General features: G+C 44.3%; 5 protein-coding genes and 1 long non-coding RNA gene across 17 annotated transcripts in view; 3 read left to right on the forward strand and 3 right to left on the reverse strand.

Annotated features, from left to right (window-relative positions):
- Positions 1-12,960, reverse strand: part of LOC139531543 (ankyrin repeat domain-containing protein 33B-like) — a 35,952-nt gene extending 22,992 nt beyond the window's left edge. Inside the window, exon 1 of the mRNA XM_071328062.1 lies at positions 11,953-12,960. Coding sequence (XP_071184163.1) covers positions 11,953-12,384 — 432 coding nt within the window. The 5' untranslated portion in view covers positions 12,385-12,960. The remainder of the gene's footprint in view (positions 1-11,952) is intronic.
- A 14,640-nt stretch (positions 12,961-27,600) lies between these two features.
- ropn1l (rhophilin associated tail protein 1-like) lies at positions 27,601-40,713 on the reverse strand. 3 transcript variants are annotated; one of them, XM_071328065.1, is made up of 7 exons: positions 40,480-40,713; positions 39,653-39,671; positions 39,302-39,434; positions 39,014-39,137; positions 37,719-37,880; positions 37,301-37,476; positions 27,601-28,006 (listed from the first exon to the last, which is right to left on the reverse strand). In XM_071328065.1, the coding sequence occupies exons 3-7, from the start codon at positions 39,430-39,432 to the stop codon at positions 27,943-27,945; spliced, it is 657 nt and encodes a 218-aa protein (XP_071184166.1). In that variant the 5' UTR covers positions 39,433-39,434; positions 39,653-39,671; positions 40,480-40,713; the 3' UTR covers positions 27,601-27,942. The 3 variants fall into 3 exon arrangements, with proteins under 3 accessions (XP_071184166.1, XP_071184164.1, XP_071184165.1); XM_071328063.1 differs by lacking the exons at positions 39,653-39,671; positions 40,480-40,713 and adding an exon at positions 40,293-40,451; XM_071328064.1 differs by lacking the exon at positions 40,480-40,713 and having other exon boundaries at positions 39,653-40,274.
- Positions 40,714-43,561: 2,848 nt separating this feature from the next.
- Positions 43,562-62,254, reverse strand: LOC139531545 (nucleoporin p58/p45-like). Of its 10 annotated transcripts, none has more exons than XM_071328067.1 (13): positions 61,817-62,254; positions 60,582-60,721; positions 59,955-60,194; positions 58,542-58,695; positions 58,361-58,426; positions 58,082-58,256; positions 57,885-57,964; positions 57,563-57,732; positions 56,615-56,697; positions 56,315-56,513; positions 46,319-46,402; positions 45,326-45,421; positions 43,562-44,054 (listed from the first exon to the last, which is right to left on the reverse strand). In XM_071328067.1, the coding sequence occupies exons 1-13, from the start codon at positions 61,885-61,887 to the stop codon at positions 43,885-43,887; spliced, it is 1,728 nt and encodes a 575-aa protein (XP_071184168.1). In that variant the 5' UTR covers positions 61,888-62,254; the 3' UTR covers positions 43,562-43,884. The 10 variants fall into 10 exon arrangements, with proteins under 10 accessions (XP_071184168.1, XP_071184167.1, XP_071184172.1 ...); XM_071328066.1 differs by having other exon boundaries at positions 59,928-60,194; positions 61,817-62,253; XM_071328071.1 differs by lacking the exon at positions 61,817-62,254 and adding an exon at positions 60,963-61,132 and having other exon boundaries at positions 59,928-60,194.
- Positions 62,255-64,040: 1,786 nt separating this feature from the next.
- On the forward strand, positions 64,041-84,277 carry LOC139531546 (phosphatidylinositol-3,5-bisphosphate 3-phosphatase MTMR6-like). Its single transcript, XM_071328077.1, has 14 exons — positions 64,041-64,329; positions 72,699-72,818; positions 76,322-76,484; positions 76,750-76,907; positions 77,045-77,173; positions 79,571-79,705; positions 79,794-79,926; positions 80,024-80,133; positions 82,251-82,376; positions 82,619-82,762; positions 82,840-82,946; positions 83,053-83,187; positions 83,472-83,598; positions 83,691-84,277. The coding sequence occupies exons 1-14, from the start codon at positions 64,306-64,308 to the stop codon at positions 84,003-84,005; spliced, it is 1,926 nt and encodes a 641-aa protein (XP_071184178.1). The 5' UTR covers positions 64,041-64,305; the 3' UTR covers positions 84,006-84,277.
- Positions 84,278-95,962: 11,685 nt separating this feature from the next.
- On the forward strand, positions 95,963-103,121 carry LOC139531547 (APC membrane recruitment protein 2-like). Its single transcript, XM_071328078.1, has 2 exons — positions 95,963-98,954; positions 99,020-103,121. The coding sequence occupies exon 1, from the start codon at positions 96,205-96,207 to the stop codon at positions 98,146-98,148; it is 1,944 nt and encodes a 647-aa protein (XP_071184179.1). The 5' UTR covers positions 95,963-96,204; the 3' UTR covers positions 98,149-98,954; positions 99,020-103,121.
- Positions 103,122-109,668: 6,547 nt separating this feature from the next.
- LOC139531334 (uncharacterized) lies at positions 109,669-116,675 on the forward strand. The gene is made up of 2 exons (XR_011666334.1): positions 109,669-110,092; positions 116,111-116,675. It is a non-coding gene; the product is annotated as an uncharacterized lncRNA (long non-coding RNA).
- The last annotated feature ends 25,825 nt before the right edge of the window (positions 116,676-142,500 follow it).

Here is a 142,500-nt window from a genome sequence, read left to right on the forward strand (position 1 = left end):
TTGATTTGATTTGACCTAAGACAGGGAATTTTTACTAGGATTAAATGTCAGGAATTGTGAAAAACTGAGTTTAAATGTATTTGGCTAAGGTGTATGTAAACTTCTGACTTCACTGTATGTATTCACCCCCTTTGCGATGAAGCCCCAAAATAAGATCTGGTTTAACCAATTACCTTCAGAAGTTACATAATTAGTTAACCTCTCTAGGGTACATGGGACGGTAGCGTCCCACCTCGTCAACAGCCAGTGAAACTGCAGGGCGCCAAATTCAAAACAATAGAAATCCCATAATTAAAATTCCTGAAACATACATGTATTTTACACCATTTTAAAGATACACTTGTTGTAAATCCAGCCACAGTGTCCGATTTCAAAAAGGCTTTACAACAAAAGCAAACCAAACGATTATGTTAGGTCAGAGCCAAGTCACAGAAAAACACAGCCATTTTTCCAGTCAAAGAGAGGAGTCACAAAAAGCAGAAATAGAGATAAAATTAATCCCGAACCTTTGATGATCTCCATCAGATGAAACTCAGAGGACTTCATGTTACCCAATACATGTATGTTTTGTTCGGTAAAGTTCATATTTATATCAAAAAATCTGACTTTACATTGGCGCGTTATGTTCAGTAGTTCCAAAACATCCGGTGATTTTGCAGAGAGCCACATCAATTTACAGAAATACTCATAATAAACATTGATAAAAGATGCAACTGTTATGCATGCAATTTTAGATCCACTTCTCCTTAATTCAACCGCTGTGTCAGATTTCAAAAAAACTTTACGGAAAAAGCAAACCATGCAATAATCTGAGTACGGCGCTCAGACGACAAGTCAAGCCAAACAGATATCTGCCATGTTGAAGTCAACAGAAGTCAGAAATACCATTATAAATATTCACTTACCTTTGATGATCTTCATCAGAATGCACTCCTTTAAGTTAGCGTGTTTACCCCAGTATTCCAAATTCATGAGGCGCGAACACTAGGAGCAGACGAAAAGTCAAAAAGTTCCGTTACAGTCCGTAGAAATGTGTCAAACGAAGTATAGAATCAATCTTTAGGATGTTTTTAACATAAATCTTCAATAATGTTTCAAACTGAGAATTCCTTTGTCTTCAGAAATGCAATGGAACTCAAGCTAACTCTCTCACGTGAACACGCATGGTCAGCTCGTGGCACTCTGGGAGAGACCTTACTCAATTTCCTCTCATTCACCCCCACTTCACAGTAGAAGCATCAAACAAGGTTCTATAGACTGTTGACATCTAGTGGAAGCTTTAGGAAGTGCAATATGACCCCATTTCCACTGTATCTTGGACAAGCAAAGAGTTGAAAAACTACAAACCTCAGATTTCCCACTTCCTGGTTGGATTTTTTTCTCAGGATTTTGCCTGCCATATGAGTTGTTATACTCACAGACATCATTCAAACAGTTTTAGAAACTTCAGAGTGTTTTCTATCAAAATCCACTAATAATATGCATATCCTAGCATCTGGGCCTGAGTAGCAGGCAGTTTACTCTGGGCAACCTTTTCATCCGGACGTGAAAATACTGCCCCTACCCCAAAGAAGTTAAATAAAGTCTACCTGTGTGCAATCTAAGTGTCACATGATCTCAGTATATATACACCTTTTCCGAAAGGCCCCAGTCTGCAACACCACTAAGCAAGGGGCACCACCAAGCAAGCGGCACCATGAAGACCAAGGAGCTCGCCAAACAGGTCAGGGACAAAGTTATAGAGAAGTACAGATCAGGGTTGGGTTCTAAAGAAATATCAGAAACTTTGAACATCTCACGGAGCACCATTTAATCCATTATTAAAAAATGGAAACAATATGCCACCACAACAAACCTGCCAAGAGAGGCCCACCAAAACTCATGGACCAGACAAGGAGGGCATTAATAAGAGAGGCAACAAAGAGACCAAAGATAACCTAGAAGGAGCTGCAAAGCTCCACAGCAGAGATTGGAGTACTTTAAGCCTCTGGCCCTTCTTTGGACACTGTTTTAACAAACCTCCAGATGAGCTTCAATGCCATACAATTCTCCTTCCGTGGCCTCCAACTGCTCTTAAATGCAAGTAAAACTAAATGCATGCTCTTCAACCGATCGCTGCCCGCACCTGCCCGCCCATCCAGCATCACTACTCTGGACGGTTCTGACAACTACAAATACCTAGGTGTCTGGTTAGACTGTAAACTCTCCTTCCAGACTGACATTAAACATGTCCAATCCAAAATTAAATCTAGAATCGGCTTCCTATTTTGCAACAAAGCATCCTTCACTCATGCTGCCAAACATACCCTCGTAAACCTGACCATCCTCCAATCCTCGACTTCGGCGATGTCATTTACAAAATAGCCTCCAACACTCTACTCAGCAAATTGGATGCAGTCTATCACAGTGCCATCTGTTTTGTCACCAAAGCCCCATATACTACCCACCACTGCGACCTGTACGCTCTCGTTGGCTGGCCCTCACTTCATACTCGTCGCCAAACCCACTGGCTCCAGGTCATCTACAAGTCTCTGCTAGGTAAAGCCCCGCCTTATCTCAGCTCACTGGTCACCATAGCAGCACCCACCCGTAGCACGCGCTCCAGCAGGTATATCTCACTGGTCACCCCCAAAGCCAATTCTTCCTTTGGCCGCCTCTCCTTACAGTTCTCTGCTGCCAATGACTGGAATGAACTGCAAAAATCTCTGAAGCTGGAGACTCTTACCTCCCTCACTAGCTTTAAGCACCAGCTGTCAGAGCAGCTCACAGATCACTGCACCTGTACATAGCTCATCTGTAAATAGCCCATACAATCTACCTCATCCCCATACTGTATTTATTTATTTATCTTGCTCTTTTGCACCCCAGTATCTCTACTTGCACATTCATCTTCGGCACATCCTACCATTCCAGTGTTTAATTACTATGTTGTAATTCCTTCGCCACCATGGCCTATTTATTGCCTTACCTCTCTTATCCTACCTGAATTTCACCTCATTTGCACATGCTATATATAGATGTATATAGATTTTTCTACTGTATTATTGATTGTATGTTTGTTTATTCCATGTGCAACTCTGTGTTGTTGTGTGTGTCGAACTGCTTTGCTTTATCTTAGCCAGGTCGCAGTTGCAAATGATAACTTGATCTCAACTGGCCTACCTGGTTAAATAAAAGTGAAATAAAAAAATAAAAGCTGCACACTCCACAGAGCTGGGCTTTACGAAAGAGTGACCAGAAAAAAGCCATTGCTTAAAGAAAAATAAGAAAACACATTTGGTGCTCAACAAAATATGGGAGACACCCCAAACATATGGAAGAAGGTACAGTCAGATTAGTCAGATTAGACTCAAATGTAGCTTTTTGGCCATCAAGGAAAACGCTATGTCTGGCGCAAACCCAACACCTCTCATCACCCCGAGAACCACATCCCCACAGTGAAGCATGGTGGTGGCAGCATCTTGCTGTGGGGATGTTTTTCATCGGCAGGGACTGGGAAACTGGTCAGAATTGAAGGAATGATGGATGGTGCTAAATACAGGGAAATTCTTGAGGGAAACCTGTTTCTTTCTTCCAGACATTTGAGACTGGGACGGAGATTCACCTTCCAGCAGGGCAATGACCGTAATTATACTGCTAAAGAAACACTTGAGTGGTTTAAGGTGAAACATTTAAATGTCTTGGAATAGCCTAGTCAGAGCCCAGACCTCAATCCAATTGAGAATCTGTGGTATGACTTAAATATTGCTGTACACCAGCGGAACCCATCCAACTTGAAGGAGCTGGAGCAGTTTTGTCTTGAAGAATGAGCAAAAATCCCAGTGGCTAGATGTGCCAAGCTTATAGAGACATACCCCAAGAGACGTACTTGCAGCTCTACAAGGTATTGACTTTGGGGGGGGGGTGAATAGTTATGCACGCTAAAGTTTTCTGTTTTTTGTGTTATTTATTGTTTGCTTCACAATAAAAAATATTTTGCATCTTCAAAGTGGTAGGCATGTTGTGTAAATCAAATGATACAAATTAAAATCTATTTTAATTCCAGGTTGTAAGGCAACAAAATAGGAAAAATGCCAAGGGGGTGAATACTTTCGCAAGCCACTGTATGTGCTGAGAGAAGGACAGTGTAGTCTAGCCACACTCCTAAGTACTTATATGAGGTGATTTCATAAAGCTCTATACCAGGGATCATTAACTAAATTCATCCACGGGCAATTTTTTTCTTGAGTGGATTGGGGCCAGAACATAATTACAAATAATTTGTAGACGTCAAATTGATCGCAAAAAGCCCAAACAGATAGAATGTTTTACTAATACATAATCATTTCAAAACTGTTTTTAAAATCTTTTATGTCCAACAATGAAAATTACCCAAAATAAATTTTAAAAATGCTCAGAAACATTATCACTGCATACACTTTATTTGCCCCTCCAATGTTGTTCTTCTCATACCATTTTCAAAATATAGGTTTATGATCACACTGGTAATAGATAATTTGCTGTATTACTTGTGAGGCACAGCTGAGTGAGCGTAATAGTTTGCTTTTTAAAATTTGAGTAGACTATTGGCCTGCATCTGATGGTCAGTCTGAGGGGAGGGAGGGAGCAGCTGAGGCTGCCTCTCACGCGACTCACTGTCCCTTCTCTCTCGCTCACTCCGCTGAGAAAAGGGGACAGACACAGTCTTCCAGCTGATGGCGAAACTCAAGTCGCACTGCATTATTTCTGCCTCATGCACTAATTCATGTTGTTACTCATATGACCAGAGAAAGTAAAATATTCCTCGATATTAAAAAAGACACAACTCCCAAATAATAACAACGCAAGCTTACCGAAACGCGCATTTTATGTCTTATAAAACTGTTGAACAATGTGCTGAATAACACCTTAAAGAGGAACTTAATCATAAAAACAGCAGCTCTTTGCTATATTCATTGAGTCTCTCTCTAGTCAGAGTTTCAAAAATGTTGTGTGTTCAAGGTTTCTTTTTACAGGAAACTAGACACTGTGATCTCAGCTATCTGATTGGACAGCGGTAGACCTATAGGTGCACTTGATTTGTTTCTCTGGGCCTGCGGGTAGGCGGAGTTCTACCTTCAGACACATGACATGGTTCAACATGGGAACACTTTGCCTTCCAAGGCGCTAGAGCTGCTGAATCAAGTGCAGCTCCCTGCAAACACATAAAGAATAGGGCTTATTGTTGGGTTTTTTACAGAAATGTTTGGTGATCAACTTGGAATGGCTACCTATCAAAAGCTTTGGCCAAGTCAATAAAATAGCAGCACATCATTGCTTAGAGTCAAGAGTAGTGGTGACATAATTTAAGACATTGGAGGTTGCAGTGACACATCCATAAATTAGACTGCGTACCAGAGAGAATATTATAGACATCAAGAAAACCAGTCAGTTGATTATTGACAAGTTTGTCCAACACTTTTGATAAACAGTGCAAGATAGAAATTGAACTATAACAGTTAGGATCAGCTTGATCTCCTCCTTTAAATAAAGGATGAAGCGTGGCTGCCTTCCAAGCACTGGGAACTTCCCCAGAGAGAAGACACAGGTTAAAAAGGTCAGAGATAGGCTTGGCGATGATAGTGGCAGAAACCTTAAAGAAGAAAGGATCTACACCATCTGACCCAGATGTTTTTCGGGGGTTCAGTTTAAGGAGCTCTTAACTGCAGGGAGAAACTGTGTAGCGGGGTAGGGGGAAAGAGGAGGAGCATCAGGGATAGTCCCATTAGATATATACTGTAGGTGGAGGTCCTTAAGGTCAATAGGGTCACTGAGTGAAACTATTCCGCTCTCAGCAGAGAGAGAGAGAGAGAGACACCCAGTGCCAGGGAGTAATCTGGGAATATAGAGAGACAGAAATAGAAAAGCTTAGCCCTATCAGCTTCACACTGAGAGAGAGAGAGTGAGAGAGAGAGAGAGAGAGAGAGAGAGAGAGAGAGAGAGAGAGAGAGAGAGAGAGAGAGAGAGAGGGAGAGAGAGAGAACAGTGAGGTAACATGGGGAAGGGACAGAGAAAGGGATGGCCTCATTCTAGTGATCTGCTGTGTGTCCATCCATCTGTGTGTGACAGAGAGAGTGAGAGAGAGAGTGAGAGAGAGAGAGAGAGAGAGAGAGAGAGAGAGAGAGAGAGAGAGAGAGAGAGAGAGAGAGAGAGAGAGAGAGAGAGAGAGAGAGAGAGAGAGTGGGAGAGACTAAACCGAGACAGAAGGAGAGAGGGACTGCCACTGCTGACACACACATACAAATACACACGCACACACACTACTCTGTCAAGAAACAGCCCGGTGCTGAAACATCCACAGGTCACTGAGAGAGTGGTGTCTTTGTGTTGAAGACATACAGTATGTTCAACTTTGAAGCATTTCCTCAATGAAAGAAAGATCAACCGCAAGAAAGAAGAAATGTAATATGTTGAATAAAACATCCCGTTGTCCCTCCAGTGTCTTCATCTCTAGGGGTTTAGAGCAGTGGCGGTCATGAGATCATTTCTTTATGAACATGGCCTCACTTCTATTACAGCATGTTGGATGCCTGTCATTCATATTCCATTCACCCAGTTCAATGTAACATCTATAGGTTTAGGCTGCTAGATGATACTTAAATTGTCCCTGTTCCCATTATGAGGTTGCTACAACCTAGCCTATGAATGAAAGTTTACAACGTAGATGCACACAGGTCAAGGGAATTGTGAGTAATCAAGGTGACAAACAGTGACACATTCAATACCACCTTGTACACTCTTGCCTGCATCTAGCTGATCTAGGTTGTAATCATTAGTCCAACAGTTGCAAACAAGTCTTTCGGACAAATTCAGGTATGTTTATCCCCGTGTCACTCTGTTTGCTTCCGTTTAAGAAACGTTTTTCAACGGAATCGGTGGAATGAATACACCACCTGATCACACGAAAACAGTTCACTTTCATAGCAGCCATATAAAAACTGCATGGTCACGTTGCTCGTTGTATATATAATTAAACTATCTGCGCTCTCTACTCCTCTCACCTTTTCCCTTCGCTTGTGGATTTCAGTACACAACACATCAGCTGTCTGTGACCAGGTGAAAAAACCATTCCAAGCCAAACGATCATATCATAACCGCTAACTGCTACACACAGCCTACATCATTGTCAAGTCATAGTCTACTAGAACTACTAGAACTAACGCGTTAGTAAAACCGCTACAATCGTGCAGTACGGCGTACAGTCAGAAAGCCATTTGGCAGTGACACTGGCGAGCCCCGGTGGCAATAAATTCATAAAACCAAACGCTTACCTTGACTTGGAAGAGTTCCAGTGTTGGATATATAGCCAGAAAGCTAACATAGCATCCCTCTCTGTTTGAGCCGGTATTTGAGTAGGCTAAACTAGCTATATGCATTTGCTAGCTAAGTGAAAGTTAAAGTTAAGTTCTCTCTCTCTATTTCTCTCTCGCTTCTCCTTAATTTTGGGAAATAAATTAATTTGTTAAAAACTGTTCAACTACTGTCTTTCTCTCTCTTTGACACAACTACTCACCACATTGTATACACTACAGTGGTAGCTAGCTGTAGCTTATGCTTTCAGTACTACATTAATTCTCTGATCCTTTGATTGGATGTACAACATGTCAGTTCATGCTGCAAGAGCTCTGATAGGTTGGAGGACGTCCTCCGGAAGTTGTTTTACTGTGTAAGTCTATGGAAGGGGGTGAGAACCATGAGCCTCCTAGGTTTTGTATTGAAGTCAATGTGCCCAGTGGAGGACGGAAGCTAGCTGTCGTACAGCTACACCATGGTGCTACTCTACAGAGTGCTGTTGAGGCTACCATAGACCTTCATTGCAAAACAGTTTGTTTTAATCAATTATTTGGTGACGTGAATATATTTTGTCCAGTTTTATCTAAAAAGGATAACTTTTTTATTGTTATTTTTATGAAATTCACTGAGGACGATAGTCCTCCCTTTCCTCATCTGAAGAGCCTCCACTGGTTTAGAGGTTCTCTCTATCATCAGGGTTGTGTCCAGTCCAGAGGATGACCTTTAACCCCCTAGACAGGTTGTTGACTGTGTACTGTTGCTGTATGCTACCATATTACTCTACCATGTAGCCTGTTCATCGTCCTTGTCTTCAACTGACCAGGTTTCATTGTTACATTTTACAACTTCTAAACTACAGCAATAGAATTCTATATGTGTTACTCCTTTCTTTAATAAAATATTTAACAGATTTTGTTTCTGTCTGTGTATCAGATATAGATGTTGCCTCGGTAACACCAGAGGACATGAGATGGGACGTACGTCACACAGAGCGACTCAAACCTAAAACAGAGCTTTGTTGACAGTGTGACAGATAGCTAAGGTCATCATTCCTGATCCAAGAGATAATTTCACAGATGAAAACATTGTCCCTTGTTTCTATGACTAAGCAAACTGAAAACACATCTCAAGCCCTAACCACTAATCCCTTTGTTGGTCCCATACACACTCAAATAGTACAACTGATGTACAACAAATTTGGCACATCCATTGTGAGAAAACAGTTTTTCTGTACAAAAATAATAACACAGGCTATACGGTGTAAACATATTTGTGCAGACATTCTCTCCATTGGATCACAACCATTATGTGCAAATGCGTTGTACATCAGGTTTACAACCTGAGTGTCTACGGGGCCTCTGTGTGACAGGACCATTAAGAATAGTAGGTGTGTCTTACAGAACAGCAGACAGGAGACAGGAGTGTCTCTCAGTGTAATGAACAGCAGACAGGAGACAGGAGTGTCTCTCAGTGTAATGAACAGCAGGCAGGAGACAGGAGTGTCTCTCAGTGTAATGAACAGCAGACAGGAGACAGGAGTGTCTCTCAGTGTAATGAACAGCAGACAGGAGACAGGAGTGTCTCTCAGTGTAATGAACAGCAGACAGGAGTGTCTCCCAGTGTAATGAACAGCAGACAGGAGTGTCTCTCTGTGTAATGAACAGCAGACAGGAGACAGGAGTGTCTCTCAGTGTAATGAACAGCAGACAGGAGACAGGAGTGTCTCTCAGTGTAATGAACAGCAGACAGGAGACAGGAGTGTCTCTCAGTGTAATGAACAGCAGACAGGAGACAGGAGTGTCTCTCAGTGTAATGAACAGCAGACAGCAGACAGGAGTGTCTCTCAGTGTAATGAACAGCAGACAGGAGACAGGAGTGTCTCTCAGTGTAATGAACAGCAGACAGGAGACAGGAGTGTCTCTCAGTGTAATGAACAGCAGACAGGAGTGTCTCTCAGTGTAATGAACAGCAGACAGGAGTGTCTCTCAGTGTAATGAACAGCAGACAAGAGACAGGAGTGTCTCTCAGTGTAATGAACAGCAGACAGGAGTGTCTCTCAGTGTAATGAACAGCAGGCAGGAGACAGGAGTGTAATGAGTTCATCATACACTCCAATGTTTCAAGTAATTATCTTTTTGTTTTCTCATGATTTGGTCTCTCTCTCCCCCCCCCCCCCCCCCCCCTCTCTCTCTCTCTTTGTCTTCCGACTGAAGATATCCACACACACACACTCCTCTCCTCACATACAGTCCTGAGTGCTGTAATTCCCATGATAATTATTTTGACATGCAGCGTTGATCAGGAATGCAGGCACAAAGCCACCAACAAACAAACAAACAAACACACACACACACACACAAACACACACACACACACACACACACACACACACACACACACACACACACACACACACACACACACACACACACACACACACACACACACACACACACACACACACACACACACACACACACACACACACACACACACACACACACACACACACACACACACACACACACACACTAGGAGCATTGATGGGGAATGCTATACAGCATGGGGTGAGATGGGTAGCAGGCACAGGGCCAGGCAGAGAGACACATCCAGTCGGCATCATGGCATTCCGATTCCGATGATGTAGTTCCCGCTCGTCCTCCCTCAGGCACTCTGACCTCATCATTGATTACACACAGAGAGGACTGCATGACCACTTCACTGTACAATCTGAGAAAGGCCCCTAATACAGCGCACTGATAGAACAAGTGAGTGTGTGTGTGTGTCTGTGTATGTTTATGCAACTGTCTTTTGCATGAAAAAAAGCAAAACAACATACAGAGGTGAAGACTTAAAGGGAAGTTTGTCTTCAGTGGCTTTGAGTGTCTGTGTGTCAAAGGAGGAGAGCCCCACTGGTGGTTTCCAGCCAGTTCCTCGTAGGCCAAAACATCTGGTGAGTCATAATGACAGTTAAAACACCAGGTGGATCGGAACGTTGATAAACAGATGGGAAGCTAGCTGTCTCTTTGATTTACATTGTTTAATAAAATCTACAGTATTACTATGTTTTATATAAAGCAGATATTGAGTTGTAATGTGTCGCTGGACAGTCTGTAGACCTAAATTAGAAAACTATTCTCATAAGTCTCTGTAAAATACTGTCTTAACAGGCCCTTCATTTGACGGTAGATTCATATTAGAAAGTCAGAAAGCAAACCTATATTACACTGACTCTCCCACAATTACCCTAAATCCACACACACACACATACACACATATATACATACAAGACTGGCTGTTCTGCTGACTGTGAGAAGCTCAGTGTTTTCCTGTTGCTGTAATTATGACTAGCAGAGGTCCAGGCTCCTCCTCTCTCTAAACCCATGTGGGTACACACACACACACACACACACACACACACACACACACACACACACACACACACACACACACACACACACACACACACACACACACACACACACACACACACACACACACACACACACACAGAGTCTTGTACAGCTAACCTTGTGGGGACATACAATTCAGTCCCATTCAAAATCCTATTTTCCCTAACCCCTAACCCTAAACCTAACCCTAATCCTAACCCGTACTCTTGCCCTAACCCTAACCTTAACCCTAACCCCAAAAAACTCAACTTTATCCTAACCCTAAACCTAACCCTAGCTCCTAACCCTAACCCTACAACTAACCCTAGCTCCTAACCTTAATATTTAACTTAATTCTAACCCTAACACTAATTCTAACCTTAACCCTAAACCCCCTAGAAATAGCATTTGACCTTGTGGGGACTAACAAAATGTCCCCAGCTGGTCAACTTTTTGTTCGTTTACTATTCTTGTAGGGACTTCTGGTCCCCACAAGAATAGTTAAACACGTTCACACACACACACACACACACACACACACACACACACACACACACACACACACACACACACACACACACACACACACACACACACACACACACACACACACACACACACACACACACACACACACACACACACGGACGTGAGAGGAAATTAAATGAATATGGCCGTTATATCAAATAACTTGAATAAAACATGGAACTGGGGCAAATACAGTATATCCATGTAATGTTTCAACCATTAACAGGAACCAGTTTAATAACAAAACCAGCCCGTGCCACTGGCACCAAGGGAAACACAGTACTTCCTCCATGATGTACATTAGCAACTCAGTTCAGCAGGGATGGAAGGACAGGTTTAACTTTGGGATACAAAGGTCCTCATGAATCTGAAAGTTTGAATATCTGCTACAGTGGTCGAAGATATATGGATAATCTGAATACTGTTGTAGTGGCTGACATGTTCTTGTTTAACCCCTGTGACATAAATGTGTGAAATGCCCAAGTCTTCATCCAACAGACATGCAACAGTTGATCACTTTGGATACGCATTTTGACCATGCGTAATTACGCACAGATGAGTTCGCACCTCACGCGCCATTGTGTCCAAACGACCTAATTATATTTTCCTAATCTCCAAACACACAAGAGGAATAGCCACTGGATATACATGCATTAGAACAGAACACTTTCCGAGGAAACTATTTGACACTGAACATATGGGCACATTGAACTCGACTTACCCTGTTGTTTTTATCCGTCTCCCTCACCTCCGCCTCCTTCACACCTTGTCGGATCATGATCCGGACTATCGTGGCATTGTTGGTGCAGCACGCCTGGAAGAACGACAACGGCTCGGGACTCTGCGGAGAGGGGGTCCGCTCGTTGTCCGCGAACGCATCGTCCGGTGGGTAGAATGAGTCGTCCGAGGCGATACTCTTGGTGTCCGGTAATAACGATAAATCGTCGTATTCCTCGTAGTCATCGTCCTCGTCTCCCTCAGACTCACAGGACCCGAGGTATGAGTCGTCGTTTGATAAGGACGGCGGTTCGGCGGTTATGGTCGGGTGGACCTGGACGAAAGCGCTGGCGCCTTTGGTGCTCTGCTGCTGCTGGTTGACACGGGTCGTAGTAGAGGAGCCACCTCCGTCTCTCTCGTCCGTGATCAGAACCATCTAACCCCCTAGGTGGCTGTCCTCCTTGGGGGGAAGATTGGTGGATGTGGGCTGGCGCACTTGGATGTTTTTGCCAACATCAACGCGGATTATGAGTTTAACTTTGTAAAGAGCCTGGACATTGAATGACAGTGAAGGTTTGGCAAATAGTTTTGACGTAATCCAACAGGCCAACTGCCGCTCCGACTCCTTTGGGGAATATTTCCCGGTTAATATTTAATATTTCAACTCCATCCTCCCGCATTCCGTGAGAAATAAACATCAAACCATTTTCTGCTCTCTCTCTGGAATACCAACCTAGGCAACACGGGTTTGTAGTCCGCATTCGAAATTAGAAGATTATTGTTGTTTTATTTTAATTTTAATTCAACAGTTAAAAGTCCTTCTTGCCTAAGCAAATCAAACCGAGAGAGTTCCGCCGATTTGTAATGTCATCATCGAGATGAGAAAAAATTCCGGTCCTCATTTCGGGCAGAAAACAGACAGGCAGTACAGGAATTAAAAGTACCACACACACCAAACCAATGTAGAATAGAGAAACAGGCACACGCTAAACTTTCCCATAATCCGATTAGTTTCGTAGTGTACTATCCCCCCCCCCCCCCTCCGCTCTCTCTCTCTCTCTCTTTTCCTTCCTTCGCTCTCCCCATCCCTCCCTCCCTCTCATTTCGTTTGAGCAGATTAAAATCGGGCAAACCCATCGGGAGCATCAGAGCCAGGGGCGTTTCTAAAATATGAAGACATTCGGGGTTTAGCCCAATGCCAGTAGGAGGGTCCTGGGGCATCCCCCTAAAAAAATGTACAAATCATTTCAACAGCTAAATGCATGAATTTGGTGCATTTTGTGATTAACATTGAGAGATTAGAACATTGAGAGATTATATATTTTTCTAGTGATTTGCACCTTCCCACCTGCCACAGCAGACACCGTCAATAGTCAATTACAGTTGCTACTGTGGGTCTCTCTACTCTGAAACACTCGCTACTCTCTACTCTGGAACACATACATCTACAGAGTATTGCCAAAAACCACTCAACAACTTCAAACATAAACTCTGACCTGTCCGATGAGCCAAACTGATTAAAGAATCACACAGTAACCAAACACTCTCTCTCACGCACACACGCACACACACACACACACACACACACACACACACACACACACACACACACACACACACACACACACACACACACACACACACACACACACACACACACACACACACACACACACACACACACACACACACACACACACACACACACACACACACACACACACACACACACAGAGCTGTAATTAGAATCCATAGAGCAGCTTTAAGTGATACCGTCTACTGTGTGCTTACCAGGGACATCAGCAGGACCCTGGCTTTCGGGGTCAGCCCTGAATCTGTTGTGATGGTGTAAGAATTTTTGGGGCCAAATGAACTCACCGCTTAGTTCATAGAGCTGTGGTGACACTCCCGAAGTCATCCACCTGTTACAACCAGGGGTGTAGAGCTGCCACTTCTCAGAATGGTGTTGTCTCACAAAATCCCTTCATGATTCATTAGTATTCTACATAATAAATACAATATAATAGCATACATAATGTTAAGCTACTGTTAGAGCAAAAACACCACATAATTTCTTATGACAATTTAGGATGTTTGCTGAAATGTCACATGTTTTACTCATATGTACTCAACAGCGTAGCTTTGATTGAAACAGAATCCAGGTGGCTGTGTTTAGTTCCATCTGCTCTAACATTAGATTAAATAGTCATTAGGCTACTTAGCCTATATCATTCAATAAGATCAAAATGCATATTCCCGTGAAAATGATTGGGATCAAAGGGTTGGCATGCATGCAGCATGGCCATTTCACCTGTAAAACCTGAGGAATTATCGGTCACGATTGACAGTGATGATTGCCTAATTTAAAATAAGGTAGATTTAATTTGGTATTTTAGGAAGAAAAATTGTTTTGTTAATTAATTGTACCACATGTGTAGGCATAGGCAATTCTGCAATTTGGAGGATGCATTGTAATTATATATAAAAATATATTATATAAATATATATTATACAGTGAGGGAAAAAAGTATTTGATCCCCTGCTGATTTTGTACGTTTGCCCACTGACAAAGAAATGATCAGTCTATAATTTTAATGGTAGGTTTATTTGAACAGTGAGAGACAGAATATCAACAAAAAAATCCAGAAAAACGCATGTCAAAAATGTTATGAATTGATTTGCATTTTAATGAGGGAAATAAGTATTTGACCCCTCTGCAAAACATGACTTAGTACTTGGTGGAAAAACCCTTGTTGGCAATCACAGAGGTCAGACGTTTCTTGTAGTTGGCCACCAGGTTTGCACACATCTCAGGAGGGATTTTGTCCCACTCCTCTTTGCAGATCTTCTTCAAGTCATTAATGTTTCGAGGCTGACGTTTGGCAACTCGAACCTTCAGCTCCCTCCACAGATTTTCTATGGGATTAAGGTCTGGAGACTGGCTAGGCCACTCCGGGACCTTAATGTGCTTCTTCTTGAGCCACTCCTTTGTTGCCTTGGCCGTGTGTTTTGGGTCATTGTCATGCTGGAGTAACCATCCACGACCCATTTTCAATACCCTGGCTGAGGGAAGGAGGTTTTCACCCAAGATTTGACGGTACATGGCCCCGTCCATCGTCCCTTTGATGCGGTGAAGTTGTCCTGTCCCCTAAGCAGAAAAACACCCCCAAAGCATAATGTTTCCACCTCCATGTTTGACGGTGGGGATGGTGTTCTTGGGGTCATAGGCAGCATTCCTCCTCCTCCAAACACGGCAAGTTGAGTTGATGCCAAAGAACTCCATTTTGGTCTCATCTGACCACAACACGTTCACCCAGTTGTCCTCTGAATCATTCAGATGTTCATTGGCAAACTTCAGACGGGCATGTATATGTGCTTTCTTGAGCAGGGGGACCTTGCGGACGCTGCAGGATTTCAGTCCTTCACGGCGTAGTGTGTTACCAATTGTTTTCTTGATGACTATGGTCCCAGCTGCCTTGAGATCATTGACAAGATCCTCCTGTGTAGTTCTGGGCTGATTCCTCACCGTTCTCATGATCATTGCAACTCCACGAGGTGAGATCTTGCATCGAGCCCCAGGCTGAGGGAGATTGACAGTTCTTTTGTGTTTCTTCCATTTGCGAATAATCGCAGAAACTGTTGTCACCTTCTCACCAAGCTGCTTGGCGATGGTCTTGTAGCCCATTCCAGCCTTGTGTAGGTCTACAATCTTGTCCCTGACATCCTTGGAGAGCTCTTTGGTCTTGGCCATGGTGGAGAGTTTGGAATCTGATTGATTGATTGCTTCTGTGGACAGGTATCTTTTATACAGGTAAGAAACTGAGATTAGGAGCACTCCCTTTAAGAGTGTGCTCCTAATCTCAGCTCGTTACCTGTATGAAAGACACCTGGGAGCCAGAAATCTTTCTGATTGAGAGGGGGTCAAATACTTATTTCCCTCATTAAAATGCAAATCAATTTATAACATTTTTGATATGCGTTTTTCTGGATATTTTTGTTGTTATTCTGTCTCTCACTGTTCAAATAAACCTACCATTAAAATTATAGACTGATCATTTCTTTGTCAGTGGGCAAACGTACAAAATCAGCAGGGGATCAAATACTTTTTTCCCTCACTGTATAATAGGCTACATGTTGGTACCAACTTTCATTCAGAAGTTAAGACAAAATAATAGCAAAAAACTGTGCTTCAGTAGGCTACCTAAACAAACACAGCAGTACACCACTTCTTGAAACAAATGGAAAGCGATTGCCATGTGTCGTCAACTGATCATTTCAGCGCCGTTTTGACAGCGTCAAGCATGGGGGACTCGTCTTGATAAATCAATCAATGTACGATTTTCGTTTTTTCACTGAATCTCCATTTGGATATTTGGTTACAATTAGGCTGGGAAATGTTAGCTAAATTGAGATCAGTGCTCATGATCATTAGTCTAGCAACTGAAAGCCATGCAGATGTTCTCTACACACACATTAGCCCTATAGCCTACCTGATAAGCTTCCCTGATGTTCTCTACATACACATTAGCCCTATAGTCTACCTGATAAGCTTCCCTGATGTTTCATACACACACATTAGGCCTATAGCCTACCTGATAAGCTTCCATGATGTTTTCTACACACACATTAGGCCTATAGCCTACCTGATAAGCTTCCCTGATGTTCTCTACACACACATTAGGCCTATAGCCTACCTGATAAGCTTCCCTGATGTTTTCTACATACACATTAGGCCTATTACCTGATAAGCTTCCCTGATGTTTTCCTGAACTCTCCAATACTTTTCTAATGCATTTCAGTCACTTAGCCTACTGATGCGAATACTAATTTTGACACTTTTCCCATTGGCTATTCAAGTCATTTGACATGTTTTCTTATTAGCCTTATGGATATTGAAACTGTGCCACGCTGGTTCAAAAGGTCATGAGGCCTACGTAGGTTCTATAACAATATAGCTGAAAACACTATTGGCTTCATTGACTTAGCCTACTGAATGTATTCTCTTTTAACTGTAGGCTACTCACTGATAGATTATTTTAAATGTTATTGTAACAGTAGACCTAGCTACGCAATAACCTCATATGGGGTTACTGTACACAATCCATGGAAGAAAGCATTGCTGCCGGAAGGGGTGCTGGAAGTGCTGCAGATGAATATAAATAAATGAGCAAAATGACAGTATATAATTACTCCTGTCTGTACTGAAATAAATGAAATCATTAAAAACACTACACCAGAGAGAATAATTGTGCCACAGAGGCTCAATGGCTTCTTTGAACAAAATTGCTGTGGATTGTGTTTAGTCATATCAAAAAGGCATAGACCTACAGTTGGGAATCCCGCAGTTGAGCCGCCCGCGCGGCAAATATCTAACAGCTGATTTTTGAGTTGTGGGCGGCTGTCAATAAACAGCAGGCAGCAGCTAAAACGTCTTTCGTAATATTTCAAAATACAATTACGGGAAAAAGCTATTTGGATAAATAAGTGCCACTGTACAGTTGGTGGATTATAATTTATTCATCATATTGTAGGCCTACAATCGGTCTATCTATTTTTTTCATTGGCCTATGCTATTGGTTTTGCATTTTAGACATGGGCCGTTTTATTGATCTCATTATGCCAATGTCCGAGTATCTTGTCATTTTGGTCATTTGTGTGGTATGAACAAATATTATTGTCATGTCTCCAGTCATGTCCCTACCTTCAGGCTCCCACCTCTATGAGAGGGCAGCTCCCGCTCAGCCAAGTACAAGCTCTTCTCTGTCCTGGCACCCCAATGGTGGAACCAGCTTCATCCTGAAGTTAGGAAAACATCTGTAACCCTACATCATATCCTATTCTTCTGTTGCTGTCTCTTTGTCTTGCCTGGTGTCTCTCTCCATCATATCCTATTCTTCTGTTGCTGTCTCTGTGCCTTGTCTGGTGTCTCTCTCCATCATATCCTATTCTTCTGTTGCTGTCTCTGTGCCTTGTCTGGTGTCTCTCTCCATCATATCCTATTCTTCTGTTGCTGTCTCTGTGCCTTGTCTGGTGTCTTTCTCCATCATATCCTATTCTTCTGTTGCTGTCTCTGTGCCTTGTCTGGTGTCTCTCTCCATCATATCCTATTCTTCTGTTGCTGTCTCTGTGCCTTGTCTGGTGTCTCTCTCCATCATATCCTATTCTTCTGTTGCTGTCTCTGTGCCTTATCTGGTGTCTCTCTCCATCATATCCTATTCTTCTGTTGCTGTCTCTTTGTCTTGTCTGGTGTCTCTCTCCATCATATCCTATTCTTCTGTTGCTGTCTCTTTGTCTTGCCTGGTGTCTCTCTCCATCATATCCTATTCTTCTGTTGCTGTCTCTTTGTCTTGTCTGGTGTCTCTCTCCATCATATCCTATTCTTCTGTTGCTGTCTCTGTGCCTTGTCTGGTGTCTCTCTCCATCATATCATATTCTTCTGTTGCTGTCTCTTTGTCTTGCCTGGTGTCTCTCTCCATCATATCCTATTCTTCTGTTGCTGTCTCTGTGCCTTGTCTGGTGTCTCTCTCCATCATATCCTATTCTTCTGTTGCTGTCTCTGTGCCTTGTCTGGTGTCTCTCTCCATCATATCCTCTTCTTCTGTTGCTGTCTCTGTGCCTTGTCTGGTGTCTCTCTCCATCATATCCTATTCTTCTGTTGCTGTCTCTTTGTCTTGCCTGGTGTCTCTCTCCATCATATCCTATTCTTCTGTTGCTGTCTCTTTGTCTTGTCTGGTGTCCATCTCCATCATATCCTATTCTTCTGTCGCTGTCTCTGTGCCTTGTCTGGTGTCTTTCTCCATCATATCCTATTCTTCTGTTGCTGTCGCTGTGCCTTATCTGGTGTCTTTCTCCATCATATACTATTCTTCTGTTGCTGTCTCTGTGCCTTGTCTGCTGTCTCATTCCATCATATCCTATTCTTCTGTTGCTGTCTCTGTGCCTTGTCTGGTGTCTCTCTCCATCATATCCTATTCTTCTGTTGCTGTCTCTTTGTCTTGTCTGGTGTCTCTCTCCATCATATCCTATTCTTCTGTTGCTTTCTGGTGTGTTTGATGTGTCTCTTTAGTTTTGCAATCCAAAACAGTCAAGGGGATACTGGGGAACTTAACTTGTTTTGGGCCTGTGTCTGAGTCACCTAACTCATCCTCTTCCCTACCATTTGCCCCTGACTACTGCTGTTCTGAGTGCTCCACTGGCCTGCTGTTCTCATCTGTCCTCTTCCTTGGCTCATCTGAAAGCTCGGAAGGTAGAGGTGCAACATGTAATTTAGTTACTTTTAAAGGGCAACTGTACTTAAGAAATTCTAGTGGCCATCACTGAATTGAAATGTGAGTTGGTTTCAGGGTGTGGTTTGATGTGGGTGTCTGCAGGTGGAACGAGTTAAATGGTTTAGCCAATTAGTTTTATCCAGCTGGTGTGTAACCGGACCTGGACATTGGATAGCCTATCTCAGGGGCTAGTTAGGGACACAATGTAAACGTAACAATATTTTCATGTTGCACACATTTTCATTTTCTCAAATGCTTTTCATATTTGTATATGAATTTCTATAATTTATAGTTAGGTTTTTAAATCATTGACATTTGGAGCTATTGGAATTTTAACATATTGTCCTATGTTCATTGTGTAATTTACCGATGGTCCCTAACTAGCCCCATAGGGATATCCAAAGTCAACCTGAATTTACCACAGGCATTACGATTGGGTCGCGTGCAGCTGCAATCCGAATTGCTGTGGGCAGGATTGAAACAAACCCAGCCTTAATTTATGTTGTGATGTAGTCACGACCACAAGTCTCACAAAACTCAGTTTAAGACCAAAATGATACTATTTAAACTTTTTATTCAATTTATAGTAGAATACATGTTTCTGACTCATATCGATGCCACGTAGGCTGTTTTCTAAATGAGAAGTAGTTTTTTTGGGGCAGTTGCTCTTTAAAGTTACTGTATACTGACACGACCAGGGCAACTCAACTGGAAAGACACATGTAAGTATCCACATAACAGTGCAACACAACTCCAAACATGACAGATAAGAAGCTACATAGCTCCTATGCCAGGGATGGGCAACTGGCAGCCCGTGTCACCCACTCAAATAGCCTATGTCAGCTAACAGCTGTTTAACAGCTAATTTCCTGCAATTACCTCGACTAACCTGTACCCCCGCACATTGACTCGGTACCATTACCCCCTGTATATAGCCTCGTTATTGTTATTTTATTGTGTTACTTTTTTATTATTTTTTACTTTCGTTTATTTGGTAAATATTTTCTTAACTCTTTCTTGAACGGCAGTTGGTTAAGGGCTTGTATTCAGCATTTCACTGTAAGGTCTACACATGTTGTATTCAGCATTTCACTGTAAGGTCTACACCTGTTGTATTCAGCATTTCACTGTAAGGTCTACACATGTTGTATTCAGCATTTCACTGTAAGGTCTACACATGTTGTATTCAGCATTTCACTGTAAGGTCTACACCTGTTGTATTCAGCATTTCACTGTGAGGTCTACACATGTTGTATTCAGCATTTCACTGTGAGGTCTACACATGTTGTATTCAGCATTTCACTGTAAGGTCTACACCTGTTGTATTCAGCATTTCACTGTGAGGTCTACACATGTTGTATTCAGCGTTTCACTGTAAGGTCTACACATGTTGTATTCAGCGTTTCACTGTAAGGTCTACACCTGTTGTATTCAGCATTTCACTGTAAGGTCTACACATGTTGTATTCAGCGTTTCACTGTAAGGTCTACACATGTTGTATTCAGCATTTCACTGTAAGGTCTACACATGTTGTATTCAGCATTTCACTGTAAGGTCTACACATGTTGTATTCAGCATTTCACTGTAAGGTCTACACATGTTGTATTCGGCGCATGTGACAAATCATTAAAGTTTGATTTGATTTGGCCATAGGGTGGAGAGAAATGTTATCAGTTTCTAATATGATATCTGAGTGAGACTGACTAACAAAATCAATGGAGGGCCACCCGGCCGGTAATTCAGCCATGATTACTACATTTAGGTAGCTGGCCACTAGACTAAATTACCAATCTAAACTTCATAATCATGGTTGAAACAGCTATTTTTCCTCTCCGCCCAATGGCAAAATGAGTACAATTGCAGCAAACTAGCTTAAAAACTGTAACATTTTCTCTACACTACATGGCAAAATTTGTAGAATTGCACGAAATGAACATTTTCTCGCCACTGTTCAAAGGAAGTTCGTAAAAATGTTTTGCTCGCAATGTGTGTGTGTATGTGAGGGGCCCTCATGATGAGTTCAGATTGTTTTGGGGCCCCCACCTCCATCAAAGTTGCCCAACCCTGCCCTAGGCTATATGAATATAAAGAGATGTACCTGTAGAATGGAATAAGTTATGACCTCGTCAGTTCTAGCAGCTAATGTGATATTTTTAGATTACATAACATTTGAGGACTCATAACTTAAGAGCCTATGTATTTTCAATGTTTTGTTCACCTACAAACTATCCACAAAGCTGACAATATTTTCCCCTCTCTTTCTGGCTGCCCTCCCCCTTCTAAGTTCAAAGTTGTGAAATTGTTAGTTGTTAGATATTACTGCATGGTCGGAACTAGAAGCACAAGCATTTCGCTACACTCGCATTAACATCTGCTAACCATGTGTATGTGACAAATAACATTTTATTTGAAGTTGCCGTAGAAATATTGGTCCAATAATATTTCTCAGATACGGGAACTTGTGAATTCAAAGTAGACTTTATTACAAAGTAACAAGCCGATCTGGTCCCTGGATCAACTGTTTTTCCCAGCCTCAGCACACTCCTTTTATACAGTTTCATCCTTACATCACATACATAGTCACTCTTGTCTATGTAAATGATCAACTCTTTTTGGCTTTGCACCACTATTGTTTCCCACCCTAAGTTCTTTCTTTGAGGCAGGCTTTTTCCCGCCTCTACAAATCATTTAACACTCTACAAATCACTGAACCGATTATATTGGTGGCGCAACTGTGACAGTTTGGTTAAAAAATAATAGGGGCCCCTACCAGGCTGCATTCACAAGTACATTCATTATATATATTATATCAGCACCTACCAGGCTATAGTCATAAGTACATTCATTTTATTGATTCTGACACTTCTTATCCGGGTATGCATCTGGATTAAAATGTGTGTCTATTTCTTTTGTATATTGGCTTTTCTTATGCTGTACAGGTGTGGTTACAGGTTCCTTTAAAGCTTTTAATGATTCTGTTACATTACATTATTATTTCACAATATGCTACTGAAAAATCACCATAAAGTTAGTTTTTTTTGTCATATAGACATGATTTACACAGAGTACACAGTGCAACGAAATGCTTCCTTGCAGGTTAACCTCTCAACAATGTAAAAACAAGTAGCTAAATAAGTGAATAAAAAGAGTAATACAACAAAAAAAGGTTAAATATAATGTAGTAAAGTTCAGCTTCAGTCCACAGGGGGGCACGGTGTCAATGCCAGAAGATAATGTTTTTCTGACTGAAGCACATTATCTCATCTCTTCGGTCTCAGCTAGCTAGCCAACCAGTAGCTACCAAAGTGGCTATTCAGCCAAGCTAGCTACAGAAACGAAACCCATCACATACACTCGCGGAAAATAAAGACTTTTCCTAATATCATGACTTATTTCAACATCCTTAGCTTGCCCATTCACTAAATATACTGTTAAATAACTCTGACTTACACCCAATAGTTTAAGGATGCTGAGAGCTAATGTTATCTTATTAACATTAGCTAGGTTAACCCTTATGCTGAGGGAGACTAGCTAGTTAGCTACCACCAACCCTTATGGTGAGTGTGACTAGCTAGTTAGCTACTACCAACCCTTATGCTGAGGGAGACTAGCTAGTTAGCTACCACCAACCCTTATGCTGAGGGAGACTAGCTAGTTAGCTACCACCAACCCTTATGCTGAGGGAGACTACCTCGTTAGCTACCACCAACCCTTATGCTGAGGGAGACTAGCTAGTTAGCTACCACCAACCCTTATGCTGAGGGAGACTAGCTAGTTAGCTACCACCAACCCTTATGCTGAGGGAGACTACCTAGTTAGCTACCACCAACCCTGCACAAACATGTGGCTATCTCTGCTGCACTTTGACTTTCTGGCTTTTCTGCCCTCTCCACCTCATTCACTGTTGCCTCAACCTGCTAAAAAATTTTGTGTCTCTTTCGGGAAGAAATTCGGAATATCCATATTTGCTCATGCTATGCTGCAGCCTCTGAGTGTCAGGCGTCTTGCTGAGTGGTGACATTGACATCTAACAGGTGCTGTAGGGGTGGAGGAAGGGTCAAGGGACGTGAGCAGTCCACTGCGTTGTTAAATCTTGACCAATCACAGCAGGCACCGCATCACTCCAGGGGCTTTTTGCAGTGCCTGCTACGGCCTAGTGCAGTATGTTGGATAGTTTATTTTTGTCAGTAAAATGTGTCAGTAAAAATACAAATGTTAAACTGCATAGCGCAAGTGATGTGTGGTTGTAGAAACTCATATCAGACTGAAATGTAAAATAATGTTATTTTTGGGACTGGACCAAAACCACCCGGGGCTGAATCCCTGGAAGCCCAGGCCTAAGGACACTGATCAGAGCTAAACGAGGTAAACCCAGTGCAACCCTTTCCTAATGTTAAACCCCCTTTTCAAACTATATTGTTTGGCACAAGTGAGAAAGAATGTGCCATGTACTGTCATTGTTAGGATGACTCATACTGCAAAATAACAACTTCTGAGCAGTCATTCTGAAATAAAACATTTTTTTTTACAGAAAAAACACCCCCTTTTCTGTTTCTTGGAAACGCAAATGAGATAACGTGTGAGGTTTTGGCAGTGTAATCAAAACCATAGAAGTCAGTTCCTCTATCATGGAATCCCCTACACTACCTCAGTGCTGACTGACTCAGCCATTCAATCAAAACAGTTACAACAATTCATACAATATCCTTCCTTGATTCAACCAAACAGTTTTCAAATGTCCACACTTGCAGAACAAGCCAAGTTAAAGTAGGCATACTGTGAGCAGCCCATTAGCCTAGATACTCCACCAAACTACCTATTGATTCACAGACCTATCCAGGGCAGGCTACCATACACTAATGTGTTTAATATGGTCCCATCCCACTGAGCACAGACTGGTTGAATCAACGTTGTTGCTACGTAATTTCAACGAATTTGAACGTGAAATAGACATCTGTGCCCAGTGGGATCCTCGTGACTAGATTCAACCAGGCCTGGCCTCGTGACTAGATTCAACCAGTCACAGGTCTGTTTTCTCCTGATCTAGTCACAGGTCTGTTTTCACCTGATCTAGTCACAGGTCTGTTTTCTCCTGATCTAGTCACAGGCCTGACACAAGGGAAACGGGGATACCTAGTCACAGGTCTGTTGTCTCCCATGGCCAGCCAGTGGTGCTGTGATTTTAAATGTCCTCTGGATCTGTGCATCTGCTAGAGGGAGTCTCTCCTCTCTCTGTGTGTCTGACCCTAATCCGCCCCTGGCCCGGCCCCAGCAGCCTCTCAGTCGGTCTGCAATGTATCAGTACATAGCTAATCAGATCCAATAGGAGTGGATGGCAAGGCTGTTTAGCGTTCAGTTCAGCAGGCCTGTTTTCTCCTGATCTAGTCACAGGCCTGTTTTCTCCTGATCTAGTCACAGGTCTGTTTTCTCCTGATCTAGTCACAGGCCTGTTTTCTCCTGATCTAGTCACAGGTCTGTTTTCTCCTGATCTAGTCACAGGTCTGTTGTCTCCTAATCTAGTCACAGGTCTGTTTTCTCCTGATCTAGTCACAGGTCTGTTTTCTCCTGATCTAGTCACAGGTCTGTTTTCTCCTGATCTAGTCACAGGTCTGTTTTCTCCTGATCTAGTCACAGGTCTGACACAAGGGAAATGGGGATACCTAGTCAGTTGTACAACTGAATGCATTCAACTGAAATGCGTCTAACGTATTTAACCCAACCCCTCTGAATCAGAGAGCAGTTGTTGTTGGGGGTTAACTGCCTTGCTCAGGGGCCGAACAACAGATTTTGACCTTGTCGGCTCGGAGATTCAATCTAGCAACCTTTCGGTTACTGGCCCAGGCTACCTGCCGCCCCACATCCAATGATTTTTAGTCACGGCCCTGGCTGGAGTTAGTTTGTGTGTGTGAGACAGTGAGGAGGATGTAAATTCCTGCCATGTAATTTCAGCCCCTAAAGTACTATCCCTCTGGGATTATGCACCACCGGCCAATAACATTTATCTCCTCGACAGTGAGCCGCTCCTGGAATCCCCAGACAGCCAATTAGAGTAGGACCCCTGGGGGGGAGGGCCACAGGTGTGAGATAGCCACAGAGGAAGGTGTGTCACTGCAAAGATGAGCCTGAGTCAATGTCGTCTCAATGCTGTTACTTCCCCTATGAAGGTCTTATTGGACATGTATACTGTACCTAGAGGGACTGACTGACAACTAACCAGTCATATAGCATTCTGGCAATCTATGTCAGTATTTCTCAACACAACAACAGCATCCAACCTTGGATTTAAACAAGTCTATACATGTTCACTCTCCCTACAGACCTCTCCAATCATTTCCTTTACCACAGGGCCTACACAACACCTTAAAGGCATAGAGCTGCCCAAGATTCAGATGTCTGGAAAAACCCGGTTTATTTCTGAGGTAAACTTTAACCAGCCTGAAATACCCTGTGTGGGTGTTTACAGGTCTCTATGAGTGGTTTCCCCTTTTACCATAAAGCACCAATCTGCTGAGTATTAATAGGTTGATTAGCAGCTCTTGAACCAACAGGTCAATCAGTTAATTGGCCTGAGCAGAGGACACCAGGTAGACACTAAAGGAGAGAGAGAGAGAGAGCTAGAGAGAGACAGAGAGGTAGAGCCAGAGGTGGAGAGAGGTGGACAGAGAGAGGGAGAGAGGTAGAGAGAGACAGCGAGGTAGAGCCAGAGGTGGAGAGAGGTGGACAGAGAGAGGGAGAGAGGCAGTTGGGCAGAGAGAGAAAGTGAGAGACCAAAGATTAGACAAAAGTTCACAATTGGTACAAAATATATAGAGTACTGCGCACACTACAATTACTTAGGTTTAAAAATAAGCTCAACTAGACACCTTAACGATGCAGTGAATGAACCGAGAGAGAAAGCACGCAGGGCATTCTACGATAGTAAAAAACAAATTCAAATTCAAATACCCATTAAAATTTGTCTAAAACTAATTGAATATGTCATTGAACCAATTGCACTTTATATGAGCGAGGTCTGGGGCCCACTTGCAAAACAAGACTTCATCAAATGGGACAAACACCCATTGAAACCCTGCATGCAGAGTTCTGTAAGATTATCCTACATGTCCAGAGGAAAACTACAAACAATGCATGCAGGGCAGAATTAGGCCAATATCCACGAATACTAAAAACTCAAAAAATAGCAATTAAGTTTGGGAAACATCTAAAAATACAGTGACCCCCTCTCATATCATTACCAAGCCCTGCAATGCCAAGAGCTGAGCAAAGAAAAGAGTCCCCTCATCCAGCTGGTCCTGGGGCTGAGTTCACAAACCTGTTCTACTTACACACTGATGCCTCAGGACCAGAACATCCAATCAATCAGAATAAACCAAATTACAACACAGTCAAAACAAAATTACATTGCTTATTGGGAAACACAAACACAAAGCAAAATGCAGTGCTATCTGGCCCTAAATCGACAGTACACCGTGGCTAACTATTTGACCATGGTAACTGATCAAAACCTTAGAAAAACATTGACAAAGTACAGGCTCAGTGAGCACAGCCTTGCCATTGAGAAGGGTAGACACAGGAAAACCTGGCTCCCTGTAGAGGAAAGGCTGTGTAACCACTGCCCAACAGCAGAACCTGAGACGGAGCCTCATTTCCTGACAAAATGTCAAAAATATAAAACAGTTATAGTGTAATATCCCAAAATTTGAAACCGTTATTCGCGGTTTCAAAGACCTCTCTGATGAGAGTAGGCTACCCATCCTGTTGGGGGAGGAAGCAGAGAGTTGTGGGTTGGCAGCGCACTACATTGCTGCCTGCCATAAGATGAGGGACAGTGTCTGACAGACCAACCAACCTACACATGTCCTCTATGCTTATTGTTCAATTCATGGTTATTCTGACCCTCGTTACTGTTGTCCCAATGACAATTTTGATTCTTATTATTTTAATATTATAAATATCCAAAGTAAGCTTTGGCAATATGTACATTGTTACGTCATGCCAATAAAGCAAATTGACTTGAGAGACAGGTAGGCAGAGAGAGAGAGAGAGAGAGAGAGAGGTGGGCAGAGAGAGAGAGAGAGAGAGAGGTGGGCGGAGAGAGAGAGAGAGGTGGGCAGAGAGAGAGAGATGGAGAGAGAGAGAGGTGGGTGGAGAGAGAGAGAGGTGGAAAGAGATGGAAAGAGAACGCATGGTAAATGGCATTAATTAAATAGTATTTATTTAGCCTTCCAGAGTAGCAATTAACAAATTCTAATCACAGAGCAACGCCCTTCATTAACACAAGATGTTTGTATGTGTGCGTACTCGCTCGCATGCATGTGTGTGTGTGTGTGTGTCTGACTGTGTGTGTGTGTGTACATACCATTTATTAAAAGACAGCCTAGAAATACTATAAAACAACTTTATTCAGTCCCAAGTGGATTGAGAATGCCCGGAACCAAAGTACAAGTAAATAAATAGTCCATAAGAGTGGACATGGATACAGATACACACATACTGTCATATCACAGTACAGTATTATAGACAGGCAATAGGCAGACACATATTTGAATGAGGCTTCCTGTCCTGGGTCCTAGTCACTGCAGTCTGTTGGTCCACAATACAGAAAGCATTATAATTCAGGACAGGGAAAATGGGATTTTACTTTTGGGGGTATAACTCATCCATTCTAATGCTGTTGGGCTGGAGGATGATGACAAAAAAGCAGGAATGACTGGTTTCAGGAAAAATCACATTTCAGGAAAAATCACATCCCTGAAGTTAGCTGTCTGCACCATCCCTCCTTGGCATTCCCTAGAGGATGAGAGAGAGAAAGAGGGGAGGACTTTAAAACATGAAAATAGTTGCAATAGAGGAGAGGGACCTTGCTGTATTGTTAGCTGGGACCTACCCTGACAGCATGTTGCCAGTGGACAAAAGGCGTTTTCCCTCATCTTTCCCTCTCGTCCATCTCCCTTCCGGTCCAGCTCTGTCCACTTGTTCTCTCTCTCTTTCTTTCTCTTCCTCCCTTCACACTATTCTGTGATAGTGTCACCTCCCTAGAGATGTTGTTTCCCAGAGCCAGGCTGCAGTAGAGGCTGCTGTTGTGCAACAAATTCTTTTCTGGGACCACAGCCTCTACACACAGAGACTGGCACTACGGTCTATGTAGCCTTGTGCACAAGCGTCAGTCCTAAGCTACCTAAAGATGATGAAGAGACTAGCACAGCCTAGAAGGGAGAAGTGGGTTACCAGTCCATCTGAAAAGAGGGATTCTGATGTGTCGTGACTTGTGTCCTGGCTAGGTCGCTCCACACTCACACAGCATGGCCCCCTCATGTTTTAGAGCTGTACCTATCCAGAATTAGCTGAATACACAGTACTGCTGGTTAGGACCTATAATACTGTGAATACACAGTGCTGCCGGTTAGAACCTATAATACTGTGAATACACAGTACTGCCGGTTAGGACCTATAATACTGTGAATACACAGTACTGCCGGTTAGAACCTATAATACTGTGAATACACAGTACTGCCGGTTAGGACCTATAATACTGTGAATACACAGTGCTGCCGGTTAGAACCTATAATACTGTGAATACACAGTACTGCCGGTTAGGACCGATAATTCTGTGAATACACAGTACTGCCGGTTAGGACCTATAATACTGTGAATACACAGTACTGCCGGTTAGGACCTATATTACTGTGAATACACAGTACTGCTGGTTAGGACCTATATTACTGTGAATACACAGTACTGCTGGTTAGGACCTATATTACTGTGAATACACAGTACTGCTGGTTAGGACCTATAATACTGTGAATACACAGTACTGCTGGTTAGGACATATATTACTGTGAATACACAGTACTGCTGGTTAGGACCTATATTACTGTGAATACACAGTACTGCTGGTTAGGACCTATAGCACTGTGAATACACAGTACTGCTGGTTAGGACCTATAACACTGTGAATACACAGTACTGCTGGTTAGGACCTATAACACTGTGAATACACAGTACTGCTGGTTAGGACCTATAATACTGTGTATTCACAGTACTGCTGGTTAGGACCTATAATACTGTGTATTCACAGTACTGCTGGTTAGGACCTATAACACTGTGTATTATGGTTACATCCCTTCATTTGGAAAGATAAAGAGGAAAACCCTACTCCACTAAGCTTTGTCTTACCTGTGCTAGTGTGTGTGTGCTTGTAAACGTGTTCTCTGATGGTGTGTGTTTGTAATTGTTCCCTGTCACAGGTTTGTGTGTGTGTGTGTGTGTGTGTGTGTGTGTGTGTGTGTGTGTGTGTGTGTGTGTGTGTGTGTGTGTATGTACAGTGGCAAGAAAAAGTATGTGAACCCTTTGGAATTACCTGGATTTTTGAATAAATTGTTCATAAAATTTGATCTGATCTTCATCTAAGTCAAAACAATAGACAAACAGTCTGCTTAAACTAATAACACAAACAATTATACATTTTCATGTCTTCATTGAACATACCTTGTAAACATTCACAGTGGAGGTTGGAAAAAGTATGTGAACCCTTGGATTTAATAACTGGTTGACCCTCCATTGGCAGCAATAACCTCAACCAAACGTTTTCTGTAGTTGTGGATCAGACCTGCTCAACGGTCAGGAGGAATTGTGGACCATTCATCTATACAAAACTGTTTCAGTTCAGCAATATTCTTGGGATGTCTGGTGTGAACTGCTCTCTTGAAGTCATGCCACAGCATCTCAATTGGGTTGAGGTCAGGACTCTGACTGGGCCACTCTAGAAGGCGAATTTTCTTCTGTTGAAGCCATTCTGTTGTTGATTTACTTCTGTGTTTTGGGTCGTTGTCTTTTTGCATCCCCAACTTCTGTTGAGCTTCAATTGGCGGACAGATAGCCTAACATTCTCCTGCAAAATGTCTTGATCAATGGAAAAATGAATTCCCAAGTTTATGATAGCAAGCTGTCCAGGCCCTGAGGTGGCAAAGCAGCCCCAAACCATGATGCTTCCTCCACCAGACTTTACAGTTGGGATAAGGTTTTGATGTTGGTGTGCCTTTTTTTCTTCACATGGTGTTGTGTGTTCCATCCAAACACCACAACTTTAGTTTAATCTGTCTACAGAATATCCAGGTGCTCTTTTGTGAACTTCAGACATGCAGCAATGTTTTTTTTGGACAGCAGTGGCTTCTTCCGTGGTGTCCTCCCATGAACACCATTCTTGTTTAGTGTTTTACGTATCGTAGCAGAGATGTTAGCATGTTCCAGAGATGTCTGTAAGTCTTTAGCTGACACACTAGGATTCTTCTTAACCTCATTGAGCATTCTGCACTGTGCTCTTGCAGTCATCTTTGCAGGACGGCCACTCCTAGGGAGAGTAGCAACAGTGCTGAACGTTCCCCATTTATAGACAACTTTTCTTACCGTGGACTGATGAACATCAGATACTTTTGTAACCCTTTCCAGCTTTATGCAAGTCAACAATTCTTAATCTTAGGTCTTCTGAGATCTCCTTTGTTCGAGGCATGGTTCGCATCAGGCAATGCTTCTTGTGAATATCAAACTCAAATTTTGTGAGTGTTTTTTTATAGGGCAGGGCAGCTCTAACCAACATCTCCATTCTTGTCTCATTGATTGGACTCCAGGTTAGCTGACTCCTGACTCCAATTAGCTTTTGGAGAAGTCATTAGCCCTGGGGTTCACATACTTTTTCCAACCTACACTATTACATTTACATTTAAGTCATTTAGCAGACGCTCTTATCCAGAGCGACTTACAAATTGGTGCATTCACCTTATGATATCCAGTGGAACAACCACTTTACAATAGTGCATCTAACTCTTTTAAGGGGGAGGGGGGGGGGGGTTAGGAGGATTACTTTATCCTATCCTAGGTATTCCTTAAAGAGGTGGGGTTTCAGGTGTCTCCGGAAGGTGGTGATTGACTCCGCTGGCCTGGCGTCGTGAGGGAGTTTGTTCCACCATTGGGGTGCCAGAGCACTATGAATGTTTAAATGATGTATTCAATATGGACAAACAAAACACAATAATGTGTGTGTTATTAGTTTAAGCAGACTGTGTTCATCTATTGTTGTGACTAAGATGAAGATCAGATGACATTTGACTAATTTATGCAGAAATCCAGGTAATTCCAAAAGGTTCACATAGGGGACTGGGATGGCCATTCCAGAACATTGTACTTGTTCCTCTGCATAAATGCCCGGGTAGATTTTGAGCAGTGTTTTGGGTCGTTGTCTTGTTGAAATATCCAGCGCCCGCGTAACTTCAACTTTGTGACTGATTCTTCAACATTATTCCCAAGAATCTGCTGATATTGAGTGGAATCCATGCGACCCTCAACTTTAACAAGATTCCCAGTACCGGCACTGGCCACACAGCCCCACAGCATGATGGAACCCCCACCAAATTTTACTGTGGGTAGCAAGTGTTTTTCTTGGAACGCTGTGTTCTTTTGCCGCCATGCATAACGTCCCTTGTTATGACCAAATAAGTCAATCTTTGTTTCATCCACAGCACCTTATTCCAAAATGAAGCTGGCTTGTCCAAATGTGCGTTTGCATACCTCAAGCGACTCTGTGGCGTGTGTGCAGAAAAGGCTTCTTCCGCATCACTCTCCCATACAGCTTCTCCTTGTGCAAAGTGCGCTGAATTGTTGAACGATGCACAGTGACACCATCTGCAGCAAGATGATGTTGTAGGTCTTTGGAGGTGGTCTGTGGGCTGTTTTTGACCGTTCTCACCATCCTTCACCTTTGCCTCTCCGATATTTTACTTGGCCTGCCACTTCTGGCCTTAACAAGAACTGTGCCTGTGGTCTTCCATTTCCTCACTATGTTCCTCACAGTGGACACTGACAGCTTAAATCTCTGTGATAGCTTTTTGTAGCCTTCCTCTAAACCATAATGTTGAACAATCTTTGTTTTCAGGTCATTTGAGAGTTGTTTTGAGGCCCCCATGTTGTCACTCTTCAGAGGAGAGTCAAAGAGAACAACAACTTGCAATTGGCCACCTTAAATACCTTTTCTCATGATTGGATGCAGTTCAAGGCTTAATGAGCTCACCAAACCAATTGTGTGTTCCAATTAATCAGTGCTAAGTAGATACAGGTATTCAAATCAACAGAATGACAAGGGTGCCCACATTTTTGCATAGCCTATTTTTCACATCTGATTTAATTTCATACAACTTAATATTGCTACACTAAAAATCTTTGTCTGGACAATACCACAGTACTCAGCTTTTATTAGAAAATGAATGGCATGCCACTGTGATCATTTTCTGTGACGACAGAGTAAATTATTATGCAGCCTCAGAGGGGTGCCCAAACTTTTTCATACGACTGTACATACATACACACATACATACATACATACATACATACATACATACATACATACATACATACATTGGCAAGAAAAAGTCCCCAGACCTGAATAGCATTGAGAATCTGTGGGATGATTTGAAGCGGGCTGTCCATGCTCAGCAACCATCAAACCTAACTGAAATGGAGATGTTTTGTAAGGAGGAATGGTCCAAAATACCTTCATCCAGAATCCAGACACTCATTAGAGGCTACGGGAAGCGTCTAGAGGCTGTTATTTTAGCAAAGGAGGCTCTACTAAATATTGATGTGATTTTTCTATTGGGGTGCCCAAATTTATGCACCTGTCTAATTTTGTTTTGATGCATATTGCACATTTTCTGTTAAGCCAATAAACCTCATTTCACTACAGAAATATTACTGTGTCCATCAGTTATTTGATAGATCAAAATGAAATTGCTGATCTAAACACCCAATTATTTACAGATGGAAATCATGGAAATTGTCAGGGGTGCCCAAACTTTTTCATACGACTGTATGTGTGTGTGTGTGTATTCTGTCAGAGTTGCAGTGGGTGTGTTAGGGATTTAGTGATTTCCTCTCAGTGAGTTGGCTGCTGTTCAGGTTTGGCATCATGCTGCAGTCTGTCTCAGCAGCCAGCCATTACCTCACTATGAGGTGAGAGTGCTCCCCATCAGTGAGTGAACCTTTGGCATCATGACGTGATATGTCTTTGCTCCTAGCAGAACTCGGCGAGGGGAAGTGAACTTCTGTGCTCGCATACTGCCTAAAGACATGTGCCGTATCAACAACATACCCAGAAATCTGCCATTCATTTTCACGTTTGTGCTGAGGAGATCTTAGTCGCACAATTTTCCATCTAACTAAGATGTTTGGTGCAGTATTTCTCAATGAAAAGCAGTCGTCTCTCGTTTAATGACAACAAAGACTTCATTGAAGAATCCCTACTGTTGACCAATCACTGACGAAGGGGCGTAGACTTCAGGTACTGAACGTCGGCTTGCCTCAAGAAAAAAAAATGGTGTGCTCGAACACCCGCAAAGAAATAACTGCCGAACACAGCCGAACTCCAAAACAAACAAAAACGTTACAAAATGTCATAATCTTAACCAATAGGGGTGACATTTACCAAGCTCTTTTCTGCTCCTTCACTCATTATTGTCAAGAGCCAATCAGATCAATTAGTACTTTACCTAAATTACCAATCACTGCAAGGACCAAATCAGATTACAGAGTTCATCAAGCGCTGCCAGGAGAAATTCAGATCATAGGCTTATTAAGCAGTGCTGCCAATAACCAATCGAATGACAGGGTGTTGTGAGGTAAGGGAGTTCATTACATTAGCATCAGGGACATGCTAGCCAGGGAACTAGATTAGCCCAATGAAACCCTGGCACAGATTCAAGAAACACTTTGTCTGGCACGAACACCCCACTGTAAAATCTACATTGATCATCTTTCTAGTATGAAGCAGCCTAACTACAGTTTCCAGACAGGCAGATAAAAAGCGTCATCCTCAAACACGGGCACATTCTCCAGAGTCACCCCTTGCTCAAAGACTTTGCGTCCAACCCTCCCCTGATATGCTATAGGAGGGGTTGTAATATCAGAGACCGCATCGTGCACAGTGTGCTCCTCAATCCTTCACCCTCTACGTGGCTCCCAGGTCCCTTAATGGTTTCTACTGCTGCGGTCATTGTTCCAACTCAAGTCACACAAAAGTATTCTATCACCCACGTTCGGTTAAAGAATACAAGATAAAATACGTCATAAATTGTAGTACAACACGTTGTTTACATGCCCAAGTGGGCTTGTTTACATTGGTCAGACGAAACACGCGCTCAAATTAAGAAAAGCTGAACACAAAACGGCTACCTGCACAACAAATATGGACTATGCGAATGTACGGCACGCTAATCGCATGGCTCAGCCTCTACCTTGAAATTCTGGGGAGTTGAGAAAGTTTCTTTCCTCCAGAGGAGGCAATATAGTGAGCAAATTGTTAGAGAGAGGTACTTTGGATGGACTGCTCAGATTGTGTCGAGACAAAGGGTCTGAATGAACAGCTCCCTTCCTGATCTTTCTGTCTTTTGTTTTTCAAGTGGAATGTATGTCTACGGCTCTTGACTGATGATCATACTCGTTTGAATAACCTGTGTAGTTGCTGCTACTACTACTGACATCTATAATTGACATGACGAATAGAACACTCCCCGGCTGATGAAGGTGAGTCATGCCTAAACGTATTGGTTGTTTCTCTGGTCAATAAATATCAGATTTACCCAGCAACAGAGTGCTTTTTCCTTTATTCTCCTGAAAAGTCACCTGGGTTAAGGAATGATAGTCATCAGTTGAAGTATCCTGAGGTAAGGAATGAGTCACCAGTTGAAGTATCCTGGGTTAAGGAATGAGTCACCAGTTGAAGTATCCTGAGGTAAGGAATGAGTCACCAGTTGAAGTATCCTGGGTTAAGGAATGATAGTCACCAGTTGAAGTATCCTGAGGTAAGGAATGATAGTCACCAGTTGAAGTATCCTGAGGTAAGGAATGAGTCACCAGTTGAAGTATCCTGGGTTAAGGAATGATAGTCATCAGTTGAAGTATCCTGGGGTTAAGGAATGAGTCACCAGTTGAAGTATCCTGGGTTAAGGAATGATAGTCACCAGTTGAAGTATCCTGGGGTAAGGAATGATAGTCACCAGTTGAAGTATCCTGGGTTAAGGAATGATAGTCATCAGTTGAAGTATCCTGGGTTAAGGAATGATAGTCACCAGTTGAAGTATCCTGGGGTAAGGAATGATAGTCACCAGTTGAAGTATCCTGGGGTAAGGAATGATAGTCACCAGTTGAAGTATCCTGAGGTAAGGAATGAGTCACCAGTTGAAGTATCCTGGGTTAAGGAATGATAGTCACCAGTTGAAGTATCCTGAGGTAAGGAATGAGTCACCAGTTGAAGTATCCTGGGTTAAGGAATGATAGTCACCAGTTGAAGTATCCTGGGTTAAGGAATGATAGTCACCAGTTGAAGTATCCTGGGTTAAGGAATGATAGTCACCAGTTGAAGTATCCTGAGGTAAGGAATGAGTCACCAGTTGAAGTATCCTGGGGTAAGGAATGATAGTCACCAGTTGAAGTATCCTGGGGTAAGGAATGTTTTTTCGAGCAACTGATGTCCCCTTTTTATTTCAGTTGGGCTGAAGGGCTTTTGGGTAAACCTTTTTTACATTGTTCTAACTACAGTTCCCTCAGTAATTATTGGGACAGTGAATCCTTTTTTCTTCTTTTGGCTCTATACTTCAACACTTTGGAAATCAAGCATGACTACGGGCTTAAAGTACAGATTGTCCACTTCAATTCGAGGGTATTTTCATCCATATCGGGTGAACCGTTTAGAAATTACAACACTTTTTGTACACAGACCCCCCCCCCCCCCCCCCCCTAGACTGTGTCTTACAGCATGTGTGACTGGGTAGCATCTGTTCAGACCTGTCTCTTTCACTAGCCTTATCACTGTTGTACTGCTGAGAGGACCACTACTGTGAACACTATCTCTATTTCACAAGAACTAGCAGACAGACAGACAGACAGACAGACAGACAGACAGAGACAGACAGAGACAGACAGACAGAGACAGACACCCTCTCACTCTCACTGGCTAAATGAATATGCCAAGTTGAAAAAGAATGCAACAGGCACTTCATTGACAAGGCATGAGCATGACAAATGAACTATCGACTAACCTGTCAGGGCAGGAGTGGTTCTCATTGGTTCCAGTGATACTAACCTACATTCACACGCAGTACAGTACACCTTCCATGTTATATCACAGCAACTCTCCGTCCCATATAACAATAAGATATGAACCAAACTCAACTGCCTGGGAAATAATTCAAGCAACTGGGTATCACTATTGTACAGATCTGAGCTTTAACAGGAAAACATCAACTGATCGTGATTCCATGGGGATTTAGAGAATAATATTTATTTGTAGAATAAGTAGTAAAGCTAATTCCTTCCTGCTACTCTGTCTCTTCCTGCTCTTTCCTGTCCTTTTCGTCTCTCCCTCAATCTCTCCTATTATCTAAATTTTTTGCGGCTGTAGAAGTTGGCCAGCTGAATCATCCCATTCTGCTTGGTGCTGTAAACCACAAGAAACACACAAAGTAAAGCAGAGAGGTAGAAAGAGAGAGAAGTAGAGAGATAATGTGTAAGAGAAATAAAGGTAGCGAGAAAAGGAGATGTAGAGCGAAAGATAGAGAGAGGTAGAAAGAGATAATGTGTAAGAGAGGTAAAGGTAGAGAGGTAGAGGTAGAGAGAGAGGTAGAGGAAGAGAGAAAGGTAGAGCGAGGTAGAGTTAGGTAGAGGAAGAAAGAAAGGTAGAGCGAGGTAGAGTAAGAGAGAAAGGTAGAGGAAGAGAGAAAGGTAGAGTGAGGTAGAGCCAGGTAGAGGAAGAGAGAAAGGTAGAGCGAGGTAGAGGAAGAGAGAAAGGTAGAGCGAGGTAGAGGTATAGAGGTAGATCTGCAGTTTTTCTCTTGTTATGTCTGTCACTGACAGTCACTCAATTAGCCCATGTCAGCCAACATGCCCAGGCGCCCTGACCTCCAGGGGGCCCCCATTGATTTTGTTAGTGATTCTCACTCAGATATCATATTAACATTGCATAAGTCATGGCAAAATGTGTAGAATTGCAGGAAATGAGTGAGTGTAGATAGAGAGAGTGTAGGGTAGTGTACCACTCACACAGACTCCTGCAGGCTGCTTAGGAAGCTGTCTATCTGGTCCTGGGGGATCTCTCCATCCAGTTGGGCCAGGTAAGTGTACAGCCCTTTGAATGTATCAAAGGGGATCCTCGCCGCTCCACCCTCCTCATTCTCCGTCAGGATCTCACACGCATACTTCAGGGCACTGATGATGGTCTGAACACACACACACACACACACACACACACACACACACACACACACACACACACACACACACACACACACACACACACACACACACACACACACACACACACACACACACACACACACACACTTCAGAAAAGCCTGGGCCATCAAGACAGTGCAATACTGCCATCATGTGGTATTTGCTAGCACGACACCACAGTTTCTCTCTGAAGACTGACAGACAGGTATCGGAGCCAGGGACTCACCCCTCCCAGAGCGCTGCAGCCCAGGGCGAAGAACTGCATCCAGTGGATGTTGTCGTTGAAGTTCCCCAGTGCCAGCAGAGTGTCCAGCTGCTCTGAGGGCAGACACAGACCCTTCCACTTCTGCTGCAGCTCCTCCTTACTGATCGTCTCCTTAGGGGCCAGCTACATTCACAGGGACAGAGAGGGAGAAAGAGGCAGGAGAGGTCTTCTTTTTTTTTTCTTTTCTTTTTTTTACAACAATAGAAGCCAGCGACATACAGGGAGAGAAAGAGAGGTACCTTAACATCCTACCATAGAATACCTGTTTGTGTAGGACCTTCAGCAGGCCTGGAGTCAGTCAGTCAGTCAGTGAGTGAGTACCTGTTTGTGTAGGACCTTCAGCAGGCCTGGAGTCAGTCAGTCAGTGAGTGAGTACCTGTTTGTGTAGGACCTTCAGCAGGCCTGGAGTCAGTCAGTCAGTCAGTGAGTACCTGTTTGTGTAGGACCTTCAGCAGGCCTGGAGTCAGTCAGTCAGTGAGTGAGTACCTGTTTGTGTAGGACCTTCAGCAGGCCTGGAGTCAGTCAGTCAGTCAGTGAGTACCTGTTTGTGTAGGACCTTCAGCAGGCCTGGAGTCAGTCAGTCAGTCAGTGAGTACCTGTTTGTGTAGGACCTTCAGCAGGCCTGGAGTCAGTCAGTCAGTGAGTGAGTACCTGTTTGTGTAGGACCTTCAGCAGGCCTGGAGTCAGTCAGTCAGTCAGTGAGTACCTGTTTGTGTAGGACCTTCAGCAGGCCTGGAGTCAGTCAGTCAGTGAGTGAGTACCTGTTTGTGTAGGACCTTCAGCAGGCCTGGAGTCAGTCAGTCAGTCAGTGAGTACCTGTTTGTGTAGGACCTTCAGCAGGCCTGGAGTCAATCAGTCAGTCAGTGAGTACCTGTTTGTGTAGGACCTTCAGCAGGCCTGGAGTCAGTCAGTCAGTCAGTGAGTACCTGTTTGTGTAGGACCTTCGCAAGGCCTGGAGTCAGTCAGTCAGTCAGTGAGTACCTGTTTGTGTAGGACCTTCAGCAGGCCTGGAGTCAGTCAGTCAGTGAGTACCTGTTTGTGTAGGACCTTCAGCAGGCCTGGAGTCAGTCAGTCAGTGAGTGAGTACCTGTTTGTGTAGGACCTTCAGCAGGCCTGGAGTCAATCAGTCAGTCAGTGAGTACCTGTTTGTGTAGGACCTTCAGCAGGCCTGGAGTCAGTCAGTCAGTCAGTGAGTACCTGTTTGTGTAGGACCTTCAGCAGGCCTGGAGTCAGTCAGTCAGTCAGTCAGTGAGTACCTGTTTGTGTAGGACCTTCAGCAGGCCTGGAGTCAATCCGGTATCAGTCTTCTGTGTGGCAACGGGCATCTCCAGCCTATCTTTGGCTGGCAGAGTGTCTCCTTTGGACAGGGCAGAGAAGTACCTGATAGAACAACAAGCATTTAAATGAAACAACAAGTGTACTTTACCCTGGCCATTATCTATGCTCAACAACGGGGTAGTTACAAGGCCACTGTCCTACCATCTGAACCATAAAAGCTGGGCTCTTAGTTGTAGTCACATCCAGGGAGGCTAGGCTGTACTTACGCTGCAGACCACTGTAGTATATCATGGGGTTGGGTTCTGATTGCAGCTTTGGTGAACTGTTTGAGAATGTCTGGTAGTTCAGGGGGGATGTTGATTTGCTGTTCACAGTACATAGTATCTGGAGGAGGCATTGCTGGGAAATAAAGTGGATATGAAATGTGATAATCAATCTAACATTAGTATAAACTATAGCGAATGAATGTGCCTATCATTACAGAAGACGATATTGTAACAGACAAGCTAACGTTGGCTAGCCGAACCACACGAATGAGATGACAGCCTTAGCGTTCAGCAGACATAAGATGGCTGACAAAGTCGTATAATCAATTTACTTACTACAAAAACTCTTACCTGAATACTAATCGAATATCTGTCTTGTTGATAAAAAAAAAAACAAGAGAGTTAATTTGCTAAAATTATAGAAAAAGTTGATTTGGTTTAGAGATCGGCCAACTTCATTTTCAATCCATAGCAACTTAACGTTTGCAGTCAACGTCACATAGCAACAGCAACCCTCGATGATTGGACCAGAAAGAAGTCATGACTTTGCCGCAAAATATTTGTTCCGCCACCGGGTGGCGGGGTGAACAAAAGCAAACAGCGCCGCGTCGTTCCAAACGCTTGATACGTGCTTGTTCGTAAATCTGGAGTGCGCTCAGAGCGTTCGTAAAATCAGCGTTTTGTCAGATTGTCCGTTCGTAAAGTCAGCGTTTTGTCAGATTGTCCGTTCGTAAAGTCAGAGTTTTGCCAGATTGTCCGTTTGTAAATTCAGAGCGGACACTGGACGCTCTGACCGAGTAGGGTTGATAGGAGCGTTCTGACCTTACAACGGCAGTCAAGCACCCAAGCTAATGTTGGCTAGCTTGCAAGCTAAATCCAAACACAAATGAAAAAACACCTCACTCTGACCATTTCACTCCCCCTAGCAGAGCTGGTTAGGCTGTTTTCGTGTTATCTAGAGCGACTGTGCTGCTGGCAACAATTTAATTACCCTTTTTTTGCTGACGTTTACTGACACCGGCCATATTCATTAGTTATTCTGCGCCCTGGCACACAGACGAGTGCTCTGAAATCGGAGTAGATAGCCAGGGTGAATTTACGAACGCACCCTTAGTCAAATCAAATTGTATTTGTCACATGCTTCGTAAACAGGTGTAGACGGTCAAACGCTTACTTACGGGTCCTTTTCCAAACAATGCAGATTTAAAGATAAATATTATAAAATAGTGACACGAGGAACAAATACACGAATAACAATAACGAGTAAAAGTAACATGGCTATATACGGGGGTAGGAGTAAAGTGACTACAAAACAGGATAGATAAGACAATAGCTGCAGCAGTATATGTAGTGAGCGTGAAAGTGTGTTGGGGTTTCGGGTGTTTGCGATTTGTGGGAAGAGTCCAAAAAGTCAATGCAGGTATTTTTTAGTAATCGTGTTAAGCAGTCTTATATATACACTTAGCCGGAGGAAGCAGGGAGGGGTCGTGCAAAAAAATTGCCAGCCCTGAAGATGTTTATCGGGTCCACTAATACAGGACTAGTGAAGGTCCAGTACAGTTCATCTAATAATACTCGTGGAATATAAAAATACTTGCTTGATACGTTTTCCAGTTTCTTGAAATACTTTGTGAAAACTAAAATGGTTTACGAATTCCTTTTCCATTTTATTTGACACTCTTATCCAGAGCAACTTACAGTACTGAGTGCATACATTTTCAATATGGTCCCCAGTGGGAATCCAACCCACAACCCTAGCAACTAAGCCACATCATCAGAAACCACATTGTTTTAATTCGTGGTGATGGAAAATCTACAGGTACAAACCTAGATGACCAGCGTACATTGAGTGGTTTGTAAGGATGGTAAATTAAATTAATACTGCACAAAAAGTAGTTGTTTTCTATGTTATTTGATCAAGAAAAATATTGAATTTGATGTGGATGTTTTGTGTCTTTGACCATAACTTTGCATCTTATAATGTAAATGTTTGAAAACAAGGTTGTGTTCTTTCTGGAGTCCATTAGAATGACATCACAGAGAAAGAGACAGGGCAACAACTCTTACAATTCCAACTATTCAATCCTCCAAGATTCTGTTCTTAACTATACAACTATCTTTTCAGGCTAATTTTTGTTGTTGCCTGTGCTACAGAAGTCTATATCGGTCTGCTAATACTAGTAAAGGCCCAGTGCACTACTTTATATAATTTCTTATGTATATATTTTATTCTGATTTTTCAGGGGCGTTGTTGCAGTACACTCAACACCCCTACTTCCCTCAGCTATGGCCTTATGGCAGAAGCTGTTCAGGGTCCTGTTGGTTCCAGGTGCATTGGTATCGCTTGCCATGCGGTAGCAGAGAGAAGTCTATGGCTTAGGTGGCTGGAGTCAGAATTCTTTGGGCCTTCTGACACCGCCTGGAAGGAAGGGAGCTTGGCCCCAGTAATGTACTGTGCCGTACTCACCACCCTCTGTAGCGCCTTGTAGCCAGGTGCCTTGCAGTTGCTGTACCAAGCCGTGATGCAGCCAGTCAAGATGCTATTAAATTGTGCAGCAATAGAACTTTGAGGTTCTGAGGGCCCATGCCAAATCTTTTCAGCCCTCTGTAGGGGAAGAGGCGCTGTCGTGCCCTCTTCACGACTGTGTTGGTGTGTGAACCTTGTTAATTCCTTAGTGATGTGGACACCAAGGAACTTGAAGATCTCGACACGCTCCACCACAGCCCCATGGATGTGTATGGGGTTGTGCTCACCCCTCCGTTTCCTGTTGTCCACAATCAGCTCCTTTGGTCTTGCTGACGTTGAGGGAGAGGTTGTTCTGGCAGTGTCTGACCTCCCTATAGGCTGCCTCATCATCCTTGTGACTTCCCTTCCCTAAACCCTAACCAGACATTTATAACTAAACCTTCTTCCTTGTTTATAACTAATATATTCATAATTAACCATAAGTTCTTGTTCCATCTGTGCGCTAACCCTTAGCGTTTACATTTAAACATCAATGGGTTGAGGTCATATTTAGATGTCCCAAGAATCCCATTTAGACTTTTCCGTTTATACATGGACAGGCTGTCTGCTCAGAAGAGAAACATTTCAACAATAACACAGTCATACCAAAGCAAAGAATTATCAACATAACTTTTATTATTAAACTGCTGTTTGAAAATACAAGTTGACCTTTATCACCTCAGATGAAAATAATAGCTAATGGCATCACTATTTGGTAACAGAGAATCAGGCTAGACAACTGGAAAACAGACAGCAATAGGATCATCCTCCACCCACCATACAACAAGACCGTGATCTACTGACTGACTGACTCTCACACACCAGTTCCGGTACAGAGGTTATTTCCAATTATGGTTATGATCAATCCCTTTCAGGTTCTAACTTGTATGAAGGGCTGTGAGGGACATTCAGCATGGCCAGGTTCTCTCCCTTGCACACGCACACACTCTCTTTCGCTCTCTCAAACACACACTCTCTTTCGCTCTCTCAAACACACACTCTCTTTCGCTCTCTCAAACACACACTCTCTTTCGCTCTCTCAAACACACACTCTCTTTCGCTCTCTCAAATACACACTCTCTTTAGCTCTCTCAAACACACACTCTCTTTCGCTCTCTCAAACACACAAAGCGTAAAAAAAAAACAGCAATCATGATGAAACAATAATAAGGTTTAAAAATTAAACACAGGTAATGAAACTTCTCCAAATGTGCTGATCGGTTTGAACTGTTAGTTGAAACTAGTTACTAGCTAGTTATGCCTCCCTCTCTCCTGCTCCTACCCCACTCCTCCCTCCATCCTGGTCCTACCCCCCTCCTCCCTCCATCCTGGTCCTACCCCCCCTCCTCCCTCCCTCCTGCTCCTACTACCCCCCTCCTCCCTGCTCCTACCTTCCCTCCTCCCTCCCTCCCTCCCTCCTGCTCCTACCTTCCCTCCTCCCTCCCTCCCTCCTGCTCCTACTACCTCCCTCCATCCTGCTCCTACCCCCCCTCATCCCTTCCTGCTCCTACCCCCCACCCCTCATCCCTTCCTGCTCCTCCTCCTACCCCCCATCCCTCCCTCCATCCTGCTCCTACTACCTCCCCTCCTCCCTCCTGCTCCTACCCCCCCCCCTCCTACCCCCCCTTCCTCCCATCATCCTGCTCCTACCCCCCCCCCTCTCATCCTGCTCCTACCCACCCACCACCCCCTTCTGCTCCTACCCACCCACCCTCCCCGCATCCTGTCCCTACCCACCCCCCTCCTCCCTGCATCCTGCTCCTCCCCACATCCTGTCCCTCCCCCCCATCCTGCTCCTTCCACCCATGCTTCATGACAGATATAAAAATAGAGATCTGGGACAGACTGTTACCCCCGTCTCCACCTCCCATGGACAGCTCTAGAAGTCACCCTTAGGCACAGATCTAAAATAAACCTACCCTCCCCAAATCCATCTAAAATGGACTGCGACCCATTTAACCCATTATACAAACGCGGACAGTTCTGGAAGTCATAAGAGCTAGGATCAGCTTTCCTTCCCCAAATCCTAACTGTTACCCCACTGTTCCCTTTGCCCCTCAGAGCACCGGTGGAGAGACTATCTCTTGCCTCTCTTGTTTCCCACCGGGGGCTTCTTGAGCTGTAGCAGTGGACCTCCCGTGCCGAAGCCCGTGGCGGTAGGGTTGGACACGCCAAACGTCAGGCCGGCAGACGTGTTGAGCCCGGGGTTACTGAAGTTAAACCCCGAACTACTGCTGCTACCAAAACCTGGAGGGAGGGGGGAGGAGAAGAGAAAGAACATGAGTTATCCATATTTAGTATGCTCACAGGGTGTCTGCTGAGACATGAGTTATCCATATTTAGTATGCTAACAGGGTGTCTGCTGAGACATGAGTTATCCATATTTAGTATGCTCACAGGGTGTCTGCTGAGACATGAGTTATCCATATTTAGTATGCTCACAAGGTGTCTGCTGAGACATGAGTTATCCATATTTAGTATGCTCACAGGGTGTCTGCTGAGACATGAGTTATCCATATTTAGTATGCTCACAGGGTGTCTGCTGAGACATGAGTTATCCATATTTAGTACGCTCACAAGGTGTCTGCTGAGACATGAGTTATCCATATTTAGTACGCTCACAGGGTGTCTGCTGAGACATGAGTTATCCATATTTAGTATGCTCACAAGGTGTCTGCTGAGACATGAGTTATCCATATTTAGTATGCTCACAGGGTGTCTGCTGAGACATGAGTTATCCATATTTAGTATGCTCACAAGGTGTCTGCTGAGACATGAGTTATCCATATTTAGTATGCTCACAGGGTGTCTGCTGAGACATGAGTTATCCATATTTAGTATGCTCACAGGGTGTCTGCTGAGACATGAGTTATCCATATTTAGTATGCTCACAGGGTGTCTGCTGAGACATGAGTTATCCATATTTAGTATGCTCACAGGGTGTCTGCTGAGACATGAGTTATCCATATTTAGTATGCTCACAGGGTGTCTGCTGAGACATGAGTTATCCATATTCAGTATGCTCACAAGGTGTCTGCTGAGACATGAGTTATCCATATTTAGTATGCTCACAGGGTGTCTGCTGAGACATGAGTTATCCATATTTAGTATGCTCACAGGGTGTCTGCTGAGACATGAGTTATCCATATTTAGTATGCTCACAGGGTGTCTGCTGAGACATGAGTTATCCATATTTAGTATGCTCACAGGGTGTCTGCTGAGACATGAGTTATCCATATTTAGTATGCTCACAGGGTGTCTGCTGAGACATGAGTTATCCATATTTAGTATGCTCACAGGGTGTCTGCTGAGACATGAGTTATCCATATTTAGTATGCTCACAGGGTGTCTGCTGAGACATGAGTTATCCATATTTAGTATGCTCACAGGGTGTCTGCTGAGACATGAGTTATCCATATTTAGTATGCTCACAGGGTGTCTGCTGAGACATGAGTTATCCATATTTAGTATGCTCACAGGGTGTCTGCTGAGACATGAGGTGAGGAGTGTGTGTGTACCTGCGCTCAGGCTCCCTCCCGAGGCCTTGCTGGCGGAGGAGAAACCAAATGAGCCCCCCGTCGCAACCCCCCCGAAACCTGGACCCCCACCAAATACTGCAGGAGAGAGAGAGGGAGCCAAGCTTTAGTAAGACATTCACTAACTATGCTGCTACGACATAAATATATATGAGAGAGAGAGACAGAGAAAGAGAGAGAGACAGAGAGAGAGACAGAGAGAGAGACAGAGAGAGAGACAAAGAGAGAGAGACAGTTCCTGGACACACACTCTATGCTAACTATGCTGCTATGACAAGACGGAGAGCTTAACTTCATAGACACGGGTGCGGACACACATACACAAACTGCAAGGGCGTGTGAGGAAAAGAAGGAGTTAAGCCTCCGTAATGGCTCACTGACAAACAGGGTATACTGACGAGTACACCAATGAGGAAAGAGCAGCTGGTTTCCAAACAGGGTATACTGATGAGTACACCAATGAGGAAAGAGCAGCTGGTATCCAAACAGGGTATACTGACGAGTAGACCAATGAGGAAAGAGCAGCTGGTATCCAATGAAGAGAGTAAAGCATAGAGACACACACCATACCCCAGCTACAGGCAGACTGTTGTTTCAGCCATAGATAGTGAAGAGCTTCAAAACTCAGATACATTCCCTAATACTGCCACCTGTCTCACACAAGAGGGGGAGGAAGAGAGGATGAGGAACAAAGGGTGAGGAACAGAGGGTGAGGAACAGAGGGTGAGGAACAGAGGGTGAGCAACAGAGGGTGAGCAACAGAGGGTGAGCAACAGAGGGTGAGGAACAGAGGGTGAGGAACAGAGGGTGAGGAACAGAGGGTGAGGAACAGAGGAAGTTAGAGATAAAAATAAAGACATCAAGAGATTGAGATCAAGAGATCAAGAGTGAGAAAGAGGGGGATAGTAAAAAGTAGGAGGAAGAGAGGTAGGTGGATGGGGATGAGACAGACTAATGTAAAAAGACAGGTACTACCTCCAAGGCCTGATGAGCCCGTGCTAGAGCCCACTCCTGAGGCAAAGGGGTTTCCCAAGCCAGACCCCAGGGGCGCCTGTCTCCCTGAGACAGAGAGAACATAGCTTACTCCTCTGGACTACAGTCTGTTACTGAAGTCAAGTTCCCCCCTCTCCTCTGCAACGTTCAGTGGTGGTATAGACTGTGTGAGTCCAAGAGTGTGAACAGAGTAACATCTCAGGACCCTGTGGATCAGTGGTTCTATATTACATTAGACTACAGTAGTCTTCTCAGACTCCCCTCCCAACACTAACCTTATGGCCACATCGAAGTTGTTCCCCTTGATATACCTAATGACTACTGATAGGCTGCTTATTAGTGATAATGGAACTATGAGACTGTGGATTGATTTTCACAGATCAAGTGGTAAAATGGCAATTCCACGGTAACGGAGTGATGCTGAGACTCAGATTTTTCTAAATGGATGTCAAACAAAAAACAATGATTGCAAAGTTAAACAAACCATACAACTCTATGCACAAGGACGATTTAACAGTTTCCACTAAACATTTCACAAAAACGCATTGACAGTGCATTCGGAAAGTATTCAGACCCCTTCCCTTTTTCCATATTGTTACAGCCTTATTCTAAAATGGATTCAATAAGGTTTTTCTCCCCTCAATCTACACACATTACCCCATAATGACAAAGCAAAAACAGGTTGACATTTTTGCAAATGTATTTAAAATTAAAATAAAGAAAAAAAACTAATTTACATAAGTATTCAGACCCTTTGCTACGAGACTCAAAACTGAGATTATTTGGAATGATTTGGAAAAGCACACATACCTGTCTATATAAAGGTCCCACAGTTGACAGTGCATGTCTGAGCAAAAACCAAGCCATGAAGTCAAAGGAATTGTCTATAGAGCTCCGAGACAGGATTGTGTCGAGGCACAGATCTGGGGAAGGGTACCAAACATTTCTGCAGCATTGAAGGTCCCCAATTAAACAGTGGCCTCAATCATTTTTTAAATGGAAGAAGTTTGGAACCACCAAGACTTCCTAGAGCTGGCCGCCCGGCCAAACTGAGCAATCGTGGGAGAAGGGCCTTGGTCAGGGAGGTGACCAAGAACTCGATGGTCACTCTGACAGAGCTCCAGAGTTCCTCTGTGGAGATGGGAGAACCTTCCAGAAAGACAACCATCTCTGCAGCACTCCACCAATCAGGCCTGTATGGTAGAGTGGCCAGAGGGAAGTCACTCTTCAGTAAAAGGCACATGACAGCCCACTTGAAACAAGATTCTCTGGTCTGATAAAATCAAGATTGAACTCTTTGGCCTAAATACAAAACTGTCAAATCTGGAAGAAACCTGGCACCATCCCTATGGTGAAGCATTGTGGTGGCAGCATCATGCTTTGGGGATGTTTTTCAGCGGCAGGGACTGGGAGACTAGTCAGGATCGAGGCAAAGATGAACGGAGAAAAGTACTGAGAGATCCTCGATGAAAACCTCCTCCAGAACGCTCAGGACCTATGACTGGGGTGAAGGTTCACCTTCCAACAGGACAATGACCCACACAGACAAGAGAATGCAGGGGTGGCGTCGGGACATGTCCTTGAGTGGCCCAGCCAGAGCCCGGACTTGAACCCGATCGAACATCTCTGGAGAGACCTGAAAATAGCTGTACAGCGACGCTCCCCATTCAACCCGACAGAGCTCGAGAGGATCTGCAGAGAATAAATGGGAGATACTAAGTAAAACGTACTGAGTCAATGGTCTGAATACTTATGTAAATGTGATATTTCAGTTTTGTATTTTTTTAAATAAAATTTGCAAACATTTTTATTTAAATCTATTTTTTCTTTGTCATTATGGGGTATTGTGTATAGATTAATGAGGGGGAAAAACAATTTAATACATTTTAGAATAAGGCTGTAACGTAACAAAATGTGGAAAAAGTCAAGGGGTCTGAATACTTTCCGAATGCACTGTCCTTGAAGAACAGTGTAGATGGTGGAAGTTGTTAAATCGTCCTTGTGCATAGAGTTGTATGGTTTGTTTAACTTTGCAATCATTGGTTTTTGTTTGACATCCATTTTGGAAAAAATCAGAGTCTTAGCATCACTCTTACATTGGAATTGACCTAAAGTAGATGTTGGTGTGATAGAAACATGGCAGCTAGGACCTTCACTCAATCTCAGGGCACCAGTCTTGTTTCTTTTTAGCGGTTCTCAAATTGGATTTTAGAGAGTTGCAGCCTCGCTATAGTATTAGTTAATTCTCTTAAATCCAATTGGATTTCTAAAATGAGTGATTTACGGGTCAAAAAGAAACAAAGACAAGGTCGCTCCTTTAAAAACGGATTTATTGTCAAATGAAAGCAATTCCACTTACATAAAAAGAGACAAACAGTTAGGACACAACCGATTGTTAATTCCTAGCTGCTATGGTTGTATTTGATAAGTTCGCCAAAACGGTTCAAGATTCCAAGAGTGAAGGAACTAGCTTGTGCCAGGAAAAAATGCAGCACAAACAATTATTAATATATGTCAAGTTTCAAAAGGCACACAATATTATTTAGTGTCAGACATATGCATCAACAACAACAAGCATTGGTTTTATATATAAATATAAACAGGGTGGTTCGTGCACTGAATGCTGATTGGCTGACAGCCGTGGTGTATCAGACCATATACCACGGGTATGACAAAACAGCTATTTTTACTGCTCTAATTATGTTGGTAACCAGTTTATAATAGCAATAAGACACCTCAGGGGTTTGTGGTAAAGGGCCAATATACCACGGCTAAGGGCTGTGTCCATGCACTCCAGGTTGCGTCGTGTTTAAGAACAGTCGTGGTACATTGGACATATACCACACCCCCTCGGGCCTTATTGCATGCGCATACATATACAATTCCTCACATTTAATCCTAGTAAAAATTCCCTTTCTTAAGTCAGTTAGGATCACCACTTTATTTTAAGAATGTGAAATGTCAGAATAATAGTAGAGAATGATTTATTTCAGCCTTTATATCTTTCTTCACATTCCCAGTGGGTCAGAAGTTAACATGCTACCAAATACTAATTGAGTGTATTGCCTTTAAATTGTTTAACTTGGGTCAAACGTTTAGGTAGCCTTCCACAAGCATCCCACAATAAGTTGGGTGAATTATTGGCCCATTCCTCCTGACAGAGCTGGTGAGGTCAGGTTTGTAGGCCTCCTTTCTCACACACTTTTTCAGTTCTGCCCACAATTTTTGTGATGGCCACTCCAATACCTTGACTTTGTTGTCCTTAATCCATTTTGCCACAACTTTGGAAGTACAGTGGGGCAAAAAAGTATTTAGTCAGCCACCAATTGTGCAAGTTCTCCCACTTAAAAAGATGAGAGAGGCCTGTAATTTTCATCATAGGTACACTTCAACTATGACAGACAAAATGAGAAGAAAAAAAAATCCAGAAAATCACATTGTAGGATTTTTAATGAATTTAGTTGCAAATTATGGTGGAAAATAAGTATTTGGTCATTAACAAAAGTTTCTCAATACTTTGTTATATACCCTTTGTTGGCAATGACAGAGGTCAAACGTTTTCTGTAAGTCTTCACAAGATTTTCACACACTGTTGCTGGTATTTTGGCCCATTCCTCCATGCAGATCTCCTCTAGAGCAGTGATGTTTTGGGGCTGTTGCTGGGCAACACGGACTTTCAACTCCCTCCAAAGATTTTCTATGGGGTTGAGATCTGGAGACTGGCTAGGCCACTCCAGGACCTTGAAATGCTTCTTACGAAGCCACTCCTTCGTTGCCCGGGCGGTGTGTTTGGGATCATTGTCATGCTGAAAGACCCAGCCACGTTTCATCTTCAATGCCCTTGCTGATGGTAGGCTTTGTTACTTTGGTCCCAGCTCTCTGCAGGTCATTCACTAGGTCCCCCCGTGTGGTTCTGGGATTTTTGCTCACCGTTCTTGTGATCATTTTGACCCCACGGGGTGAGATCTTGCGTGGAGCCCCAGATCGAGGGAGATTATCAGTGGTCTTGTATGTCTTCCATTTCCTAATAATTGCTCTCACAGTTGATTTCTTCAAACCAAGCTGCTTACCTATTGCAGATTCAGTCTTCCCAGCCTGGTGCAGGTCTACAATTTTGTTTCTGGTGTCCTTTGACAGCTCTTTGGTCTTGGCCATAGTGGAGTTTGGAGTGTGACTGTTTGAGGTTGTGGACAGGTGTCTTTTATACTGATAACAAGTTCAAACAGGTGCCATTAATACAGGTAACGAGTGGAGGACAGAGGAGCCTCTTAAAGAAGAAGTTACAGGTCTGTGAGTGCCAGAAATCTTGCTTGTTTGTAGGTGACCAAATACTTATTTTCCACCATAATTTGCAAATGAATTCATAAAAAATCCTACAATGTGATTTTCTGGATTTTTTTCCTAATTTTGTCTGTCATAGTTGAAGTGTACCTATGATGAAAATTACAGGCCTCATCTTTTTAAGTGGGAGAACTTGCACAATTGGTGGCTGACTATATACTTTTTTGCCCCACTGTATGTTTGGGGTCATTGTCCATTTGGAAGACCCATTTGCGACCAAGCTTTAACATCCTGACTGTTGTCTTGAGATGTTACTTCAATATATCCACATAATTTTCCTACCTCATGATGCCATCTATTTTGTGAAGTGCACCAGTCCCTCTTGCAGCAAAGCACCCCCACAACATGATGCTGCCACCCCGTGCTTCACAGTTGGGATGGTGTTCTTCGTCTTGCAAGCCTCCCCCTTTTTCCTCCAAACATAACAATGGTCATTATGGCCAAACAGTTATATTTTTGTTTCATCAGACCAGAGGACATTTCTCCAAAAAGTACAATCTTTGTCCCCATGTGCAGTTGCAAACTGTAGTCTGGCTTTTCTATGGCGGTTTTGGAGCAGTGGCCTTTCAGGTTATGTCGATATTGGACTCGTTTAGATACCTTTGTATCTGTTTCCTTCAGCATCTTCACAAGGTCCTTTGCTGTTGTTCTGGGATTGATTTGCACTTTTCACAACAAAGTAAGTTCATCTCTAGGAGACAGAACGCGTCTCCTTCCTGAGCGGTATGACGGCTGCGTGGTCCCATGGTGTTTATACTTGTGTACTATTGTTTGTACAGATGAACGTGGTACCTTCAGGCGTTTGGAAATTGCTCCCAAGGATGAACCAGACTTGTGGAGGTCTACAAATTTATTTTTCTGAGGTCTTGGCTGATTTCTTTAGATTTTCCCATGATGTCCAGCAGAGGCACTGAGTTGGAAGGTAGGCCTTGAAATACATCCACAGGTACACCTCCAATGGACTCAAATTATGTCAATTAGCCTATCAGAAGCTTTTAAAGCCATGACATAATTTTATGGAATTTTCCAAGCTGTTTAAAGGCACAGTCAACTTAGTGTATGTAAACTTCTGACCCACTGGAATTGTGATACAGTGGATAAGTGAAATAATCTGTCTGTAAACAATTGTTGGAAAAATTACTTGTGTCACGCACAAAGTAGATGTCCTAACCGACTTGCCAAAACTAGTTTGTTAACAAGAAATTTGTGGAGTGGTTGAAAAACGAGTTTTAATGACCCCAACCTAAGTGTGTAAACTTCCGACTTCACCTGTATGTATATATAAAATATGCCAAACCCTCCAGAACAGGCCCCAGTATTGCCATCTGTGTTAGTAAAGTGATCCAGTAGGGAAACTACACCTCCCCAGCCAATAACATCAGTGTTGTACATACTACATCCCAGAACAGCTTCTTGGCTCTATGTAGCTGGCCCTGAGTCCGTACACTGAGTGGAGGGACTGTCTCAGACAGTCAGTCCAACCAATACCAGTCTTCTGATCTCATCGAAGCCCTCAAAGGCCCAAGATTCATCATAGTCCTGTTAGCCATCACTGTTATACACCAACAGGAGTCTGCCATCTGCAGCAGCCCTATGAGTTCCAGAACCAATCAGAGTTCCAGTCCCACATTATCTACTCATTCTAGAATATTCCAGAGTGGTTCTGGAAGGTTAGCGTGAGAGGGTGGACAGACAGGTCAGTCCAGAGCAGCAGTTAATTATCTCAGAGCACAAATTGTCACTCAGAATACAGAAGAATACTGCTTATTGGCACCAATGTTCCCACTGGCCTTCCCCAAGCAGTCGATACGAGCAGCAAGATCACGGTCTCTACCTTGATAAACTAGTGAGTGACGTAATACTGAAGCACTTCTATTGAATAGATAATGAAACTAAAGAAAACTAGGTTCCGTCTGTACAGAAGGTCATCAGCCCCTCTGCTATCTATTTCCTGGAGCCAGCTAGGCCTGCATGGTAGACCACCCGCCAGTGTTAAGTAGTGTGGGTAGGAAATACTGTTAAATCACAATCATTATCTCAAAAGGTTAATGTAGAACGCACAGTGATCAATTCAAAGTTGGATGGACTGTCAGGTAGAAGTGTGTGTATTTAGACCAGGGGTGTCAATCTCATTTTTATGGAGGGTCTTGTGTCTGGGTTTTTCCTTTCAATGAAGACCCAGACAACCAGGCGAGAGGAGTGCCTTACTAATCAGGGACCTTAATTCATCAGTCAAGTACAAGGGAGGAGTGAAAACCCCGACACTCGGCCCTCTGTGGAATGAATTTGACACGTGCTTTAGAACAGTGGATCGCAACCTTTTTGGGGTACTTTACCACCAACTGAATTGTGCTCTGCCCGGAGTACCCCTGAAGTACCCCCTCATGCATTTTACCAGTAACCCTATGGTCTCATGAGTCTTCTCCAGTATCCCCTGTGGATAGGCCAAGTACCCCAGGAGTCCTAGTACCCCTGGTTGGGAACCCCTGGTTTAGACTTTACAATGATCATTACAAGCTACAACAGTCAGTCAATGTTCTATCTACAATGCAAATAAAGTCACACAGACACATGCATACACCTGGCCACTTTAGTAACCAGAGCCTGCTATTATTGCCGTGACAATTCCATGATAACTTAACAAGCTGCCATGGTTACAAAAACACTTCAAATCTTTAACTGAAATTAACACACAAAACAACCTCTTCTGCATGACCTGCACAGTAAGTCAGTGTTCCCACACAGTACATATTTTTGTTGTGGCCCAGGACAAGCACACCAGATTCTACCTGTCAACTAATCATCAAGCCCTTCACCAGTAGAATCTGGTGTCCAGGGCTACAACAAAAGCGTACTGTTGTGGGTACTGAAGGAACGGAGTAGGGAACCACTGCAGTGAGTAACACTATGCTTGTAACACTAGGCTATACACCCCTCAAACTACACTCTGGACCTTCAAGCCAGTTCCACTGCCTTGTTTCATTGTTGCCCTCTAATCAGGAACTGATTTAGACCTGGGACACCAGGTCAATTAACTATCAGGCAGAACAGAAAACCTGCAGGCTCTGGACCTCGTAGGGTAAGAGTTGAATAGCCCTGCTATACACCAGGAGTGTCAAACTCAATCCATGGAGGGCCTAGTGTCTGCATGTTTTTGGTTTTTCCTGTCAATTAAGACCTAGACAACCAGGTGAGGGGAGTTCCTTACTAAATCAGTGACCTAGACAACCAGGTGAGGGGAGTTCCTTACTAAATCAATGACCTAGACAACCAGGTGAGGGGAGTTCCTTACTAAATCAGTGACCTAGACAACCAGGTGAGGGGAGTTCCTTACTAAATCAGTGACCTAGACAACCAGGTGAGGGGAGTTCCTTACTAAATCAGTGACCTAGACAACCAGGTGAGGGGAGTTCCTTACTAAATCAGTGACCTAGACAACCAGGTGTGGGGAGTTCCTTACTAAATCAGTGACCTAGACAACCAGGTGAGGGGAGTTCCTTACTAAATCAGTGACCTAGACAACCAGGTGTGGGGAGTTCCTTACTAAATCAGTGACCTAGACAACCAGGTGTGGGGAGTTCCTTACTAAATCAGTGACCTAGACAACCAGGTGTGGGGAGTTCCTTACTAAATCAGTGACCTAGACAACCAGGTGTGGGGAGTTCCTTACTAAATCAGTGACCTAGACAACCAGGTGAGGGGAGTTCCTTACTAAATCAGTGACCTAGACAACCAGGTGAGGGGAGTTCCTTACTAAATCAGTGACCTAGACAACCAGGTGAGGGGAGTTCCTTACTAAATCAATGACCTAGACAACCAGGTGAGGGGAGTTCCTTACTAAATCAGTGACCTAGACAACCAGGTGAGGGGAGTTCCTTACTAAATCAGTGACCTAGACAACCAGGTGAGGGGAGTTCCTTACTAAATCAGTGACCTAGACAACCAGGTGAGGGGAGTTCCTTACTAAATCAGTGACCTAGACAACCAGGTGAGGGGAGTTCCTTACTAAATCAGTGACCTAGACAACCAGGTGAGGGGAGTTCCTTACTAAATCAGTGACCTAGACAACCAGGTGAGGGGAGTCCCTTACTAAATCAGTGACCTAGACAACCAGGTGAGGGGAGTTCCTTACTAAATCAGTGACCTAGACAACCAGGTGAGGGGAGTTCCTTACTAAATCAGTGACCTAGACAACCAGGTGAGGGGAGTTCCTTACTAAATCAGTGACCTAGACAACCAGGTGAGGGGAGTTCCTTACTAAATCAGTGACCTAGACAACCAGGTGAGGGGAGTTCCTTACTAAATCAGTGACCTAGACAACCAGGTGAGGGGAGTTCCTTACTAAATCAGTGACCTAGACAACCAGGCGAGGGGAGTTCCTTACTAAATCAGTGACCTAGACAACCAGGTGAGGGGAGTTCCTTACTAAATCAGTGACCTAGACAACCAGGTGAGGGGAGTTCCTTACTAAATCAGTGACCTAGACAACCAGGTGAGGGGAGTTCCTTACTAAATCAGTGACCTAGACAACCAGGTGAGGGGAGTTCCTTACTAAATCAGTGACCTTACTTCCTCAAAAAACAAGGGAGACGTGAAAACCTGCAGACACTCGGCCCTCCGTGGAATGAGACTGACACGTGCAATACACTGTCGGTCTAACTTTTAAGTGTGCATCAAGGCACACACACACACACACACACACACACACACGGTCCTCATCTAAACCAGTTTGTACAATCGCGCGATGCCAGAACACTCACTTGGCAGCACCACATACTACGATATGTTATTCTCAATAAAAGCAAACTAATTCAGCTTCACAACAAAGCACCTTCATTAACACGATATTCAAATAGAGCCTGAGCCTAAAGACATTGAGCCTCCAGGTTGAGTTATTGAAGGGATTCTAGTCTGTCTGGGTCAGATCTGAGAGCTGTGAACACCCAGTGAGTCCAGGAATCTGACCACTCTACACTTCTTTATTCATCCTTCATTTTAGGTCCCATCCCTCCTTGTTTCCAGCAGAGGAAGAGCCTTACTGAGATCATGTTAAGTGCTTCTATTTTAGATAGAAGAAAAGCATAGCCATCTGAATATAATAATCGTTTGGTGGATGCTTAGGTTTGTTCTATTTCACACATACACAGAATTGGAAATGTGTTTTTTTTGCATACCCCAACTCTCCCTGAGACACCCTCAGAGTAGAGTCACAGCCAGGGACTGCTATTATCAAGTAGGGTCAGATTCCAACCAGCGACCTTTCAGTTACAGGTCCAACGCTCTAACCACTAGACTACCTGATGAATAACGGCTGCTAGGTTTATGGACAGGTGGTTTCAACAAACAGCCCGCTAGAGACACTTCTGGTAACTTCTGACACATAGCGCCAAACCACAGGAAAAAACGGACTGAAAAGGGTTTGGCACTTGCTATGATTCTTTCATATTTTCTTCCTCCAATTCTCCCCCTTTCCAGAGAAAGAAACTCAACAGAAAGTTTGGCACTGGCTACATTGCTTTTCATTCTCCTCTTTCTCGCTCTCCCCCTCAGTCTCCCTCTGTCAGACTGAGGGGTTGGTAAGGTGAAAGGTCAAATATGAAGGGTCAGGGTTCTAGAACTTGAAGGCGGAGTTCACACCTGGGCCGGGCTGCTGCTGGCTCAGCGTGGCTGCCATGGCGACCGCTGCTGCGTTAGGGACACTGCCGAACGGGGCGGGACCGATTGTGATGCGTGGGGCGCTCTTCCACTTCTTACTGGCTGCCCGCTTGGACTCGAAAACATCAGTGGAGTCCTCCAGGAAGGCCCGGCGGTATCCCAGGTACTGCTGCTTCAGGATCTACCATAGAGGAAGAACCTCAATCCCTTCATTCTAAATACTTTATTTATAGCTCTTGGTGATTGGTCAAGGTGATGTTGTTAGCGGTCTGTAGGACTTACCTTGACGTTCTCGTGTACTGACTGGAGCTGAGCAGCCAGACAAACAAACGTCTGGTACAACTTCTGCATGGCCAGAGACAGATCTACACATGCAGTATGAAGAGAGAACACAACAAACACAGAGTATGAAGTCAGGAGTCCTGTGGTGTGATCCACTGCCCTGTGTAGAGAGGTGATTCTCACCCTGTGGTGTGATGTGTGATCCACTGCCCTGTGTAGAGAGGTGATTCTCACCCTGTGGTGTGATGTGTGATCCACTGCCCTGTGTAGAGAGGTGATTCTCACCCTGTGGTGTGATGTGTGATCCACTGCCCTGTGTAGAGAGGTGATTATCACCCTGTGGTGTGATGTGTGATCCACTGCCCTGTGTAGAGAGGTGATTCTCACCCTGTGGTGTGATGTGTGATCCACTGCCCTGTGTAGAGAGGTGATTCTCACCCTGTGGTGTGATGTGTGATCCACTGCCCTGTGTAGAGAGGTGATTCTCACCCTGTGGTGTGATGTGTGATCCACTGCCCTGTGTAGAGAGGTGATTCTCACCCTGTGGTGTGATGTGTGATCCACTGCCCTGTGTAGAGAGGTGATTCTCACCCTGTGGTGTGATGTGTGATCCACTGCCCTGTGTAGAGAGGTGATTCTCACCCTGTGGTGTGATGTGTGATCCACTGCCCTGTGTAGAGAGGTGATTCTCACCCTGTGGTGTGATGTGTGATCCACTGCCCTGTGTAGAGAGGTGATTCTCACCCTGTGGTGTGATGTGTGATCCACTGCCCTGTGTAGAGAGGTGATTCTCACCCTGTGGTGTGATGTGTGATCCACTGCCCTGTGTAGAGAGGTGATTCTCACCCTGTGGTGTGATGTGTGATCCACTGCCCTGTGTAGAGAGGTGATTCTCACCCTGTGGTGTGATGTGTGATCCACTGCCCTGTGTAGAGAGGTGATTCTCACCCTGTGGTGTGATGTGTGATCCACTGCCCTGTGTGGAGAGGTGATTCTCACCCTGTGGTGTGATGTGTGATCCACTGCCCTGTGTAGAGAGGTGATTCTCCAGCTCCTCTATCTGCTGTCTGTACTGCTGCAGCTGGACCTCAAACTGATCCACTAAACACCGGAAATAACTAGAGAGAGAGAGACACAGAAAGAGAGAATGACAGAAGAGAGACAGGATTCAACTTATTAGAGATAAAATGCAGTAGATGAATCTATGTGGTTCTAAAGGAAAACGTGCTAAGGTAAGTTCAGGGGGCGTGATGATGATGGGACTACTCACTCATAGGGAGCTGTATTTTCATGTTGGAGTCCAGGGGGAGTCTTCTGAGTCCGTAGAGCTATGTCTGCATTCTTCAACTCCTACACACACACACACACAGAGAGAGAGAGACCCCACTATCAAGCCCAGCAACACTTAGGGCAATTTAGTTTTGATCCTGAATTCCTCAAAGGACAATGTGACTTCAGTGTGTGTACCAGCGCAGCCTCCATCTTCAGGTGACCTATAGCCAGGGCGTTTCTCTGTAGTCCCGAGGCGCTGACAGACAGCAGCTGTTTGAGACTCTTGATGTCATCCTGAACCTTCAGCATGGCTTTAAAAGACATCCGGCTGATCTCCTCGTGAACCTGCTTCTGCTCCTTCACAAACTTCCTACAGGACGGAGAACTCACACATCAACACAATGGATCTTCATGACCAAAGACAGTGTTAGAGATGTAGACACGCGCATGACGATGCACGACTTCCTCACTTACTGGAAATGGTCTACATCCTGACAGATGACTGGAGGCAAGTTTTCATCTTTCAACGCTTTACTGTCCCTGAAAGAGAGAGCGAGAAACCCATTATGACAACCATAAGGGGCAACTGCAATCAGTCATTGATCACACTGCGGAATCTTATTGGTCCAGACAGGTGTCAGTCAGTAGTACTTACTGTGGGCTGGCCCCTAATGATTTGTCGCTCTTTTTCTCTGAGGAAGTGCTGAAGTCAACTCCGCCCAGTCCAAGGCTGGGGGCCGCTGAGATCGCGGTCGAGACTAGGGAACCTAACGTCAACCCCCCTGAACCAAGAGTGGTCTGGGCTAAACCTGGAAACACACACAAGAGTTAACACAAATAAACCCAACGACACAAACACACATACAGAAACAACCTCGCAAATGTGTTCGTCCCATACAACCCTAATGCTAACCCCAGTCCTCCCAGAGTGGCCCACACCGAAGACTATTACATTATCAGAAAGGTGTGACACACACACAAAGAAAAAAACTGACAGATCATACACAACCTCTAAATAAGGAGAGATAAGAGACAGATATGTAGTTAACTAACCAGTAGGAGTCATGTTAGAGAACAGACAGACAGATGTAGTTAACTAACCAGTAGGAGTCATGTTAGAGAACAGATAGATGTAGTTAACTAACCAGTAGGAGTCATGTTAGAGAACAGATTGATGTAGTTAACTAACCAGTAGGAGTCATGTTAGAGAACAGATTGATGTAGTTAACTAACCAGTAGGAGTCATGTTAGAGAACAGATAGATGTAGTTAACTAACCAGTAGGAGTCATGTTAGAGAACAGACAGACAGATGTAGTTAACTAACCAGTAGGAGTCATGTTAGAGAACAGATAGATGTAGTTAACTAACCAGTAGGAGTCATGTTAGAGAACAGATAGATGTAGTTAACTAACCAGTAGGAGTCATGTTAGAGAACAGATAGATGTAGTTAACTAACCAGTAGGAGTCATGTTAGAGAACAGACAGAGATATGTAGTTAACTAACCAGTAGGAGTCATGTTAGAGAACAGACAGAGATATGTAGTTAACTAACCAGTAGGAGTCATGTTAGAGAACAGATAGATGTAGTTAACTAACCAGTAGGAGTCATGTTAGAGAACAGATAGATGTAGTTAACTAACCAGTAGGAGTCATGTTAGAGAACAGATAGATGTAGTTAACTAACCAGTAGGAGTCATGTTAGAGAACAGATAGATGTAGTTAACTAACCAGTAGGAGTCATGTTAGAGAACAGATAGATGTAGTTAACTAACCAGTAGGAGTCATGTTAGAGAACAGATAGATGTAGTTAACTAACCAGTAGGAGTCATGTTAGAGAACAGATAGATGTAGTTAACTAACCAGTAGGAGTCATGTTAGAGAACAGACAGATGTAGTTAACTAACCAGTAGGAGTCATGTTAGAGAACAGACAGAGATATGTAGTTAACTAACCAGTAGGAGTCATGTTAGAGAACAGATTGATGCAGTTAACTAACCAGTAGGAGTCATGTTAGAGAACAGACAGATGTAGTTAACTAACCAGTAGGAGTCATGTTAGAGAACATACTGGAACCCAACGATAGACCTGTGGACGGGGCTGTACTCGTGGCCACACCCCCTAGGTTGAGAGCAAATCCTGTGGCTCCTTGTTGTGGAGCGGTGGAGGTGAGGAAGGAGCCTAGCGTCAGTCCTGCCCCTGAGGGGGCCGAGGAGGCAGCAGTGAGGGAGAATGGTTGGGCCGAGGCAGAGGGTTTATTGAAGGCCATACTAAAGCCTGTGGTAGGGGCTGTAGAGGCTGCTGGGGCACCTGGGAGAGACCAGGAAAGAGCTGGGTTAAAGGTAGATTCAACCTATGACATCAACGAGAACAAATTCATCTGCAGAGACTGCTACTATTGGTTTGGCATGCTAAGGCTCAAATTGGGATCAGCCAATGGTGGACGTGGACGTCATGACCCATGTGTAGCTACGTTGACGGAACATTTGCCTAACGTACGGCCTTTAGTGGGTGCAGCAGCACCTGTGGTGAAACAAGAACACAACTCCAACTACAATAATCACCTACACATACATCTGTGTGATGTCTGTGCATTTCTTTGTGCGTGGGTGAAAGAAACAACAAGCAGGGGACAGGTCTGCAGAGGGAGAGAGACAGACAGTCGTAACAACGTGTGTGTGTGTGGTGTGTACCTACCTGAGGCAGGAGTGTTAAAGGAGAACCCACCAGTAGGTTTCTGTGCGAACAGGGACCCCCCCAGGCCCAGAGAAGAGGTGGTGGTGGTGGAGGCTGCACCACCCAGAGTAAAGCCACCCATACCTGCTGCAGCTGGGGTACTAGAGAGAGGGGGTGAGAATGAGAGGGAGAGGGGGGGTGAGAAGTACAAAACATTACTATGCAAATATGCCTCACCTGTTATATATATATATATTACAGTTTTTATGACACTGTCACAAACAATGTATATCTGTTTTGATGTTGACTGGGTACAGTAAAGATGACAGCAAAGGCCCAAGTCTAAAACTCACACTGATTACAAACAATCACACAGCCCCTCTCTCTCTAGCAAACACACACCTTCAGAAGAGAAACACAAGCAGTTGATGCATCCATAACACATGTGGTAGTTAGCAGTTGATCATGACTCAGTTCCATTATATTACACATATGAGTCATTGGACGAAGTAGTCTTCTGTAGGGGGGTGTTTTGTGGTACTGTACGGTTTTGGAAGCATGAGGTCCTTATCTTTCATATCAGCTTGACATAATTTTCTAAAAACAAAAAAGGTTAACCTTTATAGGGTTAGAATTCCCACATGGCCACATTTCCATGTTACAGCGCTTGTTTACGGAAAACATACGGAAGACAGACGACCTGTGTGAATTAGGAAGACAATGTGGTCTACCTGTACTAATTAGCTATCTGCGTTTCTGAACGTCTGTGCTGTGTGTAAACGGAAGACAGATGCCACAAATATGTTGTCACTGAAAAAAAACTATCGCTTCAACAGTTAAAACAGTGTACAGTCAGTGTGTATTTTGCATTTGTGAAATTATTGATAAGATATTAAAGTAGAGGGATTTATGTTTCTAGAACCGTACCGTAATTGAGAATCGACTTGCGTTTAGATGGAGTATTTGGCTGTTTTGGCTTCCACTCCAGAGACAATTCGGCATTTACACACAGCATGTAACGTTAGCTAAGGAAGGTCCTTGGACCAAGTAGTAACGTTATGCTCCTTTAATCTAATATAGCTAGGCAACTACTTAACGTCACAATTTTGACAGTGGGGTTTATTACGATTACTACTGGATAGCTAACGTTAACTACCTAGTTAGCCAGTTGATAACAATCCATGCTGGGTAAGTTAACATAACTATGCCCGAGATAAATCAGCTAATTTACGTGAGCCGTGGCCAACACTTCTTACCTGGCAGTGCCTCCAAACGAAAACCCCCCGCCAGTGTTCGTGGATCCAGATCCGAAATTAAAACCTGACATCTTTTAACAACAGGCCAATATTTTGATATAACTTTTGTTAGCCGATTGTTCCCTAGCTAGCAACTAGCTTTGGGATAAAAAAACAAAAAAAACACCCGCGTGGAGGCCCAGTCTAACACCCTGGTGTTATGAAATCATGGTAAACTAAAATAACCACTATTCGGCTATTTCAACTCACACGCTTAGTAACGTATAACATTTTACAAAGATCGGAAACTTAGTAATTTATGCACAAAACCAGCACTAAAATGTTAACGTTCCTCCTCGACAAGTTCTTTTTTTCCGCTTCACCCGGAGTGTAGCTATATTTTCCGGTTACATTGGCCTACTAGGACAGTGATGTCTGGAGGATTTAACAGATTGGACGGTCATGTCGGGACATCTAGCGTTTGATAGTGGTAATGACCACAATGTACATTTCTCATAATGTGTGTGAATATGTAAAAAAAAGAAAAGTGCTTTGCTAATTTGAGAACGGGTTTTAAAATATGTTTGTGTTAATAAATATTACAGCAGAATGGCAAAGAACGTACTCTGACTTGACGTCAGTGCTCTTTACGTCGGAGCTTTAGAAAAAGGCCTGAGACTTATGAGGAATAAGTCATTGTTCTACCCCAGCTGGCATGAGAGGAATATTGACTTTGCTCTTGATGTTTTCGACAACAAGGGTAATATTCTCACATATGAACAATTTATAACATTGAAAGAGTTTCCAATACCTTTCAGAGAGTTTAATTCTGTGATCAAAGCCGTTCCCAGTGGTCTAACTACACTAATGAAAATTCATTTTAGCTTTGGTAATGATCACAAAGTTTATCCAGAACCAGTGTTGCGAACTAATTTTCAGGGTAAGTTGCTAGAGAAAGGTTGATTTGTTGCTAAATGCGTTGTGATGTCATTTCGTGATAACGTAAAACTGCGTCATTACGTAGAATGCACAATAACGTCACTCAAATTGACTGGCAATCTCGGCAAAAAATATGATTTGACATTTGTTCACGTACAGACTCTCACTCTTTTCTGTACTTCTGTCTGTACAATTTTGATTGAGACATGTTGATTGATGTTGTAAGTTCTGTTCAAGATCAAACATTCGTGACCAACTATATTCATTGGGTTTGGCTCGTCGAACCAGTACTACTGCTGCTGCAGTCAGCCAACAATGATTTGCAATTTACTGAAATTGCTGCTGGCCTGCTGCTGATGTAACGGATGTGAAATGGCTAGCTAATTAGCGGTGGTGCGCGCTAATAGCGTTTCAATCGGGTGACGTCACTCGCTCTAAGGCCTGAAGTAGTTGTTCCCCTTGCTCTGCAAGGGCCGCGGCTTTTGTGGAGCGCTGGGTAACGGTGTTTCGTGGGAGTTGTTGATGTGTGCAGAGGGTCCCTGGTTCGAGCCCGGTTCGGGGCGAGGGACGGACGGAAGCAATACTGTGACATTAATGCTGTTGTGTGGTGCTATATATCCATGTAATTCTATGATATCCAAATTTGTGGCAATTGATGATATCTGCGTTTTCTGTGAAAAAGAAGGTGAGAATCTGTCTCACTTGTTCTTTGAATTTAAATTTGTGTCAGAATTTTGGGAAAACCTTGCAAAATACTTATTTACCATTATTATGAACACTACCTATGTTTTTGACATGAAAGATATAATATGTTACTATTGCAATGATAACAAGACCACTGAAATTATTGTGATTTTTTAAAATTCTTGTTGCCAAATACTTCATACACAAACAAAAATTCCAAAATTCTAGACCAAATTATTTATTTTTTGATTGAATTTAACTATTTTATTAAAACATTAACCCTAGTGAACAATAACAAGAATAACATTTTCCTAAATCATTACAATAAGATTTTTTCAGAGTGACTACAATTGCACTAGAATTGTTTATTTTTTGTAAATATTTTTTGTATTTTCTCGTTAATACCTGCGTTCTGTTTTGTATGATGTAAGAATGTAAATTGTTGATCTGTATTTTAAATTAAAAAAAATAAAAAGGCTTGAGTTCGAGTTGGAATTCCGTGTTGGATGACCGGAAGTCGGAACTAGTTTTTTTTCTTTCGACTTGCCCCTTTTGAATTTACTGATGTCTGAAGTCGGATGTTTTCCGAGTTCTCAGTTGTTTTGAACGCGGCATTGCTAATCACTGGTTAGAAACTAAATGTCCCATAATGCCTGGTGTGGTTGTAGTCCGTAGCGGAGAAGTACGCCCAAGCAGGAAGTGCTGTGAAGAGCGGATAGCTAGCATCTACTGAAAACATACACAATCGTGAACGCTCAACGAATGCCGGTAGCAAGTAAAAAAAGCAATCAAATAACATCAGCTTGCCGCACCTTGATAGTCGATGTGCGAGCCATATCACCGGTCATCTGTTTATATCGTTGCTTGCACTGACAACTGTCAGCGAAATGGAACATATCCGAACGCCAAAGGTAAGAAAGCTAACGTTAACTAACTTGCGTAGCTATTTTTTTACCACCCAGCAAAAACATTTTAAATGCATGCTATGTAGTTAGCTAGCTAACAATAATGACTTGCTATGCAATAACGAATGGTGCGTTGACAGTGGTGTCCAAATAGATATAGGATAATATTGCAAGGCTGGCTAGTCAGCCAGCCAGCTTTCTAATGTGTGTTCAAGGGGTGTGTTTTGAATTATCTTTGTTGTATTAATGCTATTTAATCTCTCCTCAGACTAATATTATTCTGTTTGTCCTGTGGGTACCTTTGCCACTGTTCCACCCCTTGTGTATTGCTGTCATGGTGTATTTGTAATTTGCAATGTAATCCGTTACATGTAATCCGTTACAAATTTAAGTTTGTTCCACCTGAGCGAGTCTGACCTCAAGTCAGAGACCACTATGATGACACACCAAATGTGTTTGATGGATTGCGGGAAAAGTGCAGGAATAGGTTTTTGTAGGCTACAGTCCAAGCTATGTCTTCCAATGTTACGACTGCTGTCGGCATCCAAAGATTAACCAACTTGAATAAACACGTAAGGATGACAGCAGTGGTGTAGTCTACAACGTTATTTGTCACATGCGCCGAATACAACAGGTGTATGTATACCTTACAGTGAAATGCTTACTTACAAGCACTTAACCAACAATGCAGTTTAAAAAAAAAAAGACATAAAAAGAAGTAAGAGATAAGAATAACAGATAATTAAAGAGCAGCAGTAAATAACAATAGCTGTGCTATATACAGGGGGCACCGGTGTCAAGGTAATATGTACATGTAGGTAGAGTTATTAAAGTGACTATGCATAGATTATAACAGAGAGTAGCAGCAGCGTGGAAGGGGGGACACAATGCAAATAGTCTGCGTAGCCATTTGATTAGCTGTTCAGGAGTCTTATGGCTTGGGGGTAGAAGCTGTTTAGAAGCCTCTTGGACCTACACTTGGTGCTCCGGTACCGCTTGCCGTGCGGTAGCAGAGAGAACAGTCTATGACTAGGGTGGCTGGAGTCCTTGACAATTTTTAGGGCCTTTCTCGGACACCGCCTGGTATAGTCCTGGATAGCAGGAAGCTTGGCCCCGGTGATGTACTGGGCCACACGCACTACCCTCTGTAGTGCCCAGGGTCCTTAGCTTAGTGATGAGGTTAGAGGGCACTATGGTGTTAAACACAGAGCTGTAGTCAATGAATAGCATTCTTACATAGGTGTTCCTTTTGTCCAGGTGTGAAAGGACAGTGTGGAGTGCAGTAGAGATTACATCATCTGTGGATCTGTTGGTGCGGTATGCAAATTGGAGTGAGTCTAGGGTTTCTGGGCTAATGGTGTTGATGTGAGCCATGACCAGCCTTTCAAAGCATTTCATGGCTACAGACTTGTGCTACGAGTCGGTTGTAATTTAGGCAGGTTACCTTAGTGTTCTTGGGCACAGGGACTATGGTGGTCTGCTTGAAACATGTTGGTATTACAGACTCAGTCAGGGAGAGGTTGAAAATGTCAGTGAAGACACTTGCCATTTGGTCAGCGCATGTTCGGAGTACACGTCCTGGTAATCTGTCTGACCCTGCGGCCTTGTGAATGTTGACCTGTTTAAAGGTCTTACTCACATCGGCTGCGGAGAGTGTGGTCACACAGTCGTCCAGGATAGCTGATGCTCTCATGCATGTTTCAGTGTTTCTTGCTTCAACGTGAGCATAGAAGTTATTTAGCTTGTCTGGTAGGCTCGTGTCACTGGGTAGCTCTCGGCTGTGCTTCCCTTTTGTAGTCTGTAATAGTTTGCAAGCCCTGCCACATCCGACGAGCGTCGGAGCCGGTGTAGTCTGATTCGATCTTAGTCCTGTATTGATGCTTTGCCTGTTTGATGGTTCGTCGGAGGGCATATAGGGATTTCTTATAAGCTTCCGGGTTAGAGTCCTGCTCCTTGAAAGCGGCAGCTCTACCCTTTAGCTCAGTGTGAATGTTGCCTGTAATCCATGGCTTCTGGTTGGGGTATATACACGTACAGTCACTTTGGGGACGATGTCCTCAATGCAATTTTTGATAAAGCCAGTGACTGATGTGGTGTACAATGCCATCAGAAGAATCCCGGAACATATTCCAGTGTGTGCTAGCAAAACAGTCCTGTAGTTTAGCATCTGCTTCATCTGACTGAGTCACTGGTGCTTCCTGCTTTAATTTTAGCTTGTAAGCAGGAATCAGGAGGAAAGAATTATGGTCAGATTTGCCAAATGGATGGTGAGGGAGAGCTTTGTACACGTCTCTGTGTGTGGAGTAAAGGTGGTCTAGAATTTTCCCTCTGGTTGCACATTTAACATGCTGGTAGAAATGAGGTGAAACAGATTGAAGTTTCCCTACATTAAACATTTACATTTACATTTAAGTCATTTAGCAGACGCTCTTATCCAGAGCGACTTACAAATTGGTGCATTCACCTTATGGTCCCCAGCCACTAGGAGCGCCGTTTCTGGATGAGCGTTTTCCTGTTTGCTTATGGCCATATACAGCTCATTGAGTGCGGTTTTAGTGCCAGCATCAGTCTGTGGTGGTATGTAGACAGCTACGAAAAATACAGATGAAATCTCTCTAGGTGTATAGTGTGGTCTACAGCTTATCTTCTTATGGATAGGGACGTTTGGATGAAAAGCGTGCCCAGAGTAAACTGCCTGCTACTCAGTCCCAGTTGCTAATATATGCATATTATTAGTAGATTTGGATAGAAAACACTCTGAAGTTTCTAAAACTGTTTGAATGATGTCTGTGAGTATAACAGAATAGAGGTCGACCGATTAATCGGAATGGCTGATTTAAATAGGGCCGATTTTCAATTTTTCGTAACAATCGGAAATCGGAAATTTTGCACCTTTATTTAACTAGGCAAGTCAGTTAAGAACACATTCTTATTTTCAATGACGGCCTAGGAACGATGGGTTAACTGCCTTGTTCAGGGGAAGAACGACAGATTTTTACCTTGTCAGCTCAGGGATTCAATCTTGCAACCTTACGGTTAACTAGTCCAACGCTCTAACCACCTGCCTCACGAGGAGCCCGCCTGTTACGTGAATGCAGTAAGAAGCCAAGGTAAGTTGCTAGCTAGCATTAAACTTATCTTATAAAAAACAATCAATCAATCAATCAATCAATCATAATCACTAGTAATAACTACACATGGTTGATGATATTACTAGTTTATCTAGCGTGCCAAAAGAACACAGACCCTGGACAGAGGAACTCTGCCTAGAAGGCCAGCATCCCGGAGTTGACTCTTCACTGTTGACGTTGAGACTGGTGTTGTGGGTACTATTTAATGAAGCTGCCAGTTGAGGACTTGTGAGACGTCTGTTTCTCAAACTAGACTCTCTAATGTACTTGTCCTCTTGCTCAGTTGTGTACTGGGGCCTCCCACTCCTCTTTCTATTCTGGTTAGAGACAGTTTGCGCTGTTCTGTAAAGAAAGTACTACACAGCGTTGTACAAGTTCTTCAGTTTCTTGGAAATGTCTTGCATTGAATAGCCTTCCTTTCTCAGAACAAGAATAGACTGATGAGTTTCAGAAGAAAGTTCTTTGTTTCTGGCCATTTTGAGCCTGTAATCGAACGTACAAATGCTGACGCTCCAGATACTCATTTAGTCTAAAGTAGGCCTGTTTTATTCCTTCTTTAATCAGAACAACATTTTTCAGCTGTGCTAACATAATTGCAAAAGGGTTTTCTAATGATCAATTAGCCTTTTAAAATGATAAACTTGGGTTAGCTAACACAACGTGCCATTGGAACACAGGAGTGATGGATGCTGATAATGGGCCTCTGTACACCTATGTAGATATTCCATAAAAAACTGACGTTTCCAGCTACAGTAGTCATTTACAACATTAACAATGTCTACACTGTATTTCTGATAAGTTTGATGTTATCTTAATGGACAAAAAAAGTGCTTTTCTTTCAAAAACAAAGACATTTCTAAGTGACTCTGAACTTTTGAACGCGTGTGTGTGTCTCGTTTTGGTCCCAGGAAAAGTGGATTCTGCTGCACGGCCTGGTCTTTAGAATGGTCTGTAGAATGGCCTGTAGAATGGTCTATAGGAGGGTATTTAGAATGAGTTTAATTGTCTATTAGGCTCGCGTTTTGGGGGGTGATTCAGAACAAGGGAGAGCAACTTGGTGAATCCACTGTGGACATAGATAACTTACACACTTTATCATGTAACTCAGTGAATCCACTGTGGACATAGATAACTTACACACTTTATCATGTAACTCAGTGGAGATTAACTTCTTGGTTTACTCTCGGTTGTTTCTTCACTATGGCGCTTAATAACTGTGTGATGTGCCAGTGACCTGTTTTTGTAGCAAGCCGCCTCGTGTTTCTGTTTGTCCTCCTTGGTTCAAACACGATATTAGATTTATTAGACTAGCTTGCGTGTTTCCTGGTAATGCATTTAGTGTGACGGATCATGGGGCCACCATTTACGTCAAAGGAGCATTTTGTTATTGTTTCATCTGTGGATTTGTCCTTCAAACAGCTGCATATTATCAAGATATCAAAGTGTCACCAACTAAAAGGTAAACAATAGGCCTATAGCAAATGCAGCATATGACATAAATTCTACACATGTAAATAGCTCTTTTCAGTAGTGCTCAAAGCCACTCCATGAGCGCAGCATTTATTTTTCAACTGGAGTCAGTGAGCCCAATCAGTCCTCCATGACAAAGCAAAGTTGACTATTTTCTTCATGCTATAGTGAGTGACAACCACTTTTCTCAGGCTCAAAGCTTTCATGCTGGTGTAGCTGGTGTAGCTTAATAAAAAGCTGGATTGAAGAGCCAACTCAGTCCTTTTTGGAGGGTCATTTTTCAGCAACTATTTTTTTTAAAGTACTTCCGGGTCAGGGAATTTCAAAATAAAAATCCCCCACGTAATAGTCTAAATGTGTCAATAGCCTGTATTTATTCATCTAAACATTAACAGTGATTCATATTTAAGTGACATTTGCATTACATTTGGGTTTTTAAACATGTTCCAAGGTCAAATGCATGCCCCCAATGCGAATCAATAGCAAACACTATTCTGGGTGCTGCAGTAAAAGTGTTGTAGGGAATACTCTGTACAACAAGATCCTGGGTGCAGAGCCCAAGAGACTGCAGACAGGAAACACCTGCAGGCGACCACACCCACCCTTTCACCTGGACAAAACAAAGAAGTCTGTCTGAACTGACACTCCTAGGGTGTGGTTGTTTTGTTCAGGTGAAAGGGTGGGAGGGGTTGCCTGCAGGGGTGTTTCCCATCTGCTGTATTTCGGTCTCTGCCCCGAAAACCATGTTTGATCTCTTAAAGCACAAAGACAGTCAGCCCCTGATATTTGGTTCATGGTTGCAATAAAGTGGATCATGCAAATATCCGGACCGGAGCAAGGAAATATAATGTATTAAATTGGGACGGCAATGCACTTAGGATAAATGGTAAACAGAACAGACCGAGTCATCAGCTTGACTTCAGGCCAAGAAACAACCGTTTCTTCCCTCATCCTCTTTTTTCCATCTCCTTTAGCCTATACACACACACACACACACACACACACACACACACACACACACTTCCTGTTCTTCTGTTTTCTGCCAGTCCTTGACAGAGTTGACTGATCGCCATCCTGTGGAGTTGCCTAGCGCCACGCTGGTTGCTGGGAGACAGAGAGAGACCTTTTCAAAGAGAGAGAATAGGCTATTTGTCTATATTCAGTCAAGTGTTCTAAATGATGTCATTAAAGTGAGACAACCTACAAGGTATGAAGACAAAAGGCTACAGAGTTAAGTTATTCATCTTGTAACCAGTCAGTCAGTGTTCTACCCTGGTCCCACTGACCCAATGTTCTGCTGATGTTAAAGCTGTGGCAGTGTTAACGAGGACATGGTAGTAGGTATTTTCCAATACTAATGCGGCATACAAAGTGCATGGTGTTTTCCAATGCTAAAACCATGAAATGACTACATTGGAAGGACATTCCATAGAGCAAGTCAAAACCATTCAACAATCTGAGTTGAGGTGGATGAGAAGTTGAGCTTCACCAGCCGTGTAGAGAACCTTGTCAGGAACAAGCTGTGTATTGGCTTTTATTACCAGCACAAGGCTTGTTTTTTCCTTTACTGCTTGAAAGGAGTTGATTCGCTGTACTTTTCTCTCTGTGTTAGACCATGGTGATACTATTTCTGTACAAGTCTCCAGCTCCACGCTGCAGGCTCTTGACTCTGTATCATGCAGCCCTTCGTTTGTCACCAGTCGGAGACGTCTAACTCACCGCTGTGATCTCTACAGGGCTGCCGGGTGGACATCACTAGCAACACGCAGGCTCAAACACTGCTATATTCTTATTTATTAAAACTGCCATTGTATCTATTCTCTCTTCTCGCTCGAAATGAAAAGCCATACAAGCTCAGAGCTCATGCTAACAGTCCCGAATATGTTACCAGAGCATGGAAACAGGTCCTTTTCTTACTCAGCCCCCTGGTGCTGGATTTCCCTCCCAGCCAACCTGCAGGTCCTTTTCTTACTCAGCCCCCTGGTGCTGGATTTCCCTCCCAGCCAACCTGCAGGTCCTTTTCTTACTCAGCCCCCTGGTGCTGGATTTCCCTCCCAGCCAACCTGCAGGTCCTTTTCTTACTCAGCCCCCTGGTGCTGGATTTCCCTCCCAGCCAACCTACAGGTCCTTTTCTTACTCAGCCCCCTGGTGCTAGAGTTCCCTCCCAGCCAACCTGCAGGTCCTTTTCTTACTCAGCCCCCTGGTGCTGGATTTCCCTCCCAGCCAACCTGCAGGTCCTTTTCTTACTCAGCCCCCTGGTGCTGGATTTCCCTCCCAGCCAACCTGCAGGTCCTTTTCTTACTCAGCCCCCTGGTGCTGGATTTCCCTCCCAGCCAACCTGCAGGTCCTTTTCTTACTCAGCCCCCTGGTGCTGGATTTCCCTCCCAGCCAACCTACAGGTCCTTTTCTTACTCAGCCCCCTGGTGCTGGAGTTCCCTCCCAGCCAACCTACAGGTCCTTTTCTTACTCAGCCCCCTGGTGCTGGATTTCCCTCCCAGCCAACCTGCAGGTCCTTTTCTTACTCAGCCCCCTGGTGCTGGATTTCCCTCCCAGCCAACCTGCAGGTCCTTTTCTTACTCAGCCCCCTGGTGCTGGATTTCCCTCCCAGCCAACCTGCAGGTCCTTTTCTTACTCAGCCCCCTGGTGCTGGATTTCCCTCACAGCCAACCTGCAGGTCCTTTTCTTACTCAGCCCCCTGGTGCTGGATTTCCCTCCCAGCCAACCTGCAGGTCCTTTTCTTACTCAGCCCCCTGGTGCTGGATTTCCCTCCCAGCCAACCTGCAGGTCCTTTTCTTACTCAGCCCCCTGGTGCTGGATTTCCCTCCCAGCCAACCTACAGGTCCTTTTCTTACTCAGCCCCCTGGTGCTGGAGTTCCCTCCCAGCCAACCTACAGGTCCTTTTCTTACTCAGCCCCCTGGTGCTGGATTTCCCTCCCAGCCAACCTACAGGTCCTTTTCTTACTCAGCCCCCTGGTGCTGGAGTTCCCTCCCAGCCAACCTGCAGGTCCTTTTCTTACTCAGCCCCCTGGTGCTGGATTTCCCTCCCAGCCAACCTACAGGTCCTAGTGTCCCTGGAGGATGTCAAAGGACAAATAGAGGAACAGGTTGTTGAGACATGTAGTTGTTTCTAGATGTCACCTGATGTCACTAGTTTGCGTTGCTTATGTAAGGAAGCATGTTTTACTTTACACACGCCTGCGCACACACACACACCACACAGACACTGTTTGTTTGCTGTTGTATTTGTGCTGTTTCCAGTATCTTCTGTCTGTTTTGTCTTAATTCAAAAAAAAAAAAATTTATCTCAGCCCCCGTCCCCACAGGAGGCCTTTTGCCGTCATTGTAAATAAGAATTGGTTCTTAATTGACTTGCCTAGTTAAATAGGGACAGTTAATTATTTTCTTGGATCTATGTTTGAGTGAATGAGGGAGAGAGGTCGAGAGGAGGAAAGAGGGAGAAAGAGAGAGAGATTAACAGTGCGTTCATGTGTGGGAGCTGAGATGAGCTGAGGGAAGTTTATTGAAATTCCAGTAACAGGTGACACAGCCACTCCAAAGCTCTTCTATATATACAGCTGTCATTATAATTGCCTGCCTTTCTTTCTGGCTAAGTGGCTAATGCTCTGCTTGTTGTATAACTGACAACAAGTACTGTGTCTGACACATCTATATAGATTGACAGCTGCGTATCCTATTTCATTTCTGTGTGTGTGTGTGGGGGTCATTGTTTACCTGGGTTCTAACCGTCGTTTACCTGTGTGTGTACTTGTGCAGGTGGAGCAGGTGCGTCTGTTGGACCGCTTCAGCAACAAGTCGACCAGCGGGACGCTGCACCTGACGGCTACACACCTCATCTTCGTGGAGAGCAATGCCGACGCGGCACAGGAGATCTGGGTGAGAAGGCAGAACACACCTTATCTCACACAGAGCTCTGAACTCAGAATGTAGGACTTCCTTTAGCTCCTGCTTGACACACACATCTACAGTGTACTTTGATACATGGGTGTTTTGATTGTGTGGGTGTATTGTTGTCTGTCTAGCGGTGAAAGATAATTACTGTTGAGACACCGTGGGAACCGGGTTCAGCCTTCCTCACGTGACAACTGTTGCTACAATAACCTGCCGGCCCAGCCTTGTCTCCCGTCGCCTTGGTAACCTGTTGACAGTGCTAGGTGGAAAGGGAAGGAGGGAGAGATCAAGGAGAGGTAGTAGGAATGGCCTAGGTTGAGCAGCTGAATCAGGTGTGTTAGTTGGTGCTGGGCTGGAGCTTGGAACACAAGTCTGTAAACCATGTGGCTCTTCAGGGCTTTCAGTCACATCTCTGGTCTATGAAGTTACAGTCTACCGTGTGATTTCAGCAGAGAAACTGCTGCCAAAGTTCCTACACAATTCCTTCCTCTTCTACTGTTGAGCACAGGAAAAGTATGTGTGTAGGAGTTAAAATGCTGACTGACAGCTAGCTACCAAATTAAGTCTCTCCTCTCTCTCCAAGGGGCTTTATTGGCATGGGAAACATGTTTACATCGCCAAAGCAAGTGAAATGCATAAACAAAAGGGAAATAAACAATCAGAAAGTAACAGTGAACATTACACTCACACAAGTTTTAAAATAATGTAGACATTTCAAATATTATATTATTGGCTACAGTGTTATAAAAATGTGCAAATAGTTGAAGTATGAAAGGGAAAATAATTAAACAGATAAATATAGTTTGTATTTACAATGGTGTTTGTTCTTCATTGGTTGCCCTTTTCTTGTGGCAACAGGTCACAAATCTTGCTGCTGTGATGCACACTGTGGAATTTCACCCAGTAGATATGGGAGTTTATCAAGCTTGGATTTGTTTTCAAATTCTTTGTGAATCTGTGTAATCTGAGGGAAATATGTGCCTCTAATATGGTCATACATTGGGCAGGAGGTTAGGAAGTGCAGCTCAGTTTCCACCTCATTTTGTGGGCAGTGAGCACATAGCCTGTCTTCTCTTGAGAGCCAGGTCTGCCTACGATGGCCTTTCTCAATAGCAAGGCTATGCTCACTGAGTCTGTACATTGTCAAAGTTTTCCTTAAGTTTGGGTCAGGTATTCAGTAACAGTGGTCAGGTATTCTGCCACTGTGTACTCTATGTTTAGGGCCAAATAACATTCCTGTTTGCTGTTTTTTTGTTAATTACTTGACACATTGGAAATAATTATCTTTTAGTTTTCCCATGATTTGTTTGGGTCTAATTGTGTTGCTGTCTTTGGGCTCCGGGGTCTGTTTGTGTTGGTGAACAGAGCCCAAGGACCAGCTTGCTTAGGGGGCTCTTCTCCAGGTTCATCTCTCTGTTGGGTTCTGAAAATATGAAATATACTTAATCATGTTACTGAGAGGAGAATGTATAATGTTTACATTCTGTCCGGATATGTTATTGTTAGCCATCTGTTATTGTTAGCCATCTGTTATTGTTTAGCCATCTGCTATTGTTTAGCCATCTGTTATTGTTTAGCCATCTGTTATTGTTTAGCCATCTGCTATTGTTTAGCCATCTGTTATTGTTTAGCCATCTGTTATTGTTTAGCCATCTGTTATTTGTTAGCCATCTGTTATTGTTTAGCCATCTGTTATTGTTTAGCCATCTGTTATTGTTTAGCCATCTGTTATTGTTTAGCCATCTGTTATTGTTTAGCCATCTGTTATTGTTTAGCCATCTGTTATTGTTTAGCCATCTGTTATTGTTTAGCCATCTGTTAATTGTTAGCCATCTGTTAATTGTTAGCCATCTGTTAATTGTTAGCCATCTGTTAATTGTTAGCCATCAGGGATCCTACGGGATGTGAAAAGACAGTCTGGTACGAGTCAACATGACAGCTGTGAGTTGGGAAGGAGTGAGCACTTTGGGGGAGGGGGCAGGTCAGATGAAGTGAGGAAGAACAGATATCACTAAGGTTCTGTCTAGCAACAGAGATCCATTGGCTGATCAGACGTGTAGGAGGAGACTCAGCCTAGGAGAAAGGGTTACATATCAGGGCTTGTGTGAATGTCTTATGCAGCTGTATCGACCCAATGGGTGAATAAACTTGGTTTGAGCTTTATTAAGCGTCCGTGAATTTTAATCGGTTCATTTAGAACCTGACAAAGGTTTGGGAATCGCTTCCTTTTAGGTGGTTGTAGAATTTAGCGGCTCTTTTCTGGATTTTGATAATTAGCAGGTATTGACCAAAATCTGCTCTGCATGCATTATTTGGTGTTTTACGTTGTACAGAGAATATTTTTGCAGAATTCTGCATGCAGTCTCAATTTTTTTTTTGTCCAATTTTGTGAATTCTTGGTTGGTGAGTGGACCCCAGATCTCACAACCATAAAGGGCAATGGGTTCTATAACTGATTCAAGTATTTTTAGCCAGATCCTAATTGGGATGTCCTTTTGACTGCATAGAAGTCTGTTCTTGCCTTGTCTCTCAGATCGTTCACAGCTTTGTGGAAATGACCTGTGGTGCTGATGTTTAAGCCGAGGAATGTATATTTTTGTGTGTGTTCTTGGGCAACAGTGTGTTGATGGAATTTGTATTTGTGGTTCTGGCAACTGGACCTTTTTTGGAACACCATTATTTTTGTCTTACTGAGATTTACTGTCAGGGCCCAGGTCTGGCAGAATCTGTGCAGAAGATCTAGGTGCTGCTGTAGGCCCTCCTTGGTTGGTGACAGAAGCACCAGACCATCAGCAAACAGTAGACATTTGACTTCAGATTCTAGTAGGGTGATACCGGGTGCTGCAGACTGTTCTAGTGCCCTTGTCAATTCGTAGTTAAGTGTTGATGAGGGTTAAGCTGCAACCCCCCCCCAGCAGTGAGGAAATCTGTTTTTTTTTCACATAATAACCGCACATTTGTGGTTTGTGTACATTCATTTTATAATGTTGTATTTTTCCCCCTAATACCACTTTCACTCACTTGTCTCACACACACACCTCTGTCTGTGCTGGAATGTTCCGCTAGTGATTAACTATGCTGATGAATGCACATTTGAATAACTTCACAGGATTAAAGTCACTATAGAGTTGTGGGTTATCTAATATGCATTCACACACTGCTGGCATACAGAAAGATATATGATGATCTATACTGATTGCTGTGTGTGTGTGTGTGTGTGTGTGTGTGTGTGTGTGTGTGTGTGTGTGTGTGTGTGTGTGTGTGTGTGTGTGTGTGTGTGTGTGTGTGTGTGTGTGTGTGTGTGTGTGTGTGTGTGTGTGTGTGTGTGTGTGTGTGTGTGTGTGTGTGTGAAATGTTCAATAGAGCGAGAGAATAAAAGAGAGCCTGTTCCACCTGTATAAATGACATCAGACTGAACATGTCCAGTATTTAGGCCTTGTGTAATGATCAGTCTTTGTGTGTCATGTCTGTTTTGTGTTCCCCTCCAGATCCTGCACCACCACATAGGGTCAGTGGAGAAGCTGTCGTTGACCACCAGCGGGTGTCCTCTGGTCATCCAGTGTCGTAACTTCAGAGTGGTCCACTTTGTGTTCCAGAGAGAGAGAGACTGTCACGACATCTACAGCTCACTGCTCAGACTGCTACGACCAGGTACCTAATGTGTGTCTGGGTCTCTGTCTTTCAGTGTGTGCAGGATGCTTGAGTCAAGTGAAGTTTCAAAATAATGTTCACATTTTCTCTCTTTTCCCCTTCTCTTCTCCTTCCTTCCCTCCCTCTCTCATCCTCTTCCCTCCCTCTCTCCTCCTCTCTCCTACCCCTCCCTCTCTCCTACCCCTCCCTCTCTCCTCTGCCACCCCTCCCTCCCTCTCTCCTCTGCCTCCTCCTCTCTCTTCTCCATCTATCTCTCCCTTCCTAGTATCCTATGAGGAGTTATATGCGTTCTCCTACAACCCCAAGCAGAACGAGCAGCAGAGAGAGGAGGGCTGGCAGCTCATCGACCTGGGGGCTGAGTTTGAGAGGATGGGCGTCCCCTGCGACCAATGGCAGCTCACTGACGTCAACAGGAACTACAAGGTTGGGGGTCTATCAATAGTAAATGTTAGGCGCCCTGTCCAGAAACAAACCGTTGGTGTCTGCAGATCTAATGGAATAGTGTTGATTGGATGTTTTACAACCTGTCCTATGTAATATTCCCTCTCGTTGTGTTGTAGATATGTGAGACGTATCCCAGGGACCTGTATGTGCCCATCGCAGCCAGTAAGCCCATCATCGTCGGCAGCTCCAAGTTCAGGAGCAAAGGACGCTTCCCTGTCCTCACATACTTCTACCAGGAGAAGAAGGTAACACCTAACCCTTACCCAGCGTCCTCCTAACCCTTACCCAGCGTCCTCCTAATCCTTACCCAGCGTCCTCCTAATCCTTACCCAGCGTCCTCCTAATCCTTACCCAGCGTCCTCCTAATCCTTACCCAGCGTCCTCCTAATCCTTACCCAGCGTCCTCCTAATCCTTACCCAGCGTCCTCCTAATCCTTACCCAGCGTCCTCCTAATCCTTACCCAGCGTCCTCCTAACCCTTACCTTACCCAGCGTCCCCCTAACCCTTACCTTACCCAGCGTCCTCCTAATCCTTACCTTACCCAGCGTCCTCCTAATCCTTACCCAGCGTCCTCCTAATCCTTACCCAGCGTCCTCCTAATCCTTACCCAGCGTCCCCCTAACCCTTTCCTTACCCGGCGTCCCCCTAACCCTTACCTTACCCGGCGTCCCCCTAACCCTTTCCTTACCCGGCGTCCCCCTAACCCTTTCCTTACCCGGCGTCCTCCTAACCCTTTCCTTACCCGGCGTCCTCATAACCCTTTCCTTACCCGGCGTCCTCCTAACCCTTACCCTACCCGGCGTCCCCCTAACCCTTACCTTACCCGGCGTCCCCCTAACCCTTACCTTACCCAGCGTCCTCCTAACCCTTACCTTACCCGGCGTCCCCCTAACCCTTACCTTACCCGGCGTCCTCCTAACCCTTACCTTACGTCCTCCTAACCCTTACCTTACGTCCTCCTAACCCTTACCTTACCCAGAGTCCTTCTAACCCTTACCCAGCGTCCTCCTAACCCTTTCCTTACCCAGCGTCCTCCTAACCCTTTCCTTACCCAGCGTCCTCATAACCCTTTCCTTACCCAGCGTCCTCCTAACCCTTACCTTAACCAGCGTCCTCCTAACCCTTACCTTACCCAGCGCCCCCCTAACCCTTACCTTACCCGGCGTCCTCCTAACCCTTACCTTACGTCCTCCTAACCCTTACCTTACGTCCTCCTAACCCTTACCTTACCCAGAGTCCTTCTAACCCTTACCCAGCGTCCTCCTAACCCTTTCCTTACCCAGCGTCCTCCTAACCCTTTCCTTACCCAGCGTCCTCATAACCCTTTCCTTACCCAGCGTCCTCCTAACCCTTACCTTAACCAGCGTCCTCCTAACCCTTACCTTACCCAGCGCCCCCCTAACCCTTACCTTACCCAGCGTCCTCCTAACCCTTACCTTACGTCCTCCTAACCCTTACCTTACCCAGAGTCCTTCTAACCCTTACCCAGCGTCCTCCTAACCCTTTCCTTACCCAGAGTCCTTCTAACCCTTACCCAGCGTCCTCCTAACCCTTTCCTTACCCAGCGTCCTCATAACCCTTTCCTTACCCAGCGTCCTCCTAACCCTTACCCTACCCAGCGTCCCCCTAACCCTTACCTTACCCAGCGTCCTCCTAACCCTTACCTTACCCAGCATCCCCCTAACCCTTACCTTACCCAGCGTCCTCCTAACCCGTACCTTACGTCCTCCTAACCCTTACCTTACCCAGAGTCCTTCTAACCCTTACCCAGCGTCCTCCTAACCCTTACCTTACCCAGCGTCCTCCTAACCCTTACCTTACCCAGCGTCCTCCTAACCCTTACCTTACCCAGAGTCCTCCTAACCCTTACCCAGCGTCCTCCTAACCCTTACCCTGCATCCTCCTAACCCTTACCCAGCGTCCTCCTAACCCTTACCTTACCCAGCGTCCTCCTAACCCTTACCCAGCGTCCTCCTAACCCTTACCTTACCCAGCGTCCTCCTAACCCTTACCCAGCGTCCTCCTAACCCTTACCTTACCCAGAGTCCTTCTAACCCTTACCCAGCGTCCTCCTAACCCTTACCTTACCCAGCGTCCTCCTAAACCTTACCTTACCCAGAGTCCTTCTAACCCTTACCCAGCGTCCTCCTAACCCTTTCCTTACCCAGCGTCCCCCTAACCCTTTCCTTACCCAGCGTCCCCCTAACCCTTTCCTTACCCAGCGTCCTCCTAACCCTTACCTTACCCAGCGTCCTCCTAACCCTTACCTTACCCTGCATCTTCCTAACCCTTACCTTACCCAGCGTCCCCCTAACCCTTACCTTACCCTGCATCTCCCTATCCCTTACCTTACCCAGCGTCCACCTAACATCTTACCTCTATCCCAAACCTACATATACCAATGGAGGCTTCTGAGGGGCGGAAGGCTCATAATAATGTCCAGAACGGAGCAAATGGAATGGCATCAAACAGTTGGAAATCATGTTTGATGTATTTGATACCATTCCACTGATTCCACTCCAGTCATTAACACAAGCCTGTCCTCCCCAATTAAGGTGCCACCAACCTCCTGTGATATAATCCCTAAAACGTCATCAGGTTTGTGTGGCCTAATCTGCATGCTCGTCTTTGCCCCCTGCAGGCAGCGGTGTGTCGGTGCAGCCAGCCTCTCTCTGGGTTCAGCGCGCGATGCCTGGAGGACGAGAGCATGCTGCAGGCCATCAGCAAAGCCAATCACAACAGCCGATTTGTCTACGTCATGGATACCAGGCCCAAGGTACCCAATCCAGACATGGCTAGCTATCTCTTCCCACAGAAGAGTGTGGACATTCTCAGTCTGTGTTCATCTTCCTCCCTCTCTGCAGTTGAATGCCATGGCCAACAGAGCAGCAGGTAAAGGCTACGAGAATGAAGATAACTACTCCAACATCCGCTTCCAGTTTGTGGGGATCGAGAACATCCACGTGATGAGGACCAGCCTACAGAAACTACTGGAAGGTTGGTCAAGCTCACTCACTCACTCACTCACTCACTCACTCACTCACTCACTCACTCACTCATTCACTCACTCTACCTCTCTCTCTGTCTCTCTTAGTGGTGGGAACTCGTTCTCTGTCAGTGAATGACTACCTGCTGGGTTTGGAGAGCTCTGGTTGGCTACGACATGTCAAGGCAGTGGTAGACGCAGCCATCTTCCTCACCAAGGTAAGACCCCGGGCCTCCAATCCCCTTCTGCTCTTCAGATCTAGTTAGTCCCGTCCCCTTCTGCTCTTCAGATCTAGTTAGTCCCGTCCCCTTCTGCTCTTCAGGTCTAGTTAGTCCCGTCCCCTTCTGCTCTTCAGATCTAGTTAGTCCCGTCCCCTTCTGCTCTTCAGGTCTAGTTAGACCCGTCCCCTTCTGCTCTTCAGGTCTAGTTTGTCCCGTCCCCTTCTGCTCTTCAGGTCTAGTTTGTCCCGTCCCCTTCTGCTCTTCAGGTCTAGTTTGTCCCGTCCCCTTCTGCTCTTCAGATCTAGTTAGACCCGTCCCCTTCTGCTCTTCAGATCTAGTTAGTCCCGTCCCCTTCTGCTCTTCAGGTCTAGTTTGTCCCGTCCCCTTCTGCTCTTCAGATCTAGTTAGACCCGTTCCCTTCTGCTCTTCAGGTCTAGTTAGTCCCGTCCCCTTCAGGTCTAGTTAGTCCCGTCCCCTTCAGGTCTAGTTAGTCCCGTCCCCTTCTGCTCTTCAGGTCTAGTTAGTCCCGTCCCCTTCTGCTCTTCAGGTCTAGTTAGTCCCGTCCCCTTCTGCTCTCCAGGTCTAGTTAGTCCCGTCCCCTTCTGCTCTCCAGGTCTAGTTAGTCCCGTCCCCTTCTGCCCTTCAGGTCTAGTTAGTCCCGTCCCCTTCAGGTCTAGTTAGTCCCGTCCCCTTCTGCTCTTCAGGTCTAGTTAGTCCCGTCCCCTTCTGCTCTTCAGGTCTAGTTAGTCCCGTCCCCTTCTGCTCTTCAGGTCTAGTTAGTCCCGTCCCCTTCTGCTCTTCAGATCTAGTTAGTCCCGTCCCCTTCTGCTCTTCAGGTCTAGTTAGTCCCGTTCTCTTCTGCTCTCCAGGTCTAGTTAGTCCCGTCCCCTTCTGCCCTTCAGGTCTAGTTAGTCCCGTCCCCTTCAGGTCTAGTTAGTCCCGTCCCCTTCAGGTCTAGTTAGTCCCGTTCCCTTCTGCTCTTCAGATCTAGTTAGTCCCGTCCCCTTCTGCTCTTCAGGTCTAGTTAGTCCCGTCCCCTTCTGCTCTTCAGGTCTAGTTAGTCCCGTCCCCTTCTGCTCTTCAGATCTAGTTAGTCCCGTCCCCTTCTGCTCTTCAGGTCTAGTTAGTCCCGTTCCCTTCTGCTCTTCAGGTCTAGTTAGTCCCGTTCCCTTCTGCTCTTCAGATCTAGTTAGTCCCGTCCCCTTCTGCTCTTCAGGTCTAGTTAGTCCCGTCCCCTTCTGCTCTTCAGGTCTAGTTAGTCCCGTCCCCTTCTGCTCTTCAGATCTAGTTAGTCCCGTTCCCTTCTGCTCTTCAGGTCTAGTTAGTCCCGTTCCCTTCTGCTCTTCAGGTCTAGTTAGTCCCGTTCCCTTCTGCTCTTCAGGTCTAGTTAGTCCCGTTCCCTTCTGCCCTTCAGGTCTAGTTAGTCCCGTCCCCTTCAGGTCTAGTTAGTCCCGTCCCCTTCAGGTCTAGTTAGTCCCATTCCCTTCAGGTCTAGTTAGTCCCACTGATGTTGGAATGTCTTCACTGGACTGCATCCAACAACGACAAGGGAAGTGATTAGTCTTTCACTCTCTCACAATTCAGTTGGAATGGGAAACATATGTTAACATTAACAAAACAAGTGAAGTAGATAAACAATAAAAAATTAACAGTAAACATTACCCTCACAAAAGTTACAAAGGAATAGACATTTCAAATGTAATATATTTTATTTATTTCACCTTTATTTAACCAGGTAGGCCAGTTGAGAACAAGTTCTCATTTACAACTGTGACCTGGCCAAGATAGAGCAAAGCAGTTCGACACAAACAACAACAGAGTTACACATGGAATAAACAAACGTACAGTCAGTAATACAGTGTGAGCAAATTAATCAAGATTAGGGAGGTAGGCAATAAATAGGCCATAGTGGCGAAGTAATTACAATTTAGCATTTAAACACACAACTTCCATATTATGGCTATTTTCAGTGTTGTAACGATGTACAAAAGGGAAAATAAATAGACATAAATATGGGTTGTATTTACAATGGTGTTTGTTCTTCACTGGTTGCCCTTGTGGTAACAGGTCACAAATCTCTCTTTTCCTCCTCCCCCCCCTCCCTCCCTCCATAGGCAGTAACAGTAGAAGGAGCCAGTGTGTTGGTCCATTGTTCAGACGGCTGGGATCGGACAGCCCAGGTCTGCTCTCTGGGAGCTCTGCTCATGGACCCCTACTACCGCACCATCAAAGGCTTCATGGTAGGTCTGTGTACTACCGCACCATCAAATGCTTCATGGTAGGTCTGTGTACTACCTCACCATCAAAGGCTTCATGGTAGGTCTGTGTACTACCTCACCATCAAATGCTTCATGGTAGGTCTGTGTACTACCTCACCATCAAAGGCTTCATGGTAGGACACAACACAACTCCCCTATGCCTGTAGAGATGGGTAAAAGGAATATCATGCCATAAGAAACTCTGTTCTCTCTCTGTGGTTCAGGTCCTCATAGAGAAAGACTGGATCTCATTTGGACACAAGTTTGCAGACAGATGTGATCAGTTGGATGGTGACCCCAAGGAGGTGTCGCCAGTCTTCACACAGTTCCTGGAGTGTGTGTGGCAGCTCACGGAACAGCTCCCCCAGGTAGGTGTGTGTGTGCCAGAATACTCACCACATAGCAGCCATGAGTGATGATGGTGATGATGCCTACTCTTCCTCAGGCGTTTGAGTTCAATGAGTGGCTGCTGCTGCAGATCCATGAACATGTTCACTCCTGTCAGTACGGGAACTTCCTGGCTAACAACCAGAGACGGAGAGAAGAGCTGCAGTGAGTAACATACACACACACACACACACACGTACTCACTCACGTACACACACACAAAACACACACACATACAGTATGCATACTAAACTCTATCTTCTCCCACCAGACTCAAAGACAGGACTCACTCTCTGTGGGCGTTTCTGTTGAGTGAGGGGCAGAACTACCTAAACCCCGCCTACTGCCCCGCCTACGCAGAGACACACCCCGTCCTAGAACCCTCCACCCTGCCCTGCCACCTCAAGTAAGATCTAGTTGTTTACCTCATCTCGCTCTCTCTCCTTATATCTCTCTTTCAATCTCATCCACTCTACCCTAAGCATTAGTCCTCTTTTCTCTGTCCTTCCCTCAGCTTTGTTACTCCTCTCCTCTCTTTCTCCTCCTCTCTTTCTCCTCCCTCTCTTTCTCCTCTCTCCTTCTCCTCTCTCGCTCTCTCATATATATATATATATATATATCAACCCTGCCCTACAACCTCACGTGAATGTTACTCCTTAATTTCCCTAATTTCTCTCACTCTCTCGCCAGGTTCTGGAGGAATATGTACCACCAGTTTGATCGTTCCATGCACCCCCGTCAGTCTGTCCTGAAAAACGTTCTCACCCTGAAAGAGAGCAACCGCCAACTGGAAGACACAATAAAGAAACTGGAGGCTGTGAGTACACTCCTTGTTCTCTATCTCTCTCTAGCGCTCTCACCCTCTCTCTCATGACCTCATTTATCCCTGTCTCCTCTCTGTCCCTCCAGAGACTACAGAAGCATGGCATCAGCCCCCCCACCCCAGACCCCCAGGCCCCCCCTAAAGACCAACGCACCCTCCCTAACCACACACGGCCCCACTCCCTCATCCTGGGAGCCCCCCTCAGCCGTAAGGAGGCGCAGCATCAGGAGGAGGTGGGAGAGGAGGCAAAAGAATGCTGCAGTGACACAGAGCGGACAGTAGAGGGAAGCAGTGGTTCAGAGCGCAAGGAGAGCTACGGAGACCTGCAGGGGACATACGGGGCTAAGGTGGAGCCCACTGTGGTCAGCCTGGAGTTTGGAGTGGCCCGCATGACATGCTGAGGCATTGTGGGATACTGGAGGAAGGGAGATTGGACTGGAATGGACGGGGAGATGGGGGGGGGGGGGTCTGAGCGATGCGGTGACTGAAGGATGTGTGTCTGTGTGTTGGTGTGAGTGGGTGTGTGTTGTGTTCAGCCATATTCCTATGAGGGTGTACTGTATGCCTGTAATGTACGTCTCTGTGGAAAGAGACATTATGGCATTTACTGCACTTAGAAAGGCTGTTTTATGAATGTTGAAAAGCTCTGAAGAGAATAAATGAAGAGATGAAACCGTTTGTTCTGTGTATTATTCAAGTCAGTGACTAAAGCACTGTAGGGCCCCTTCCAGACATCACACTGTCTGCTCTGATCCCTTGATGTTTAAACCATCAGATCCGAGTCGTTGTGAACATCCCATATTTAATGTTCTCAATATTGACATCCTCCCAATGGGACCACAGCCAGGTACAGATTTCAGTCCTAAAACTCTTCCATCCTCTGTCAAAGCCAGATCAACTTTGGATAACCCTGTGTTAACATGTGGATGGCATGATTCCTCTTTAATCTGAATGCTGATGGATTCTGAATGCCGACGTTCCTACATCATGTCCAAGTCCAACATTCAGCCATGGACATGGCACTGATGAGATCATCCCACTGGCTCTCTTGCATTGATCGGATAAGCCAATTGGTTACCTCTGTCTGACTGGATAAGGTCAGGACCCCATTCTGAAGTCATTGCCATGGTAACTCTGGGGTCATGGAACACTAGAGGGTTCACGTGGGGTCAGCAGGAGAGCAAGGAGGCTGTGTGTGTGAGGCCGATTTGACAGACTCTTTCTCTATACTATCAGAGTTATTGACCAATCGGGCCCACTTTCTAAGAGGAGAGACACATCGGCCTTCAAGATTCTTCAGACAGTTCTAGACCGTTTTCAGACCATGTTAAATCAGTGAAAACAGCCATCGTTCCCTGACATCCATCAGGTGGTCACTATAACACACCGTGGTGACAGCAGTCAATAAGACAGTCTACTGTTGCTTTAAGCCGTCTGTCATTACGGTGCATCTGACCTCTTAACAGACCCCTGGCTAGTATCACTATAGGACTAGGTTAACAGACCCCTGACTAGTATCACTATAGGACTAGGTTAACAGACCCCTGACTAGTATCACTATAGGACTAGGTTAACAGACCCCTGACTAGTATCACTATAGGACTAGGCTAACAGACCCCTGACTACTATCACTATAGGACTAGGTTAACAGACCCCTGACTAGTATCACTATAGGACTAGGTTAACAGACCCCTGACTAGTATCACTATAGGACTAGGCTAACAGACCCCTGACTACTATCACTATAGGACTAGGTTAACAGACCCCTGACTAGTATCACTATAGGACTAGGCTAACAGACCCCTGGCTAGTATCACTATAGGACTAGGTTAACAGACCCCTGACTAGTATCACTATAGGACTAGGTTAACAGACCCCTGACTACTATCACTATAGGACTAGGTTAACAGACCCCTGACTAGTATCACTATAGGACTAGGTTAACAGACCCCTGACTAGTATCACTATAGGACTAGGCCCTCCTTGATTTCCCTTGGGCCCCCGGGACCAGTGGAGCCTCACTACAGTGTAGTGTAGTCATACTATGGCCCATGCTGAGAGAACAGAACATTGCTGTCCCCCAGCAGTCGCTACCATAGTGTAATGGGGTTAGACAGGCTGGAATGGGTTTATACAGCTGGACCTGAACCATTTCTGTCCGATCCATATGAACACCATACTGGAGGAACGCCATGTAACCTCACACACACTAGGTTACAGATGGTGTGTATGCTCGTTTAAAGTTTTATGAGCTGCGTATATGTGCATTTTAGAGTGTGTGTGAGTCTACTTGCTCCTAAACTGTTTATGAATATGCCCGGCCTGAGCAGTTAACTCTTTTCACCAGTTCTCTACAAACCTCAATGAAGACATTCAGCAGCTCTTTTCTGCTACCAACTCTCACAATCTCGCGTCAGAATTAGATGTTCGTCCATCAAATGTAAATTTTCGAAGATGTTCCAAACCGTCAATTTTCGAAGATGTTCCAAACCGTCAAATTTCAAAGATGTTCCAAACCGTCAAATTTCAATGATGTTCCAAACCGTCAAATTTCAAAGTGTTTTAAGTTCAGGCGTTAACTCTGAATGGTTAAGGTTTGAGATGGGCTTTGTTTTTTTTCTCTTGTAAAAACAACTTTCTTTTGCTGGATTCAAACTCGCAACCCTTTGAATCAGAGGCCAATGCTTACGCCCATCTCTGTCCATGACAACCTAGCCAAAACCAAAACATTCTTGAAAGTAACAGCTCTCACTGTTGTCCCCTAGTGGCTGGTTTCCACTACATCTCATTGTCGTCAGACATGGATGGGCATCGGAAACTGACTTGTATCACCGGTGACCTGGCTGGTTTTATTCCTAGCCTGGCTAGCTGATAGTCTCTGCTTTCACTATTACATTGTTGGTTTCTGAAGAAGGCTACTCTATAGTTGTCAGCTTTCTGTAAAGACCAGCTAAAGCCCTGTGGCCTGAGACAAAGAACTCCTTGTTCTATAAGAGCTCTGGAGGTCATTGTTACTACACAGACACACATACACACACATTCTGTATTTGCACTCTCACTCCATCAATAGTGTCTGGTGAAGGGTTGGACTGCACAGACAAGACCCCCACCCCCCTTACCACACACACTTCTCCCTCTCTTTCTGCGTGGTGAACTGGGACTCCTTAATCCATTTCGTACCGTTGCACTTTACCTTCCATTAAACATTAACAGGTATTTTAGACTACATGGTTCCCCTACCGTCTCCCAGAGTGCTCCAACATTCTGCCATGTTCTATACCCTAGCCAGCCATGACACTACAGAGGTACGCACACACACACTAGTCCTAGTCTTGGTCAGAGAGGCAGCCAAGAACACAATGGTAACTCTTGACAGATTTCCAGAGTTATTCTGTGGAGATGGGAGAACCTTCCAGAAGGACAACCATCTCTGCAGCACTCCACCAATCAGGCCTTTATGGTCTGGTGGCCAGACAGAAGTCACTCTTCAGTAAAAGGCACATGACAGCCCGCTTGAAGTTTGCCAAAAGGCACCCATGAGAAACAAGATTCTCTGGTCTGACGAAACCAAGATTGAACTCTTTGGCCTGAATACAAACTGTCACATCTGGAGGTAACATGGCACCATCCCTACGGTGAAGCATGGTGGTGGCAGCATCAAGCTGTGGGGATGTTTTCAGCAGGAGGGACTTGAAGACTAGTCAGGATAGAGGGAAAGATGAACGGAGCAAAGTACAGAGAGATCCTTGATGAAAACCTGCTCCAGAGCACTCAAGACATCAGACTGGGGTTCACCTTCCAACAGGACAACAACTCTAATCACACAGCCAAGCCAATGCAGGATTGGCTTCGGGACAAGTCTCTGAATGTCCTTGAGTGGCCCAGCCAGAGCCCGGACTTGAATCCAATCGAACATCTCTGGTGAGACCTGAAAAAAATCATTGCAGAGACACTCCCCTTCCAACCTGACGAAGCTTGAGATGATCTGCAGAGAAGAATGGGAGAAACTCCCCAAATGCTGGTGTGCCAAGCTTGTATTGTCATACCCAAGAAGACTCGAGGCTGGAATCGCTGCCAAAGGTGCTCCAACAAAGTACTGAGTAAAGGGTCTGAATACTTAAGTAAATGTGATATTTCAGTTTTTGTTTTTAATAAATTAGAAAACTTCTAGAACAGTTTTTTTTCTTATAATGTGGTATGATGTGTAGATTGAGATAAAAAAAAAAAAAAAAAAAATGTGGAAAAAGTCAAGGGCTTTGAATACTGTCCGAATGCACTGTATGTGTGTGTACATTTACATTTACATTTAAGTCATTTAGCAGACGCTCTTATCCAGAGCGACTTACAAATTGGTGCATTCACCTTATGACATCCAGTGGAACAACCACTTTACAATAGTGCATCTAAATCTTTTAAGGGGGGGGGGGGGGTCAGAAGGATTACTTTATCCTATCCTAGGTATTCCTTGAAGAGGTGGGGTTTCAGGTGTCTCCGGAAGGTGGTGATTGACTCCGCTGTCCTGGCGTCGTGAGGGAGTTTGTTCCACCATTGGGGTGCCAGAGCAGCGAACAGTTTTGACTGGGCTGAGCGGGAACTGTACTTCCTCAGTGGTAGGGAGGCGAGCAGGCCAGAGGTGGATGAACGCAGTGCCCTTGTTTGGGTGTAGGGCCTGATCAGAGCCTGAAGGTACTGAGGTGCCGTTCCCCTCACAGCTCCGTAGGCAAGCACCATGGTCTTGTAGCGGATGCGAGCTTCAACTGGAAGCCAGTGGAGAGAGCGGAGGAGCGGGGTGACGTGAGAGAACTTGGGAAGGTTGAACACCAGACGGGCTGCGGCGTTCTGGATGAGTTGTAGGGGTTTAATGGCACAGGCAGGGAGCCCAGCCAACAGCGAGTTGCAGTAATCCAGACGGGAGATGACAAGTGCCTGGATTAGGACCTGCGCCGCTTCCTGTGTGAGGCAGGGTCGTACTCTGCGGATGTTGTAGAGCATGAACCTACAGGAACGGGCCACCGCCTTGATGTTAGTTGAGAACGACAGGGTGTTGTCCAGGATCACGCCAAGGTTCTTAGCGCTCTGGGAGGAGGACACAATGGAGTTGTCAACCGTGATGGCGAGATCATGGAACGGGCAGTCCTTCCCCGGGAGGAAGAGCAGCTCCGTCTTGCCGAGGTTCAGCTTGAGGTGGTGGTCCGTCATCCACACTGATATGTCTGCCAGACATGCAGAGATGCGATTCGCCACCTGGTCATCAGAAGGGGGAAAGGAGAAGATTAATTGTGTGTCGTCTGCATAGCAATGATAGGAGAGACCATGTGAGGTTATGACAGAGCCAAGTGACTTGGTGTATAGCGAGAATAGGAGAGGGCCTAGAACAGAGCCCTGGGGGACACCAGTGGTGAGAGCACGTGGTGAGGAGACAGATTCTCGCCACGCCACCTGGTAGGAGCGACCTGTCAGGTAGGACGCAATCCAAGCGTGGGCCGCGCCGGAGATGCCCAACTCGGAGAGGGTGGAGAGGAGGATCTGATGGTTCACAGTATCGAAGGCAGCCGATAGGTCTAGGAGGATGAGAGCAGAGGAGAGAGAGTTAGCTTTAGCAGTGCGGAGCGCCTCCGTGATACAGAGAAGAGCAGTCTCAGTTGAATGACTAGTCTTGAAACCTGACTGATTTGGATCAAGAAGGTCATTCTGAGAGAGATAGCGGGAGAGCTGGCCAAGGACGGCACGTTCGAGAGTTTTGGAGAGAAAAGAAAGAAGGGATACTGGTCTGTAGTTGTTGACATCGGAGGGATCGAGTGTAGGTTTTTTCAGCAGGGGTGCAACTCTCGCTCTCTTGAAGACGGAAGGGACGTAGCCAGCGGTCAAGGATGAGTTGATGAGCGAGGTGAGGTAAGGGAGAAGGTCTCCGGAAATGGTCTGGAGAAGAGAGGAGGGGATAGGGTCAAGCGGGCAGGTTGTTGGGCGGCCGGCCGTCACAAGACGCGAGATTTCATCTGGAGAGAGAGGGGAGAAAGAGGTCAGAGCACAGGGTAGGGCAGTGTGAGCAGAACCAGCGGTGTCGTTTGACTTAGCAAACGAGGATCGGATGTCGTCGACCTTCTTTTCAAAATGGTTGACGAAGTCATCTGCAGAGAGGGAGGAGGGGGGAGGAGGGGGAGGAGGATTCAGGAGGGAGGAGAAGGTGGCAAAGAGCTTCCTAGGGTTAGAGGCAGATGCTTGGAATTTAGAGTGGTAGAAAGTGGCTTTAGCAGCAGAGACAGAAGAGGAAAATGTAGAGAGGAGGGAGTGAAAGGATGCCAGGTCCGCAGGGAGGCGAGTTTTCCTCCATTTCCGCTCGGCTGCCCGGAGCCCTGTTCTGTGAGCTCGCAATGAGTCGTCGAGCCACGGAGCAGGAGGGGAGGACCGAGCCGGCCTGGAGGATAGGGGACATAGAGAGTCAAAGGATGCAGAAAGGGAGGAGAGGAGGGTTGAGGAGGCAGAATCAGGAGATAGGTTGGAGAAGGTTTGAGCAGAGGGAAGAGATGATAGGATGGAAGAGGAGAGAGTAGCGGGGGAGAGAGAGCGAAGGTTGGGACGGCGCGATACCATCCGAGTAGGGGCAGTGTGGGAAGTGATGGATGAGAGCGAGAGGGAAAAGGATACAAGGTAGTGGTCGGAGACTTGGAGGGGAGTTGCAATGAGGTTAGTGGAAGAACAGCATCTAGTAAAGATGAGGTCAAGCGTATTGCCTGCCTTGTGAGTAGGGGGGGAAGGTGAGAGGGTGAGGTCAAAAGAGGAGAGGAGTGGAAAGAAGGAGGCAGAGAGGAATGAGTCAAAGGTAGACGTGGGGAGGTTAAAGTCACCCAGAACTGTGAGAGGTGAGCCGTCCTCAGGAAAGGAGCTTATCAGGGCATCAAGCTCATTGATGAACTCTCCAAGGGAACCTGGAGGGCGATAAATGATAAGGATGTTAAGCTTGAAAGGGCTGGTAACTGTGACAGCATGGAATTCAAAGGAGGCGATAGACAGATGGGTAAGGGGAGAAAGGGAGAAAGACCACTTGGGAGAGATGAGGATCCCGGTGCCGCCACCCCGCTGACCAGAAGCTCTCGGGGTGTGCGAGAACACGTGGGCAGACGAGGAGAGAGCAGTAGGAGTAGCAGTGTTATCTGTGGTGATCCATGTTTCCGTCAGTGCCAAGAAGTCGAGGGACTGGAGGGAAGCATAGGCTGAGATGAACTCTGCCTTGTTGGCCGCAGATCGGCAGTTCCAGAGGCTGCCGGAGACCTGGGACTCCACGTGGGTGGTGCGCGCTGGGACCACCAGGTTAGGGTGGCCGCGGCCACGCGGTGTGAAGCGTTTGTATGGTCTGTGCAGAGAGGAGAGAACAGGGATAGACAGACACATAGTTGACAGGCTACAGAAGAGGCTACGCTAATGCAAAGGAGATTGGAATGACAAGTGAACTACACGTCTCGAATGTTCAGAAAGTTAAGCTTGCGTTGCAGAAATCTTATTGACCAAAATTATTAAAATGATACAGTACTGCGGAAGTGGGCTAGCTAGCAGTGGCTGCGTTGTTGACTTTGTTTGAGAGTGTCGCTGGCTAGGTAACCTCGGTAGCTAGCTATGTAACCTCGGTAACTGGCTCGTTAATTAGTATAAACTACACAATTGTCTTAGATACAAGGACAGCAAAGACAACTATGTAGCTAGCTAACACTACACTAATCAATCGTTCCGTTGATCCGTTGAATGTAATAGTTTCTACAGTGTTGCTATTCGGTAGCTAGCTGGCTAGCGAGCAGTGTTGACTACGTTACGTTACGTTAAAAGGACGAAAAATAGCTGGCTAGCTAACCGAATTAGTCTAAACTACGCAGTTATCTTAGAAACAAAGACAGCAAAGACAACTATGTAGCTAGCTAACACTACACTAATCGAGTCGTTCCGTTGAATGTAATAGTTACTACAGTGTTGCTGTTCGGTGGCTAGCTGGCTAGGTAGCAGTGTTGACTACGTTACGTTAAAAGTTACGTTAAAAGAACGAAGAATAGCTGGCTAGCTACGCAATTATCTTTGATACAAAGACGGCTAAGTAGCTAGCTAAGATTAAACAAATCAAACCGTTGTACTATAATGAAATGAAATGAGAATGTGAAAATGTGATACTACCTGAGGAGCGAAGCGGAATGCGACCGGTTTCCACTCTAGCTTCCGGAACGTGTACTTTTTATGTCACAGTGTGGGGAGAGTCTCTGCCAGTTCATAAGATGTAAAGCTGCTCTCTGTTCATTACAGGAACTACATAACACTGAGTAATCCTGGGGGAGTACACACAGGTTTAGTATAATCCTGCCCCAGACACACTGGGGAGACAGTCCTCTCGGAGCCCATACTCCCCCCACAATCCTCATTACAGGACACCTGGGGCTACAGAGGGGTGACCAGTGTGTTTTCTGTCATGCACATGTGTGTGTGTGTGTTCTTAATTCTGCATTAGAAGAAGGGTTGTACTTAGTGTATAGCGCACCTTTCGGAGTGGAGGACAGGACCTGTTAAATCTCTCTTTGGACAGATGTCTGTCTAATAAGGTTTTGGGGCGGCAGGTAGCCTAGTGGTTAGAGTGTTGGGCCAGTAACCGAAAGGTTGCTGGATCGAATCCCTGAGCTGACAAGGTAAAAATCTATCGTTCTGCCCCTGAACAAGGCAGTTAACCCACTGTTCCCCGGTAGGCCATCATTGTAAATAAGAACTTGTTCTTAACTGACCTGCCTAGTTAAATAAAGGTTCAACAAAGTTCGATATCAATAACATGGCAGTTCATTGCCCTGATCCATCCAACAACCATTACCAAGCCAACCACTCACACTCCACTGTGCTTCAGCCCATCAATGGATTGAGTCTTTGGTCTGAATACATTGTCTCTCTCTCTCGCACACACACGGTAACACTCTATAATGTCCTCTAACTGTCCCATGTAGTGACGAGACCTACCCAGGGGGCCTGTGACAAAACACTCAATGACAGGGAGTAACATACTATTTTCACATGAACTGTATACAACAACCTTGGTTCAGTTCAACCATGGAAATATCACTTTTCAAGTGTGTGTCTCAATGTTCCTGTTCCAGGAAGACAAACGGACAGTAAACCCTACTTGACCTGGTAACATGGCCTCCAAGCAGACAGACAACTTGACCTGGTAACATGGCCTCCAAGCAGACAGACAACTTGACCTGGTAACATGGCCTCCAAGCAGACAGACAACTTGACCTGGTAACATGGCCTCCAAGCAGACAGACAACTTGACCTGGTAACATGGCCTCCAAGCAGACAGACAACTTGACCTGGTAACATGGCCTCCAAGCAGACAGACAACTTGACCTGGTAACATGGCCTCCAAGCAGACAGACAACTTGACCTGGTAACATGGCCTCCAAGCAGACAGACAACTTGACCTGGTAACATGGCCTCCAAGCAGACAGACAACTTGACCTGGTAACATGGCCTCCAAGCAGACAGACAACTTGACCTGGTAACATGGCCTCCAAGCAGACAGACAACTTGACCTGGTAACATGGCCTCCAAGCAGACAGACAACTTGACCTGGTAACATGGCCTCCAAGCAGACAGACAACTTGACCTGGTAACATGGCATCCAGGCAGACAGATGACTTGACCTGGTAACATGGCATCCAGGCAGGCAGATGACTTGACCTGGTAACATGGCATCAGGCAGACAGACAACCTGACCTGGTAACATGGCCTCCAGGCAGGCAGACAACCTGACCTGGTAACATGGCCTCCAAGCAGACAGACAACTTGACCTGGTAACATGGCCTCCAGGCAGGCAGACAACCTGACCTGGTAACATGGCCTCCAGGCAGACAGACAACTTGACCTGGTAACATGGCATCCAGGCAGACAGATGACTTGACCTGGTAACATGGCATCCAGGCAGACAGACAACTTGACCTGGTAACATGGCATCCAGGCAGACAGACAACCTGACCTGGTAACATGGCCTCCAGGCAGACAGACAACTTGACCTGGTAACATGGCATCCAGGCAGGCAGACAACTTGACCTGGTAACATGGCATCCAGGCAGGCAGATGACTTGACCTGGTAACATGGCATTCAGGCAGACAGACAACTTGACCTGGTAACATGGCATCCAGGCAGACAGATGACTTGACCTGGTAACATGGCATCCAGGCAGACAGATGACTTGACCTGGTAACATGGCATCCAGGCAGCCAGACAACTTGACCTGGTAACATGGCATCCAGGCAGGCAGATGACTTGACCTGGTAACATGGCATCCAGGCAGACAGATGACTTGACCTGGTAACATGGCATCCAGGCAGACAGACAACCTGACCTGGTAACATGGCCTCCAGGCAGACAGACAACTTGACCTGGTAACATGGCATCCAGGCAGGCAGACAACTTGACCTGGTAACATGGCATCCAGGCAGGCAGATGACTTGACCTGGTAACATGGCATTCAGGCAGACAGACGACTTGACCTGGTAACACGGCATCCAGGCAGACAGACAACTTGACCTGGTAACATGGCCTCCAGGCAGACAGACAACCTGACCTGGTAACATGGCCTCCAGGCAGGCAGACAACTTGACCTGGTAACATGGCATCCAGGCAGACAGATGACCTGACATGGTAACATGGCATCCAGGCAGGCAGACAACTTGACCTGGTAACATGGCATCCAGGCAGACAGACAACCTGACATGGTAACATGGCATCCAGGCAGGCAGACAACTTGACCTGGTAACATGGCATCCAGGCAGGCAGACAACCTGACATGGTAACATGGCATCCAGGCAGACAGACAACTTGACCTGGTAACATGGCATCCAGGCAGACAACCTGACCTGGTAACATGGCATCCAGGCAGGCAGACAACCTGACCTGGTAACATGGCCTCCAGGCAGACAGATGACTTGACCTGGTAACATGGCATCCAGGCAGACAGATGACTTGACCTGGTAACATGGCATCCAGGCAGACAGATGACTTGACCTGGTAACATGGCATCCAGGCAGACAGACAACCTGACCTGGTAACATGGCCTCCAGGCAGGCAGACAACCTGACATGGTAACATGGCTTCCAGGCAGGCCTCGGTCAGCTCAGAGTTGGTTGGGAAAGAGCATAAGTTCTTTCTCAACGCTTCACTATGCGGAAGCCCTCGTGTGTGTGTGTGTGTGTGTGTGTGTGTGTGTGTGTGTGTGTGTGTGTGTGTGTGTGTGTGTGTGTGTGTGTGTGTGTGTGTGTGTGTGTGTGTGTGTGTGTGTGTGTGTGTGTGTGTGTGTGTGTGTGTGTGTGTGTGTGTGTGTGTGAATGCAGACATTGTTTGATAGCAATGAGGTGGAAAAGGGGTCCTGTGCTCAAAGCTAGGAAAGAAGAGAGGAGATGATGAAGGAGGGATGAGAGAGGTGCTGAAAGTAGGTCAGGTGCTTAGGGAAAGGGAAATGGGGAGACCTAGTCAGTTGTACAACTGAATGCATTCAACTGAAATGTGTCTTCCGTATTTAACCCAACCCCTCTGAATCAGAGAGGTGCGGGGGGCTGCCTTAATCGACATCCACGTCGGGGAGATAGGGAGGATTGGAGGAATAGAAAAATAATACCCAGAGCTCAGCTAGATGACAGAATCTGTGGAAGAAACACATTTGTTGAGAGTGAGCGAATGAAACAGAATCTGTGGAAGAAACAGACATTTGTTGAGAGAGAGAGGATTGGGTAATATGCTATGCACAGAGGCATGTCTGCAGTCTGGTGTGTGTGTGTGTGTGTGTGTGTGTGTGTGCGTGTGTGTGTGTTAAGAACGTTAGCAATGCTGAAATATTTCTCTAAATCTACTTTATCCTCTATATACCGCTGATCAGCAGATCTGCTCAAATCCTACATATCTCTCTCTCTCTGGGATTTGAGAGGCTTAGTTTTGTTTACTTAAAGTTTTTAAATCTGAATACACACACATTATCGTGTAAGTTCTGTATGTCACACATTCATAAGCAAGAACAAGCTAATTTGTTTCATACTATTGAAATCTCTCACAAAAACCTACACACAACCACATACAGCAGTGCAGCACAAGACAGTCTCTCTCTCTCTCTCTCTCTCTCTCTCTCTCTCTCTCTCTCTCTCTCTCTCTCTCTCTCTCTCTCTCTCTCTCTCTCTCTCTCTCTCTCTCTCTCTCTCGGGCGTGAACATAGATAAATAAATAAAGGAGAGAAAAGAAGAGAGGGATCCATAGTGCTGGTGGGATGGGGAGGGAGGGAGGAGTATATTGAGGGTGGAGAGCGAGGAGGGGAAGAGAGAGAGAGAGAGGCATGGGCAAGCCGCCAACGCTGACGAAAGCTGCTTAGCGCAACCAGTTGCCATGGATACAGTCAGGGGCAGCACCTTGTGTGTGTGAGAAAAAAAAGAGAGAGAGAGAGGGAGGGAAAACCAACAGGCAGCGTCAGACAGAACCAGTGAGGAAGATAGAGAACACCAGGCTGCAGGACAGAGAGAGAGTGAGAGAGACAGAGGGAGACAGCCAGAGCAAAAGAGTGATAGTGATAGAGTGATAGTGATAGCTAGAAGATGGAGGTTCAGTCAGAATGCGTAGAGCCTCCTCCTCCTCCATGCGATCCCCAGCCGCCAGGGAAGATCAACAAAGCAGCCTTCAAGCTGTTCGGAAAACGACGCTCCGGAATGGCCGGATTCTTCTCTTTCAGGAACAAAGGGGTCAACAGGAACGGGAATTCTGTGAATGTGAATTCTGTGGGGGCGACTAACGAGCTCGTCAGGAGTAAAACGCATGACGGACTAACGAGCTTGGAACCAGACGGACAGAGAGCGGAGGAGTCCGGAATATCAGAGGCGGGACAGGTGAGGTCTCTCAGCAAATCACTGAGCTTCTTTTCGCTGCTCAGACGAGGAAGTATGAGAGCCAATGAGAATACAGGGTTTGGGAGAAGGGGGAGGGGTTTAAAAGGCTTCTTCAGTAGTATGAAATGGCGGCGGAAGGAGAACGTGACGGAGGGAGAGGGGGAGGTAGCGGAGGTGAGAGAGGGGGAAGTGATTCTAACAGAAGAAGTGAAAGACATCACTCTGACCCTCGAACCCCAGCCCCGCCTGCCCCAGGAGGATCATGGTAGCTTGGAGGCTGAGCAAAACACAGAATCGTCAGGAACCTCTCCCTCCAACAACGCAACGACACCACTCACGCACTCAATCGCCTTGACGACAAACCTGTCAGAATCCCTCTATACGCCATCCCCCTCCCCTCTGCGCACCTTCCTACACTCAAAACCCAAAACGTCAATTTCCTCTGTAACGGCCATCCCCCCTCTGGATCAGTGTGACCCTCCCTCCGAACCCTCAGTGGACCGGCTCTGTTCAGTCCTCTTCACTGACGTCACTTCACTCAAGAGCTTCGATTCACTGACGGGGTGCGGTGACATCATCGCAGACGCAGAGGAGGAGGGGGCAGGAAACGGTGGAGGAGGAGTAGGAAGTGCTACTAGCAGTAGCACTAGTAGTGGGGAAGGAGGAGGAGGAGTACGAAGCTCCATTAATACCCATGTCACCCCTTCTACCTCCACCTCCGCTACTGCCTCTGCCCCTGCCCCCCTCCATGCCAGGGCACGGCTGATGCCCTCTCACTCTGCCCCAACTCAGCAGCCCTCTGGCAGCGGCGTGGTGGCCTACATGGGGGGTGGGGAGGAGATGGCCAGCCCTGACGGGGTGGACGACGCAGACATGCAGGGGCTCTGGCACATGCTCCCCTCTGGGGGAGAAAACTCCCCCACCTTCCTCCGATCCAACTCTCACCTGGCTCCCCCCAGGGGTACAGAGCGGAAACTCACCCAGGTCAAGTCTCTGGGACTCAGCAAGATCCCTGTAGTGGGGGGAGGAGGGGGAGGAAGGGTGACTAAACTCCCCATTCACGCTGCTTGCCAAACCTCCTCGCCCAATGAGATGGAGACTAAGGAGGAAGTCCCGCCCCAACAGGATGTCCCGGCTCTTAGGGATGAGGGCTACTGGGATACGCCCTCTGCAACCCCCACGGCAACGCCTGACAACGGCTTCCTGCGGAACCAAAGGCTTGGCCTATTGTGTGACAGTTGCTCTGGCGATGCGCTCTACGACCTCTACAACGAGGAATTGGAAAGATCTGATGACGAGGAAGAGGAAGAAGATCTGATGAGTACACCTTCCACCTCTGCATGTGAGTACAAACTCAGCCCTCTGGCCCGGACTACTCCTCCTTTCTCCTCCTCCTCTTCCTCTTTCCACTCGATGAAGGGAAGCACTAGCCTTCCCCGCGAGTCCAAAATCCCTCTTAGTGTCAGACAGATCACACCCCCTCACTCTGTGAGCCAATCAGCTCTTTCCTCTGTCCACGCAACCGCTCCTCCCTCTGACACACCCACCCATGCCCCTCCCCCAGCCCGGACCAGAATCCCTGTCTCCAAGGTGCCAGTCCGTCGCCCTGGGAACAAGGCCGGCAACGCTACACAAGGGCCAGCCCCCAGGAAGTAGCTTTGGACCAGGCAGCCATGAACTTTGGTGTCTTTGGACTAAACCTGTGTACACCATCACTGGTCTTATGTGTAAGACATTGCTGGACTGGTGGGTTGTGGAAGGCATCAGACAATGATAGACACTGGAAATAAAGTGAGAAGAGCTCTAAGCAACACTCCCTTTGGATCCTAGTGGGTCACAAGAAAACTAAATAAAATTTGGGTGGCAAAAAAAGTTTGACATATTGTAACCACTGAACATAAGTGCTCAACATCACCGGACGTGTGTGTTCAACATCACCGGACGTGTGTGTTCAACATCACCGGACGTGTGTTCAACATCACCGGACGTGTGTGCACAACATCACCGGACGTGTGTGTTCAACATCACCGGACGTGTGTTCAACATCACCGGACGTGTGTGCACAACATCACCGGACGTGTGTGCTCAACATCACCGGACGTGTGTGTTCAACATCACCGGACGTGTGTGTTCAACATCACCGGACGTGTGTGCACAACATCACCGGACGTGTGTGCTCAACATCACCGGACGTGTGTGCTCAACATCACCGGACGTGTGTGCTCAACATCACCGGACGTGTGTGCTCAACATCACCGGACGTGTGTGCTCAACATCACCGGACGTGTGTTCAACATCACCGGACGTGTGTGCACAACATCACCGGACGTGTGTTCAACATCACCGGACGTGTGTGTACAACATCACCGGACGTGTGTGCACAACATCACCGGACGTGTGTTCAACATCACCGGACGTGTGTGTACAACATCACCGGACGTGTGTGTTCAACATCACCGGACGTGTGTGTTCAACATCACCGGACGTGTGTTCAACATCACCGGACGTGTGTTCAACATCACTGGAGTTATGTGTATGGGACAAGAAACTTGGCAACTCTTCAAGTGGGGGAAGGGAGCGCACCGAAATGTTTGGGATCCACATTTTTAGACAACTCTCATCGCTTCATGACCAGATATGCAAACTTTGGTCATATAAATCAACTGCACTACACACCGCTAGGAAGGACCAGGGTACCTTTCACACCGCTAGGAAGGACCAGAGCACCTTTCACACCGCTAGGAAGGACCAGGGCACCTTTCACACCGCTAGGAAGGACCAGGGCACCTTTCACACCGCTAGGAAGGACCAGGGCACCTTTCACACTGCTAGGAAGGACCAGAGCACCTTTCACACCGCTAGGAAGGACCAGGGCACCTTTCACACCGCTAGGAAGGACCAGGGCACCTTTCACACCGCTAGGAAGGACCAGAGCACCTTTCACACCGCTAGGAAGGACCAGAGCACCTTTCACACCGCTAGGAAGGACCAGAGCACCTTTCACACCGCTAGGAAGGACCAGGGCACCTTTCACACCGCAAGGAAGGACCAGGGCACCTTTCACACCGCTAGGAAGGACCAGGGCACCTTTCACACCGCTAGGAAGGACCAGGGCACCTTTCACACCGCTAGGAAGGACCAGGGCACCTTTCACACCGCTAGGAAGGACCAGGGCACCTTTCACACCGCTAGGAAGGACCAGAGCACCTTTCACACCGCTAGGAAGGACCAGAGCACCTTTCACACCGCTAGGAAGGACCAGAGCACCTTTCACACCGCTAGGAAGGACCAGAGCACCTTTCACACCGCTAGGAAGGACCAGGGCACCTTTCACACCGCTAGGAAGGACCAGAGGACCTTTATCTTTTCTCTTCAAGTCCTTTTTTCTAAAACACTGATTTTATATGATACGACGTGTTTAATCTAACAACAGCCTAATATAATTAAACAGTTTGGAATGTGTCATCATCTAATCTGTAACTTATTACCTCCTAATCCCAGACTCCAATCCTTAATCTGTATCTATAATTTTGTCATGCCATTTAGCAGACCTTTTTATCCAAAGTGATTTACAGCAATGCAGGTGGGAGGAGCTATATGAGGGCGGGCTCATTGTAATGGCTGGAATGGAATTAATGGAACAGAGTCAAACATGTTGTTCCCATATGTGTGATACCATTCCATTTATTCCATTGAGCCCATCCTCCCACCAGTGAGACATACATGCATATTATTATATTATTGTTTATGATGGGTGATCCCGGAAATCAAACCCACCATCCTGGCATTGCAAGCGCTATGTGCTACCAACTGAGCTACGGTGGACCACCGTCTTCTAAAACCTGATTGGTTGTACTGCTGACTATTTGTCTGCCAGTGCTAAAGTACCAGTGGATGGCAGTGGTGACAACATTGCTAAAATAAATCCGAGAGAATGTATGTATGTTTACTAAGGTGCACATGGAGATCACAGGATACCAAGAAACGTCCCTAAAACATCCTCCTTAGTGAAACATAAACACACACATGGTCCTCTGGACCTGATGGACTCCACCACTCAAACGAGCAACTACTGTACTGTGATGAGCTTACACAGCCGCACTGCAATCTGGGAAAACAGCTGCAGGTTCAATCGCTCTGGGATTTACAACCATAACAAATCACCTAATGGAAAACTGTAAAACGAACTGAACACTCTCGCTGCATGAGGTGCCTGGAACACAGGGCACTAGGATCAGGGAACACTGACGCACACACACATTTTAAATACTTAATTTGAATCCACCAATCAAATGTACAAAAAAAGGATCCAAACATTTCAAAGTCCCTTTTTTGCATGGTACAGAAAGCAGCTCCTTCTCCAAACAGCTAGGCTCCCCCGAGCAGTACCTAGCCTACTGCTTTGCCCTAGTTTTTGTCAGGCCCGCAATCTGGAGGCCACACACTGCAAGCCTGTGTACGTGGCCGAGACTGCCAAATATCAGGGCCACCAGCTTGCACCTCCACCCGAGGCTGTCCAAGCGTGCCACGAGGGGCAGGTACTCAGCAAACACAAACACAAAAACACACACACACACACACACACACACGTCAAGAACTGTCTTTCGTACCAACCCTGGATTACTTTCTTCTCTACCAGGACACATCAATACAATGCTTTTTTTCTACTGAGTACTTTGTTATTCACTAGTTTTCATACTCTTTTTTATAGGACAATGTTTCATAAGATACCGCAACCAACCTTGACTGTGAACACACCAGCTACTTAGTGGGCTTTCGTTTTTGTTTCTGATTTATGAAGGAGGCGTGTGTGGGGGTGGGGGCCAAAGCTTGCCTGTGGCATACATTCAGGAGTATATTTCACCTCCCCCACCCCAATCCCCAAATCAGGAGTAACCTTCACCCTCCATCCCCAAATCAGGAGTAACCTTCACCCTCCATCCCCAAATCAGGAGTAACCTTCACCCTCCGTCCCCAAATCAGGAGTAACCTTCACCTCCCATCCCCAAATCAGGAGTAACCTTCACCTCCCATCCCCAAATCAGGAGTAACCTTCACCCTCCATCACCAAATCAGGAGTAACCTTCACCTCCCATCTCCAAATCAGGAGTAAACTTCACCTCCCATCCCCAAATCAGGAGTAACCTTCACCCTCCATCCCCAAATCAGGAGTAACCTTCACCCTCATCCCCAAATCAGGAGTAACCTTCACCTCCCATCCCCAAATCAGGAGTAACCTTCACCCTCCACCCCCAAATCAGGAGTAACCTTCACCCTCATCCCCAAATCAGGAGTAACCTTCACCCCCCATCCCCAAATCAGGAGTAACCTTCACCCTCCATCCCCAAATCAGGAGTAACCTTCACCCTCCGTCCCCTAATCAAGAGTACATTTCACCCTCCGTCCCCAAATCAGGAGTAACCTTCACCCCCCATCCCCAGATCAGGAGTAACCTTCACCTCCCATCCCCAAATCAGGAGTAACCTTCACCCCCCATCCCCAAATCAGGAGTATACTTCATCCTGTGTCCCCAAATCAGGAGTAATCTTCACCTCCCATCCCCAAATCAGGAGTAACCTTCACCCTCATCCCCAAATCAGGAGTAACCTTCATCCCCAAATCAGGAGTATACTTCATCCTGTGTCCCCAAATCAGGAGTAATCTTCACCTCCCATCCCCAAATCAGGAGTAAACTTCACCTCCCATCCCCAAATCAGGAGTAAACTTCACCCTCATCCCCAAATCAGGAGTAACTTTCACCCTCCGTCCCCAAATCAGGAGTAATCTTCATCCTGTGTCCCCAAATCAGGATTAACATTCACCCTCCGTCCCCAAATCAGGAGTGACCTTCACCCTCCATCCCAAAATCATGCTGTTATTCTATACCATTAGGAGTTACAGACCTATAGACAATGAGATCTGAATGCAGCATGACGTCATTCTTAGCCTTACATCTACCTACCTGTCTGTCCATCTCTCTGTCTTTCTTTTATTCCCTCTGGTGTGAATATCTTTGTTTTCTTTCACGCTGTTAATGGTGTGAATATCTTTGTTTTCTTTCACTCTGTTAATGGTGTGAATATCTTTGTTTTCTTTCACGCTGTTAATGGTGTGAATATCTTTGTTTTCTTTCACGCTGTTAATGGTGTGAATATCTTTGTTTTCTTTCACTCTGTTAATGGTGTGAATATCTTTGTTTTCTTTCACGCTGTTAATGGTGTGAATATCTTTGTTTTCTTTCACTCTGTTAATGGTGTGAATATCTTTGTTTTCTTTCACTCTGTTAATGGTGTGAATATCTTTGTTTTCTTTCACTCTGTTAATGGTGTGAATATCTTTGTTTTCTTTCACTCTGTTAATGGTGTGAATATCTTTGTTTTCTTTCACTCTGTTAATGGTGTGAATATCTTTGTTTTCTTTCACTCTGTTAATGGTGTGAATATCTTTGTTTTCTTTCATTCTGTTAATGTTGTGAATATCTTTGTTTTCTTTCACTCTAATGGTATGAATATCTTTGTTTTCTTTCACTCTGTTAATGGTGTGAATATCTTTGTTTTCTTTCATTCTGTTAATGGTGTGAATATCTTTGTTTAATTAATAAACCGCTGTGATCGCGCTAATAGAGACGATTTTGGCTCAGTGTGTTGGCATACATTTCAGTCGCCTGCTAGCAGAGACACACGCACGCACGCACGCACGCAAACACACACACACACACACACACACACACACACACACACACACACACACACACACACACACACACACACACACACACACACACACACACACACACACACACACACACACACACACACACACACACACACACACACACACACACACACACACACACACACACAGGAGGAGGGATGGGAGGGTGATGCTGTTGTTGCTCTGCTGCAGTGGGGGGTGATGCTTTTGTGAGTGGCTCAGAGAGCTACAGCTGCTGATGGATATACAACTCACATCACTTGTTCCTCAAGATGACATCCAAATGTAATATTGATTGTTAGATTGTGTGGTCTTTCTGAGACTGAATGAATGGTGAGGGTGGGAGAGAGACACAAAGAGAGAGGCTGGCTGCAGCTGATACAAGCTTTCTGTCAATATGAAACTGGGCGTGTGTGTGTGTGTGTGTGTGTGTGTGTGTGTGTGTGTGTGTGTGTGTGTGTGTGTGTGTGTGTGTGTGTGTGTGTGTGTGTACATTTACTTTAAGACCCCCCTATCTGCGTAAGTGTGTGTGCATGAGTGTGTGTGTGTGTTTGACTGTTGAATATAGATGGGAGGGAATGTCTCTTTTTGTAAGCTTTGTCACTGTTAGAGGGACCCACGTGTTGCTCGAGAAAGGATGTATTTGTGTGTGTGTGTGTGTGTGTGTACGCCTAAGGAAGGCAGGAGGATTTGGTGCAGTGTGAATCCCCTTTGTAATGGTGCAGAAGAAATACATCTCCCCCTCATTCTCCCCTCCCCCCTCTCTCTTTTTCTCCCCTCCATCTCTCTCTCCCTCTCACTCCCCCTCTTTCTCCCCTCCCCCTCTCTCTTTTTCTCCCCTCCATCTCTCTCCCCATCTTCTTCTCCCCCTCTCTCGCTCCCTGCAGAGTGTAGTTTATGTAAAAGCATTAGGTAATACCAGATCAAAGCTTCTCGTGATGACAGAGAGAGGGAGGGGTCTGTGTGTGTGTGTGTGCGTGTATGTGTTTGTGTGTGTGTGCGTGTATGTGTTTGTGCGCGTTTGTGTGTGTGTTTGTGTGCATTTGTGGTGGGTTATAGACACTGTTGCTGATCTCATCTCCTTTTAGTTTTTTGGGCAACCTGGACTTTGACTCCACACACACGCACACACACACACACATTTAGCGTGGGTATATATTCGACAAAAAAGACTGGGTGGAATTATTTTGAATTTTGTACAGATGAAAACAAAGACAACAGACTGAGAAGAGAAATGAGAGACTAAGAGAATGAGAAAGAAAAAGAGAACTAAAGACTGAGGGGTAGGGAGGAGAAGAATGAGGAGTAGGGAGGAGAAGAATGAGGAGAAGAGGGAGGAGAAGAATGAAGGTTAGGGAGTAGAAGAGTGAGAGGTAGGGAGGAGAAGAGTGAGGGGTAGGGAGGAGAATAATGAAGTTTAGGGAGTAGAAGAGTGAGGGGTAAGGAGGAGAAGAGGGAGGAGAAGAGTGAGGGGTAGGGAGGAGAAGAGGGAGGAGAAGAATGAGGGGTAGGGAGGAGAAGAATGTGTGTGTAAGTGTAAGTGTCTGCGTGTGCGTGTGTGCGTGCGCGCGCGCGCGCGCGTGTGTGTGTGAGAATCTGCATAATGTAGAAGAATTATACCTGCATGACTATTCAGGTCAGACTGTACTGATGATGATGATGATGATATACTTAACCAATAAGGCACGAGGGGGTGTGGTATATGGCCAATATACCACGGCTAAGGGCTGTTCTTACACACAACGCCATACGGAGTGCCTGGATACAGCCTGTAGCCGTGGTATATGGCCATTAGGGTTGGGGAGTAACAGTTTACAAAAAAACTGTAACTGTAATCCGTTACGTTACCAGCAAAAATATTGTAATCAGATTACAGATACTTTTGAGAAACTAGATGATTACCTTAAGGATTACTTTTAAATTCAGAAAGGATGTTTGGGAAAAAAACATCTTTGACACTTTTCCCAATTACATTCAAATCAGCATTGGGCTGAGTGAGTCTGGCCACCAATCAGAGACCACTATGATGACACACCAATGTGTTTGATTGATTGCAGGGAAAGAGCAGGAATAGGTTTTTGTAGGCTGCAGTCCAAGCTATGTCTTCCAATGTTACGACTTCTGTCGGCATCCAAATATTATCCAACTTGAATAAACGCTTGGAGGTAAGGATGACAGGAGTGGTATAGTCTACGACGATACGGATATCACTTATTATTGATATCTACATAGCGTATTGATGTGAATCACACTGCTGCTCTCTCATTTAGCTATTTGCGCCTCATGGATTGTGGTTATTGTGGATGGCTGTTCACAAATCTAAATGTGTATTTAAACCCAATAATGATTGAATTACAGAAGTTTAAGCTGCCTATCAATCACTGTTTTTGCAACCAGTGGACAGCCAGTGAAAAATGCGTTCTTGCTACAGCTGCATAGTGAGGATCCCAGCCTATGGAATAACAGCTGCATAGTGAGGATCCCAGCCTATGGATCAACAGCTTCATAGTGAGGATCCCAGCCTATGGATCAACAGCTTCATAGTGAGGATCCCAGCCTATGGATCAACAGCTTCATAGTGAGGATCCCAGCCTATGGAATAACAGCTGCATAGTGAGGATCCCAGCCTATGGAATTGTTTTTGAAACCAGTGGACAGCCAGTGTAAAATGCGCTCTTGCTACAGGTGCATAGTGCAGATCCCAGCCTATGGAATAAAAGTGGGGCTTTTATTGTTCAATCTAATTCATGCTGATAAAAACATTAAATCCTTAGGCCTAATAGACACAAGCTCAAACTTGTACACGTTTGATAGACTTAAAGTGTCAATCTGTAGTTGCTACATACATTTTTGGACTTATATATATATATATACACACTACCATTCAAAAGTTTGTGGTCACTTAGAAATGTCCTTGTTTTTGAAAGAAAAGCAACAAAAAAAAGTCCATTCAACTAACATCAACTAGATCAGAAATACAGTGTAGACATTGTTAATGTTGTATATGACTATTGTAGCTGGAAACGGCCTGTGTACGCCTATGTAGATATTCCATAAAAAATCAGCTGTTTCCAGCTACAATAGTCATATACAACATTAACAATGTCTACACTGTATTTCTGATCAATTTGATGTTATTTTAATGGACAAAAAATGTGCTTTTCTTTCAAAACAAGGACATTTCTAAGTGACCCCAAACTTTTGAACGGTAGTGTGTGTGTATATATATATATATATATATATATATATATATATATATATATAAATCTCAATTGATTTTTGAAGAATATAACTTAGAAATGCCTAATGAGTAATGAGCCTAGTTCAACTGTCACACTCCATGAGAACCCATATATATATATATATATACACACAGGCTTGTTTTTCTCCAATGTTTGTAAACATTGTAAATGTAAACTAACACTGGAAATCAAATCAAATCAAATGTTATTTGTCACATGCATCGAATACAACAGGTGTAGACCTCACAGTGAAATGCTTACTTACAAGCCCCTAACCAACAATGTAGTTACATTTTTTTACTTAAAATAAATAAATATATATACCTAAAAAAAGCCTCAAAATGGTTAAAACAATAAGAGTGGTTACATTTCTCCAGGCCCATCCCTTTTTACCAAAACAGAGGCGGGGCGGCCGTTGTTATTGTTTCATCTGTGGATTTGCCCTTTAAACAACTTCATATTATCAAGATATCAAAGTGTCACCAACAAAAAGGTAAACAATAGGTCTATAGCAAATGCAGCATATTGCATTAATTCTACACATGTAAATAGCTCTTTTCAGTAGTGCTCAAAGCCACTCCATGAGCGCAGCATTTATTTTTCAACTGGAGTCAGTGAGCCCAATCAGTCCTCCATGACAACAAAATCATAAACAACAGAGTAGGGCTGGCTAATTAGTCATTCGTTTTGGGGTCAAAGTCAGGTAAAACTATTTGGCTGATCTATACTTCCATATTTCCAAGTCCTATTCTTGAAGATACAGGGGTATAACATTTATTGGAATGACTGGAATTCTGATAGACTTTAGTTTTTAATGTAAAGATATAATTTAATCATATTATTATATGTAGTAGAAAGCGATGGGTTAGCAGAAGCCTACATAACCAACCCATAACGTAAAATGTAACATCCATATACGGCCAGCTATGTAAACTTTAACATGGATTTATCCTGCAATAGATGTCGTTCAATTGGTAACATGCATTTATCTCTTCTAATGTCTTTAAGGGGAAAATAATCTAAAAGTAACTGGATGTAATCAGATTACGTTACTGAGTTTGGGTAATCCAAGAGTCACATTACTGATTACAATTTTGGACAGGTAACTAATAACTGTAACGGATTACATTTAGAAAGTAACCTACCCAAGCCTGTTGGTCATATACCACAAACACCCCAGGTGCCTTTACTGCTGTTATAAAATGGTTACCAACGTAATTTAAGCAGTAAAAATACATGTTTTGTCATACACATCATACTTTCAGCCAATCAGCATTCAGCACTCTTTTGGATAAAACCACCAGGTGACAATGATAGCTGTTTACTCCTCGTGTCATCTTTTCCTCCATCATTACATCTCCAGGGGTAACTAGCCTTGCTTCTATAAAACCTCTGATTTCCCCCTGAGTCTGTGTGTATTCGACAACGTGGATGCATACATGTGTGTGTCCGTGCATGCATTCCTGTTTGTGTGTGTGTGTGTGTGTGTGTGTGTGTGCGTGATTGAGGCCCATTCAAAAAAGATGCACCCCACATTTCGCAGGGTAGCCTCACCACAGATGTTTCCTTGGCAACCCCACTAGGTCATCCAATGAGAAGAGGGGGCTGGGCAAGGAGGGAGAGGAGGGGGGAGGGGGGAGGGAGAGGAGGGGGGAGGGGGGAGGAAGGAGGTGACACTGACACAGAGAATCTGAGAGACCTGATTGGAGTTGGACTGGTGCAGTGAAACACGCACACGCACACACACATACACACACCTTCAAAGCATGCAAATTTCAACTTTCAAAGCTGTTTTGTTTTGTAGTAATGTGGTGCATGCCTGTATTTCCTTAAACATTTATTTAACAGTACATGCCATTGAAAAATATGAATATTTCATGACATCATTTTTGTCAGTAGGTACCCAACAGAAGGTGATGTGTTGGACACACTCATATAGATACAGAGGTCTATAGAGCCTGTCTGTATTCCTGATTTCTGGAACTCTTAGCTTACCAGTGTAATATTGACATAAGCTCAGAACCGCTTGTTGTTTCAAACATGGTCCTGTTTAATCAGTTGTTGTGCTGGTCAATGGACAGTTCATTACCTCTGTCAAATGAATATGTAGCTTAAAGTTATCTTTGCACTTCTATTTATTTGGGGACGCAACGATAATACACATTTACAATAGGCCTATATCTAAAAAGACATACAGCCAAATGATACGTAAACTGAGTATACTACACATTAAGAATGTTCTTTCCATGACACAGTAGAATGACCAGGTGGAAGCTATGATCCCTTATTAATGTCAGCTGTTAAATCCACTTCAATCAGTGTAGATGAAGGGAAGGAGTTAAAGAAGGATGTTTAAGCCTTGAGACAATTGAAACATGGATTGTGTATATGTGCTATTCAGAGAGAGAATGGGAAAGACAAAAGATTATATATATTTTCTTTATTTAACTGGGCAAGTCAGTTAAGAACAAATTCTTATTTTCAGTGACGGCCTAGGAACAGTGGGTTAACTGCCTTGTTCAGGGGCAGAACAACAGATTTTTACCTTGTCAGTTCAGGGATTCAATCTTGCAACCTTTCGGTTACAAGTCCAACACTCTAACCACTAGGCTACCTGCCACCCCATATGCCTTTGAACGGGGTATGGTAGTAGGTGCCAAGCACACCGGTTTGTGTCAAGAACTTTAACGCTGCTGGGTTTTTCACTCTCAACAGTTTCCTGTGTGTTTCAAGAATTGTCCACCGCCCAAGGGACATCCAGCCAACTTGACACAACTGTGGGAAACATTGGAGTCAACATGGTCCATGACCCAACAAATTGAAGCTGCTCTGAGTGCAAACCGGGGGGTGCAACTCAATATTAGGAAGGTGTTCCTAATGTTTGGTTTACTCAGTGTAAATATGAAAACAGATGGGAGTACCCACAGATTGATAAGCGTACGTCATTTGTCAGATGCACGTGGGCCAGCTTGAAACATTTCTTAGCTTCTCAAATGACATAAAGCAGAGCCTGAAAATAATAAACTTTTGCAACCTGTGCAACTTATCTTGCGCATTTGTACCGTAGGGATGGCGTGCTTCTGACGGATGAGGGCAAAGACCTCTTCCTTGAGAGTTTGAGCGTGTACGTGTGCGTGCCGTTGTGTGTCGGGAAAGGTAGGGGTTGTCAAAAACTGCAAGAAAGAGAATGGTAAAAATATCCCCTCCGGTTCGCGAATCCAGGACCGCTCTATGTAAATGGACAGTCTGGTTATGACGTTAGTTTCGAAATGTTTTTATTCATTCACTCAGTGCTGATTGAACGATTATTTATCCTACTTGGTTAAAATAGTCTAAAACAGTTGATGTGTTGAAAACTGTTACATTTGATCATATAGCTAACCAAGTTAGCATGGCATTTTCTTTTGACTGCGCACAGATCGCGCAAGCAAGCAATGATCATTATTATGTTATTTTTGCTTTACTTTGCTTTGTGTGCAAACTGCACCCATGCTACTTTTAACTTGTGGATAGCGACTTCAGTTTTTTGGGAACACATTGAAAAGTAACTTGACACTGTTGATCAGTCAGCACAAGTTTGGATTAAAATGACAAGAAGAAAATTGCATTGGCATAAGAGGGAGCACACTGAGGTAATGCATAAGGTAAGAGCTAGAATTTGCTCGGGATCTTCATGCACACACTAGAGCAATTACATAACCTTGGTACAACCCTTCAGACAGTAGTAATAAAATAGATTTCTGTACAAAATAATCATTTTTTGGGACAGTTTCAGCTCATATAAGACTGTGATGTACCCAGTGTGTCTGGGGAGTAGATTCAGAGGCAGTGGGGAGTAGACTCAGAGGCAGTCTGAATACAGGACGAGATCGCCCTCTAGTCGTTCTAAAATGATACTGCTGGTTCTGAGCACATGGATGACAAAATCAATGGCTGTATATGAATGGACAACGCCATCGGTCACATGACCACACATATTAATGTGGTTATTGCCTGTAGTTGGGTAGCAGGCCTAGCTGATGTTGGTGATAACTCTACTGTAGGTCAGTGTGGTGTCTGTATTGAAGGGTCCTAAATTCCCTCCGTCAACCCAGCAGAAAATGCCACTGTTGTAACGAAATCCCACAAGGAGGGTCACGCACCCTCCAGGCTAAGATTTACAGATTTGTTATTGATAGCGCCTCCCTCAAGCTATGAAGGATGAAGGAGCAGATGTTCCCTGTGCACGCATCAATGGGACGAAGGGTGGGGGGGGGACTTGCTTGGGCCAAGAAACATGAGTGATGTTAGGATCGAGACTAGTTAGGATCGAGACTAGTTAGGATCGAGGCAAAGTACAGAGAGAGATCCTTGATTAAAACTTGCTCCAGAGCGCTCAGGACCTCAGACTGGGACGAAGGTTCACCTTCCAACAGGACAACGACCCTAAGCACACAGCCAAGACAACGCAGGAGATGGCAAGTTCTTGAATGCTAGTATTTCCTGAACTTTTGGTAAACATAAGACATTTCATGTGGTAGGATGAATCCTTCATTCTGAGAAAAGAAAACATTTCTTTTAAATACAGCCAAGGGTGTTGGTCCTAATCGGGAGGTGGTGGTAGCGTCATGTCGGACATGATTGACTGGATGACTGTTTTGCAAGTGACAGGCTCCCTGGTGGGTGGGGGTTACACTTTAGGGCGCTTGGATTTGCCCAAACATATGAGGTTTGCTTGTGTGTCGTCGCCTGCTGCCGAGCAAAACCAGTTCACCCATCAGTGACTCGCTGACGTTGCTTGCATCTTTTTTCCAATGTTATTTGTTTTTTTCTTCCAGCTTCAGATTGATTTGATTTTGTAGCGAGTAACGAAGGTGTCAGGGGAAATGTATCACAGTAAAAGTATACATTTTCTTTTGAAAATGTAGTGAAGTAAAAGTAAACATTTACAGAAATATAAATAGTAAAGTACAGATACCATAAAAACTACTTAAGTACAGTAACAAAGTATTTCTACTTTGTTACTTTACACAAATGGAAATAGCTCAATTTGAGATGATGTAAAAGCAACAAAGGGTTCTTCTGATAGCAGTATTGAGTTAAGCTGCGATGATTAGGCTGTGTATTTGGTATAAGTAGTTTCATAGCAAGGGGAGAATGATCCGAAATGACCGTAGCAGCTTTTGTTCAGTTTGACTATTTTATTGAATAGTTCAGTATAGTGCTATTTAGCCTAATAAAGTTATCCGTTTAGGAACCAAGTTGGTTAGTTGGATTACCCATAAATAGGGGAAAGGGGGATACCTAGTCAGTTGTCCAACTGAATGTATTCAACTGTAAAGCCGTCAAATGAGTGATAAAAACATGTTTGTAATTGCATGATTAACTATGACTACAGGGTAGTTCCATATAATTTCAATCCCTTTCTGACAGCACCCCTTATGATTTGACGGAAACCTTCCGTAGCCTACATGTTTGCTGATGATAGAAGGGGTCATAAAGGGATTTTCTGGTACCTGAATGCCAAAACATTTAGGAGATAGAGGTGCTCAAAGTCAAACCATTCTGCATACCCCACCCTACCATGAGACATCCATGTCTTCATCACTGAAAATGTATTGAAAAAAAAAAGTTTTATAATAAAGAAATATGTAATTTCTTAACCTTTAATGTAAATGATCTGAAACGCATTAACTTAGATTATTTATGTATGTTATAGCTTAAACCCTATTTTACATCATCAGAGGTGTTTGTGTTGTGCCCAACATCGGTTGAGTCACATCAGTCTCTTGAATACAGGGTGGATGTCATGTTTTGGCTGATAAATGTACTAAAATGTGAATACAATTAAAAATGAAACTTTCAAATGATACAACAACGATGGCTGGAGGTCCACACATCAGAGAATGTTGAGTTGAGTGGAAATATCCATTGTTATAAATTAAACTGTCAATCTTCCATAGGAAACCTATTGAAATGATCATAGATAAACAGAGTAGACATTCTCATTCAAGTTGACAATCAATGGTGGGTGGAACGGCGGCCATCTTTCTGGTATTAATTTGAAGTTAACATTTGTATTATATTTAAATTTCAATGATGTACCAGCTAAATTGCAGTGGTCTAATAGGATAGGTCTATTCTACAAATTCTATTTCTATGAATGAAATGATACCCACCCTGCATGTTGTGTCTCAACCGATGACAGGAGCAATACAAAACTTCAGATAATGCAAATTAGGGACTAGGCTACAACATACAGTATGTGAAAATGAGAAACATCTGAGTTTACGCGTTTTTACATCATTAACGTTAACAGTAAAAAACAAATATTTGATTAAGAATACTTTTTAAAGAAATTATTAAAAAGTTTGACACCACCGTTTGTAAACCTTAGGGATAGGGGGCAGTATTTTCACGTCCGGATGAAAAGCGTGCCCAAAGTAAACTGCCTGCTACTCAGGCCCAGAAGCTAGGATATGCATATTAATAGTATATTTGGATAGAAAACACTCTGAAGTTTCTAAAACTGTTTGAATAATGTCTGCGAGTATAACAGAACTGATTTGGCAGGCGAAACCCCGAGCACAATCCATCCAGGGATTTTTTGTTGTTGAGGTCAATCTGTTTTCCATTAGTTTCAATGGTAAGCCCTTTTTAATAGGAATCTGCTGGCAGTTCCTATGGCTTCCACTAGATGTCAACAGTCTTTAGAAATTGGTTGATGTTTTTTTTTTGAGAAATGAAGAAGTAGCCCTGTTCTTTCCATGTGTCACTCCAGGTGGACTCAAGTCTTTTGGTGCGTGTGACCTGGAACCCCTTCACATTGTTTTCGTCCGGTATGGAACACAGTTTATCCCCTCTTAAATTTGATCGATTATTTACGTTTTAGGATACCTAAGGTTGGATTAGGAAAGTGGTTTGAAATGTTTCGACTAAGTTTGCAGGTAACTTATTAGACACTTTGTAGTCATGTTGGGCGAGTTGGAACCGGTGTATTTTCTGAATCAAACGCGCCAAATAAATTTACATTTTGGGGATATAAAGAAGGAATTTATCGATCAAAAGGACCATTTGTGATATTTCTGGGACATTTTGGAGTACCAACAGAAGAAGATCTTCAAAGGTAAGGCGTGAATTATATCGTTTTTTCTGACTTTTGTGTAGCACCTGCCTGGTTGAAATATGATTTTCATGTGTTGGTATGTGGGGCACTGTCCTCAGATAATCTCATGGTCTGCTTTCGCCGTAGAGACTTTTTGAAATCTGAAATCTGAAATATGCGGCTGGATTAACAAGAAGTTAAGCTTTATTTTGATGTATTACAGTATTTCTGTTTTTGAATTTGGCGCGCTGCAATTTCACTGGATGTTGTCAAATCAATCCTGTTACCGGGATTTGAGCTGGAAGGGATCACTAAGAAGTTAAAGTAATGTAAATCTCAACCATTTATCTTTTTCAGTGATGAAGACATGGATGTCTCATGGAATGGTGGGGTATGCAAAATGGGCAAACTTGAGCATCTCTGTCTCCTGAGTGTTTTGGCATTCAGGTCCAAAAAGTACCTTAATGAGCACTTCTAACGTGGGCAAACATCTATGGAAGGTTTTGTTCAAGGCAAAAGAACTGGAGTTTTTCCTGATCATGTGACTTGACCAGGAAAACTTATTTTAGGTTTGTATTTTTAGATTCAGTGAATACAGTATTGATTTAAGGCCCAGTGCAGTCAACATTCCTGTGTTTTATATCATATTGTACAACAGCTGATGAAACTGACACTTTAAAAGTGTGAACAAAATTGATCAGTGTTACTTCCTGAGAGTTGCTGGTTGAAAATACAATATGCACAGGACATTCTAATTAGAAGCTTTGCATGGGCGGGAGTTTCGTCTTTCCATGGTGACATCATCATGAGGTGAATTGGCTAATAGGCCAATAAGAAAGAGAGTTCCAAACCTCTCTGCCAATAACAGCTAGTTTTCAGTTTCCCCTCCCCACTCAGACCACGCCCAGACAGTCATAGCTAAATCCATGCTTGAGAAATCGTTTTTTTGTTGTTACTAAAAAGCAATTGTATCTATTACAGACAGGTATTTCATTGTGACGCCATTGTAACGGGTCACTGAAAATTGTGCAGAATTGTGTACTACGTCAACCATTTTGTATGATATGTTACATCCTGCAGTTGTTTTTTCAAATATATCTGTATTACTTTTGAAATTCGTGTAATATGTTACGAATTCCAAATTGTACAATATGTAATGAATTTGTAAGCACTTAACACCCCGAACTGCATCTTTAATACTCCCACACTCTAGGTACTGTAGTGTACTGTATAATTCAATATGAATCACACACAATCTAGGTACTGTAGTATACCGTATAATTCAATATGAATCACACACAATCTAGGTACTGTAGTATACTGTATAATTCAATATGAATCACACACAATCTAGGTACTGTAGTGTACTGTATAATTCAATATGAATCACACACAATCTAGGTACTGTAGTGTACTGTATAATTCAATATGAATCACACACAATCTAGGTACTGTAGTGTACTGTATAATTCAATATGAATCACACACAATCTAGGTACTGTAGTGTACTGTATAATTCAATATGAATCACACACAATCTAGGTACTGTAGTATACCGTATAATTCAATATGAATCACACACAATCTAGGTACTGTAGTGTACTGTATAATTCAATATGAATCACACACAATCTAGGTACTGTAGTATACCGTATAATTCAATATGAATCACACACAATCTAGGTACTGTAGTATACTGTATAATTCAATATGAATCACACACAATCTAGGTACTGTAGTATACCGTATAATTCAATATGAATCACACACAATCTTAACCGGGAACATCTACTTGTATATTCTGAGTTTAGAACTAAAACAACTGATGATTTTATATGTTAGCGATATGTTTTCATTATTGAATTACTCTATTTCATATGTCCTGTATGTATGATGAAACCGTTCTTACACATTCTTTTTTATTTGTATCTATTGTTTACATTAGATCTCAAGTATAAGTTGAAGACATCAGCAAGAATTTTAAGAGGACTGTCATTGAGATTGTGTGTGTTGATCACCAGCCAAGCTCCGTGATATGTCAGGAGAAGGAAGTGGATTTATGTATTCTCAGCGGAGAATTTTTTTAATGCGTTCTGCTCTATTGTTGATCCAGTAAATGGCTACTCAATGACAACGACTCTCAAAGTCTTTATGTAGTAGACTGTGAAAACAAACATCTCAAAGCTGGACCACCAGACACTCCAATAATAACATTACAAAGATAAAAAGTGAGGACTTACACATTCTGAAAATATTACCACTGAACAGCAACAGGATATCTTATGTGAACAAAGGGTATTTTTCAGATCTGGGCTCTCCACAGCTGTAATATCTTTCCTTCAACAAACTCACTTCCATCTCAGACCACACGTTTAAGGGCCTGGACAACCTCATAGTATTACAACTGGATAACAACCACATCTCAAGTATCTCATCATCATCTTTTCAGTTCCTCTTCAGCTTGAGGAAACTGTACTTAACCAGCAACCAGCTTCATTGTCTTCAGCCCATTTTAGAATGACCACATTTGCAGAAATTGTTCATTGTGAACAATAACTTGACCTCTTTTCATTCACAGGAAATATCAAATAGGTCTATAGTGCTGACAGTACTGGATGTATCCAGTAATCCTCTGGAGATCTTCAGTGTCACAGCAGATGTCCTTTCCCATCTTCATACATTAGATCGTTCCCTCTGTGGCTCTAACGGAATGGGATGTGGCGGACAGGTATTTTCTGAGGAATGTTTATGGTCTCGACTTGAGTGGCGTCCACGTGTCTTCAGGAGGGGTTAGTGTTGGTGCTCCAGAGCCTCGACTCCTACATTAAATCTCTGGGACTGGATACAGTAGGGGGAGATGCGCTCATTAATTAATATAGCCTGCCACATACCTACAGTGAGAACACTCTGATTGCAATGTAACAACTTCAGTATTGTCTCTGACAAGCTGCTGCAGTCCTGCACACAGTTGACTGACCTGGACATATCATTTATAATATGATACTGTATGCAACACATCAATTAGTCATTATATTGAAATGCATTGTTAATTCAGACATTTAATATGACATTTAATATATTTAATTCAATATTACATTTAATATGACATTTAATAAACTTTTAAATTGATACTCTGGACATAACACTGGCTTGTGTGAGTGACCTGACTCCAGTATATCATTAAATATTGTTGTCTGAAATGGGAACTACGTCATTTTACTGACGCAGTTGCCAGCTGATGTCTCCCTGTAACTACAGCGCCTTCCGAAAGTATTCGGACCCCTTGACTTTTTCCACATTTTGTTATGGTACAGCCTTACTCTACAATTGATTAAATAAATAAATATATTCAGCAATCTACACGCAATACCCCATAATGACAAAGCAAAAACAGTGTTTTAGACATTTTTGCAAATGTATTATAAATAAAAAACAGAAATACCTTATTTACATAAGTATTCAGACCCTTAGCTATGAGACTCAAAATTGAGCTCAGGTGCATCCTGTTTCCATTGATCATCCTTTAGATGTTTCTACAACTTGATTGGAGTACACCTGTGGTAAATTCAATTGATTGGACATGATTTGGAAAGGCACACACCTGTCTATATAAGGTCCCACAGTTGACAGTGCATGTCAGAGCAAATACCAAGGCATGAGGTCGAAGGAATTGTCCGTAGAGCTCCGAGACAGGATTGTGTCGAGGCACAGATCTGGGGAAAGGTACCAAAAAATGTCTGCAGCATTGAAGGTCCCCAATAACACAGTGGCATCCATCGTTCTTAAATGGAAGAAGTTTGGAGCCACCAAGACTCTTCCTAGAGCTGCCCGCCCGGCCAATCTGAGCATTCGGGCAAAGAACTGAACTAAATAGAGTGGGATGATGACATGCAGGTGCGTGAACAGGTGATTAGAATTCATGTGATTGGGATCTGGAGAGTGAGCTGCGTTCAGGGGATCTATGTGTTTGAGAGTGTGAGTTGGAAAGTGGGCTGGAGAGTGAGCTGCGTTCAGGGGATCTATGTGTTTGAGTGTGAGTTGGAAGCAGACGTTACTTAAACAGCTCTTTATCAATATGGCATTAAGTAGACTTTGTGCAATGTGTATTTTTCCTTGTCAGGTTGATAAAAATAACATTTGTATTATATATTGGAGCATCAGTGTGTGCCTAATCTTAATATTAATTAATAAACAGATAAGTTATTAACAGACAAGTTTCATTGACGTGAAACACAAGCAAGACACCGCACGTGCGCACTATTGCAGGAAGTAGGACACGCTTTACATAGCAACCTGTTTTGACTTTGGTGCAAGATAATGATAGCTCCTAGTCCACAGCACAGCTCCAAACCATATGGGTTTACAATCACCTTTACATCAATAGATAATGATAGCTCCTAGTCCACAGCACAGCTCCAAACCGTCTGGGTTTACAATCACCTTTACATCAATAGATAATGATAGCTCCTACTCCACAGCACAGCTCCAAACCATATGGGTTTACAATCACCTTTACATCAATAGTACTATACCAATTGGAGGGTTTAAATCACCCTTACATTAATAGTACTATATTAGCTACTGTAATATTACAGTTACCACACATGTTTAATTATCAATTTGTCAGCTCAATTTAGCTAATAGGCTTCTTTCTCTTCAAATGTTTTTGTTCCTATGTTTTACTTGTATTATACACTGAACAAAAATATAAACTCAACATGTACATATTGTTCCCATGTTTCATTAGATAAATGAAATATCCTAGAAATGTTTGTCACGCACAAATAGCTCATTTCTCTCAAATTTGTTTGCATCCCTGTTAGTGAGCATTTCTCCTTTGACAAGATAATCCATCCACTTGACAGGTGTGGCATATCAAGAATAAATATATAAATATTATGATCATTACACAGGTGCACCTTGTGCTGGGGTCAATTAAAGGCCACTCTAAAATGTCCCGTTTTCTTCACACAACACAGATGTCTCAAGTTTGTGCAGTTGGCATGCTGACTGCAGGAATGTTCACCAGAGCTGTTGCCAGATAATTTTATGTTAATTTCTCTACCATAAGCCACCTCCAACTTTGATTTAGAGAATTTTTCAGTACGTCCAACCAGCCTCACAACCTCAGATCACGTGCATGGCATCGTGTGGGCGAGCGATTTGCTGATGTTATGAACATAGTGCCCCATGGTGGAGGAGGGGTTATGGTATGGGCAGGCATAAGCTACGGACAACGAACACAATTGCATTTTATCGATGGCAATTTGAATGCACAGAGATACCTTGATGATACTGATGCTCTTGATGGACGTGTACGACAGCGTGTTCCAGTCCCCGCCAATATCCAGCAACTTCGCACAGCCATTGAAGAGGAGTGGGACAACATTCCGACTGGTTTTCTGGAACACGCCCCTACCTTTTTTTTTAAAGGTATCTGTGACCAACAGATGCATATCTGTATTCCCAATCATGTGAAATCCATAGATTAGAGTCTAATGATTTTATTTCAATTGTCTGATTTCCTCATATGAACTGTAACTCAGTAAAATCTTTGAAATTGTAGCTTGTTGCGTTTATATTTTCATTCAGTGTATATGGAACATGTTCAACTATAGAAGGTATTCATACGAGACTTTGAAAGGGGGAATAGCATTTTTGTTATTATACAAAATGTTATTCTATGGACAAAGCATCCAGACGAAGTTGTCCAATCATTTTGAGCTTTGTTGCACATTGTCCTCAATACAGTAGATTTGTACCATTAAATCCTTATATTGTTCATGAAGGTCAAACAGAAGAAGGAACTTCAAGTCTAATCAATGAATAACCATGTTAACATCTCTAATTCTACATTAACCCTTTCATCTCTGTAACTAATGACTGTACCCCAATAAACACCTCTACATTAACCCTTTCATCTCTGTAACTAATGACTGTACCCCAATAAACACCTCTACATTAACCCTTTCATCTCTGTAACTAATGACTGTATCCTAATAAACACCTCTACATTAACCCTTTCATCTCTGTAACTAATGACTGTATCCCCAATAAACACCTCTACATTAACCCTTTCATCTCTGTAACTAATGACTGTATCCCCAATAAACACCTCTACGTTAACCCTTTCATCTCTGTAACTAATGACTGTATCCCCAATAAACACCCCTACATTAACCCTTTCATCTCTGTAACTAATGACTGTATCCCCAATAAACACCTCTACATTAACCCTTTCATCTCTGTAACTAATGACTGTATCCTAATAAACACCTCTACATTAACCCTTTCATCTCTGTAACTAATGACTGTATCCCCAATAAACACCTCTACATTAACCCTTTCATCTCTGTAACTAATGACTGTATCCCCAATAAACACCTCTACGTTAACCCTTTCATCTCTGTAACTAATGACTGTATCCCCAATAAACACCCCTACATTAACCCTTTCATCTCTGTAACTAATGACTGTATCCCCAATAAACACCCCTACATTAACCCTTTCATCTCTGTAACTAATGACTGTATCCCCAATAAACACCTCTACATTAACCCTTTCATCTCTGTAACTAAAGACTGTACCCCAAAAAACACCCCTACATTAACCCTTTCATCTCTGTAACTAATGACTGTACCCCAATAAACACCTCTACATGAACCCTTTCATCTCTGTAACTAATGACTGTATCCCCAATAAACACCTCTACATTAACCCTTTCATCTCTGTAACTAATGACTGTATCCCCAATAAACACCTCTACATTAACCCTTTCATCTCTGTAACTAATGACTGTACCCCAATAAACACCTCTACATTAACCCTTTCATCTCTGTAACTAATGACTGTATCCCCAATAAACACCCCTACATTAACCTAATGACTGTATCCTAATAAACACCCCTACATTAACCCTTTCATCTCTGTAACTAATGACTGTATCCCCAATAAACACCCCTACATTAACCCTTTCATCTCTGTAACTAATGACTGTATCCTAATAAACACCTCTACATTAACCCTTTCATCTCTGTAACTAATGACTGTATCCCCAATAAACACCTCTACATTAACCCTTTCATCTCTGTAACTAATGACTGTATCCCCAATAAACACCCCTACATTAACCCTTTCATCTCTGTAACTAATGACTGTATCCCCAATAAACACCTCTACATTAACCCTTTCATCTCTGTAACTAATGACTGTATCCCCAATAAACACCCCTATATATATATATCCCCTTACTTATTTAAAAAAATGCAAGGCCTGAGGCACTTTGATCAGTCACGTTCCTGAAGCCCAAGAAACAAAAAATTAGCTTCCTGCCACATATGGAAATTAAAAAGGTTTATGAATGACTTTTGGGAGGGTTACTGTTATTACATTTAAAAAAAATGTACATCGATGATAGGCACATGGGCCCCCAGAGCTCGTGCCCCCCTCCCCCCCCGGACTGCTGGGGAGTTCGGTACGTCAATTAGATTTGTTATTGTAGAGTTGAATACAGCTGCATTCTGCTGTTGGACCACCAGGGGGTAGTGTTGTATAACAAGTGAAACAGATGAAAAGTGTTACAGTTTTTTCCCAGTTGTTTACACACTAAAATTGGAACTTGAAACGCGATCACCGAAACCTGAATCTCATGTACTAAATCCCTAGACCAAGTCTGCAAAATTGCAAGCACAATTCCTGCTTTATACTCAGTTTTCAACTCTATATCACACTTTTTGCAAAACACTTCACACAGTTCTCTACATTAGGCACAACATTCAAAATCACAGCGCCAAGCTCTATACACCAATTGGCAACACCCACTCCTCACAGGTGTAAACACTAGCTGCTGAATTATTCACTTAGAAATCAGAGCTTTAGCACTATAAAAGGCCCCAGATGAGCTCTCCTGTTTTGGAGGAAAATGGAGGTCAATGATGAAGCAAGAGCTAGAGGTGAAGGAGTGAGAGGAAGAGGAGGACGAGGAAGGACAGTTGTCTCAGATGAGATCAGGGCCATATTGGTTGACCATGTGCTCAACCATGGATTGAGTATGAGGGAGGCTGGGTAGAGAGTTCAGCCCAACCTGAGCCGCTGCACGGTTACGTCTGTCATCCGTACATTCAGAAATGACAACTGGTAAGTTACCTACCATCTACACTATGCTCTTTATGTATGTATACTGTAGTATACTGCAGTCCAACATATCAGTAGGCCTATGTTACTCAGTGGTTGTTGGCCAATGTTATAGTAATGTCATTTCATATTGAAAGAAAATTCATTATTTTAGCTTACTGTAACCAATCATACCATATTTGTGGATCTTCTGCAGAACTGAGAGACGGTCAGGCCATGGTGGAAGACAACGGCTGTTCACACCAGAACAGGAGACCGCTATTGTGAACATGGTGGTGGTCAACAATACCATTAAACTATGAGAAATCCAGAACCACATAACTGCAGACAACACAATATTCAGTAACATTCACCAGGTGGGCTTGTCTACGTTGGACCGTGTATTACAGCACAACCAAATCCGGATGAAACAGGTCTACAGGGTGCCATTTGAGTGAATCTCAGAGAGGGTTAAAGAACAGCACTATGAATATGTGCAAATAAGTACTATACTGTGAATTTACTATCATATCAGTACTGTATAGACACATTACAGGACTGTGATCCAGTGTATTGTGCCTCACTGTATTGACTGTTCTGGGTCTATGTCATATTGTCTTGTTGTCTGTTTCAGAGTCTTGGAGCTGGATGCTGCTGCAATTCAGTACATTTAGATTTATATTGATGAGGCTGGCTTCAACCCAGCCAGAAGACGGGGACGGGGACGGAACATTATTGGTCACCCTGCCATTGTGAATGTCCCTTTATTGTTCTATACCTCCCACCATATTCCCCATATCCTAAAACCAATCTAATATTTTTTTCCGGCATGACGATGGAATGTGTATGACCGCCATCCCCTCGCACTCATGTCTCTTCTCCGGGCAATGGAGGATGCATGTGGTGAAGATGATGTGGGGGCTTTTGGAGGCTGGATCCATCACTCCAGAATATTCTTTCCCTGCTGTTTAGCCAGGGAGAACATGGCTTGTGATGTAGATGAGGTGCTGTGGCCAGACCAGAATAGGAGGCAGGATGCAACCTAATGTCTTTTCTTTTTTTTTGCATGTGTTTTTGTCTTTTTGTGTTTAGAGTTTTAAAAGAATGAGCCTCTTTCATTTTTTATTTTTTGTACAGAAAACCATTTATCTCACTGAATGTTTTTCCTGGTTTTCTCCTGTTGGATTTGGAAAGTGTCACATACAAAACACAGGTGTTCAAAAATACTGCATTTTGGAAATAAATGACTATGTTTTTGTTACTGTATTGCATTTGTGTGTGTTTATTTATGTATATTTCAGAAGGTATACATTACTGTAACAATCTTTTATAACCGGCTACAGTGTAACATTGAAATTTCAAAAGGCATAAACCTACTAATGGATCTTCATTGTAGTGTTGATCACATCAGTGTTGTTGGTTGGTAGACAGATCTATTCATAGTGTTGAGCACATCAGTGTGTTGGTTGACAGATCTAGTCATATGATGTGTGTCATTTTGATGCAAAAAAAACAACATTTTGGAGATAAAACAGTTTTGAATGCAGTGTTTGCTTTTGCGAGAGATTTGTAGAGTTTTGTGTTTTGGGAAAATGGCCCAAAGCAGAGGTGTGTAAACAATTGTGGAAAACTGTAATTGTCAAATCTTGTATTTGTCACATACTTGGTAAACAACAGGCGTAGACATACAGTGAAATACTTACTTACAGGCCCTTCCCAACAATACAGAGAGAAAGAGAAATAAAAACACAAGGAACAAATTCACAATGAGTAACGATAGTTTGGTTAAATACACAGGGTACCAGTCCATGTGCAGGAGGGGAGGGAGGGGTTGAGTATGGGATACTAATGCAGTAGTGTAGTTGTCTCTCTCTCTCTCTCTGCCCGTATTCATCTCTCTTTTCACCATCCATTCAGACCTCCATGGGAGAGGCGGGTCATGCCTAAAACCTATGCCCAGGAGAGTGCCTCCTGCCTGGGACCGGTTCACTCAGCCTCCCCTGAGAGAAATACTGACCCTGTTTAGATGTTCTTTTACCACAAACGTTTTGAAAATAACATCTTTCAGAGGAAAGAATTTAACCTATCCTTTGCCCCTGTCGCTCGCTCGCTCGCTCGCTCTCTCGCTCTCTCCCTCGCTCCCTCTCTCTCTCTCTCTCTCCCTCTGAGGGTTTGAAAACATCACAGCACCATGTATAGGTAATGTAACATGTTTTATGTCAGTGTTTTAGTGTGTTTGGACAGCTGACTAACTACTGCTGGTGACTCCTGTGGGCTTTCCGCTAGCACAGACACATGCTAACCAAGACCTCAAATTAGCACTCGCACGGCGCAGAGAGAGCCTCCATTACAATCTAATTGCTGCCTGTGAGCTGCGAAGACACATATTTGCGGTGATCTAAATTAGCACAATTAACCAACGTTAATTGTTGTTGATGTTGTTGATGATGGATTGTTTAGTGTTCTGTGGAGAAAATAAGTCATTGGGCTCGTCACACTAATTATCAATGGCCTTTTCTGTAGAATAGAAAACTCTGAAATAGTGTTAAGAAAATCAATGTGTTTGCTCGAACATTTTACACAGACATTTTGTGACAAACACAACACCATACCTCCTTACTTACCAACTTGAGGTTTTTCTCATCACTTGATAGGACCAGAGAAAACACAAGGCCCTTTTCATAACTACAGCCCAAAAGCTTTTCCTGGTCCGATGAGCAGGAAAAACACACAGCACCACAGTAATCATGGCTCAAGTATTCACTGTCCATTGATTTAAAAGAGGGAAACTCAGACCATGGTATTCAACCAAACTCATTATCCCTCATGTCTGATATGAGGGTAAGGTTGTGCTCCAGGGATGTTTCCTTTTAAAGAAATGTCTCTTACGTTAAACATTTCTAGTCCCTTTCATTTTCCCCATTTCTCAAGACCTTCATAACACATCAGTCAACAGTGTTAATTGTTGCATATTTAAAACACGTCTCCAGCTACCCACAACTCTTTAAACACACACACACACACACACACACACACACACACACACACACACACACACACACACACACACACACACACACACACACACACACACACACACACACACACACACACACACACACACACACACACACACACACACACACACACACACACACAGACCTCTCTGCCCACAACTCTTTAAAAAGCCATGCGTTGGTGGAATACTCAGCATTTTAGGGAAATATGATCTTATACTATAAAAACAGACTTTGAACATTGTGTCTGTGCATGGATATGACGTCTCCATGGTCACCCAGGGTGAACTCTCTCTCTCTCTCTCTCTCTCTCTCTCTCTCTCTCTCTCTCTCTCTCTCTCTCTCTCTCTCTCTCTCTCTCTCTCTCTCTCTCCCTCTGTCTCTGTCTCTCTGTCTCTCTCTCTCTGTCTCTCTCTCTGTCTCTCTGTCTCTCTCTCTGTTTCTCTCTCTCTCTCTCTCTTTCTATCGCTCTCTCACGCTCTCTCTCTCGCTCTGTGTCTCTCTCTCTCTCTCTCTCTCTCTCTCCCTTGATTTCTCTCTATTCTACCATTTATCTAGCTACCTATACCCCAGTCATTGATTTATAATGACAATCCACATTTCAGTACTTAGTCTATTTGGTATTTCATCCTTTGGAAACATGTATGCCACAATGTGTTCTGTTTATGAATCCTTATGAAGTATTGTAGTATACTAGCGATTGTCTTGGTTTATAATTAATCCAACCCAGAAAAATGTTGAAGCTGACGTTATAGCTGACGAGCTGAGAAGCAGGAACCTTCCTCGCGGCCAGACGCGTGATCATAAAAACACTGGCAATTAAAAATAGGAACAAAGTTACGTTTTTTCAGAGAGCTTTTTTGTTTCGTTAATTCCCTGTCGTCGACAACACTGCACCAGCTCTGTTAGCCCGGAAGAGATTACATTTCAACTTCTAATTAACCTTTCACGGCTACTAACCCCGGATCCGGGAGCACCCCCCACCCCCCACAGACTGATTAGCATAGCTAGCATAGCTTCACAAGTAGATAGTAGCATCTAAATATCATTAAATCACAAGTCCAAGACACCAGATGAAAGATACAGATCTTGTGAATAAAGCCACCATTTCAGATTTTTAAAATGTTTTACAGGGAAGACAAAATATGTAAATCTATTAGCTAAACACGTTAGCAAAATACACCACTATTCTAACTCCATCAGTTTCTTACTCCTTCAGGTGCTATCACCAATTCGGCTCAACTAAGATATTGATAGCCAATAACCTATAAAAAAAACCATCAGATGACAGTCTGATAACATATTCATGGTATAGGATAGTTTTTGTTAGAAAAAAGTGCATATTTCAGGTAGAAATCACAGTTTACAATTGCACCGACCATCACAAATCCACTAGAATTACTAGATAGAGCAACGTGTATGACCAATTTACTCATCATAAAACATTTCATAAAAATAGACAAAGCATAGCAATGGAAAGACCCAGTTCTTGTGATTTCAGACCATATTTCAGATTTTCTAAGCGTTTTTCAGCGAAAACACAATAAATCGATAAGTTAGCATACCACATGTTCCAACGTTACCAGAGCATCGATTCCAGCCAAAGAGCGCTATAACGTAATCACCGCCAAAAGATATTAATTTTTTCACTAACCTTCTCAGAATTCTTCCGATGACACTCCTGTAACATCATTTTACAACATACATATACAGTTTGTTCGAAAAGGTGCATATTTAGCCATACAAAACCGTGGTTACACAATAAAAATACTAGGAAATCAAGCCTCAATATGTCTGACGTCATCTATCAGAGTGATCTAGTTTAATTGAAAGCTAATCATATACTTGACTAAAAAATACAGGGTAGACAGGAATCGAAAGACAAATTAGTTCTTAATGCAACCGCTGATTTACATTTTTAAAATTATCCTTACTTTTCAATACAGGGTTCGCCAGGTGAAGCTATACCAAACAAAATGGCGAAATATGCGTTTAAAATATTTCGACAGAAACACGGTTTATCATATTAAATATTGCTTACTTTGAGCTGTTCTTCCATCATATTCTTGGGCAATGTATCCTTTCTATGTTATAAACGTCTTTTGGTCGATAGATGTCCTCTGTCCTTCGAAATGTCCACCACCAACGACCGACACCCCGAAACGTTTCCAAAGCTAAAAAGGGCACGACAAAGAAATTCCTCAAAATCGCACTAAACGGATATAAATTGCTATAAAACGGTTCAAATTAACTACATTATGATGTTTTTAACAACTATAACGACTGAAAACATGACCGGAGAAATATTGCTGGTTAGAAAACGATTTGGAACGAGGCAGGTCCGATGGCCTTCACGCTTCAGGCGCACGTTGAGAAAGGGGGGTCTCTGTACATTTTGGGCTTTTATAATGGCTGTGAATGTCCCATTGGTTTCATTGAAAACGTGATGACGTACAGACACCCAGAGGAAGACGTAGGCAGTGTCGGTTTCTTCATAGCATTCACTGTCGCCTTAAAAACAGACCCCAGATCAGGGGTAAAAATTTCTGAAATCTGAACCCTGTCATGAAAAGTGCTGTAGAAATTGTTCTGTACCACTCAGAGACAAAATTTCAACTCCTATAGAAACTATAGACTGTTTTCTATCCAATAATAACAATAATATGCATATTGTACGATCAAGAATTTAGCACGAGGCAGTTTAATTTGGAGACCCAAATATGCTAATGCGGAACAGCACCCCCTATAGTTGCAAGAATTAAGGGAGCTCATTTGTATAAAGCTTTATCAATCATAATACACACTAATGTGAACTTACATTTTGCTGTGTACACAGTTAACGTGTCCTACATTCGTCCATAAACATTATGGTTGAAGATAAACAAGTTATTTTGACCTACTTATAATGCATCTTCCAATTTCTTTCCCCTAATGATATGTTTTTCATACATTGTTGAGTCGAACGCAATTATGGTTTAGTATAAATGACACATTGCTCTACCCGCATGACATACGCAATCAGAACGTAATTCAAAACACTACAGTACTTTCTGTCTAACAGCTTGCGGTTCAGATTTGATGTAAATGTTATTGAGGGTTTTAGTACGGGACGAGATATTTTGAGCAGAATGGTTGTGTTTATTTGACCAACGGAGCAGATACTGGATCACTTCCATGGAACTCCCACACATACTACTGGATGGATGGGGGATACTCTGTAATCCACTCCAAGCCCTCTGTAGGAAACTTCTAGAACAGCAAGTCTTGCATATAGAACTAGGATGATAACTTCTAGAACAACAAGTCTTGTATATAGAACTAGGATGATAACTTCTAGAACAACAAGTATTGTATATAGAACTAGGATGATAACTTCTAGAACAACAAGTATTGTATATAGAACTAGGATGATAACTTCTGGAATAACACCTGTTCTATAAACCTGCTCCCTCTACACCTCCTCTACCTAGTGTTCTATAAACCTGCTCCCTCTACACCTCCTCTACCTAGTGTTCTATAAACCTGCTCCCTCTACACCTCCTCTACCTAGTGTTCTATAAACCTGCTCCCTCTACACCTCCTCTACCTAGTGTTCTATAAACCTGCTCCCTCTACACCTCCTCTACCTAGTGTTCTATAAACCTGCTCCCTCTACACCTCCTCTACCTAGTGTTCTATAAACCTGCTCCCTCTACACCTCCTCTACCTAGTGTTCTATAAACCTGCTCCCTCTACACCTCCTCTACCTAGTGTTCTATAAACCTGCTCCCTCTACACCTCCTCTACCTAGTGTTCTATAAACCTGCTCCCTCTACACCTCCTCTACCTAGTGTTCTATAAACCTGCTCCCTCTACACCTCCTCTACCTAGTGTTCTATAAACCTGCTCCCTCTACACCTCCTCTACCTAGTGTTCTATAAACCTGCTCCCTCTACACCTCCTCTACCTAGTGTTCTATAAACCTGCTCCCTCTACACCTCCTCTACCTAGTGTTCTATAAACCTGCTCCCTCTACACCTCCATTACCTAGTGTTCTATAAACCTGCTCCCTCTACACCTCCTCTACCTAGTGTTCTATAAACCTGCTCCCTCTACACCTCCTCTACCTAGTGTTCTATAAACCTGCTCCCTCTACACCTCCTCTACCTAGTGTTCTATAAACCTGCTCCCTCTACACCTCCTCTACCTAGTGTTCTATAAACCTGCTCCCTCTACACCTCCATTACCTAGTGTTCTATAAACCTGCTCCCTCTACACCTCCTCTACCTAGTGTTCTATAAACCTGCTCCCTCTACACCTCCTCTACCTAGTGTTCTATACATCTGCTCCCTCTACACCTCCATTACCTAGTGTTCTATAAACCTGCTCCCTCTACACCTCCATTACCTAGTGTTCTATACACCTGCTCCCTCTACACCTCCATTACCTAGTGTTCTATAAACCTGCTCCCTCTACACCTCCTCTACCTAGTGTTCTATAAACCTGCTCCCTCTACACCTCCTCTACCTAGTGTTCTATAAACCTGCTCCCTCTACACCTCCTCTACCTAGTGTTCTATAAACCTGCTCCCTCTACACCTCCTCTACCTAGTGTTCTATAAACCTGCTCCCTCTACACCTCCTCTACCTAGTGTTCTATAAACCTGCTCCCTCTACACGTCCTCTACCTAGTGTTCTATAAACCTGCTCCCTCTACACCTCCATTACCTAGTGTTCTATAAACCTGCTCCCTCTACACCTCCTCTACCTAGTGTTCTATAAACCTGCTCCCTCTACACCTCCATTACCTAGTGTTCTATAAACCTGCTCCCTATTTCTGTTTATGATGAGTATTTCTGTAATTTCTGCAATTTCTCAGGATATTTTGGAGGCATTTCTGAACATTGCGCCAATGTAAACCGAGATTTGTGGATATAAATATGCACATTATCGAACAAAACATAAATGTATTGTGTAACATGATGTTTTATGAGTGTCATCTGATGAAGATCATCAAAGGTTAGTGATTAATCTTATCTCTATTTCTGCTTTTTGTGACTACTATCTCTTGCTGGGAAAATGGCTGTGTTTTTCTGTGGCTATGTACTGAGCTAACATAATCGTTTGGTGTGCTTTTGCCGTAAATCCTTTTTGAAATCAGAAAAATTGGCTGGATTCACAACATGTGTAGCTTTAATTTGGTGTCTTTCATGTGTGATTTCATGAAAGATTGATTTTTATAGTAATATATTTGAATTTGGCGCGCTACATTTTTTCTGGCTTTTGGCCAAGTGGGACGCTACCGTCCCACATATCCCAGAGAAGTTAACTGACTTGCTAGTTAAATAAAAAATAAAAATGCTGACACTGCTATGCCTTTCACCACATCCATACCTGTCTAGCACACTCCCTGCAGTCTCCTGCGTAGCAGTCCTAAAAAAGGCTCAATTGGTAGTATATATAAGTGCCCTGATAGAGGGCATCCTTTTCTAATGCCCCATCTCACCCAGACTGGCCTACTGAGCCCCCCTCCAACCTTGACCATACATGACGCCCCAGCATACAACAGCTTCACACAGGTCAAAAACCTCTTCCCAAACACAGACATCACATTAAACACATACTCATGGTCCACTCTATCAAAAGCCTTCTCTTGATCTAAAGAGACCCGTCCAAAGTTCACATTAGAACCTCTCGACAAGTCCAACATGTCCCTGATTAAGAACAAGTCGTCTGTGATTGAGTATCCCGGTACATAATATGTTTGGTCCTTGTACTATCGAGTCCAGATGGGACGTCAGTCTGTTAGAGAGGACCAAATATCTTGTAGTCCGCACAGAGCAATGCCCCAGTTCTTAAGTACACACAAGTCCACTTTTTTTGGGCAGGAGAGTCAGAGCCGCCCGACGGCAGCTCATCGGCAACTCTCCTACCCCGACGCATTCACGCAACACACAAAAGAAGTCCAGTCCAATTATTCCCCAGAATTTTTTATAAAACTCCACTGGGAGTCCATCGACCCCCGGTGCACGGCCGGGGGACATCTGGGTTACGGCCTCTGCCAGTTCATGGGACAACAGAGGAATGTCCATTTCATCCCTCTCTGCCAGAGAGAGCTTAGGGAGTCCTGCGAACAAGACCTGAGCACACATAGGATCACACATTTCTGCCCTATACAACTCAGTATAAAACTCCACAGTCCGCTCCTGCATCTCCCCCACCACAGAGGTCACCCACCCATCAGATAGCCGTAGACATTGCATACCCTTGGCTTCACCGCTCTGTCTTTCCAAACCAAAGAAGAAGGAGCTGGGAACATCCATCTCATTGAGCATGGAGAACCTAGCTCTTACAAGTGCTCCCTTTGCTTTAACCTGGTAAAAACTACCCAGGTCCCTACGTAATTCAGCTAAATTAGCCTGGAGGCCTACATTGCCTTGCCCCACCATCTCTACCTCCATCTCACTAATACAATGCTCTAGTTCCCCCAATACTCTCCTAGCCACTGAGAATTAGAAGGCATACTGTTGACAGAAAAGCCGAATTTGGACTTTCCCGTCATCCCACCATTGACTCAGAGACTCATACTCCTCTTTCGCTGCCCCCACCATTCCCAAAAGGTCTGGAAACCTGAGCAAAAAGTGGCATCTTGTAAGAGCTTTACATTAAACTTCCAACAGGATGCCTGCCGGGGCCCTGGTGAAATAGACAGCTGAGCCATGGTTATGTGGTGATCCGAAAACCCCACTGGGAGAATGGTAGCGCCCAACAGCCCTTTGCTCTGATTCCTGGACATTAAAACCCCACTGGGAGAATGGTAGCGCCCAACAGCCCTTTGCTCTGATTCCTGGACATGTAAAACCCCACTGGGAGAATGGTAGCGCCCAACAGCCTATTGCTCTGATTCCTGGACATGTAAAACCCCACTGGGAGAATGGTAGCGCCCAACAGCCTATTGCTCTGATTCCTGGACATGTAATACCCCACCAGGAGAATGGTAGCGCCCAACAGCCTATTGCTCTGATTCCTGGACATGTAAACCCCACTGGGAGAATGGTAGCGCCCAACAACCTATTGCTCTGATTCCTGGACATGTAAAACCCCACTGGGAGAATGGTAGCGCCCAACAACCTATTGCTCTGATTCCTGGACATGTAAAACCCCACTGGGAGAATGGTAGCGCCCAACAGCCTATTGCTCTGATTCCTGGACATGTAAAACCCCACTGGGAGAATGGTAGCGCCCAGCAGCCTATTGCTCTGATTCCTGGATATGTAAAACCCCACTGGGAGAATGGTAGCGCCGAACAGCCTATTGCTCTGATTCCTGGACATGTAAACCCCAACGGGAGAATGGTAGCGCCCAACAGCCTATTGCTCTGATTCCTGGACATGTAAACCCCACTGGGAGAATGGTAGCGCCCAACAGCCTATTGCTCTGATTCCTGGACATGTAAAACCCCACTGGGAGAATGGTAGCGCCCAACAGCCTATTGCTCTGATTCCTGGACATGTGAAACCCCACTGGGAGAATGGTAGCGCCCAGCAGCCTATTGCTCTGATTCCTGGACATGTAAACCCCACTGGGAGAATGGTAGCGCCCAGCAGCCTATTGCTCTGATTCCTAGACATGTAAAACCCCACAGGGAGAATGGTAGCACCCAACAGCCTATTGCTCTGATTCCTGGTCATGTAAAACCCCACTGGGAGAATGGTAGCACCCAACAGCCCTTTGCTCTGATTCCTGGACATGTAAAACCCCACCAGGAGAATGGTAGCACCCAGCAGCCTATTGCTCTGATTCCTGGACATGTAAAACCCACTGGGAGAATGGTAGCACCCAGCAGCCTATTGCTCTGATTCCTGGACATGTAAACCCCACTGGGAGAATGGTAGCGCCCAGCAGCCTATTGCTCTGATTCCTAGACATGTAAAACCCCACAGGGAGAATGGTAGCACCCAACAGCCCTTTGCTCTGATTCCTGGACATGTAAAACCCCACCAGGAGAATGGTAGCACCCAGCAGCCTATTGCTCTGATTCCTGGACATGTAAAACCCCACTGGGAGAATGGTAGCACCCAACAGCCCTTTGCTCTGATTCCTGGACATGTAAAACCCCACCAGGAGAATGGTAGCACCCAGCAGCCTATTGCTCTGATTCCTGGACATGTAAAACCCCACCGGGAGAATGGTAGCGCCCAGCAGCCCTTTGCTCTGATTCCTGGACATGTAAAACCCCACTGGGAGAATGGTAGCACCCAGCAGCCCTTTGCTCTGATTCCTGGACATGTAAAACCCCACCAGGAGAATGGTAGCACCCAGCAGCCTATTGCTCTGATTCCTGGACATGTAAAACCCCACTGGGAGAATGGTAGCACCCAACAGCCCTTTGCTCTGATTCCTGGACATGTAAAACCCCACCAGGAGAATGGTAGCACCCAGCAGCCTATTGCTCTGATTCCTGGACATGTAAAACCCACTGGGAGAATGGTAGCGCCCAGCAGCGTATTGCTCTGATTCCTGGACATGTAAAACCCCACTGGGAGAATGGTAGCACCCAGCAGCGTATTGCTCTGATTCCTGGACATGTAAAACCCCACTGGGAGAATGGTAGCACCCAGCAGCGTATTGCTCTGATTCCTGGACATGTAAAAACCCACAGGGAGAATGGTAGCACCCAACAGCCCTTTGCTCTGATTCCTGGACATGTAAAACCCCACTGGGAGAATGGTAGCGCCCAACAGCCTATTGCTCTGATTCCTGGACATGTAAAACCCCACTGGGAGAATGGTAGCGCCCAGCAGCCTATTGCTCTGATTCCTGGACATGTAAAAACGATCAAGTTGGGCTGCACTCACCCTAGTCCCAAAGACCTTCACCCATGTATACTGTCTTGTGTTGGGATGTTTAGTTCTCCAAACATCCACTAGGTCGAACTGATTAATGATGTCCCTTAACACCCCCACTGAGCCTGAATGAGGCTCCTCCCCATTTCTGTATTTTTTAAAATCCATTGTACAGTTCCAATCCCCGCTGACCACCAGCATCTCCTCAGGCGCTACCTGTGAGAGTTCCTGTCTAAGACCCAAACAGAACCCCCCTCTCTCTCCCTGTGTTAGGTGCATACACATTTATAAAGACAAAACCCATTTTGTTAATATCTGCTTTAACAACAAGCAGCCTACCCCTACACACCTCCTTTGAGGAGCACATTTTTATAGACAGACCCGGTACAAAAAGTACTGCCAACCCTGCACAAAAATGTGTCCCATGGCTCAACACACTTGCCCCTTTCCACCAGAGCCCCCAATCAACTTCATTCACCACATCACTATGCGTCTCCTGCAGAAACAACACCTGTACTTTCTTTTGTTTTACATATTCACCCAACACACTCCTCTTTCCCGCATCTCTGGCACCATTTATATTGAGCGATCCTACCTGAAGAGTCTCCATAAGAAGTGGGAGAAAAGCCAGAAAAGAAAGAGACCAATAGCAAAGCTTAAAAAACCCCAGTGCCAGAAAGAAACTATACATCTAACAGTGTCTGAAGGTAGACACTTACGCACTGTTGTGACCCACTTCCTCAACCTAAACCGTTTCCTGGGTGAGAGGACACCATGCCCCTTGTTTTTCATATCATGTATACTGATCTTACAAACTTTCTCGGATCAGAACAAAAATCCTCAAGATTAACTTTTTTCCCCTTGGTCTCATTCAGGAACCTTGTCAGTTCCCTCAACATGTACCTTGACCCCTCTGCTTGACTGGCTGTCAGCTCTGGATCCATTGAAGAGGAGTCTGAAAGAAATAAACTCTCATCATCCTCTTCCTCAGACTCACTTTCCATCTCCCATCCTGACCACCTGCTCTTCCTCTCTGGTCAGGTCCTCCCCCCAGCACAAGGCAAAGATTCCATGGTGCCTTTGACCACACCCTTTTTCCTTTTCCGCTTGACTCCCTCCTCCTCCCCCCTGGTCTCTTACACTTCCCCACTATACTCTCCTCATCCACTAGCATAACCTGACTAGACCCAGCCTTCATCTACACCACCATCCATAGGCTGACTAGACCCAGCCTCAGCTACCCCACAATCCATAGCATGACTAGACCCAGCCTCATCTACACCACCATCCATAACATGACTAGACCCAGCCTCATCTACAACACCATCTCTAGCCTGACTAGACCCAGCCTCAGCTACCCCACCATCCATAGCATGACTAGACCCAGCCTCATCTACACCACCATCCATAGCATGACTAGACCCAGCCTCATCTACAACACCATCCATAACATGACTAGACCCAGCCTCATCTACACCACCATCCATAACATGACTAGACCCAGCCTCATCTACACCACCATCCATAGCCTGACTAGACCCAGCCTCATCTACACCACCATCCATAGCCTGACTAGACCCAGCCTCAGCTACCCCACCATCCATAGCATGACTAGACCCAGCCTCATCTACACCACCATCCATAGCATGACTAGACCCAGCCTCATCTACAACACCATCCATAACATGACTAGACCCAGCATCATCTACACCACCATCCATAACATGACTAGACCCAGCCTCATCTACACCACCATCCATAACATGACTAGACCCAGCCTCATCTACAACACCATCTCTAGCCTGACTAGACCCAGCCTCAGCTACCCCACCATCCATAGCATGACTAGACCCAGCCTCAGCTACACCACCATCCATAACATGACTAGACCCAGCCTCATCTACAACACCATCTCTAGCCTGACTAGACCCAGCCTCAGCTACCCCACCATCCATAGCATGACTAGACCCAGCCTCATCTACACCACCATCCATAGCATGACTAGACCCAGCCTCATCTACAACACCATCCATAACATGACTAGACCCAGCCTCATCTACACCACCATCCATAACATGACTAGACCCAGCCTCATCTACACCACCATCCATAGCCTGACTAGACCCAGCCTCATCTACACCACCATCCATAACCTGACTAGACCTAGCCTCAGCTACCCCACCATCCATAACATGACTAGACCCAGCCTCATCTACACCACCATCCATAACATGACTAGACCCAGCCTCATCTACACCACCATCCATAGCCTGACTAGACCCAGCCTCAGCTACCCCACCATCCATAGCATGACTAGACCCAGCCTCATCTACACCACCATCCATAGCATGACTAGACCCAGCCTCATCTACAACACCATCCATAACATGACTAGACCCAGCCTCATCTACACCACCATCCATAACATGACTAGACCCAGCCTCATCTACACCACCATCCATAGCCTGACTAGACCCAGCCTCATCTACACCACCATCCATAACCTGACTAGACCTAGCCTCAGCTACCCCACCATCCATAGCATGACTAGACCCAGCCTCATCTACACCATCATCTCTGGCATGACTAGGTCCAGCATCAGCTACACCACCATCTCTAGCCTGACTACGCCCAGCCTCATCTACACCATCTCTGGCATGACTAGGTCCAGCATCCTCTACACCATCATCCCTGGCATGACTAGGCCCAGCTTCTGCTGTATGCATCTCATTGCCCCCTGCATGTTGACCTCGATTTCCCCCACTGGCGCTTGTGCCCTCACCTTGTCTACAACCTTTATGTGTGCACGCAAAGCTCTTATGCCCCAAATCCCCACACTCAAAACACCGTAGACTATATGTGCTGGCAAACCCTGCGTAGACCCCCTCCCCATGCCTCACTTTAAAATGCACATTTAGCTGTTGCTCATTGTTATTCAGAAACATGAACACTTGCCTCCGGAACGAAACAACGTTCTTAACGGCATCTGCCTGAAAACCTGCCGACACGGAACCCGCTAGCAAACTACCCAAAACCACTCAGCTCTTTCCTGATTTGATCATCAGTAATAAACAGAGGCAAATGTGCAACTACCACCCTTGTCGAAGGGGTAGAAGAGGTGAAATTGGTACCAACACACCCCTTACAAATATTCCACCAGCAATTAGCCTACCAACCAAATTTGCTCTTTTCATGAACACAACCACAGCTTTGTTCATTCTGGAAGCGGAATGTATAAATTCTGCTCCTACCTTTTCACCTACTGCAAGCAGAAACTCCTCCACTTTAACTCCATTCTCAGGAACACACCTGAATCCATGCCATATCGACAGCACACCTTCCAAACCCCAGGAAACTAACTCTGTCCTCTTCCACCCTAACTCTGAAAAAACCTGTGGATACTGCTAAAACAAATAAAGAAAGAATTTACAAAAAAATCAGATCAAACTAGAATGCTATTTGGCCCTAAACAGAGAGTACACAGTGGCAGAATACCTGACCACTGTGACTGACCCAAAATTGACTATGTACAGACTCAGTGAGTATAGCCTTGCTATTGAGAAAGGCAGCCAAAGGCAGACCTGCCTCTCAAGAGAAGACAGGCTATGTGCACACTGCCCACAAAATGTGGTGGAAACTGAGCTGCGCTTTTTAACCTCCTGCCAAATGTATGACCATATTAGAGACACATATTCCCTTCAGATGACACAGACCCACAAAGAATTCGAAAACAAATCTAATTTTGATAAATTCAAATATCTATTGGGTGAAATATCACAGTGTGCAATCACAGCAGCAAGATTCCGTGTCTCCTTGTCTGGCTAAAACACACACACACACACACACACACACACACACACACACACACACACACACACACACACACACACACACACACACACACACACACACACACACACACACACACAAGACTTCCGCCGAAGTCGGGTCCTCTCTCTCCTTGTTCGGGCGGCGCTCGGCGGTCTACGTCGCCGGTCTTCTAGCCATCGTCGATCCACTTTTCATTTTCCATTTGTTTTGTCTTGTTTTTTCTCACACATGGTTTCAATCCCCTCATTTACTTGTTGTGTATTTAACCCTCTGTTCCCCCCATGTCTTTGTGTGGGATTGTTTATTGTAGTGCTTGTGCACGTTCCCCGGGAGCGCATGACGGGTTATTTTGTGCTAATTTATTCTTGTTGTTCTGGATGCCGATGGTTTTGCTTAATAAATCTCCGGTTATTACCAAGTTCTGCTATCCTGCGCCTGACTTCTCTGCCACCAATTACGCACCCTTCTACACAGACAGACAGACAGACAGACAGACAGACAGACAGACAGACAGACAGACAGACAGACAGACAGACAGACAGACAGACAGACAGACAGACAGACAGACAGACAGACAGACAGACAGAAAGACAGACAGACAGACAGACAGACAGACAGACAGACAGACAGACAGACAGACAGACAGACACACAGACACACACACACACACACACACACACACACGTTCTTGTATGTCTCCCTACCATATTTTTATCTACCGGCTCTCACAGTCTCATGTTAGAATTAAACGTTCATCCATGTTTCTTAAATGTAACATTTCTAAGTTGTTCCAAACGTCAAATATTGAAGTGTGTAAGATTAAGTTTAGGTTTTATCTCTGAATCTTTAAGGTAAGGGTTAAGGTTTGGGATCGGCTTAAAACAAAAATATCAAAATTAACTTCCTATTGCTGGATTTGATCTAGAAACCTTTGGAATCAGCGGCAGATGCTTACACCCATCCCTGCACCAAAACCTACATGAAGGAAACAGTACCATTTCCCAACGTCCTCGAACATGGATGGACGTCGAATGCTGACTTGTATCAAAGGTGACCAGGCTGTATTCTCCAACCATATTACCTTCTCCCTCGTCTCCAGAGTTGCAGTCACACACACTCACACTCACATACACACCTAGACACACTCACACATACTCCTAGACACGCTCACACATACTCCTAGACACACTCACACATACTCCTAGACACACTCACACACACTCCTAGACACACTCAAGCACACTCACACATACTCCTAGACACACTCACACATACTCCTAGACACACTCACACACACTCCTAGACACACTCACACATAGACCGTCAGTCAGCAAGACCGGAAAGAGGACCGAAACGTACTGGTAAATATATATACATATTTGCCAAATGTTTTTTAGTATGTGTGCATGTGTTTGCATTGGCATGCAATTCCATCTCTCTCTTTGACATTTAAGGTGAGCTTGTGTTATAATGAGGCCTTGGTGTATGTGTGTGTGTGTGTGTGTGTGTGTGTGTGTGTGTGTGTGTGTGTGTGTGTGTGTGTGTGTGTGTGTGTGTGTGTGTGTGTGTGTGTGTGTGTGTGTGTGTGTGTGTGTGTGTGTGTGTGTGTGTGTGTGTGTGTGTGTGTGTGTGTGTGTGTGTGTGTGTGTGCGTGCGTGTGTGTGTGCGTGCGTGCGTGCGTGTGTGCGTGCGAGCGATTGAGTGAGTGAGTGAGAGATCACACATGTGTTACACAGGGCTACCTGGATCCTTATCTGTCCATTAGAGTTGTGGTTTTGGTGGGAGTGGCTTGACTATCATCTATAATCATGTGAGGGAGGTACTTCGCTTCGTCACACAGCGCTCCATTGGTGGGAGAGGGAGAGCTTATTTGGATAGGGATGATTGACAAATGCTGGTACATCGGCAACCGTTGTCAAGAAAGGCAACTGATTTGTATGTTTGATGGTGGGGACAGAAAATATGTGCTGTCATAAAATATAGTGTGTTTTCGTGTATAAAATATAGATATTTATTTAATTATTCATGGAAGGTGTACCTCTAAAATGTATATAAATAAGCCATATTACTGAGTTTATTTGGGTTCTTTCTTATGCTACAATTTTACATTTAAAACAAACAGATGGATGGACAAGAGATATACAGTACATTTCAAAATCAATTCTGATACTGAAATCATTCTTAAATTAGGTTGTTACTACAAAGCTGAATTCAATCAGAAAAGAATACGTGTGTACATACAACTGCAATAAAAAAAAGTGCATATTCATGTACAACATGTATTGAATAGTTATAAAACAATACATTATTAGCAAATACACACCATATTCTCAAACAAAGGCAACATTTTGTCCAAATTGTCAGTACATAGTAATAAGAACATAACATAATATGGGCTGGTTTTCTCCAGCTTGTAACCAGAATACGAATAGAACCTCTCTCTCATTCTGTCATAACCTTTTTTCCCCTTCCTCCTAAAAGCCTTTCTTCCTCTGGGTTTGGACACCAGCTGCATGCAGTAAAATGAAACACATTAGTTAAAAATAGATTGGGGTCTCTCTCTCTCTCTCTCTCTCTCTCTCTCTCTCTCCCTCCCTCTCTCTTTCTCCCCCCTCTCTCTCTCTCTCTCTCTCTCTCTCTCTCTCTCTCTCTCTCTCTCTCTCTCTCTCGCTCTCGCTCTCGCTCTCGTTCTCTCTCGCTCTCTCTCGCTCTCCTCAACTGACACATTGAAAATGAGAAACAGGGCAGACATTTCTGTCACCTTTGAAGAAGAAATGTGCAGCAGACATTTTGTTAATCTTCTCCAACCCTTCCTTTCTTTCTCCCTCTACCTGTGCCTCTTCACATCTATCCTTCTCTTTCCACCTTTCCCTCCCTCCCTCCCTCCCTCCCTCCCTCTCTCTCTCCCTCCCTCCCTCCCTCCCTCCCTCCCTCCCTCCCTCCCTCCCTCCCTCCCTCCCCCCCTCTTTCCCGCCCCCCTCCCTCCCTCTTTCCCGCCCCCCTCCCTCCCTCTCCGTCTGACCTTCAGCTTTGTGAGGGTGGAAATTGGGAACATCTAACTAGGGGGCTTAAGTGTAATCATGTAGTTAGCTGTAGGGAGAGATTTAGACTGACTGGGCCTGGGTCTGAGACTGCTCCTTTATGGAAACACACACACCACCAATCAGACATCTGGTGTCTACTTCTAAGTCTATAGGTGAGCCTACCACCGGTACACATTCCATGGACTTCTGAAAGAAAAAAATACAAAAAGATGGAAAATGAAGAATACTTAGAGTGTTCTGTTCTTCTTCGTTGTTTTTGACTGTGGGCATTTTAGATTGGTCAGGGTGTTTTCATTTACAAATTATTTATCTGGTTGTGTTTTTGGGGGAATTTGTTCTAACGTTCACGTTTTAAACGGGATTACTTTCTTTCTCAGATCAATGTTAATCTAAAATCTTTTCCACTAATAATATTCTTCAAGAAATACTTAGAGATCTATTCAATCTGTATCAACGAAGGTCAGTGTTACAGCGTGATTGAAATCTAATGGAAACGTTCCCACGTTAGTGGAGACTGCGTTCACGGTAAACAGAACATATGTCGGCCCATTCGAAAATGACCTTTCTATCACTTAATGTGTAACGCCTCAGCGATCCAGACTGAACAGAACCCTTAATCAGTTAAATAAGGTGTGTTACTGCTTTAGTTGGAGCTAAAGCCTGAACCCACAACAACCCTCGTGAGTTCAGCCCTGTTTAATTCCCTTACATGTCCAATAGGTGGCAGTGTGTATCCATCTACATGACATGGCTGCTCGCTGTAAAATCAAATACGCTGTAAAATCAAATACGAGGTCGTTATCCAGGGAACAGTATTAGGAGAGAGAGAATGGGAGGGAGGGAGGGAGGAGCTGGTGTCAGTGTGTTAATGTCAAAGACAGAACATTTTAAACAAGTCAGTCTTTAGCTCTGCTTCTAGAATATGCTAAAGTAACATCGATGACGTACACCCTGATCACACCCTGATCACAACCTGATCACACCCTGATCACAACCTGATCACACCCTGATCACAGCCTGATCACACCCTGATCACAGCCTGATCACACCCTGATCACACCCTGATCACACCCTGATCACACCCTGATCACACCCTGATCACAACCTCATCATAAAGCACATTTAGGAAGCTAGAACCATACACATTTAGGAAGCTAGAACCGTACACATTTAGGAAGCTAGAACCGTACACATTTAGGAAGCTAGAACCGTACACATTTAAGAAGCTAGAACCGTACACATTTAGGAAGCTAGAACCATACACATTTAAGAAGCTAGAACCGTACACATTTAGGAAGCTAGAACCGTACACATTTAGGAAGCTAGAACCATACACATTTAGGAAGCTAGAACCAGACACATTTAGGAGCTAGAACGTCCCTCCCCTCTCCCTCCTCAAAACAACATGGAAACAACAGTTTTAAACTCAATCACCCAATCGATGTGTTAAAATGTTTTACCCTCTCTCTTGCTCTCTCCCTATCTCTGATTGCTCTCTTTCTACTTCTCTCTCTTTCCCCATGCAAATCTGCTTATTTTATTACAGTATATAATTCAACATTTTTTTATGGAGTCTTAAAATAATTAGAACATTCCAAGAATCAAATTGATTGTACTTATCTTCAGTGCTCGGAATCTAGTCTCTCTCTCTCTCTCTCTCTCTCTCTCTCTCTCTCTCTCTCTCTCTCTCTCTCTCTCTCTCTCTCTCTCTCTCTCTCTCTCTCTCTCTCTCTCTCTCTCTCTCTCTCTCTCTCTCTCATCTTCAGCATCAGATTGTAATTTCTATGGATTTTCTGCCAGCTATACCAGCTCTGACCAGCTCTTAGTAAACAGATTACATGTTCTTTCATCTCTTCCACAACATGTGAAATTATTTCTGCAATCAACTACAAAGTCCCTGTCCTGTCCCTGATCGGGCTTTGGCTTCTAGAAAACACTAGCCATACCATGCAGATGCTCTCCTCTCTTTCCTCTCTCCTGTCCCCTTCTCTCCACCCCCCTTACTGTAATCAGCAGGTTGTATGAATGTTCAATAGGTGCCCTCTGCTAAAGTGATGCTCTGTAGCCCACTTCTACTTTGACATCAAATCAAGGACAAGGTGTGTGTGTGTGTGTGTGTGTGAGAGTGTGTGTGTGTGTG

Source organism: Salvelinus alpinus, chromosome 10, assembly GCF_045679555.1.
Source record: "Salvelinus alpinus chromosome 10, SLU_Salpinus.1, whole genome shotgun sequence".
Lineage (NCBI taxonomy): Eukaryota > Metazoa > Chordata > Actinopteri > Salmoniformes > Salmonidae > Salvelinus > Salvelinus alpinus.

Excerpts from the sequence above, each read along its gene's own strand:
- ropn1l (XM_071328063.1), bottom strand. The coding sequence starts at position 40,332 with ATGAATATGGCCGGTGTCAGTAAACGTCAGCAAAAAAAGG. Across the intron at positions 39,435-40,292 it reads TAAACGTCAGCAAAAAAAGG|CAATGCCTCCTCCAGATACT; the intron begins GTAATTAAATTG and ends TTTATTTCCCAG. Across the intron at positions 28,007-37,300 it reads AGCAGCCTGCAGGAGTCTGT|GGAATGCCAAGGAGGGATGG; the intron begins GTGAGTGGTACA and ends CTCATCCTCTAG.
- LOC139531545 (XM_071328066.1), bottom strand. The coding sequence starts at position 61,887 with ATGTCAGGTTTTAATTTCGGATCTGGATCCACGAACACTGGCGGGGGG. Across the intron at positions 45,422-46,318 it reads GGGCTCATCAGGCCTTGGAG|TATTTGGTGGGGGTCCAGGT; the intron begins GTAGTACCTGTC and ends TCTCTCCTGCAG. Across the intron at positions 44,055-45,325 it reads GGGAGGGAGCCTGAGCGCAG|GTTTTGGTAGCAGCAGTAGT; the intron begins GTACACACACAC and ends CCCTCCCTCCAG.
- LOC139531546 (XM_071328077.1), top strand. The coding sequence starts at position 64,306 with ATGGAACATATCCGAACGCCAAAG. Across the intron at positions 64,330-72,698 it reads AACATATCCGAACGCCAAAG|GTGGAGCAGGTGCGTCTGTT; the intron begins GTAAGAAAGCTA and ends GTACTTGTGCAG. Across the intron at positions 79,706-79,793 it reads TCATGGATACCAGGCCCAAG|TTGAATGCCATGGCCAACAG; the intron begins GTACCCAATCCA and ends CCCTCTCTGCAG.
- LOC139531547 (XM_071328078.1), top strand. The coding sequence starts at position 96,205 with ATGGAGGTTCAGTCAGAATGCGTAGAGCCTCCTCCTCCTCCATGCGAT.